At 35.5% G+C, this 142,058-nt stretch overlaps 14 protein-coding genes and 1 long non-coding RNA gene across 20 annotated transcripts in view; 8 read left to right on the forward strand and 7 right to left on the reverse strand.

Moving 5' to 3' along the window:
* Positions 1-751: 751 nt before the first annotated feature.
* LOC122137148 lies at positions 752-35,894 on the reverse strand. Its single transcript, XR_006154649.1, has 3 exons — positions 35,745-35,894; positions 32,638-32,755; positions 752-1,384 (listed from the first exon to the last, which is right to left on the reverse strand). It is a non-coding gene; the product is annotated as an uncharacterized LOC122137148 (long non-coding RNA).
* LOC109078916 (protein shisa-like-1a) lies at positions 1,275-29,021 on the forward strand. 2 transcript variants are annotated; one of them, XM_019094085.2, is made up of 5 exons: positions 1,275-1,413; positions 10,044-10,183; positions 17,632-17,845; positions 20,892-21,182; positions 28,534-29,021. In XM_019094085.2, coding segments are annotated over exons 2-5 (573 nt in total). In that variant the 5' UTR covers positions 1,275-1,413; positions 10,044-10,116; the 3' UTR covers positions 28,535-29,021. The 2 variants fall into 2 exon arrangements, with proteins under 2 accessions (XP_018949630.1, XP_018949629.1); XM_019094084.2 differs by lacking the exon at positions 28,534-29,021 and having other exon boundaries at positions 20,892-21,186.
* A 3,069-nt stretch (positions 35,895-38,963) lies between the features above and the next one.
* si:dkey-14k9.3 (C2H2-type zinc finger protein) lies at positions 38,964-41,733 on the reverse strand. The gene is made up of 3 exons (XM_042722790.1): positions 41,213-41,733; positions 40,416-40,465; positions 38,964-40,296 (listed from the first exon to the last, which is right to left on the reverse strand). Exons 1-3 carry the CDS (start codon positions 41,665-41,667, stop codon positions 38,981-38,983), a joined length of 1,821 nt encoding a protein of 606 aa, XP_042578724.1. The 5' UTR covers positions 41,668-41,733; the 3' UTR covers positions 38,964-38,980.
* Positions 41,734-41,814: 81 nt separating this feature from the next.
* LOC109092206 lies at positions 41,815-43,697 on the reverse strand. The gene is made up of 7 exons (XM_042722632.1): positions 43,553-43,697; positions 43,140-43,345; positions 42,964-43,041; positions 42,746-42,841; positions 42,558-42,668; positions 41,867-41,990; positions 41,815-41,831 (listed from the first exon to the last, which is right to left on the reverse strand). The coding sequence occupies exons 1-7, from the start codon at positions 43,584-43,586 to the stop codon at positions 41,815-41,817; spliced, it is 666 nt and encodes a 221-aa protein (XP_042578566.1). The 5' UTR covers positions 43,587-43,697.
* Positions 43,698-44,404: 707 nt separating this feature from the next.
* On the forward strand, positions 44,405-48,887 carry akr1b1.1 (aldo-keto reductase family 1, member B1 (aldose reductase), tandem duplicate 1). The gene is made up of 10 exons (XM_042722810.1): positions 44,405-44,575; positions 44,810-44,977; positions 45,257-45,373; positions 45,466-45,543; positions 45,627-45,749; positions 47,565-47,671; positions 47,740-47,821; positions 47,997-48,080; positions 48,193-48,275; positions 48,380-48,887. The coding sequence occupies exons 1-10, from the start codon at positions 44,513-44,515 to the stop codon at positions 48,420-48,422; spliced, it is 948 nt and encodes a 315-aa protein (XP_042578744.1). The 5' UTR covers positions 44,405-44,512; the 3' UTR covers positions 48,423-48,887.
* akr1b1.2 (aldo-keto reductase family 1, member B1 (aldose reductase), tandem duplicate 2) lies at positions 48,646-53,145 on the reverse strand. Its single transcript, XM_042722809.1, has 10 exons — positions 52,977-53,145; positions 52,021-52,188; positions 51,772-51,888; positions 51,548-51,625; positions 51,254-51,376; positions 50,656-50,762; positions 50,452-50,533; positions 50,289-50,372; positions 50,074-50,156; positions 48,646-49,213 (listed from the first exon to the last, which is right to left on the reverse strand). The coding sequence occupies exons 1-10, from the start codon at positions 53,040-53,042 to the stop codon at positions 49,171-49,173; spliced, it is 951 nt and encodes a 316-aa protein (XP_042578743.1). The 5' UTR covers positions 53,043-53,145; the 3' UTR covers positions 48,646-49,170.
* A 1,169-nt stretch (positions 53,146-54,314) lies between these two features.
* On the reverse strand, positions 54,315-61,112 carry LOC109093847 (PR domain zinc finger protein 4-like). 2 transcript variants are annotated; one of them, XM_042722784.1, is made up of 12 exons: positions 60,972-61,112; positions 60,523-60,573; positions 60,328-60,443; positions 60,061-60,249; positions 58,089-58,853; positions 57,865-58,014; positions 57,041-57,159; positions 56,593-56,678; positions 56,345-56,472; positions 55,817-56,245; positions 55,364-55,532; positions 54,315-54,885 (listed from the first exon to the last, which is right to left on the reverse strand). In XM_042722784.1, the coding sequence occupies exons 3-12, from the start codon at positions 60,440-60,442 to the stop codon at positions 54,549-54,551; spliced, it is 2,487 nt and encodes an 828-aa protein (XP_042578718.1). In that variant the 5' UTR covers position 60,443; positions 60,523-60,573; positions 60,972-61,112; the 3' UTR covers positions 54,315-54,548. The 2 variants fall into 2 exon arrangements, with proteins under 2 accessions (XP_042578718.1, XP_042578719.1); XM_042722785.1 differs by having other exon boundaries at positions 60,968-61,096.
* Positions 61,113-61,331: 219 nt separating this feature from the next.
* Positions 61,332-65,418, forward strand: psmc2 (proteasome 26S subunit, ATPase 2). Its single transcript, XM_042722797.1, has 12 exons — positions 61,332-61,507; positions 61,841-61,878; positions 61,986-62,067; positions 62,163-62,262; positions 62,790-62,921; positions 63,013-63,085; positions 63,169-63,264; positions 63,373-63,537; positions 63,852-63,939; positions 64,629-64,831; positions 64,954-65,050; positions 65,148-65,418. Exons 1-12 carry the CDS (start codon positions 61,438-61,440, stop codon positions 65,303-65,305), a joined length of 1,302 nt encoding a protein of 433 aa, XP_042578731.1. The 5' UTR covers positions 61,332-61,437; the 3' UTR covers positions 65,306-65,418.
* Positions 65,419-65,541: 123 nt separating this feature from the next.
* LOC109066902 (prestin) lies at positions 65,542-79,875 on the reverse strand. The gene is given in 19 exon segments (XM_042722816.1): positions 65,542-66,791; positions 67,423-67,477; positions 67,913-68,125; positions 68,407-68,535; positions 68,681-68,774; positions 68,973-69,041; positions 69,645-69,751; positions 69,900-69,995; positions 70,225-70,302; positions 70,511-70,624; positions 71,610-71,757; positions 71,857-71,939; positions 72,030-72,182; positions 72,726-72,890; positions 73,518-73,689; positions 75,473-75,584; positions 75,861-76,000; positions 76,904-77,168; positions 79,722-79,875. Coding segments are annotated over 18 exon segments (2,223 nt in total). The 5' UTR covers positions 77,059-77,168; positions 79,722-79,875; the 3' UTR covers positions 65,542-66,651.
* Positions 79,876-81,378: 1,503 nt separating this feature from the next.
* LOC109066887 (tetraspanin-33) lies at positions 81,379-87,135 on the forward strand. Its single transcript, XM_019083902.2, has 8 exons — positions 81,379-81,717; positions 83,934-83,988; positions 84,526-84,653; positions 84,952-85,026; positions 85,471-85,566; positions 85,651-85,779; positions 86,478-86,639; positions 86,810-87,135. The coding sequence occupies exons 1-8, from the start codon at positions 81,631-81,633 to the stop codon at positions 86,909-86,911; spliced, it is 834 nt and encodes a 277-aa protein (XP_018939447.1). The 5' UTR covers positions 81,379-81,630; the 3' UTR covers positions 86,912-87,135.
* Positions 87,136-90,329: 3,194 nt separating this feature from the next.
* On the forward strand, positions 90,330-97,294 carry smo (smoothened, frizzled class receptor). Its single transcript, XM_019083892.2, has 12 exons — positions 90,330-91,183; positions 91,820-92,028; positions 92,104-92,313; positions 92,432-92,604; positions 92,820-93,039; positions 93,136-93,259; positions 93,340-93,432; positions 93,824-93,932; positions 94,096-94,281; positions 94,420-94,568; positions 94,731-94,865; positions 95,010-97,294. The coding sequence occupies exons 1-12, from the start codon at positions 90,919-90,921 to the stop codon at positions 95,600-95,602; spliced, it is 2,466 nt and encodes an 821-aa protein (XP_018939437.2). The 5' UTR covers positions 90,330-90,918; the 3' UTR covers positions 95,603-97,294.
* A 1,654-nt stretch (positions 97,295-98,948) lies between these two features.
* cax1 (cation/H+ exchanger protein 1) lies at positions 98,949-106,257 on the forward strand. Its single transcript, XM_042722789.1, has 20 exons — positions 98,949-99,118; positions 100,018-100,173; positions 100,942-101,045; positions 101,175-101,283; positions 101,451-101,567; positions 101,672-101,733; positions 102,017-102,196; positions 102,375-102,560; positions 102,641-102,740; positions 103,222-103,363; positions 103,496-103,679; positions 103,842-103,941; positions 104,020-104,138; positions 104,229-104,266; positions 104,338-104,456; positions 104,544-104,689; positions 105,004-105,098; positions 105,194-105,272; positions 105,363-105,471; positions 105,922-106,257. The coding sequence occupies exons 1-20, from the start codon at positions 99,049-99,051 to the stop codon at positions 105,993-105,995; spliced, it is 2,289 nt and encodes a 762-aa protein (XP_042578723.1). The 5' UTR covers positions 98,949-99,048; the 3' UTR covers positions 105,996-106,257.
* Positions 106,258-107,255: 998 nt separating this feature from the next.
* On the reverse strand, positions 107,256-116,564 carry LOC109058259 (kelch domain-containing protein 10-like). 2 transcript variants are annotated; one of them, XM_042722798.1, is made up of 10 exons: positions 116,262-116,564; positions 112,156-112,248; positions 110,157-110,378; positions 109,610-109,764; positions 109,361-109,509; positions 109,139-109,223; positions 108,855-108,921; positions 108,702-108,749; positions 108,491-108,630; positions 107,256-108,369 (listed from the first exon to the last, which is right to left on the reverse strand). In XM_042722798.1, exons 1-10 carry the CDS (start codon positions 116,344-116,346, stop codon positions 108,160-108,162), a joined length of 1,254 nt encoding a protein of 417 aa, XP_042578732.1. In that variant the 5' UTR covers positions 116,347-116,564; the 3' UTR covers positions 107,256-108,159. The 2 variants fall into 2 exon arrangements, with proteins under 2 accessions (XP_042578732.1, XP_042578733.1); XM_042722799.1 differs by lacking the exon at positions 112,156-112,248.
* A 1,181-nt stretch (positions 116,565-117,745) lies between these two features.
* Positions 117,746-121,983, forward strand: LOC109058281 (nuclear-interacting partner of ALK-like). Of its 3 annotated transcripts, none has more exons than XM_042722792.1 (10): positions 117,747-117,921; positions 118,527-118,629; positions 119,046-119,196; positions 119,281-119,364; positions 119,441-119,568; positions 119,635-119,795; positions 119,887-120,139; positions 120,291-120,494; positions 120,827-121,039; positions 121,130-121,983. In XM_042722792.1, the coding sequence occupies exons 1-10, from the start codon at positions 117,788-117,790 to the stop codon at positions 121,199-121,201; spliced, it is 1,503 nt and encodes a 500-aa protein (XP_042578726.1). In that variant the 5' UTR covers positions 117,747-117,787; the 3' UTR covers positions 121,202-121,983. The 3 variants fall into 3 exon arrangements, with proteins under 3 accessions (XP_042578725.1, XP_042578726.1, XP_042578727.1); XM_042722793.1 differs by having other exon boundaries at positions 119,647-119,795; XM_042722791.1 differs by having other exon boundaries at positions 117,746-117,921; positions 119,441-119,795.
* Positions 121,984-122,332: 349 nt separating this feature from the next.
* LOC122137141 (ubiquitin-conjugating enzyme E2 H) overlaps positions 122,333-142,058 on the forward strand; it is a 26,494-nt gene continuing 6,768 nt past the window's right edge. Inside the window, exon 1 of the mRNA XM_042722812.1 lies at positions 122,333-122,616. Within this exon, the coding sequence (XP_042578746.1) occupies positions 122,564-122,616 (53 nt within the window). The 5' untranslated portion in view covers positions 122,333-122,563. The remainder of the gene's footprint in view (positions 122,617-142,058) is intronic.

The following is a 142,058-nucleotide window of genomic DNA, read 5'->3' on the forward strand; positions in this document are numbered from 1 at the left end:
AAGGAGGACGATTGTGTATGTGTGTGTGTGTTTGAGAAAGACTGGTTGGTTGATTGAGCTCTAGCGAGCTGTCAGAATCACACCCAGACCATCCCTCATTAGTGAGCCAATACTGACCTTCTACCTTCAACTGTTGGACTATATCCAGATCCTGCTACACATGTCAAACAAATCACCAAATCACTATCTAACCAACACACACACACACACACACATACACAGATTCAGCAGCATTCACCCACTCACAAACACACAAACAGATGTTTAAATCATGTTTCTATCTATCTATCTATCTATCTATCTATCTATCTATCTATCTATCTATCTATCTATCTATCTATCTATCTATCTATCTATCTATCTATCTATCTATCTATCTATCTATCAATGCTGCTGTCTATCTATCTGGAGTGATGCACCAATATTACAATTATAGCTAGTACCAATAAACTAATTTTTTTTTCATGTTATGGTTGAATATTAAAATCGTATACTATGTAAATGAATTGCTTTTTTTAAATAGAATAAAAATAATAGTAAAAGTAATAATTTTCATAAAAGATCAACAATATAAACAAACAATAAATATGTATGTGAATAAACATTAAATACATTTATAATATGCGCTATGAAAAATGGATATTCATTCATTATTAGTGTTTTTAAAAATTAACTTTTGAGTGTTAGTTCATGGCAAAAGTAAAAACAGACCGAAATGAGCATGCATAATACATACACACATATCCAATATTGGCAAATTTAAGTAAATTAAAAACCGTAATATCAACCTATATGTTAGCGCTTTATTGTGCCAAATAAAAATATAATTATTAAATAGATTTTGAATGTTTGCCACATGAAATTAAAATAAAGTGTACATATTTTCTGAAATTACTTTTTTTATTTGTTTATTCATTCATTTCTTGTTTCATTTTTCTCATTATTTAACTCTTGGGTGGAGGGTGTACTTCAAGAACTGAAAATATTTTCTTGCATTTTGAAATTTTAAAACATTTTGCATGTTTTTCTCATGGACATGGACCTTTGACTGCTCCACACAATGTAGGTGATTTCAGGTTTACTATCCTCTCACTATAGGCAAAGCCTTACCCACACAAACACACACACCTCCCTCCCTCCCTCTGGCTCTCACTCTCTCACTCGCTCTGTCTGTGCTCAGTTTAAGTGCAGGGACCCAGCACATGGAAGGTAGAGGGCAGAAGTGCGTGTTTCCTCTCCTCCCCTTTACCTCCGTTCATCTTCTCTTTCCGATGACAGGCTGAACGCTCAGTGGAAACAGCAGGATGAGTGTGTACCTGTGTGTGTGTGCCATACTCCATCGGAGAGCCTCATTCAACATGCTGTAACATCAGGCAAACTGGCTCTACAAGAGAGAAAGAGACACAGAAAGAGGTAAGACTGACTCTCTGCTTCTCATTAACGAAAAAACACAAGCTTTTCTTTCTGTTTTCAAAAGCGCAGCCAAATGTTTAACTCACATGTGCTGAACTTGGAACAGACCTTTTGGTTTTATTGAACTCACAGGCAAAGTTGCAGTCCATTATTGATATTTCTGAGCATTGATTGAGTGAAGAGGTTGACTGTTTTGAGCTAATGTGGAATATTGTGGGAATGGATATGTTTGGTCACAGGATATCAATACATCAGTGCTTCAAGCTTTACATGATTAGACAGGTTAAAGAGGAACTGCTCATGATTTGGGTTTCCTGAGTGTCTGAATTTTCATTTTGCTCGGCACTGAAAAGGAAACATCTAGAGAGATGGTAACTTGGAAACAAGCGAGTTTCTTGTTTTTACAAGGGATCTTGGGGAAATGTAAAGAACTTGTCTTAGTCAACAGCAGATGGGCATCCATTCAGCCTCTGTGTGTATTTGTAGATGACAGAAGCATCCCAGCAGCAATTCACTACTACTAATTGGGTTCCCCACCTCTGTTATTTCACAGACTATGTGCGAGCCTGTGTGTGTTTGACAGCGCTCTTGTCTGTGAGAGCTTGGGATGTCAGTTGGTGTACTCAAGCATACTTTAGTTTATCAGAATGCGTCCACAGCTGAGCAGTGATGAGTGATTTTGGACGGAGTCCTTGAGCTGGTGTGAGTGCCACAGCATGCTGTCAGAAACCCTCACAGCTTGATCAGATGCATCTAGTGTCAACATGACCAGAAAACTACTGCTCTAAGCTTTTGGGTTTGGGATTGAATTATAAATTTTAATAATTAAAAAAAATTAATATAAATAAATAAATACATATAAAATATAAATATTAAAAATATAAAATAAGTACTTTAAATGAACTGTTGTGATTTCTTTAAAACATTATTATATATATATATATATATATATATATATATAATCAATCATACATTTTTATATAAACCTTTTTTCCAATTTATTTAGATGTATTTAAATAGTATTTAATAATTTAATAATTTTAATGTTTCAAAGCTACATATTAAAACTTAATTCAATTAGGGGATAATGAACAGTCAGTTGGGGGAAAAATACAGAGCGATATATGGTACCTGACATGAAATATTAATTATATTACTAATTGTATATATTTATATACATGTATATAAATTAATGCTATATTATATTTCATTATCATAGCTATACATTATCCTATGTAGATAAAAATGCATTTTCTAATAAAATAATATTATATTAAATTTATATTATCATACATTATATTATTAAATTATATTGTATTGTATTAAATTATATTATATTAGATTTTTATTTGCATTCATTTTATTTTTAATCATTTTGTTATTTGGCTTTGTCATTTTTAATATATTTCTATTTATCTTCAGTTTTTTATTTCAGTTTTAATAATTGCAGTAATTCAAACTTTTTCCAGTTAGTAGCTTAAGGTAACATCTTTAATTTTTACTTAAGTATTCCATCTAATTTTATTTAAACTTTATTTCAATTACAAAAAAATAAAAAAAAAAAAATAAAAAAAATAAATACTATTTTTGGTAACAATAACAACCCTGCACTACACCAGTCAGTGATGTTCAGTTACCCGGATCTGCTCTCTGATAAATAGCATTGCCATGGACAACAGCAAATATTAGGAAATATCTTCTGAATGCTGTGACTGACTAATCAAAATCAAGTATTTCATAAAGTAATAATATTAAATATCAACTGTTGATCTTTAATAGCAGAAAAAAACATATCCCTGGAAGGAAACACCTCAGCCCAGGTGAGTCACAAAGGGTTTAGTTTTTGTGACTCTACCTGAATGTCCAGCATGGGGTTAAAGGCTTTTGAAATCCCAAAATTTAAATTCCGAAATGTGACATTATTATTTATTCTCAGACCTTTAGGAACCACTGTCCAGAAAATGTTCTCTCTGAATCAGAAGCCAAATTTAGGCTCCTAATTTTAGTCTCGACACGTCATCTCTCTGAGGTGAGAAATACATTTAGGAGGAGAACAAAGGGGCTAGTTTTAATGAGAGCCATATTTCAGCCCCCTTTTGCCCCTTTTTGGTTATCTGCCTTTCACAGAGACAGAGAGAAAAAGAGATTCTTCTTAATTACAAACAACCCACTCTGCATGTCTCTGTTTGCTTTGAATACATGACTTGAAAGGCAAAAATCTTCTCATTTCTCTGAGTCTTTCCAAGTTTTACACCTGATGCTCTGCTTTAAACACCAATCCGCCTGAGGCACAAGTAGCTTAAAGCTAAGAGCAGTCGATCACACTGCAGGTAAATCTTCCCTCGGGTTCATGATGTACACACAGGGCCATCTGAGTCGCTTAAAGACAGTGTGTGTTAATGTGTTTAATGAATAAGCCTTTCTGCATCATACTCACACTACAGCAGAAAACTGACACAGAGGAGCAATAAAAAAGCTCTTTAGTAACACAGCAACGAAAAACAAGAGGGCTTAATTGGACAGAGAACCGGGTAAATGAACAGAGAAAGAGAGGATATAAAAGCTATTTGCTGCTTATCTCTCATTTAAATGGACAATCAGTGCAGTCAGCCTTTATGACTGAAAAATGTAGGATCAAAAGCTGGTCATAGAAAAACAACAAATTTATTATCATATTTTCCCTAGACTCTTATTTTTTTTTTAGGATTGTTCCCACCATTGATCTACTTTATTATACAACTTTTTAATGAATAGTGTTATTATTATTACATACAATATTTTTTAATCATATTAAAATAATAATAATTATAATAAAATATATTTTAAAACAACAATAGTTATTTTATTAGTATAACTATAAAAATAAATGATTACATTATAAATAAATAATAATAATTGATTAATTATGATCTTTTTAGTGTTTCATTTTATTTTTAATATAGACATTAAAAATTGTATTCTGTTATTAGATTTTTTAAAATAATATATTTAAAAGGCTCATGATAAAATATTTAATGTCAATAATAATAATAATGATGATGATAAAACAATAATAACAACAAAAACAATAATAATAAAAATTATTATTATTACTATTATTTTTTATAATATATGACATTATATATATATATATATATATATATATAAAAATATAAATATATATATATATATATATATATATATACATTTTAATATAACAAGAAGAATCATTTTGTTATTAGAATAGAAAGTATTAAATTATAAATACATAATAATAATAATAATCATCATTTTTCATTCTGAATAGCAAAGAGTAAATATAAAACAGATCACAACAATGCCAGTTGTCTGGTGTTTAAGTTGTTTGAAGGTGCTTATCCCTGTGCCATTCTTTGTGGTTTTAGGTAAGGGGTATTGATGGTAACTATGGGGATGAGCAGAGAACAGACTGTACCATCTGCAGTGCTAATGACGTTAGTTCATGTTATCTAAATGTACCCTTCCCTCTCCTCAGTGTTCAACACACATTCTCAATTCATCCCAACACATTAATCCCTGGACGCATTGAGGTTTCTTTTAGACTACCAAAAGCATAAAACTAAAAATCTGACATTTTGAAAAATAATTTTCCATTAACCTCATAGATTTGCATTTACTAAAATGAACTGCTTTTTGTAAGCTGACAGCTGACTTTATGTATGACTTTATGGAAGTTTTTTTTTTCAGTTTCCAAGCAGAAAGCAAAAGACCAATAACTGAGGGACATTTTTGAAATTCTGTACCACTATGCATTTGGTCCTGCGGTGCTTTTGAATATGAATAGTGCAGTCGGGTAGTGAGCGTTGAGCACTATAAAGACTCTTTTTGTGTGCCAGATCCATCTCATGCACATTTCAGAGACCTCTGAGAATATCAGTCAGATTTAACGAGCAACATGATCCAAAATCATGATATAGTGGCTGACTTTTGAATTCAGTATATGTCTATAGAGTCTGACCAATCAGATCAGGATCTTTACCCAACAAGTTTGGCTAGTTAGCATGATCCAGTTAGCATCTGCCTATTCCAACTATAGCATTTTGTGAAAAAAAAAGCATCTTTCTCCATAGATGGACATTAAGAAGTAGACGTATTCTTTGTTGTATATTTTTACCTGTCTGCTACTTCTGGGAGTCCTGTGCCAAAGACTGCCACTGAGATGAATGGGGATGCTAATAGATAAGCCTACCTCTCTTCAGGTATTACAGACCTCTCCTACCCAATTCTGTCAAAAAACTCCCCTTGAACCCAAAAGAACAGAAAGGAACTTGTCTTAAAGGATGATGTTGAATCTTCTCACAATCTGGCATTGTTTCCCTCTAAACCGACATTGGTTTACAAAGCATTCTGTAATAAAAAATTAACAAGCAACAGAACATTCACAAACAATTAGCAAGTAGCTACTCGATTATTCAATAGTCAGAGGCAGCGGGTGTGTGGAGGAGCATATGAATATAAATATTAATTGATCTTCAGAGAGGAACAATGACTTCAGCGCAGCTCTAGGAGAATTTTGTAATTTCTCGTTTGCTCAAAGACATTCTCTCCTACATTCTCACACATGCACGAGGGTCCGGAGGGGATGGATAAACACAGTGTAGTGTAGCTCTGGGAGAAGAAAGTCCTTCACACTCTTCTGTGCTTCTGTGAAGCGCTATGTGATGTACTGCCAGGAGAGCCACTGCTAGTAGATTTGGACACAAATGTTAGAGGTTTCAGAGCCATATGCACCACACTTCTGTTTCTGAGGGACTGATCCATCTGAGGAACACAATGTATCTTTCTTTGTTTTCAGTTTTGCTGAAAATATGAAAAACTTTCAGGTTTAAATTAGGGAGATCACAGATTTTCACCTGTAAAACAAGAGCCATTCAAAGTACTACACCTGATACCAAAAGATGATCTTTTTAAAATCTCGTCTTGTAATGAAGAATTATAACATAATATTTTTTAAAAATAGTTTTGTTTTTTAGAATATGTCTATACAATGTTCTTTTGAATGGCACTGATTTTCACTGTATGGACAAAAACTGTTAAAAAATTATAGAAAAAAATTAATTGATCATTAAATTAATAAATTAATTATCAATATTAAATCAAGTTAATAATTGACAATTTATAATTATTAAAGTAATATCATATATATGAAAAATAAATATATTATTATTTATTAGTATAATATTTTAATAGAATTATTCAATCAAAATAATTTGGATTTATTAAATAATATTATTATTACAATAAATTAAGTATCATAATATATAAAATATCTGTATGTATAATATGTATAATTTTTAAATCAATACTAATATATTAGAAATAAATTAAAATATTAATATTATATATAAAACATATCTAATATTAATTTTACAAAGCAGAATAAAAATATATTTTGAAAAACTGTTTTCACTGAATGGGAAAAAATAGTTAAAACATTCTACAAAATATCTTCTTTTGAAAAAAAATTGATCAATAAATTAATTATCATTATTCATTAATCAGGTTTATAATCGACAATTTAATTAAATTGTTCAATATTACATTAATAAATTCATAATTAAATTATACAATTTATAATTATTAAAGTAATATATGATAAATAAATACATTATTATTCATAAATATACTATAAGTGTGATTATTAAAATCAAATTAATCATTTGAATTTATTAAATAATATTATAATATTAATTTATATAATATAATTCAGTATATAATATTTTAAATATGTATATATATGCATAATATTTACATCAATATGAATATATATATATTAATATTATATATAAAACATATATAATTTAAATTTTCTTGTTTGAAAAACGTCTTCTTTTGTTGTTGTCACTGTTTGTTTCATTTTGTCTTGTTTTTACTATACCAAACTCCACAGACTTTTCCTGTGGACAAAACAGTCTTGAAATAGTCTTCAAAATATCTTTTCCGTGTTACAAAAAAGAAAAAGTCATACAGGTTTGGAACGCCATGAGGGTGAGCAAACAATGATGTCATTTTCCTTTTTGGCTAAACTGTCCCTTTATTCTTCACATACTTTGAGAATGTCTCTGAGTTTCCACGGTAACACTATAGCTGTTTGCATGTGCGTAGGACAGTGTTTTTTTCCACCGTATGTTTTTTGTTTACTGCTTTTAGCATATAAAAATACAACTTTGGTTTCATCTGAGCCACACAGCAGATGTATCTCCTCAGACCTCGGTGGAGTATTAAAGCAACAATAAACACAAACAGAGCTGCTTTCTTTATACGACTAAGATATGAAGATATCAGCTTTGACTTAAGGCATAATGACTGAGTAAACAGTCATTACCTCGTTTAGAATTCAGAAAAAGTGGGAAATCTGATTGTTGAGACTCAAGGGTGTTTTTTTTGCACAATATGATTTTGTAACTGCACGGTAATATATGATTTCTGTAAAAACATGAGGTACACACAGTGTTGATTATTGATTATTCGATTATTTCCACACTGGATACAAACAAACATACCTCATCTGTTACCAGGAGGATTTGAAATGTCTGGAAGCTAATATTTTAGGGTGTGTTTATCTGTGCCATAGGCTTATTCTAATAAGATTGCATATAGATACACGTTATTAGCTTCTGGTGTGTGTGTGTGTGTGTGTGTGCTTTGTTTTCTTCATGTTGGCAAGAGGGAGTGTTTCTCACTGCCAACAAGCCATTCAGAGGCCTGCATGGGTGACAGAGGCGGATTGGCATGGTGACGTGTTATGACAGACGGCCAGCTTTGAGCGAGTGTAGCTGTAAACCAAACACAGACATGCTGACTGCTGTGTAAACACACAGAGAAAGATAAGAAAGATTGATGATAAATATATATATGGAGACACACACATACACACATACACCAAGCACACATTCCCATAAACTCCTTTAGTTCAACACATGCATTATGCAGTGCAGCTCCATTTAACCAGTAGTTTGTTGTGCTTAAGGGACATATTTCCTCTCTTCCTGAATGAAGATCTCTGTCTTAGGTAGGTCACATGCATCTATTCCATGTGGTCCTCCTGTCAACCCATTTTAGCGTCCTTTGCTAGTCTCTAGGTACCGTATAGCTTACTACTTTCACTATTTTTGCATCATGAAGAACACATACTGTGCACAGTAATGAAGTTTCTGTATGCATGGGAAGCCTGGATGACCTACAACATTTGACAAAATGTGCCAGGATAGAGTGTTTAAGAATACAATTTGCTTGACCTGACTTTATATGTAACTACAGGCAGGCAATGACACACAAACTATAAATGATAGTGATTTTATTTTATTTATTTATTTATTTAAAGTTTTATGACTGGAGTGGTAAACTTCAGTTTTTTCACATTTTACTAAATCAAGTGATATAAAACAAATAAGAATCAATGATTAAATTTGATAATTAAATTAATATTAAATTAATAATTGGCCATTAAAGTCAATATTTATTGAACAGTAAAGTTTATAAATTAATTACAGTTGTTCTAATAAATATATAATATTTAATAAACATTAATATAATTAAACATTGATTAAACATTAATATAAATAAAAAATGATTGATTGATTGATTGATTGATTGATTGATTGATTGGACTTGGATTGGAAGTAAAATGAAAAACAAATATTTTATTAAAAGAATAATTAAAATAAATTAATAATTCATTACAAAATCTTTAATAAATGTAATGTAAACATGTAATAATTATTAACAACTATTAAATTAATTGTAGCATTTAAATTAACCAATATTAATGTACAATCATTAAATTAAGTATTTACTATTATCTATCTAGTTTTACAAAGCATTGTTTTGGCTTTTTTGGCACTTTTATTAAAATAAAAACTGCAATAGTAATGGGATAATACATAAGCCGGACTTGAGCTCATGCCTACATTGTGCACATGTTGCAATAACCATATACAACACACACACACAAAAAAGTTTGCAGTTGCTGCATGGCCTGCAGTAGCAAATATATTCTATTCCAAACACACCCTCTTTGGCACATCATATATTTTTTCTTATGTGTCTCATGACAGTTGCACCAGGATCTGGGAGGATACGGAGGCTTTGAAAAGGCTTTAGACAGGGAGATTTGATTTGATATGTTGGGTTGGGACTGGAGAGCTTTATTCATATTGCTCTGTTATAAAATATGCTTTTCATCAGAGAGAGCCCATGCAGAGACAAGCATGGACAGAATCATCAATAAGGAATTATCGCATTTAATCCTTTGCAACATGCTGTATCTATTTGTCATGAGCGCATATTGTGTGGTATTTTTCAAACCAAGATCCCCCTCATCAATATTCTCAAATCTCAAGTCTTCATCATTAATCTCTCAGAGTTCCCTTTTGACAGCAATAATGAAAGGATCGGTGTAACACCAGCTGTAGCTCCATCTTATCAGTTATTGCATGTGTAACTCAAGCCCAACAGATGGCTTTGTTCAAAAAATGCATGAGTAGTTCACTCCATTACATTTCATGTTGAAACAATGTGAGGGTTAGTAAATGATGACTGAATTTTTAAGTCTTGTTCAGAGAATATAAAGTTTAAACACCTGTATATTGTGTGTGTGTGCTTTCTTCCAGAGCTTGCAGAATAAAATGACCACCAGGCGGTGAGAAATGAGTGTGTGTTGACTTTCTTCATGAGGGCTGAGAGATGACCATGAACGGCTGCTGGTCCTTCAACACCCTGGCCATCATCTTTATCCTGCTGTCCACTGCAGGTAAGACCAGGTCAAACAGGTGTTGCATATTTATATTATTTCTATGCAGGTTTGCAGTTAACATTAGAACACAATCTCAGTCAGGCACGTGCCCTCAGAAGTTATGACTTGGACGTGTTGCAGAATGAGTCACAATATTAAGGATCTGACTTGGCAGAAACTCTTATTCAACTTTGACTTTCTCACAGTTCCTGATGACTGTATTTGGACTGATTACTCAACATGAGTCATTTAAGATTGAAAGTTGGACTATTTGTTCTTTCTGCCCGGCAAAGTGTGCAGTGATTAGTTAGACAAGCATCAAACACGCGCAGAGGGTAAAGTAATGCCTATGATGTCACTGAAAGCAATTCATGGGCCATCTAGCATGTGCAGAATAAACTGAAACGTCCTAAAACATTTTTTTTTTTACCATTTGTGTAGCAGTTCCAAGAAGAAATTGCCATTTTTGGTCTAGTAATGGCACAAACACTGTCAAAAAATCGGTTTATTATTATTAGCTATTTATTATTAGATTAAAAAATATATATTTAAAAAAAATGAAATTAAATAATTAAATTGAAACTAAATTTAATACAATAATTAAAAATTAACTTGTAATAAATGTTAATAAATTGTGTGTGTGTGTGTGTGTGTGTGTGTATGTATGTATACATACACACACACACACACATATATATAGAGGAATTCATATAGGAGTTCATTAGCAAAAACAGTAAATAAAAAATCATGTGTTTTTATTGTGCAGTCCAATTAATCTCAAACTGCAGTTGGGTTATTTTGATTAGGTAAAAAAAAAAAAAAAAAAAAAAAAAAATACAGCTAACTAACACAATAAAAACATGATAACTTAATAAAAAACTTTTTTTTTTGAAAATTAAAAAAATGGGGTTATCAGTTTTTGCAAATAAACTCTTCATATATATATATATATATATATATACACATACATACATATAGTTGAGGTTGTTTTTGACACCCACAAAGCAATTAAAAGATGGATGCAATTATTATTTTTTAATTAATAAATGATCATAAAACCCTGATGTATAAAATATGATACAAAAAGATATACATAGATTATTATGTTTATCCATTTATTCCAAAAAGCAATTGCCATTTGTATTCTGCTAAACATCCTGGAACAAAAACCTGCAAAAGTCTGATTTACTTAGGAATTCATGGTCATAAAAGGCATTCCTGACCCTAAAAAACTAATATATTATTGTACACTACATTTGTATTTGTATATTTGCATTTTTTATTAAATAACAATTTTCTTTATTATGATAATTTGATCACATACTTGAAGCTGTGGAGTTCATACATGGTTTATTCTGGCAAATTTGTCATACAAATGATCTCATCTGTACTGAAAGTCTTTTCTGACTTTTTAATAAACCTCTGGTTCAACAACTTGCATCCAATTCACATTCAATTGAATTCAGTCTGAATCTAATCTACCTTTTTTACTCTTCAATTCCCAGCAAAATGGAAATCTTAATGCAAAGCATGGCGTCTACTACTGTTTATCTACTTAATAGAATCTCGGCAAACATTTCATCAAATGGCCCTAAGATTAATTCAATACCTACATCCACATTTCCCGCAAGACAAACAGCCAGTACAAAAGCCTCAAGCCTGATTCTGCCATTATATTAAAGGCCAGGGCCATGACAGATGTGTGTTTGGATCAAGCTCCGAGGACTGTGCTGTTGTTACAGGATGTAAGAGAGGGAGAGAAACTGAATGAGAGAAATATTAAGAGAAATGTTTAGGGAATATTTATACAAATACCTTTTCATTTTGTAGCCCTGTTCACTCGCTCTGTAATGCTTCAAGACAAGCAGAGCCAGACGTACCTTACTCGGGGGGATTCACTAAGAATGAACTGTGCCTGTTGATAGTCGTTTATTTGCAAATTCTGTTTGTGTTGTTTTAGCATCCGATTCACTAAAGGAATTATGCAAATCAGGTAATGGCCCAAACATGGCCAAAAAAAATCACCTGAATGCAATATGCACAGAGCAATTCCCAAACCTTGTATGCGAGGTTTGAGCACTAGGTTATGGATAATTCAGGAGACTACCGCAATCTGGCATATTTGACTGCACAGCATTGCTCCACTGTATATTCTGTATATTTATACTCCAATTAATAAAATAACCATTAAGCGCTAATTTATCAAAAATGGTACATACACACATACAAACATTTTTATTATTATTATTATTTTTTACATATTTTGTTTAAAGGTTCAAAGTTTCAATAAACCAAGTAAAAAAAAAAATTTAAAATGCAAATTACTCAAATGTCACATTTCAATGCATTTAGCATCTGCTTGAACTAGATTGAGAGTGTTTTTGTGCTGAATTAGTGCACACCGAAGTGGCACGACTCACCCCAGGATATTTCAACAGACAAGCAGAGCCAGAAGTATCACACACACAGACTTTTGAGATTGAGAGTTTATGTAACTCCTGAGCCATATCTCACCCGACACAGAAGAGATAAATATCTCAAATGAAGCGAAACCTGTCCCCAAAGTGAGCACGGCAAGAAGCAGAGAACAGAGTTCTTTTTTTTTTTTTCACAAACCTAATGGCTGAACATCATGGAGAAATGGCACACATTGTCATCCATAAACCATTTTGCTGCCATTCTCCAGTGAGTGCAGACATGTTAATTCTAACACAGACAGACACAATTACTCAAAAAGTAACTTGAGGACAAGGCCCTTATTCAAACATCTGTGAATATTTAATATTTCTTTCACGGAATGTTCTTTGCAGTCATGTAACTAGTTATAATGAGTGAGAGCTACAGTCCACCATCATTATAAAACACAACCAGGTAGATCTGCTCTCTCTGCCAGAAAACACATGCTGACTTCCTTCATCTGCCAAAACTCCCACAAGAGGGTGAACTTTCACCTTTATGAGTCCACACAGCTCGTGTTTGGCTTCATGAGGGTTTCTACTCCATCCAAAATCTGCCGTTCCCTGAGGTTAATAGTCATAAACCTATCCATTTATGGTAACGTCAGTATCCTTAAAACATTTAGTAGACTCTCTTGACTTAGCTCACTTCAATAGGCATGAAAGAGTTTGCTATTCATCTTTGGTTTTCTCTGAGCAAATGTCTTGTGCGCCTTTTGTATGCAAAGAGAGATGTCATGGTGCACTTTTTAGCGTTCAGACATATCTTTCTCAGCTGAACTATCTGAAAGGGCAGAAGTCTGAGGAAGAGCACTTGCCAAGCTCAGTGTTAAGGAGGACTGGCAACCGGTTCTATGGTTTAAAAAAACACCTGAACTAAATGATTTGTGACTTTTGGTTCTGTTTATGGTTCCTGAATGTGCATTCTTCTACCATCACAGATAAAACACTATACATTTGCACTTAGAACCTGGGAATCAGATGTTGTGTCAATGTTTATTTACTGATAACACATTTGACTTTTATTGTATAAAGTAGTTATCTATACTCTAAAAGTGACTTAATTATTCAATGAACAAATAAACTAGTGAACAATGTTTTTATTTATTCAGGGATAATTAACAGATTGCATTAACACACATTTTTGTGCTGAAATAAAAAGAATGAACCATGGTGTTGCTCTTTGCATGCTAAAATTGCATTTGATTTATTCATGTTTTGCTATATCTATTTTGTTGAAGACTAAAAATTTCTCATCATTTGTCATCAGACTGCTGAAGGCAGTAAAGATTACATCACTTATTTCCAAATATTTCTTTCACTAATGAGACTAGCACCAAACCAACATTAAGCTATGAAAGCCTGTATCCACCTTAAGAGTACAAAATAAAAATGGTAATCTTAAGAAAAAGTCAAACATAAATAAATAAAGTGATGCTGTGAAACATAAAGTAGAAACTAAGAGATATAAAGTCAAATTGCAACAAAGCCACATTGTGAGACATAAGATCACAATTAAAATACATAAAAACAGTAACATTGTGAAATATTATTACAATTTAAATGAGCTGTTTTATATTTTAATATATTTTAAAATGTAATTTACTCCTAAGATGACAAAGCTGAATTTTCCAGTCTTCAGTGTTATATGATCCTTCAGAAATCATTCTAATGTTGATTTTGGTGCTTTTTTGATGAATATAATGTTTTAAAAAAAAATCTGCATTTATCTGAAATGGAAATCTTTTCTAACAATATAAATGTCATTGCTGTCACTTCTTATCAGTTTAATCCATCCTTGCTGAATAAAATTATTAATTTCTTAAAAAAAAAAAAAAGATTGACCCAAAATTTATGAACAGTAGTGTACACACCAAAAACAGTTTCTGTGGTAACCTTCGGCCCATTATTTTCCACATAATGTACATTATTGTTTCTCCTCTATGCCCCGCCTTCTAAAACACATCATTTTTTACAAAGCTCATTGGCCTGAAAAGCGAGGTGTGCTCTGATTGGCCAGCTATCCAGGGCATTGTGATTGGCCAAATGTTTCAAGCATCTGACAGAAATGTTACACCCTTCAACCTATACTGTTATGGCGTGTCCTGGTCAGAACACCGGCATGACAGGACAAAAACAATAAAACCCATTACAAATGGGGCAGTTGCTGCATTCAGTGTTGCAAGAGTGAGGAATGGCCAAAAGTGAGGCAAAGAGTGAGGAACAGCCGGGGGCTTGAGTAAGGAACAGCTTCGTCCACGGTGAGCGCAAAGTTGATGTATTTCCTCAGCGACCAGCCCAGATCAGCTCTAAGTAAGACGAAGCGGATATCATGCTCTTTTGGAAGACCAAACAAAGTAGTTTCACTTTCACAATGAAACACACAGCTTCTCCATGAAATGGTGCTGGCGGCAACTGAGAGAATAAAATGTACACTTTCTGTCTTTGCGTGAACATCTGGGCGGCGTAATGCAAATCTTCCCACATACTGACGTAGAGATGTGGGGGCGTGTTAGAACGAGCAGTTTCAGGGGGGCGTGGACGAGTCTTAACTTTTATAATGAATATCTCTTTGGATTTGAGACTTTAGTCTTTGCAACTTTACAGATCTTCTTTATGGTCCAAGAGCTTGTAACACTCCACAGAGAAAGGAAAACTTGAAATCACATCATATGACCCCTTTAAATACTCCCGCTGCCACGGTGGAAAAGAGAACAAAAAAATCTCCAACAGGTGGTTTTCATTTCACACCCCAGCTTTTTCTTTTGTTCTTTTTTCCCCCTTTCCAAATATGAAAGACTTTTTGCCTATTTGGTTGATGAATACATAGCCTGAGCACTGCCAAATAACTTCCCCTGTAATACTGGGCTCTTTATAGTGTCAAAGGTGGCACTGGAGGGCTCTCTGGCCCATGCTGCTGTCAGCGCTGATTTATTCCGATCATTACCAGGCTCTCTGTATGCCTGCGCACTCACGTAATTGGACGTTTTGGTCATTAGCAAGAGGTCAAATGCGGCAAACATTAAATTGTTTCCTGTGTCATAATATTTTTTGCCTCGCTTATTCAACTTCCATTCATGGCAATTAACGTTGAAAGTTGTTGTTTCTATTCCAGTTCTTGCGAGTCTTTTCCAAGCCTGAACCCTTCTCTGCCCATTCATTGTTGTGATGTGAATCAGAATAATTGCCTTGAAATAACTGGAAAACTAAAAAAAAAATAGTCCACCCTAAGTGAAAAATTGCTGAAAATGTATTCACCAACAAGTCATCCAAGATTTAGATAAGTGTTTCTTCATCAGAACAGATTTGGAGAAATGTAGCATTACATCACTTGCCCACCAATGGATTTTCTGCAGTGAATGGGTGCCGTCAGAATGAAAGTCCAAACAGCTGATAAAAACATCACAAATAATTCACAAGTAATCCACACAATCAATCAACATCTTGTGAAGTTAAAAAGCTGCATGTTTGTAAGAAACAAATCCATCATGTTGTCAATTTCATTGTATTAAAATATACTGTATGTCCTCTATCCATAATGCTCCTTTCTCCAGTGGAAAAAAGTTGTTTTGTCTGAATCAGGAGAGAAATATGCACAGATCAGGCACTGTTTACAAGTGAAAACAGTCCAAAATTGTTCCAAACAAATCTGTTCCTGTGAGAGGAAATGTTATGTAGGTCTACTCAGATTTTGTCCAGAAGTAACAGTTTAAATTTAAAAAGCCTTAATGATGGATTTGTTTCATAAATACACACAGATTTTCACATCACAAGACATTATTTGATGGACTGGAGTTGTGTGGATTACTTGTTGATTATTGTGATGCTTTTATCAGCTGTTTGGATTCTCATTCTGATGGCACCCATTCACTGCAGAGCATCCATTGCTAAATATATATAATCTAATGCTAAATTTCTCTAAATCTGGTCTGATAAAGAAACAAACTCATCTACATCTTGGACAGCCTAATGGTGAGTAAATATTCAGCAAATTTTCATTTTTGTTAAACTATTCCTTTAATGCAGTTTCTCAAGGAAAAGCTTGCACATGCTTTAAAAAATACAGTAATTTTAAACAGTGCAATATATAAAACCTAAATTAGATATGGCAACCATATATATAAGTGCATAAAATCTCAGAAATTTCTTCCATATATATATATACCTTAAATTTCACAATTTAATACAAACTTACAACAATGCACAAAAACAAAAAAAACTCACACCAATATGACTCTAAGGTGTAGCCTACAGTTCAGAGCAAGAATGCCTCCGGCACAAATATTAATACACTGTAAAAACGGACAGCGAGGTCCATCAAATTCACAGAGATCCAACTCTAGTGTTCCTGTCCATTCCACTCACCAATAGTGCATTCTCAGACAGCTCTCATCTATATGCAAATGACGGCACTGTGCTTTCTTCTTTTCCGTAAAGCTCAATATGAAGCTTTAGAGATGAGCAGGTGCACTTTGAGCGTGAGTCTATGGACATTGCTGATGAGCACAGAATTTTTCATTGAAAAAAAAAAAGAGGAATGGCCAAGATAGTTGCTCGTTCATTTGCCTTGCCATTAGAATGTTTTCCGAGACTCCGTGAACTTCATTATCTGAGCAATTACTGGTGCCAGGATTGTTTGACAGTGAGTTAGTTCATGAGTTGAGAAGCTGTCCGCTTTGGCGCGAGATGAACATGTTTGTTATGTCACTTATGATATTATAAACTCTCACTTTGCAGTGCTTATGGTTCTGGAGTTGAAATGTGCCACATGACAGACTTCAGAAAGTCAGAAAGGACGTATTTAATCAACAATTAATAAATAAACAAAAAAACCTCTAATCAAATCTCTTCCTCTGTTCCACCCCAATAATCTCTACCCCAATATTCCACCCCAATAATCTCTATCTCTACCTTGAATCAGATCATGAGCTGTTTGAAATCACTCAGCTCTATCGACCCATGAAAGACTTGCTTTATTCCCTCATACTGTGCTGTTTTACCTCTCTGCAGCTCTCTCTGCGCACTTCAGGGTGTGTGAGCCTTACTCCGACCACAAGGGGCGCTATCACTTTGGTTTCCACTGCCCTCGACTCTCTGACAACAAGACCTACATATTCTGCTGTCACCATAACAACACGGCCTTCAAGTACTGCTGCAACGAAACTGAATTTCAGAGCGTGATGCAGCTCAACATCACCACCAACTCAGACGGCTTTGCCCACAAGTGAGTATCAGTTTTGCTAGCATGTACCTTGCTTTGTTGGGCTCTGAACCAACAACCATCCTAAGGGTCAACATTTTTTTCAAATGGTGTACCCCCATCTGAATTTTGCATTAAGAGTTGTCAACAAAATTATTTAATTGAATTCAATTTTTATTTTTGGTCGTATTGAAGGCTGACTAAAAAAATTATAATAATAAATAAATAAAAAATAGAATATACAAATAAAAATATAAATACATTTCAAATAAACCTTTGACAAAAATTTGAGAAAAATATTTAAAAACATTAAAATAAATAATGGAATAATTAATAATATTCAATAATGACACTTTTTAAATGTTGACACTTGTTTACATGCATAAAATGTTTGTTTGTTGGTTTATTTATTGTCAACTTATATTAGATGCCAATTGTGTAAATCTGACTAAAATGAATGAATATGACATTATAAAATATTGACAATTTAAAAGTATTTTTAAAATAAATATAAAATAATTTCTGGAAAATACTTATTCTGTATTAAGTATAACATATTGTAAAATATGAATGTCATACAGAAGAGGAGATATTAAAAATAAGCACATAATTCGCTAAAAAAGTTAAACTATGGTTTCAGTAAAATAAAACAATTGTAATCTTTAGATTTCAAAGAAAAAAGAAAGAAAAAGTATATATTGCATTCAAAATATTTAATATATGAAAGTTGTTGTTAAAATATTAAGTGAGTGATATTAATGAGTTTGTCCTACATATACATTTTGTAAAACATTTTAAGCAACCTCTTTGAAAATCCTTGAATTAAAATGACACTTATGATTTTTTAATAGATTAATAAACATATGATTAATGAGAGATTAAAAACATATATAATAATTTACTTAAATTGAGAAAAACAAATAACAACTGTAAGTGATATTTGATTTTACTGTCGTGGCCAAATATGCAAACATAGAATATTTGAATATTTGGTTCAATTTTATATATTTATTTTTTTTGTCAACTTATATTAGATGCCATAAAACTAACTGAATTTAATGAATATGGTATGATAAAATATTGAGAGTTTAAAGGATATTTTTGTCAAAAGACAAAAACTGTGACTAAAAAAAGTAGATGCAGTTGCACTCACATAGTGAATATACCAACTACTGCATGCAATATCTCCTTCTCCATTTCAAACTCTTCACAGCCTAAAACATGACAAATAACCTCTGGTGCTTCTATGGTGTGAAATAATTGAAGATTCTCTGAACATTTCTCATTCACACTTTCTCTGCTACTTTTTATTTAATTCACTGGGTGATAAGAGATAAAAGATAGACAGTGTAATCTGCCCTCTGCCCTCAGCGCACACTTCTAAAAATGGGCCTTGATTAATCCTTCCTACATATTCATTTGTAGCTGCTCCATCCATCCAAACCCTACCACAGCCAGCCTGCTCCCAACCAAAACTTCCTCTGACAGGGTCCTGACCCATACGCTGTGTTGAGAAAGCCCTCCCTGTGCTGTAATGACCACAGAAGGTTAGCAGTGCCGTTCAGATTTTTCTGCAGGCTGTTAAAGTAACAAAGTCTGAAAAATGACTCCCGGTCTCTGGTGCAGTGAGCCAGACCAGAGATCAGTAGAGTGACGCCTTTCTTCTGAATATCATCACGGCTTGTTTATCCCTCCAGCTGACTGAGAGGGAGGTTAGAAAATGTGACAATCAGATGGACTCGCTTATTTGCGGCAGGACTGATTTTGTCTGCCATCCTCAGATATATGCAAACACAGTTCAAAATGCATAATGCCGCAGATTAAAATCCAGATGCATGCAAAAGATACAGAAAAAAAAATCTGACAGAACAGGTTAAATGCAGGTTCATTTAAAATATTTTTCATTAAATCGGGGGTTTCCAAACTTTTTGATGTCAAGGACCTGCAAATATCATTACCCAGTTGTGAGGGACCCCCTACCTAAAATATAAAGGCACTGGCAGCTATTTATTTTTATATATAAAGACCCATTCATACTGTGCAAGAAAAATATGTGATGATATAAAACCGTTCCAAAATTCAATAACTGTAATTGGCCAAAAAGATAAGAGAAAAGCTCAAAGAAATTAAGTATGTTATTAAGTAAAAATGGATTAAAATATACTTTCTATTAAGTATAACATGAATAGAAAATAAACTGAATATCATATTGAAGGAAATGACTTAGAAATCAGCATTTTTCTTAAAACATATGCATATGTGTGTGTGTGTGTGTATGCACATCCATGACAAGGAAATAGAAAAAAAAAACTAGAAAAAAAAAGGATTTGAAAATATCAGCACAATATCTTGATGAAAACAAAAGTGATGTATGATTGTACTGTTGCTGCCTGTGTCAGCAGTTTCTGAAACATCTCTGTTGATGCCTGCTGTGTGTGCAATTTCCTAATCACTACTCCCAAGTGAACCACACATCCAGATCAAATTGTCTGTTCCGATAATGAAAGAATTCCTCTGACATTAAGCCTTCGCAAAAGATCTCTGCAGGCTGCAATATCTCACTAAGTCACAGCCTCAGGTGTATGCATGAAAAACCAAGCCCTGTTGTTTCAGTCAAGCATCTCTGTGAGAAACAAGGCAGTACTAATCCACAACAAATCAATTCATCTTCAGCCCAACAATGGAACATGAACAATGAAGCAGTGACATAAAGTCCAGGCTGTCACCATGCCCTGACTTAGGTCAAGCATGAAAATGTTATTTCACCGCTCAAGATCAAATTGATCCCTCTATAGAATCCCGAACCACTGGGTAGCTATGCAAAGTCTGCCCCACCTGCACACTACCCTGCCAAAGCAATCAGAAAGGCCAGTGGAAAGCAATTACAGCACTTTACTTCTACTGCATGGGCACTGACCTCTCTTTTCATTGCACCGGTTGATTTAAATGAGGTGAAAATCAGGCCTATTCTTCCTTGTAATGATATGATTATTCCTGTTTCTTTTTTTGCTTCCTTGTATAGCATAAGCAATGCCACTAACTTCCATCATCATCCTTTCTTTCACTTTAGTAACTACACTGCTCTCATCGGCGTGTGGATTTACGGCTTTTTCGTCATGGTCCTCCTGGCTTTGGACTTCCTGTACTATTCGGCTATGAACTATGAGTTGTGCCGGGTCTACCTGGAGAAATGGGGGCTGGGAGGACGGTGGCTCAAACAGGCCAGGATTCAATGGCACAGCGCACCTCAGGAGGGCGAACACAACATGGGATCAGGCCTGAGTCAGCAACATGCACAGCACAGTTTGAGAGGAGAAGCACAGAGCCCTACGCTCTTGACCTTCCAGACCTCAACAGCCTGGTGAGTCAAACAACAGGGATAAAGGAGAACTCCCAGATAACTAAACACCCTTATGTTACGTGTAGAGAGTCAATGTAGCAGAACACTAACTGATTTCTGATCTTGACTATCGGTGAACTGTATGGAAGCAGGTTTCCGCCACTGAATATATATATATAAAAAAAAAAGGAATTGTGACTTTTAATCTGACAATTCTGACTTTTTTCTCAGAATTACAAGATATAAACTTGCAATTGTAAGTTCTAAAGTGAGAATCGTGCGATATAAAGTCGCAATTGTGTGTTATAAAATCAGAATTACGAGATATAAACTTGTAATTCCGAGAAATAAAGCTTGTATTTTTTTGTCCTCAGAACTGGACTTTATAACTCGCAATTGCAAGTTTATATTTATTATTGCTTCCAACTGTTTAGTAGTCGGATAAAAAAATTTTTACTTAAATGAAATTTGGATAAAAGCTTCTGCCAAAAACATAAATGTCAACTAAAGCAAGAAAAACTAGCATGAAAGTGTCCAAAACCTTAAAAGAGTATTATATATTAAATCATTTTCATTGGTTTAGGTTTTCAAAACTTGTTTCAGCCTGTTTATTTATAAGTCCTGTATTAATTAAACCATGCAAACAACTACCCCAAAAATATATGAAAATCCATAAACACATTTAAAATTATGGAACAATTTTAACCATAGAAACATACATCTAACAAATGTTCATTTCTAAACATATTTTTGTCATTTTTAAAAATTAACATTGTATTAATTGTATGCATTAAGAACAAACATGAATTAGCAATTTATTTTAGTCTCCTTGTTCCACACTTATTACAGTAATAACAGTAAATTATAAAATATTACATTCAACTACCCCTAAATCAATCCGTAATCCTAACACTTTAATAAGTAATTAATGTTCAGTAATGTTGTGCTTAATTGTGTAATAACAATGTAACACGGACATCTTAAAATAAAGTGTAAACGAAAACTGTCTCTCTCTCCCCCCCACACAATATATCTCTCTCTCTCTCTCTCTCTCTCTCTCTCTCTCTCTCTATATATATATATATATATATATATATATATATATATATATAAATTGGTATTAACCTAAAATAAATGCTGCAAAATGTTGTAAATTGTTATTTCATGAACATGAACACAGTGAAAAGTCCTGTCAAAACTTTAGTAAACTTATTAATATTACTTTATATATGGCTCAAACAGGGCTTAAGGCCTGTCCACAGCACAATGACAATAACGGCACAGAGGGACAAATTCGTTGGAATGGAATGACTTCCAGAATGTTTTTTAGAATTTTAGAACCAATTAGAATTGATCCTGCTTTACAGAGCTCAAGTATTCAAAGTGGCTTATGACATGACTGCGTCTGCTAAATGATTAAATGTAAATTTAAATAATAAACAGAATGATATTGTTCATTGGTGTGGCCACTAATAAAAGAGTTGTGCATTGGTGTGAACGCTAATAAAGAGTTTTTATAGTTATAGTTATATCAACAAGTCTTTAGGCAAATCAACAAAACTAATGCATGTGAATGGACAATAAGACTAAATTGATGTCATTTCTACATTATCCATCTTGTAGACTGCTTATACGAGACTAAATATTTGTTTGTTCACACATGATCCCTGTACTTCACGTAGGAGGAAATGTGTTAAAGCTGTGTAGCAGATGCCTCAAGCCTCTCAACATCTGCTAGGTGTTCATAGTTCACAGTAAGCATTGGTGATTTTCAAGTAGACTGATGTCTCTGACAGACACCAGGATACTCTTAAAAGACTTAAAATTTACCAGCTGAGCATACATGGGTAATAAAAGAAGGGTGTAGAGCTGACCTTTTAAAAGCCTGCAAATTCTTGGCTCAAGCAGAGGAACTACTCAGAAACTGTTTCATATGAGATTGAAGGGGAAACTTCTACCCACTGCAGGTGTTGGCCACACGAGCCTCTAGTGGCTAATCTGGCTCAGTATGAGGTAGCATTTGCTCTGCCATCTGTTGCATCTGTCGCTCACTGTTGCCTGACATGACCTTGACACAGCAACCCTCGGTCACCCCTATCAAAACAAAATTACACACCCTCATGTCATTCCAAAACCGTAAGACTTTCGTTCATCTTCAGAACACAATTTAAGATATTTTTGATGAAATCCAATAGCTTTCTGACCCTGCATAGACAGCAATGCAACTGACATGTTCAAGCCCCAGAAAGGTAGCAAGGACATTATTAAAATACTCCATGTGACATCAGTGGTTCAACCGTAATTTTCTGAAGCTACCAGAATACTTTTTGTGCACAAAGAAAACTAAAATAATGACTTTATTCAATCATTCCGTGTCAGTCTTCCGATGCTGATTCACGAGAGTACCACGTGTGGTGCTGCTGACAAAAAACACCATTGACATCTGTCTTGGCTCTCAACCAAGATGTCACCCAGACTGCACAATCTGACAGACAAGAAACGTAAAAGCCGGAAAAAATTACAGTGTACGTCCAAATCTAGGGTTATTTTTGAAGCTAGTTTTTTTTTGGCCAGTCATTTTGAAATGCAAACTGAACTCTGAAACGAGCCAATGAGCTTTCCATTATCTCATTCTCGCCCCTCCCCTTCCACACCTGTCCTGTCAACTGAGAGCGGAACGTCTGGAGGCAGGCGAGTGGAATCTAGCGTGTAATATGATGATGATGCGTCTCGCACTTTGAAGATGCTGGAGAAATTGAGCTCTTGCAGCTCAGAGATAAGACAGATGGATGCACAAGCGCAATAAGTTCGTCTGGCTTTTTTACTCCAAAAGAATGTCGAAGGATAAGGTTAATTGAATACTGGCATACTTGAGATGTAATTCATATCAAAGCAGTTGAAACGCAGCTTCTCCCATGTCTGCGTTCACGATAGTTGTGCTAAAATATGCTTTAATCAACACCCTCAGCTTGTACTACAAATGAGAGGACAATGATCACTTTAAAAGCAGATAGCAATCTCAACTGCGCTTAAATAAAAGCCCAAAAATGTAATTTAATATGCAAGTGAAATAACATGATTTTCTCTGCCCCCTTCCGCCTGGTCGATCTTCATGTGTGTGTTGTGCAGGTGCTGCTAATTAAAGTCCTGCACCTGCATGCTGTTGGCAGGAGATAATTTAGAAGTTAAAGCCTCCCTCTGCCCTCCTTTAGACTGTCTACTGTGTCAAGATTCTCTTCCAGCTAATCAACTCTTTTTGAATGATTATTCTCAAAAAGGAGTTTCAAAAAGGTCCAAATGTCATTACTTTGAATTTGCAGGCATACAGAAGGATTATCTCAAAACCCCAATTTATGTAATACTGAATTTAGGAGTCAGTATGCATTTTTCCAAATCTAAGCTGCAGCAGAAAATTAGCCCACTGAATCACAAATGTTAAAGCAGTGACTCTCAACTTTTTTGACACAAGATACTATTTAAAGGTCCCCCAAGATATTTCTGGTACTTACAATGAAATAACAAAGCTTCTATTTTTAATGAAACTGAGGGTGCAAATAGATTAAAATAATAAATAAATGCTGAATGAAATACAATATTTGTTTCATTTTGGGGTGCTGGTTTAAAAAAAGTGGCAGTTTTTCTCTAGCATTGCACACTTTCTCACAAAATATATGCATTTGGTAGCATTTTTGCTTTTGACCACCATTTGTAAGGTTATGAAGTCTTGTATTACTCTTCAATAACCTGAAAAACTGCCACAAATACAAGATTCCTATCTTATTTGTTAAATTCTCTGCTAATTTCAAATTCTGAGGATAACATTTTATCATCCTGATTTTAAGTTAAATTATACAATTAGTCATACTGTCATATGTTTTTGTCATTCAAAACCAAAACTTTTGACATTTGACAACACTGACTTTTAGTGTGTAAACAAAGACAGACATTCGCTAACATTGCACTGCGGTTCAAAGGCAGTAATAAATATCTACAGGAATCGAATATAAGTGGTCATCAACTTGGGGTGGGTATATTTTGATAATAGTGTAATTTCTGAGTGTAATTTGAGGGGTCAGATTAATTCTTATATAAAGAGACAACAGTAACTGAATATCCTGCTGGCTACGCCAAATGAAAAACACTTATTCTACATGAGCTGATCAGAGTGATGTTTAGAGTTTCACAGTCAACAGTACATCTACCTGCAGGCTGTGGACTATTGTTGGCAGCAAACCAAATAGCATCACTGAATAAAATGTAACTTTTCATAGAATTGGATAAGTGAGAATCCATCTGATAGTAATTAAACAATTTCCCGACCAGTGGTGAGTGAAGATAGCAGTTTCCCGTAGCTTTCGTGATTGCATTGCTTGTCTGTTTTGGAGTTTTCTCATCATGGTTCCTGATGGCATTGGTATTATGCTGGCAGATCCAGGTTTTTTATATAAATAAATAAAGAAAATTAAGAAAAAATGGGAATATTTGAAATACCCTAAAGGCTATAATGAAATTACAGACAATCGTTGGGTTATGGCAAATGCATCATTACGTCTTCAACAGGCATTTGATAAGAATAATGAGGCGGTAAGCTACGTTAGGAGCGAGAGCCTGCACTTCTACTTTAAACACAAGCCTTTAAGCCAATTAAAATGCATAAAAGGCTGAGAATTGGACACACTATGCAAAGCCGACACTCAATTTTCATTATGTAATGGAGTGTAGCAGCAAGCATTGTTTAAAATTACCAGCCAATTTGCCTTTGATACTGAGAGCCATAGTCTTCTGAAATTCAAACATATTAATTTAGCTATTTCTCTCTGAAAGGACTCCAGTCGCAGAAAACTGATATTTTCATTTGAATGTCACCAACTCGGAGCATTTCCTATCAGAACGCCTCTGCCTCATTTCCCAAAACAATCATCTCTCGGGGGTTGTGTAGTGGAGGCAGGCCCAGTGGGGGCAGTTGATACTTCTATTGCACACAGAGGGCTGTGCGCATCTTGTGTAAATATCTCAGCATGAAGTGACTCACCATTGTCTCGGCTCTCATACACACAGGGTTTGGTTTGGATTAAGACCTTGTGTTTGCTTTAGAAGAACTGTCTTTCTTTCACATATGTAGACATAATCAGCTGCTTCTGTCTGCCTTTCAAATGAACTTTAAATACTATTTTTTACTATTACTATCACTGGACTAAACAATAATGATGGCTCACTGACCCAAGGCCAGAGTCTTTTGAGGCTAAAGAATATTTTATATTAATTTATTTAGTTAGTACACTATACAGTATTACAGATTATTTTAGAATGCATATAATAATAATATATGTAGTTTGTTATAACCATGTTTTCTTTTTGCAAATGAATACTTTTTTTAGGATATATATTATTTATTTATGGCTATATTATTTATATATAAACATTTAATATTTACATTTATATATAACATTTAAAAGACCTATCTTTAACAGGCATTCAATGAAAAGCAGAGCACGTACATTCGTAAAAAACTTTTTTTGTTGAGCCCTTGTAATATCAATACGATTCTGACATTTCTTTTTTTTTTTGGTGGAGAGGGTGTGAAGACGAAATCTGGAGTGCTCCATTTTGAGTATTTTCCAGGACGCCTGTGGAGCTAGGGAAGACCTGTGTGTGACATTTCAACTGCATGAACAGTGGTGTGTTCCTCAGAGGCGTGTTCTCCAAGACCAACAAACCTGTCTGCGCTCCTGGCCTACATTGCTTAAAAGGGTTCTGTAATGCATTATAAATGAGCACGGCGCTCTGTGCAGACAGCCCCTTCTCTAAAGTAGGCCAAAGCTCTGGACATTCCCGAAACTTTCGCCAAGACTTAATTCTTAAAAATCTGACCACGTCCAGAGGAGTGCAAGGATCAGCCAGTCGAATGGAGTCAGGCATTCATCATTACAAACAGGATTAGCTTGTAGGAACGGGTTGATTAAATGTTCTGTCTTTATCTGACATTTCCATTTATGAGACTCACAAGTCTCACTCAAGTGGCAGGGGGATCTAAATGTTTATGCTCTTTCTAAGTAACTCAAGTCAAGTGTACCAGCAATCAACTGTGCATTCATTTGTTATTATTAATTACAAGCCCACATGACTTTTTCCTTTCAAGAAACACAAAGGCAGTTTTTGAATACATGGCCAACATAATTAATGGAAATGGAAAAAAGCAACATAAATGTACAAATGCATCCTCATTGCTTGATTTCTTGCTTATTTGTATTTAGAATCTACAATGTGTCTACATGTGTCTACAATGTGTCTAAAGCTGACTTTTTTGTTGCCCACACCTATTCAGGTTAATATATTTAAAGACTTTCGAATTTGAATGTTTCTGACATAATAACAAAGATTGAAATGGTCTGTCAATCATTAAATATGTTTCGAGAACAATGTAGGTTCTTTTCTTCTTTTTTCATAAAGCAAAAATCAAGATTACAGTGATTTGCTTACAATGGAAGTATTTTATAAAAGCACTTACATAAATTATTCCCTTAAATTGTTTGAATTCTTTGAGCTATAAATCTGTTCTCCTCATTTCAGGTTAATTTTAGAGTTTTACTGGTTATGTCGCCATGGCAGCATTAGGTGACTTTACACAGAAAAGGTTAGAAAGTGATTTGTTCACACTAAAATCATGTTAACATGCATGCTGTTTACGTCTTGTGGTTATACTTTCGACATGGTGAGTATTTTAACATTTACAGATAAGCACTTGGTTTTGGATAAGCACTTGCATAAGTGTCACACTCTATCCAAGATTTTAGCTGTTCATTTTGGTGGTAATCAACATTATGCAAGTGCTGTCACTTTAAGACGAACTTGTATTGTACCTACTTGTACCGAACTTCTATTGAACCCACACAAGTGTGTCACATCAGCTCATATTTATAGAGAAAAGTATGTTTACAGAGTTAAGCTGTTTGTTTATGAAAGTTTTAGGAAGGATCTGTGTTGTGTCACTTCTGTATTAGGCCTTATTAAAAAACCAAAGTCTCTCTGTACAGTGATGTAGATCAGCTTGTAAACAGATTGAGATTGTTTGTGAATGCAAGGCTCAATCGTGCTCCGGCTTGCCCATGGCTACAGAGCTGTTGTCTGATTATAGTAAAGCATCCACAAGGGCCTAATCAACACATCTGTTCCACTGGGAGATCCTGTTTCCCTTTTAAGTTCATCATACATCACTGACAGAGAATACATGCTTGTATTCTAAAATGTATTTAATAAGCTTAATAAAACTTCAGATGCCTCCATGATCCACAAAAATATGGGTGTCAACAGACAGATCTTTATAATAAGATTATTGAAATTTTAATCTTGATCTCTCTCTCCGTTTCTCTAGATATCCAGTTTTGATCCCAAGGATAGACTTAGTATGACAAAGGAGGAACAGCCAGGAAATGGAGATTTAAATTCAGAGACTCTTTTCCTGGTCCCATCTGCATTTAGGACACGGACTGTGCTGGCTACCTCCTGCAGCTCTGCTGGATGGCATTTTCTCCACATGAGACTGACAGCTGCAAATGAGTTTCTCTGCCCAATCAGAGGAGGCTTGTTCAGCTGGATCTACTTTTCGACAGCTGTTGAAGGACTTTAATGAGACTGTTGTCTTAGATGCCCACTACCTTGCCTTGTCATTTCGGAAGTTAGGACTTAGATGCAGGGAATAGGACTTCGCGAAAAGATAGAGAAGAGGCCATTGTGTCCATAAATCTCTACGGTATACAGTGCTGTAAAAAAGTTTTAAATGTTTTTTTAATGTTTTGAATATGTGTCACACTTGAATGATTCAGATCATCAAACAAATTTAAATATTACACAAAATTAATCCGAGTAAATATAAAATGCAGTTTTGAAATAATGATTTCATTTATTAAGAGTAAAAAACTGTCCAAACCTGCCTGGCACTACGTGAAAAAGTAATTGCCCCCTAAATCTATTAACTGGTTGTGCCACCCTTTGCAGCAACAACTGTTATCAAGCATTAGCGATAACTGGCAATGAGTCTTCCACATCGCTGTGGAGGAATTTTGGCCCACACTTCTTTGCATAATTGTTTTAATTCTGCCACATTGGAAGGTTTTTGATTTAAGTCCGGACTTTGACATGGCCACTCCAAAACCAAAACCTTAATTTAGTTTTTCTTGAGGCATTCAGAGGTGGACTTGCTGGTGTGTTTGGGATCATTGTCCTGCTGCAGAACCCAAGTGCGCTTGAGCTTGAGGTCACAAACTGACAGCCGGACATTCTCCTTCAGGATTTTCTAAAAGAGTGGAGAATTCATGGTTCCATCAATTATGGCAAGTCCTCCAGATCCTGAAACTGCAAAGCAGCCGCAGACCATCACACTACCACCACCATGTTTGACTGCTGGTATGATGTTCTTTTATAAAATGCTGTGTCAGTTTTACGCCAGATGTAACGGGACACACACCTTCCAAAAAGTTCAACTTTTGTTTCATCAGTCCACAGAATATTTGCCCAAAATTCTTGGGGATAATCAAGATATTTTTGGCAAATGTGAAATGAGCCTTTGTGTTCTTTTTGGTCAGCAATGGCTTTTGCCTTGGAACTCTCCCATGGATGCCGTTTTTGCCCAGTCTCTTTCTTGTTGAATCATGAACACTGACCTTAATTGAGGCAAGTGAGGCCTGCAGTTCTTCAGATGTTGTTCTGGGTTCTCTTATGACCTCCTGGATGAGTCGTCGTTGCGCTCTTGGAGTAATTTTGGTAGGCCGGCCACTCCCGGGGAGGTTCACCACTCTTCCAAGTTTTCTCAAAACCCTTACAATACCTATAACCTCTTTCCAGACTGATACTTTTCAACTACACATTTGTATAACCCTTTCCAGACTGATACTTGTCAACTATTTAGTTTCTAATCTGTTCTTGAATTTCTTTAGATGTGTTGCTCTTTGAAGCATGCTTCACTTTGTCAGACAGGTTCTATTTAAGTGATTTTTTGATTCAACAGTAGTCAGGTCTGGGTGTGGCCAGTGAAATTTAACTCAGCTTATCTAAAATATTGTGGTTAATCAGTTCTTTCATGATTTAACAGAAGGGGCCAATTAATTTTTCACGTAGTGCCAGGTAGGTTTAGACAGCTTTTTTCCCTTAATAAATTAAATTATAATTTAAAAACTGCATTTTGTATTTACTTGCACTATCTTTGTGTAATATTAAAATTTCTTTGATGATCTGAATCTTTTAAGTGTGACATATGCAAAACAAGAAGGGGGCAAAAACCTTTTCACGGCACCGTATGTCATGTTTACACTGCTCTGAAGCCATTGGTGGGCTTTTCTTGAAGTAGCAAAAAAGATTATTTTGATTTCAGTTTGTCCCAATAGGATCAAACACATCAGTTTAAACTGCAGTTAATATAAAATTTCTTCTTTCATACAGTGTTTTAATGTGCAGTCACATTTACCGTTGTTCTGCTAATTTTTGCGGGTGAAATCCAGACATTTTAGGGCGAAATATCATGAGGGAGAAATGTTTTCCAATGGAGATTTCGCATCAGTGTTGACCAACAGGTTGGTTTGGAAGCATATAAATATAAACTATAATAGACAACGGATCTAATTGCTAATATGACCAAACCTTTAGACTGCTTTGGATTAAACATGATTTGAAATTTTCTAATTCTGTTTCCAAGAAGTGACATCACCATTTTTGAATACTTTGCAACTACTGAGATTTCAGGCTGGGGAAATCATTTCTGCATAAAGCAATAGATAATAAAGAAGAATGTTCTTTTATTGACCGTAAGAAACTGAAACTTGATTGGAGTGTAGATCTGGATAGTCAGATGCCTGTGGGTCACTTCATTGTAGAAATACATCATTTTTTATCCCTATTGAAACCAACTAGACATAGGTAAAAGTAGCCACTGTTAGGCTGTGAGTATTCACCTGCAATAACACACAGCATTGTGCTGAGTTGTGTTGTGTATAGATGAGAACTTGTTGTGATCTTGTTTATCTATTTAAGGTGAATCTAATAGTTTTCCCCTCGTGGAGGGAAGAGAGATGTGTTATGTTTTGGATTAATAAGTTATAATGTTTATAAATTGCCTTACGGTAAATCTGTAGTACATGCCTAGCACCTTGTTCTGTGATAGTGGTTGGTATCTCAGTTGAAGTGTGATATGGCCGTCCACCTGTTAAACTTCTCTCTGTTTTTATTATGGGGTCCGTGGGTGGGATGGAGGGCAGCAGAGTTGTAATTGCACTTGTTAACTTTTTACTGTTACAATCTGGGAGAAATAAAGATTTATCTTTTGCAGTGTTTTTGGGCATCTATCAGATCTCTAGCTATCTCTTCCTGATCCTACTCGAAAGGTATTTTATACACTACTGTTTTAAAGTTTGCCACCAGCCAGATTAGAAAAAAATAAAAATAAATATCTTTCATTCAGCAAAGACACATTGATCAAAAGTGTCAGTAATATTACAAAACTTCTATTTCAAATAAGTGCTGTTCTTTTGAACTGTTTATTCATAAAAGAATCCTGAAAAAATATATCATGTTTTACACAAATATATCATTGTAAGTGGCATAACTGTTTTCAACACTGATAATAATAAAAAATGTTTCATGAACACCAAATCAGAATATTAGAATGATTTCTGAAGGATCATGTGACACTGAAGACTGGAATAACCAAAACATAAAACAAAACTATTCCATCACATCAATTATAAAAAAATAAATGCTAAAATATATCAAAATAGAAAAAAGTTACTTTAAATTGCCATAATATTTTACAATATTAGTGTTTTTCTTCATTTTTGATCAAATAAATGCAGCCTTGGTGAGCATAAGAGACTTCTTTTAAAAAAATATAATCTACCTTTAAACTGGCCATATCACTTTTTTTTTTGGTAATTTTGGTACAGTAAGGTTCAGTTAGTTAATGCATTATGAATCATGAACTAACCATTAACATTAAAAAACATTTATGAATCTATAGGTTAATATTAATTTTGCACACTACATATACTACTAATACATTTTTAACATTTGAAGTTGTATAAACTGACATTTATGTATTATCAACAGGCATAAATTAATACAAATTAAACAATAGCACATTTATAAATGAGCATTAAACTAGATTAATAAATGCTTAATGCATTACTAATGTTACAAATTTAACCTTATACTGTAAAAATACTAAAAAACAACATAAAAAAACATATAAAATAAATAAAAAAAAACAAAAACAGACCATATTACATTCTCTGTGTCTCTTAGAACCATTTTTTGCTACTGTGCATTTAAGACAAATATGTAAATATCCTCTGAAACCTGTCATATGTTTTTATAGTACAAGTGCAAAAATATCTCAAAGAAGAATTCAAAGACCGCTTTACACTTCTTTCACACGCCAGTCTGTCAAAGACGAGTGTGACCCAGCACTCTCCAAAGTTTCCCATCTCACCTTAGAACAGAGGTGCTGTTGATTACTTCTCCAGAGGAACGACAGTAGCACCTGCCTCTGCTGGACTGGTGGAGGGGCTCCTCCTGCTCTAATTGGTTCCAGGACTGGAAGTTTGTCTCTGAGGGAATAACACAGCTCAAATAAGTTTGTGCGACCAGCTATTTCTGAACTTCCCGTCTGAACATAGAACCCTAGGCAACTAAAGTGGCACAGCCGCCGACTGACACTTTTGCTAGACTGGCCCTGTCTTGAGTGTTTGAAAGTGAAAGTTTCATCATTAAAGCCGGAGTAATGTGAAATGCAGAGAAACACATGTTGAGAAAACAAGAAACCGAGGAAGGATGTGAGATGGAAAAAGAGCAACAGACAATAATCTGATAATCACCTTCATTTGTCACTAGTTCTAGAAGCCTCGGATCCGACCTCAACAACAAATCACAGAAACTGCATTAATCTATTATAGGCGTCTATTTATAGTCCTGCCGCCGTCTCGTGTCTGAGGGGAGACTGGAAGCGATTCTTTGGAGGGTGTGAAGTTAGCATTAAACGGATTAGCTCATTAAGCAGAGGCAGCGCTCTTTATTTATGCATTAAAACTTTATCATGCTCTCAGAAGAGCTATTAAATATCACAAAACCCACTAGACACACACCAAAGTTACATTTACCTCATATAGGCAATGACCCTCACGGGACCATGTTTGAATGTTCGTATGTGAATACTTTCCTAAACTAATGACTTCCTAAAACCGAAACGCACTGTCTGCCCCAGTTTGAGTGTCATTAAAGTATCTTTCAGTGGTGTCCCTTAACAGCATGTCTCTTTATCTTTTCTGATACACATTTCCACAAATGGTTTTTCCTTTTTTCACAGAGGATATTCGCCGTACCATTGCACACCTGTTCAAATGTATTTAGGATGGTCTCTGAACACATGCAACTAGGGCAACAATATACACTACCGTTCAAAAGTTTGGGATTTTAAATATTTTTTTTTACTAATGTTTCTTGTGCTCATCAAGGCTGTATTTATTTGATCAAAAATACAGAAAAAAAGACTGTTATTTTGTGCAATATTATTGACATTTAAAATAACAGTTTCTATTTTAATATACTTTAAAATATGATTGTATTCCTGTGATGCAAAGCTGAATTTTCAGCATCATTAGACCAGTCTTTAGTGTCACATGATCCTTCAGAAATCATTCTAATATGCTGATTTATTATCAGTGCTGGAAACAGTTGTGCTGCTTCATGTTTTTTGGAACCTGTGATACTTTTTTCAGGATTCTTTTATGAATATAAAATAAAAAATAAAAAAAAGTATGTTTTTTCTTTCTTTTTTTGAAAGTAATGAATACTTTTATTCAGCAAGGATGTGTTAAACGATAAAAAGTGATAGTAAAGACTCATATTGTTAGAAAAGACTTTATTTTTGAATAAATGCTGTTCTTTTTAGATTTTTATTCATACAAAATATCCAGAAAAAAGTATCAGTTTCCAAAAAAAATAAAAAAGCAACAACAACAAAAAAAAACATGAAGCAGTACAACTGTTTCCAACACTGATAATAAATCAGCATATTATAATGATTTCTGAAGGATCATGACACTGAAGACTGGAGTTATGATGCTGAAAATTCAGCTTTGATCACAGAAAGTAATTATATTTTAAAGTATATTAAATCAGAAAACTAATATTATAAATTGAAATAATATCTCACAAAATTACAGTTTTTCTGTATTTTTGATCAAATAAATACAGCGTTGATGAGCACAAGAGACTCCATTAAAAAACATTAAAAAATCTTACTGATCACAAACTTTTGAATGGCAGTGTATGTCAGAGCAAACTGATTTGGGCTGTAAAAATTAAGGTAACACTTTAGTATAGGGACCAATTCTCACTATTAACTAGTTCCTTATTAGCATGCCTTTTATTAACATATTGGCTGTTTATTCATGTTTATAAAGCACATATTCTGCATGACCATATTCTACATCCCAAATCCTACCCAACTGCTAAACTTAAAACCTTACTTACTATTAATGAGCAGCAAAATAGGAGTTTGTGACGGGAAAAGTAATAGCTAATGGTTAGTTAATAACAAGAATCTGACCTTAAAATAAAATGTGACCCAAAATTAACAGTTGCTTTCCTTCCCAAATTGTGAATTATTATTATGCATATTTTGGAATATTTGGAGAATATACATAGAAATGTGCTTTAACTAGCCTTCACTCATTCCTTACGTGTTATACACCATTAATCTATGGTTGATTATGACCCTGTTTGATTTGATAATCTATATTCCCCTATACTGTACATATGCATTTATATTTTAATTATTGGTGCAATAAATTCTGTTTGTGTTAGTTTACAACATAATCCCTTTTATTGGATAAATAACAAATGTATATTAATTCTTTATCCAAAATTGTATTTTTGAGGCTGTGAATGTAAAGCCTGGTGCCTTATTTTGTCAATATAAACTGCAGTAAAAACTGTTTCTCCAATATTTTTTTCAAAAATAATTATAAAATCTTTCAAAACACTTGAATCGACTTATTTCAAGAATCACAAACAAATTAAATAATTGTGTGAACAAATATTTACACCCCTATATTTAATTTGTCCAGCAGTCAAGTGACTGATTGTGTCCCAAGCTACATAGCAGAGTTTCTGTGTCAAGGTGTGTTTGTGCCTCTCATCCATCAGATGTTCAGGTACTAACTACCACATGTTCTGCTTCCTGAAGCCCTCTTGAGCATGCCGAACAGATTGGCACATGACTGCAAAGACTGCCAGGTTAGACAAATTCTGTTTCCTCCAATTAAAATCAGTGTTATTCTGACAGCAGGAGCTACGGTCTGCAAACTTCACGTAATTGCCACTTTAAAGTTTACATATGCTTTGAATCAAAAATAAGAATCTAAATTTTTTCATGCAACTCAATTACATCTTCATTCAATATAAATAAATAACACACACACACACACACACACACACAGTACAGATAGATTCAGACAGATTAAAAGCATGTATTTTAAAGTGGAGACTACTAGTTATACTAGTGCTTGAAGAACTAGATCTCACATACACACACACCTTCACTTGTGTCATCACACTTCTGTCCTCACTTCTTCAGTATCAGTAACGAATCCCTGGAATACCAGATTCCAAAATCCGCTCTCTGAAACAAAACAAAAACACAAAGAGGGACACGGGTCGTGAGCTGTTCACACAGACTTATCGACTGAACACCAAAGCATAAAGGGGCTTACTTCAGACAGGTAATTGATTGTTTGAGATGAGAGGAATTCAATCACCACTGGGCTAATCTGGTTTATTTGGGCTTAGAGAACAGTGCCCTTGTGTTTGCCAAATTACATTAAAGGGGCTTACTTCAGCCAGGTAATTGATTGTTTGAGATGAGAGGGCAAATTAGATAACACAAATGGAGGGAGAGAGAACAGTGCCCTTGTGTTTGCCATAGTTCTGTAAAGCTAATGAGGAGAAGACTAAAACTGAAGTTAAGGACGAGTGTCAAATTGCATTGGACAAACATTTAAATTGCCTTTTTGTCACTTAAAAATGGGGTGCCCCTGCCTTTACTTGAACTCATTACACTGTTATAAAGAACTGTGATTAATTGCACAATCGAAAGGATTATAGCGCATCCTCATGCTCGAATTAAATCGTATCAAGTTGTATCTTGTACAGTCTTGTGTTTAATTAAAGGAAAAGTGCAAAAAAAAAAGATTTACTCACCCTCAGGCCATCCAAGATGTAGATGAGTTTGTGTCTTCATTAGAACAGATCTGGAGAGTTGTATCATTACATCACTTGCTTCACTTGCAATGGATCCTCTGCAGTGAATGGGTGCCGCCAGAATGAGAGCCCAAACAGCTGCTAAAAACATCCCAATAACTCCAGTATATCAGTTAACATCTTATGAAAAGCTGCATGTTTGTAATAAACAAAATTGTCATTTAGATTTCTATCCTCTATCCATAATATTGTTTTCCCCATGAAAAAAAAATACTTGTCTGAATCAGAAGAGAAATATGCACCGATCAAGAACGTCCAACATCCAAAACAGTTCTAAATAAACATGTCTGTGGATTTTGATATAAGAGGACAAATTAGGGAATGGATTTTTCACTGCAAGAAACGTTATTATGGATTTTGGCCAAAAGCAATGATTTAAAGTTGAAATGTATTGATGGATTTGTTTACAAACACATAGCTTTTCGCTTCACTAGACATTATTTATGGACTGTAGCCGTGTGGATTACTATAATGTTTTCATCAGCCGTTTGGACTCTCATTCTGACGGCACCCATTCACTGCAGAGGATCCAGTAATGTGATGTAATGCTAATCTGTTCCGATCAAGAAACTCATCTACATATTAGAGCCCCATTTATGCCCTTAACATACAGCCTGCAAATGCAGAGCTGATTTAAATAAAATCCTCTTACTGTAATATAAAATAGACAATCACCAAAAATGTATTTCAAAGTCATATGGATCCTTGTGCTTCTTGCATTAGTAAATAACTCTGTCCCTCCTGCTGTAAGTGGAAGGTCAGTGCACAGCAGCTGGGCAGGCGCTGGCCTCTCCCGTCCCAGCTGGAAACACTTACAGAATGAATGGACCAAAGGACTCCAAACAACCACCCACAAGTGTCTGCCCTTTGCTGCTTTGTGTTCTAATATAGCTGTATTGATTTTATGTTTCTCTGTGAGGGGCAAAAAGGAAAGAAAGGCATGAATCTTATTTTTTGGGAGTCTGTTAATGACAGCTGTAGAAACCTAAAGGAAGAAAAAAAATGGAGGGTAATGGAGCTTTCAAGCTTGTAAAATGATGCAAAGCTCCATTTAAGTATTCATAAAAGCAGTCCATGAAACTTGTGCACTACATTCCAAGTCTTCAAAAGCCATATTATTAACCGAAATGTCAAGATTTTCAGTCAGTAATGTCCAGTTGGTGGAAAAAGTCAGATCTTTTTAAAGAATCAATTGCTCTGGTTTGGAAAACCAGTCTAAATGATTCATTTACAAATCATACTGGATGATCCAGTTTTAATCGAGCTCACTGGAGGGAAAGAGTATACTCTGATTGGGGTCTCAAGACCCAAAATACAAAAATTAAAAAAAATAACATAAATCACCTTCTGATTGGGGTCTCAAGACCTAAAGTATAAAACTTAAATTCAATGCATTTTCTTCTTCTGGGATTCTCAGAGTCACAGGGTTCACTGGGCACTGAAATGCTTTTAAGACCTGGGCTCCAGGTCTGTTTTGTTAGGGTCATCAACAGCAAGAAATATTTATTCCTTTTTGATATTTGTTAATTTTTCTGTACTTTGTCATGTCTACTATCATTTGTCAATTTATCACACTAAAGACAAAAAAACAACAAGAAGAAGAAATAAGAACAATGCTAAATACAACCACCAATTTATTGTACCTTTGTCTGTTTTGTTTGATTATATTTTCACCTATGCTTCCTTACCACATACACCACAGACAAATACAAAAATACAAACAATATTCAATAGGCTAAGGTTTGAGCATAATTTTCAAAATACAAAATATATTTAAGTTCCAAAATCATCTGCTGTTAAATCTAATCGATAACTATATCCAGAGTCAGAAAGATTATGATAAAAAAAAAAATAATGTTTTCATACCATTTACTGTTATTGCGAGCTGCTGGTACTGCTGTAAACACTGTGGAGCAACAGTGAACACGTGGAACGCATTTTAATTGTGTTGGTGCCACCTGGCGGACGATGCAAGTAAGTAGTGTAGAGGACAGGATTTGTTTTAAGTATATAATATCGTTGAAACTTATTCTGGAAAACAAATAAGACAATGCAAGCTTTCCAATTTACCTTCGAGGAACTCTCGTGGCTTGTCTTTTAGGTAAAATTAACCAAAATAGTACGCGACTTCTGTTTCGTTACGTCGCATTTTACTTTGGTGTTAGGTAATTTAACCCTTATATAGTAATACATAAATAAAGGTTATTATATAAAACGTTTATAGTTATTGTAATATGTAAAATTAAAACGTTTTAGCATGTGCTTTTTAAGAAAATCCAACTGTTTGTTATAAATCCCCAACGCCTTTTTTATTGACTTCAACCATAACACCAAAAACAACTTTTCACCAAATTATCTCCCCTGACTTTGGTACATTTTCACTTACTGTTGCTACAAAACATAATTTGACTCACATTACAGGTTCCTGTGTGTATGAGAACAAATATGAAAACAAAAAGTGTGTAAACTCTTAGCTTTATGTTTTATATTCTTTTTCCCCCCAAGTTAAATAATTAGGATGCCATCAATGAAGCATTAGACATCCTGCTTTCCGAGCTCTTTTCTACATGAGTCTGGAAGTGCACTTTCAGATGATATGACTGTTGAAATCTTTTTCCGCAGTCCAAGCACTGGAAGGGTTTCTCTCCCGTGTGAATCCGCAGGTGTCTCTTAAGGCGGGAAGAGCTGAAGAAACTCTTGTTACAGTGAGAACACGAATAAGGCCGTATGCCTGTATGGTGCCTCATGTGGACCTGCAAGTAGCAGGCTTGCGTGAAACTCTTTTTGCAGTCTGGGCATTGGAAAGGTTTATGTCCTGTGTGGTAGCGCTGGTGCTTGAGCAACTCTCCAAGGGAGAAGAAGGCCTTTCCGCAGTCTGCACAAAGGAATGGTCTTTCTCCGGTGTGAGTGAGTTTATGCCGGGTCAAGCTGGCCTTAAACGCAAATGACTTGTCGCACAGAGTGCATTTAAAAGTTTTCTCTGTGCCGTGGCTGTCCGTGTGTGAACAACGAGAGTTCTTTATATTACAGTTCTTCCCACATGGCTTCTTTTTGGAGTGGGTCCTCTGGTGTTTGCCCAAAGCCCCTGGGTACAGAAAACCCTTCCCGCAGTCCGTGCAATGGTATGGTCTCTCCTCCAAATGGATGCGCTGATGAGCCAAAAGAGCACCACGGTATGTGAAGCCCTTCCCACATGTACAAAGGAATGGTCTCTCTGGTCGATGGGTCAGCATGTGCCGTTTGTACGAGGTTGAGCAGATGAAGGTGGACTGACATTCGGTACACTTATAGGGTCGTTGTTCTGTGTGGATCCGCTTGTGTCTGATTAGAGCTGCCTGACAGCTGAGCTGCTTCCCGCAGGCGTTGCAGCGATGCACTGCTTCTTCAGGGTGGGTCTTGTGATGGTCTCTCCTGGCGCTGAGCGAGCTGAAGGTCTCTACACAGTACAGACAGTCATAAGTTTGGGATTCTGGCTTTTGTAGTTCGTTTTCCTCAGGAACATCGTTTTGTGATGTTAGGATGTGTTTGGCCACATGAATGAGTCTATGGCGACGGAGGGCCTGGGAATGGGAGAAACTGCGGCCACATTTAGATACCGGACAGAGAAAAGGACGCTCTCCGGTGTGGGTGCGCAGGTGGGCTTTTAATAAGCAAGGGAAGCGGTAGCTTTTGCCACAAACATGGCAGCTGTTGGGCAAAGAGGGGTCGACTGCAGTCTCACTTCCCATAACCTTAGTGGAGTGGACTTTCTTTATGTGACTTCTGAGGTTTTCCTCCTGAGAGTGACTGAATGGACACTGCAAGCAAGAGTAGGTGTGAGAGGATCCATCTGCAAAAATAAACAATCATCAGCATAGTCATTCATTCATTTTTTTTTAGATGTACCTCTATGGCATCTGTACATCAGAACCTCAAAATAAATAGTGGAGTGATTAGAAAGAGACTCACTTGTGTTATCTAAGGTGCAATCAGATGTGTCAGACTCCACAGGGTGACCCCTAAAATCATGTAACAGTGTGCTTGGTAAGATAAACACAAGTTGAGGTTGTGAAATGTCATGTGTTATGTGACTCCTCAAAAACGTTTGATGAATATGATGTATTACACAGGAAATATATATATTACTTTTTATTTGAAAGTTATACCATGTGATATTTTTTAAGTCTAAACTGAAATTGAAAACTGAATTCTTTCTTGAAAATTGCTAAAAGGGTTTTTGAAACCAAATGCAGCTATTTTTATATTATACTATTATTTACATTTTTAAAGTAGCTTCTAATTTTTATATTTTCAGCTTTTAATTTTATTGAGCTGTCATTTGCAGTTTTTTAGATTGAATTTATTTTTATTTCTGTTTTAATATTTTTAGTAATTCAATTTAAACGTATTTGTTTCGTTATGTTAAAGTTGTTTTTGTTTTTAAGGTAAAGTTTATAATATTTATATTTTATTTTACTCTAGCTTTTTTTCAATTACAGAAAATGGCTTTTAATAGTTAACAAAAATAACACTTGAAACCAACATTTCTAAGAGCCCATGTAAGTCATATTAACTCAGATATGAATTCCAACAACCTATACTATAGTATAATAAACAATATTTGCTCTGTGTACCCAATTTGTTTTAATGAAGACATTAGGAGACATACATACATTCTTACATATTCTTATGTTATATCCTAAGATCGTAAGCATAGTAATACTAATGTTGAAACTGCGACAACAATAAGCAAATGATGAGCTTACTTGTTTTCTGAGGTAACAGAGTCTGCATCTTCCTGATGCTGCAGGTTTGTTCCATACGTTTTCTTAGAAGTTGCTGATTTTCTCTTCAGCTTTTGAAGGCTGACCATTTTAACCTTCAACATGGTTTTAGGCTTCAGTGCAGATCTGCCTTTGCCCACAATTATTTTGGGTACAGCACTATTTTCAGACACTGATTGCGCAGACAAATGAGAGGATAGGAACTCTGACTGTTCAGTATTAGAGTCTGAGTCCTCTATTACATCTGTAGATCTGTGGTCTTCTCCAAGTGTTAGCACAGAATCATTCAAACCCACACCTCTTGCACACTCTGATTCTAGAATAAGATGCTCTCCATCTCCGTCCGGTCCTACCAGAGTCTCAGCACATTCAGATGCTCCTACTACTGACTCCATGGCACTTTCCTGAATGTGGTCCGAGGTCCGTCTGTCGAACATCTGATCGTGACCTACTCTTTTCTGATGGATGTCACCTGCTTTGCCAGAGAGATTGACAACATGATGTTTTCTTACACACACACGCTCACAAAAAAATCTGCAAAAAAATGAAAAAAAACTTTAAAAAAGAAGAAACTACAGCAGCTGTTATTGGTTTCTGCAAACTGTTGAAGACAAACAGACTTCATAAAATTCTTACATTTGGTATCTAGATGTCCACGGTTCTTGTAGTGCTCAAGCAGTGTCTTTAAGTGATCTGAATGACTACTGAACTCCTCACAGTCTTTAGAAACAGGAAACACTGGGTCAAGCCAAGCCAGAGTCTGAAACCAAAAGGTTAGCAATAGCAAACTTAGGACATATACAATTATGTCTTGACCTAATTTATTAGAAAATCTTTCATAAATATTAGAGTTAAGTGAAAAAGGCTGAAGTCAAATAAATGATCAATATTAGATGAAAAACATAAACTAAACACAAATTTAGTTGAAGAACTAAAATTACTGAATGAGAAAAACTAAAAACGAAATGAAGATAAATAAAACCTATTCACAAACATTAAACTAATAAAAATGACAAAGGGCTATAAATTATTAAATTAAAATATAAAAAGAGCACATTCAAAATATTAATAAAACTATAAAAGCTTATAAACTATACTAAGATAACAGTTGAAATCACAATAATCCAAATATCCACTATATAGGCCTCCTCAGAATCTAGATCATGGTGGATAGTTTCTCACAAAGCAGTATTACAATATGATACAAGATGATAAAAATTGTGTTTTAGTTTTCAGTGTCATCTTTGCAAAAACTCCAGGTTCGATAAAATAGGCTGTAGCTCCCAAACACAACTTTTAGGATTCTAGAATGACCATGACGTCCCACCTGCTGAAGGTCAGGAATTGGCAGGAAGTGCTCCAGCCTAGACAGGAAATGCCACATCAGGACCTGAATGGCTGAGTCAAAGTCAGTGCCGAAATCCACTGGAAACACATGCTGTAGAAACCAGAGAGAAGGATAGAGATATAAGCAATAAAAAGAATCAATATCACATAATGTTTATAAGATCTGACCTGGAAGAAATGCTCCTTCACATCCAGATCTTTAATAAGTGTTTGGACCAGCTCCACAAAACGAACACCTGCTTCTCCAACCGCAGTGTGATCCACCTGTTTGACATCACAATCGATTGCATTTGAAACTTGTACTATGAAAAGCTCAATAACAAAAAGCTAGAATTGTTTGAAAAATATCAGTAATAAAGACATAATTATAAAATGATGAATATTACCAGTTGAATGCTGTTGAGGTGAGGATGAATTGCGTGCATGTCAGCAGCGTTGTCTCTCTCGCACAACTTCAAAACAAGCTAGATGCAAGAAGAAAAAAAGTAAGTATTCAACTATGATTTTTCCATGAATAATATATTTATTGAACAATGTGACCAACTCATCTGTGGTCACTTACCTTTGCACGCAGTCCTAGAATGAGTTGAACTCCAAGTTTATGTCTGACCAGGTCTGGAACTGCCTCTGACACCAATGAAACCAAATCTGCAAGCAAGCCAAACTGCATCACATCCTTCTGCTGCACAGTTCTCCACATGAAGGCAGACATGAGGCGCACAGGAGGGACCAAGAGGCGCAGGGCCGGGACAGGGAGAGGAATTCTGTCTGGAATTACATTTTTTAAAATCAATGCACAAACCATGCACAGGTCCGTGGAGTTAGGGTGAGTTTTTAGAGTAAATATTAAAATTGCACAATTAAAAAGCAATTTTTTTGTAGCTGGCTAAAGAGCTGAAGTTCAAATATCTGCAAAGAAAGAAAATTCGATGATAAATGACAAACCCTTGCAGCATTTCTAATAGAAACTCTCACCTAAGTGCTCTTGACTGGGGAATTCAATGTCCATGATGTAAAGTTAGTCATTTAACTGCTTTCCTTTAAGTCAAGAATGTTGTCAACACAGCTCTGACGACATTGCGGAAAACAGTTTCAAAATAAAAGTTTGAGGCGTCCGATAAAATTTTACGAAATGATAAAAAATAAATACAATACAATAAAATAAAATACAATAAAATAAAATAATGCTGCTACAAGTGCTTAATAAAAAACGCAGATGCTTCACTGCTATGATCGTGTCATTCAGATTTTAGAAATTACAAACTAAGTGAAAACTCTTCAAACTGTCTGAAAGAAAAGAAAGAAAGTTATATACTGTAAAAAAAAGAATTGCAGTTGTATTTGTTGGAGTTATTACTATCGATATATCATGTCATTCATGTTTTAAAAACCAGAAGCAATCACAAAATTTTATTTTTTATTAATTTCTGAAATTGCTATTATTTTTAAATTAATTTATTCTTTTTAATAATGTAACTTATTTTCTTTCTAAATCTCCCTGTGGCTAAAATGGATACAGCTAAAACCGGAAGCTACCAAATAAATTTAATTTTCTACCTATTAGATTGTGTTATATTAACGTCTACACCTACCCCAACCCTAAACCTACCCCTTACAATAATGCAAAAATAGTAATTATGACGAAAATTGGTGTGACGAAAATTACGCTGTGTTGATGTGCGGATGCCCAGTAGCGCCGAATGCATCCCTTCTAGCCTTAACCCAAGCAAGTCTGCTTTTTGTTGGAATGACGTTCACCTCTGCACCTCCTCCCAAGGGGTGTTTCCAAACCTGACCAATCAAATCCACTTACAAGATCATGTAATAAAACAGCATAAAAGAAGAGGCTGCTGCAGAGTGTGAAGGCAGTGGACGTGTGCAGACTAGCAAGTGCTCTATATTAGGTCTAATAAGTGCTTTATATTAAAAGTCACCATGACATTTGTAACTCTTAATAATGGAGCTAAAATGCCAATTTTTGGACTGGGAACATGGAGGGTGAGTATTCACATTTTTTTCTTTGTACAGTACAGTTTCATTCTGGATGGTTTCAATTATAGCAATTGTTTTTTTGCTTCCTGTTGCTTATTGTAGTTTGACAATTAAACACTGGAAATAGTTCTATTTAATATTAATAATTTTCACCTTTTTTTCTCATTTTTTGAGATGTTATTATATTTGCAAGGTAGCCTACATTAAGATTTAATAGAAACATTTTGAAACCTGCTCCAGTCTGCTCCAGGTGAGGTCACAGAGGCTGTGAAAGCAGCCATCCTGGCTGGCTACCGCCACATTGATGGGGCCCATGTGTATGAAAATGAGAATGAAGTTGGGGACGGAGTCAATGCCATGATTAACCAAGGAGTGGTGAAGAGAGAGGACCTATTCATAGTCAGCAAGGTAGAAGCACATGTAAAAATGAGTATCTGAGGCACATGACAGGAGTCATGGTCTCACAAGGCCAATCATGTGCCTTGGAATTTCACACAACATCAGACCATGTCACAGATCATACACAAGGCATTTGTATAACATGTATTTTTGTGTGTTATAATCCACTGTTACGTCATGCTTTGATTACTGAAATATAAGTCATGGTTTAACAGTTAAAAATGCTCAACAAATACGTTATTTGAAAGGAACTTTGGCCATTAACTAAATCCTGCATTTTTTTTACAGCTGTGGTGCACTTATCATGAAAAACACTTGGTAAGAGGAGCCTGTGAAAAGACACTAAGTGACCTAAAATTGGACTATGTTGATCTCTACCTAATGCACTTTCCCATGGGCACTAAGGTAGTACTAATAAGTATATAACTAATAATAAAATAAGAATTGCTTTTTTTCCTGTGCATAATTTATGCTGATCTGTGTATTAAAATTGGCAGCCTGGAAAGGAGTTATTCCCATTCGATAAGGATGGCCAAGTAATTCCAGACAACAGCAACTTTCTAGAAACATGGGAGGTAATAAATTAGAGATTTGTGTATCTCACATTTGATAAAAGAACAGTTGTTGTTTACATTAATGTTTATGTCTTCTCACAAAGGCAATGGAGGAGTTAGTGGATGCTGGGTTGGTCAAAGCCATTGGTGTCTCCAACTTCAACCGGGATCAGATTGAGAGAATCCTCAATAAACCAGGACTCAAGTACAAACCTGCCAACAATCAGGTATTGTGTGCAGTAAATCTGAAATCTGAAACGGATTAAAGGGATACTCCATCCCAAAATGAAAATTTTCTCATTAATCACTTACCTCCATGTCGTTCCAAAACTGTAAAAGCTTTGTTCGTCTTCGGAGCACAATTTAAGATATTTTGGATGAAAAATGGAGGCTTTGGATCTGTCCCATAGACTGCAATGTAAACAGTGTCAATGTTCGTCTAAGCATAGGCTATGGCGTAGGTCCGATGCAGAAGTATAAATCAGCCTTTAGTTTCAGGCATGGTTAATGAAGCGACGGGGAACACTTTTTGTAAGCAACAAAGAAAACAAAAAATAACGACTTTATTTAAACAATTCCTTTCTCAGCATCTCTCTGTGTCTCCCATGTCACCATATGCTGTGTATGCCTTCTGTATAAAAGGATAGCTATTGAAAGAAAACCAACATCCCTTGTGTGGCGCGGGCTGATACAGAAGAGCATACACAGCATACATACATCTTACATTTACATTTAATCATTTAGCAGACGCTTTTATCCAAAGGACTTACAAAATGAGGAACATAGAAACAATCAGATCAACGAGCAAATACAAGTGCTATGGTCTCAGTTATAGTACAGAAGCCGTAGCGGGAACACTTTTTTTTTTTTTTTTTTGAATATGATAGAGAAAAAGAAAAAGTATTAGTAAAGTTGGTTAAGTGGCAGGCCAAAAAAGATGACTTTATTCAACAATGATTCCTTTCGAATTGAGATCGGGAGGTCATTCCCACCAGCTGGGTGAGCAGTCCAGGAAAAGAAGGGGGGGGGGGGGGGTCCGTGAGAGTGATTTTGAACCTCTTTGGGATGGCACCACAAGACGTCGTTCACTTGCCGCAACACTTCTGGAGGGCGCAAAGACTGAAGCTAGTGAGTTTAGGTATGCTGGCGACGTGCCAGTGGTCGTTCTGTAGGCAAGCATCATACCTTGAATTTGATGCCGAGCGGCTACTGCCACCTGATGAGGAGGATAGCTGTTTTTGGCTCAATTGAAGAAAAAACCTCGCATTCCAGTTGAGGCTTGATAGCATGCGGAAGGCCCGCCAGAAGAGCATACAGTCCAGTCTGGAAGAGCATAAGAAGTTGGGTGGCTTGCTCTGACAGCATACGTTTGTATAGAGGCAAATCTGCAGAGACAGCAATATGAAGCTTAACATGATGATCCCATCACAGACTCCTGGTTTCTGGCTGTCCTGGAAGGAGTTTTGACGAACCCAGCTGTATAGGAGAAGTTGTGATGAAACGATCGGTTAGCTGGAACCACCAGCAGTTCAGTTTTTTTGAGCTGAAGGTGATGGTCATTCATCCAGCTAGAAATGTACAAACAGGCTGAAATGCGAGCAACTACCGTCGGGTCATCTGGTTGAATGAGAAGTAGAGTTGCTCAGCATAGCAGTACGCATACGGTGATGATGGAGAGACACAGAGAGACTGGACGAAGGAATTGTTCTATAAAGGCGTTTTTTTTTTCGACCAAAAGTCTTCCCGTCACTTCATATATAACCCAGATTGTACCCAGCATTCTGACGGCGACTTTTCCTTTTATGGACCTTGACACTGTATTTTACTTGCCAGTTTATGGGACAGTCACACAGGCCTCCCGGTTTTCATCCAAAATAGCTTAAATTGTGTTCCGAAGACGAACGAAAGCTTTTTACGTGGTTTGGAACGACATGGGGGTAAGTGATTAATGACAAAATTTTAATTTTGGGGTGTAGAATCCCTTTAAGACTTTGCAGCTTACTGGTGCCAAAATCTTTCCAATAACTGCTCTTCACCTCCAGATCGAGTGCCATCCATATCTGACTCAGGAGAAGCTGATTAACTACTGTCAGTCCAAAGGCATTACAGTCACTGCATACAGTCCTCTGGGTTCCCCAACCAGACCATGGTAAGTACTCTCATTCGTTAGTTAATTAATAGTGAGATGGCTATTCATGTAGATTTGACTTTCTTTAGGGCACAGGCAAATGAGCCATCACTGTTGGAGGACCCAAAGATCAAGGCCATTGCAGATAAGCATTGTAAAACCACAGCACAGGTAGGTGTAAACTTGCGGGGGGGTTTTTAAGTTATGAAATGCTGACTTAATTCACGTATCCGTCAACTTTGAAGTACAATGTTTTGATGTAAATTGACCCTTGTAATATTTGCATTACACATTTTTACAAATGCCTTTATTATATGACATGCTAAGCAAGGAGCTTTCTTTCCAGGTTCTAATCCGCTTCCACATGCAAAGGAATGTTGTGGTCATTCCCAAATCTGTAAACCCTAAGAGAATCAAAGAGAATTTCGAGGTATTTCCATTTTAATTTAACAATGTTCTACATGTTGCACAAGTATACCAGATATACAAGAATAACCCAATCAGTTTTTGTAAATGGTCAACATATACTTTTGTCCCCACAGGTTTTTGATTTTGAACTGAGTAAAGAAGAGATGAACACCATACTGAGTTTCAATAGAAACTGGAGAGCTTTTATGCTGGAATGGTGAGTCATCATTATGCAAATTTGCAGTGGACTTTGTATCCATTTGTGTAGTATTAGGTCTCTAGAAGTGTTAACTAACAGCCTCTTTTGCCTTATTATTGCAGGGCTTCCAAGCATAAAGATTATCCACTGAATGCAGAATACTAAGTGTTAATTAATCCAGTTTCTAACTGCAATATGAAGTAAAGATGACTCCTGCATTTTCATCAGAGATAAATGAAGTATGCCAGTAATCTCAGAGACTGCAAGAAAGATATGAACAAAACCACATTTTTCAAGTGTAATACTGTCATTTGAGAGACTAAATGTGGTTAATTTTAAGGAAATGGTCAAGTGAGCAGTTCAAGAGACAAAAAAAGATGTGCAGAGAGCTGTTTGATGCAGAACTTTATTTGGATTTTTAAAAGCATACATCAATATAGTAAACAAGAGCTGCGCTTGTGAACTGGAAGTGCTTCTGTTGTCATTTTATGAAAATAAGGAGTTTGTATTAATTAATATAAAAAATATATATATTCAAAGTACCAATACTTTCTCATGTAATCTGCCCAATTGTGCAAAGTGAGTGAGACTGTTCAAATAAAAAAATAAAAAAAATTAACTAGTTTCTCAGACTTCCTTATGATTCATTTGTGTTGTTTTGTCATAATACATTTAATGCAAGTCTTTTTACATTTGTTCTAAAGTAGTAACAGCTTAAAATTGTCAAAGCATTATACAAATATAACTTTATGGGCAAAGAAAGAAAATTTAAATTCCAAATCTGCAAATCACATATCACAGTAGCTCTGTAAGGAAGTTTCTCAGTAACTGGAAGGTTCGTAAAGCAAAATGAAGAGATTTCACATTAATCAATAATGTTTTTCTTAAACAGCATGTTCCAAGAGGTCTTCTTTTAATACTCAGCATGAAATGGGTAGTCTTTGTGCTTCACACCCCTGCGGTAACAGAAAAACGCATTGTTAAATGATGAATCAATTATAATTTCACAAAAATATTTTTTTTCCCTTTTCATACATAGTAAAACTAGGGTTCCCGCACCATTTTCCACTTGTTATGATTACTGGATTTCGATTTTTTTTTTTATATATAAAACTGTTATAGAGACTGTACTCAGTAACAGTTATTTCTAGTACATTAGGTAATTGCATATGTTAGAATTTTAAGAATTTTAATTGAATTGAATATAATTATGGACTCTAAATGTTAATTTCTTGTATTTGCAAACCTTCAAAGATTGAAACACAATCAAGAGCTCGCCGTTCTATTATGATTTATTTTACAAAAAAAAAAAAAAAAAAAAAAAAAAAACTCTTGAAAACCTCTGCTCTCAACCACTAGAATATGTAAATAGCTTTTAATGTACCCTGTTTTTTGTTTTTCTCCCCCAGTGCAAATGTCCATAGATTCTTAAAACAAGACACATTTACTTGAAAAGTAAAGTGCCAGAAAATAAAAAGACTTGCTTTATGAGATCAAAATGTAGTGAGTTTAGATACATGTATGGGAAAACAATACAACAGAACTGAAGATATTCACTTTTTGCAGAGCATGCAACATTTAATATCATAACTTCATGAATTTAATACTTTCTGCTCTGATTTGGATCATTTTGAAAACTTAATTTGTGAAAGTGCAAATTAAGAACTGCAAAAACTACAATTTAGTTTGACTACAAAACTATAATTTATATTGACTACACTTCTATAAATTTATTTTTCCCAGATTTTATTCATTTCCATAACATTTCTAAAATTCCATGATGACCAGAACCTAGAACCCTGTGAAACATACTCACCAATGCATTGGACAAGCCCTGAAATTCTTGTTGAAGCTCAAAATGGTCTTCATGTCCTCCTGACTCAACTCAAAATCAAAGACCTTGGTGTAGAAAAAATATAAAAAAGTAAAACAATCAAAATCAATAATAATAACTCAGCATATTGATACAATACTAGCAACACTATGATTCCAAGACCTTACTGAGAGTGTGACTTCTGAAGATGAACTTACTTGAAAGTTCTCTTGAATACGCTGAGGTGTGATGGACTTGGGGATGACGATCACATTCCTCTGAATGTGGAAGCGGATGAGAACCTGTGCATGGATGTCAAACAAATATTGTTCTATAAGTCAATAACAAGCTTTGACACAAGTAGGACGGAGGTCTCCTCACCTGGGCAGAAGTCTTTTTGTGCTTCTCTGCAATGGCCTTGATTTTTGGGTCATCAAGCAGTGAGGGATCTTCAGGTTTAGCCCTACGTTTGTGAGAAAGCTCAAAGGTTATTCACAGAAACCATATGTAAAGTCACAAACTGCACCTTGAAACTTCATAGCAAATAAAATAATAAAACTTCAGCATCCGGGAACGGCGGCCTACCAAGGTCTGTCTGGAGAACCCAGAGGACTGTATGCAGTGACTGTGATGCCTTTGGACTGACAGTAGTTAATCAGCTTCTCCTGAGTCAGATAGGGGTGGCACTCGATCTGAAGGAGAAAAATAAAGTATTAAAAAACATAGGATTTTTTTATAATCACTAACTAATATAATCAGTGTCCCACGAGTTATCAGAAATCATTCTAATAAGCTGATTTGCTGCTCAAGAAACATTTCTTAAATTTAGCAAAATTGAAAACAGTTCTTCTGTTTACCTTTTTTTGAAAAAATTTGATACAAATGCTGTTTTTTCACTTTGATATTCCAGATTATTCAAACATGAAACAAAACATAGTGCACTCCCTATAACAAAATCTCCCTTTAAACAAGCATTAGGCCTGCGGAATAAAAGTCAAGCAGCGTCCTAATGATATTTTAAGCCTATATCCAGACAAATAACTGCGCCTGTTCTTGACAAGTAGCAGGAAATTAAAGGAGGATTGAATTACACAGTTGCTTTGGGCGAAATGCTGGTCATTAGATACATTCTGACCTTTCTTGGTCCGTCTGTAATTGTGTTTAAAGAGTATACGGTACCGACCTGATTGTTGGCAGGTTTGTACTTGAGCCCCGGTTTATTCAGGATGGCTTCAATTTGTTCTCGGTTAAAGTTGGAGATGCCAATGGCCTTAACCAGCCCAGCATCCACTAACTCCTCCATAGCCTAGCAAACATTATGCCATAATTACACTTAATTAAATACAGCTAAAACAATTGCTGGAATTGCAATAAAAAGCTGTTATGAATGCAGAAATATGTAAAAAAAAAAAAGATTAATTTGTTAAAAAGGAATGTGAATGTTTACTTTAAAAAAATCAAATCCATGTCCTCATACCTCCCAGGTGTCCAAGAAATTGGTGTCATCACCAATGGTTAACCCTTCACTGTCCAGTGGGAACTGGTCTGGCCCTGACTGAAAAGCAATGATGAATGTATTTCTGAATATTGTTACAGTGAGATTTTAGCTTTCATTGTGAAGATCAACAGTAAATACTAGAAATAAATGACAGACAGGAAGGTGTTTCATATGGACATTCTCAAAACTTTTTTATATAACACCTTAAAGCCCATTGGCCAGTGAATCAGGTAAAGATCCAGGTAGTCCAGCTTCAGGTCACTTAAAGTCTTCTGGCAAGCTCCTTTCACTAAGGCCTTCTCGTGAAAGGTGCACCAGAGCTGTGAAACAAAATGACATGCAATGAATTCGTTTTTCCTTCATCACAAAGTTTCTAAATCAGCACTTGACCTTCCATTATTTAAAAAAAATAATAATCATAATCTTGAGATAAATGGTGCAAGCTTGCATACCTTGCTGACCACAAAAAGTTCTTCTCTTTTAACCACACCATCTTTTATCTTGGCCTGAATTCCCTCTCCGACCTCCATTTCATTGTTGTACACGGCGGCACCATCGATGTGTCTGTACCCCGCAGCGATGGCTGCCTTCACGGCCTCCGCCACTTTACCTGGAGGAGACTGGAAAGAAAACCACAGAACATAATCACCAAAAAAGAAAGGGAAAAAAGACAAAGGAATGAGAAAAACTAAGTGGAAAGGAAAGGGAAATAGAAATGATATGGGAAAGGAAAGGAAAGGAAAGGAAAAATAGAAATGATATGGGAAAAGAAAAATAGAAATTATATGGGAAAGGAAAGGAAAGGAAAGGAAAGGAAAGGAAAGGAGAGGAAAGGGGCAAAAAAAAGGAAAATGAATTGCACAACGTAAATGGTTTTCATTTTTCCCAAATATAATTCTGCATATGGTGAATAACAACAATGTTCTTTCTTCTTCACTCACTTTAGTGTAAATTCACCTCTCAGTATCGCATCTTATCTAGCAAACAAAGGACGTATTGAATGTTATCAGTTAAAAGCCACGCAAAAGACTGATAGGTAAAATTGCTTACTCACTATGACCAGACTACTTCCTCTAGACACAGACATTCATATTTTGAGGATTGCTCAATACAGTTTATTTACCATCATTACAAAACGTTAACCAACCAAGCTTTTCATAACCGTCTTCGCAACTTCTCTCGTCTGAACTACGTTACGCCCTGCAAGATTCCTTTCGCATTTCTGCAAACTCATTATTACTGTGCAACAGAAACTTATTGTAAGTGTATTGTCTATTCAATTTATATTTCAATACTGCATGCAATTAAAAAAAAAACACCTTTGGGCGTGAATTCCACATGCAACGTGCCAGCTGAATTAATTCACTTATGTAATGTAACACGATCACTCATAGATGTTAGACCATACCTTCCATGTGCCCAGTCCGACGATGGGCATATCTGCCCCGGTATTGAGCTTCACAGACGTTGCCATGGTGAAAGAGAGATTAAGCTCTAGCTATTTCAACAGACCAGCTCCGAGCTCAAGTTCACAGAGGTGCAGCTAGCTCTGGATCGGTTGCTCTTGTCTGGAATTTTGTATCGACGGAGCGACGCAAGGTGACGTCACTGAATATTTACCAATAAACCTCTGCTGTCAGGAAAATTAGTTTTTCATTTGCATAAAGTGTAGGACATTGTGATGCATAATTATTTGCATTTTAAATAAAATGTCTGCACGTACCATTCAAAATTAATTTATTTACAATATAAATACAGAGTACAGAACAGGGCATGGTGCCCGAGAATGAGGTGACTGAACAAACAGGGGGGTATTCCAGAAAGCAGGTTATGTGACATACCCGGGTATGTTTAAGAGTAAGTAAGTGGATAACCTCAACTTTCGGTTCCAAAAATGGAGGTAACTTTCAGGGTATGTTAGTAGTCATAGCAACTCACTCTCTGAAACTTAACCTGCTCCAGGTTAGTGTTCCAGGGTTGTAGTTCACTTCAGCGAGCCTTCGGTGGGCGTGACAGATAGCGCACAACATTATATAATATAACAATATGTAATATAGCCTATCATATATATATATATATATATTTCATATGTTAATGAGGAAGCACTAATATAAGTACTAAATAAGGTAACATTATTCTAATATGATTATTTCTTTTATTGCCATATATAAGAGTTATCTGTATAAATTATAAAAGATTATGACAAGGTAATGTTTAACTCATAAATATTTATTTATTTTATTTATTACGTTATATTATCTCACACATGGATTTTCTATAATGTCTAAATTCTAAATCAAAATACATATCTGATATGACTTAATATATAATTAGCATAAAACAAAAAATATAATTCACATTCTCAAGGATTAAAGATTACATGGAAAAAAAATCACGGTCATCAATTAGGTGGCGATATGCACTAAGCATATAAACAACTAATGAAAAAAAAAAGAAGAAAGAAACAGCTTGGCGCGCTTTTTCTTAGCGTCCGTTTCCATAGTGACTCATTGATTCGTCTCTCTGTTGAGAATGTCTTGAGTCTTAACCAGGAACATACTCTGAGTTGAATGAACTTACTCCCGGACGCGTTTTTGGAACCACATACCTCGAGTAAGCAAGGTTTGGGGTTAATCAACCGAGAGTTCAGGGTTTAGTTCACGGTAAGTTAACCCTGCTTTCTGGAATACACCCCAGGTTATCTCAGAAAAAAAAAAAAAAAAAAAACACTGTAAACAAAAATGTATAAAAAGGCAATGACTTTTGTTTATTGTTTGACCAATAATTTATATATTTAACAGTAACACTTGACTTAAAAATATGTGATGCATATTTTTTCTTATTTAAATCTAATTAATTTCTGTTGGCTATTTGATTTAGGCAAAGTTTGGCATCAGGAATTAAAGGGTGATGTGCAGAACAAGAACACACACAAAAAAAGGACAAATAAATAGGCTAGATAAGGTTTGGATTCATCCTGTTACATATTTTTTTCTGAAGTAAATCCTCTCATGCCTATACCACACTCCTCCTCGTTGGCTGGATTGATCTGTCCTTCAGCTTCCCTCTCTTCTTCCTCCTCCTCGTCCTCCTCGTCTTCCTCCTCCTCCCCTTCCTCACCCTGCGCTGGCCCTCGACCGATCTTAGGACCCTTGCAGATTTTGAGGTGACGTGTGAGGTGGTATTTAGTGAGAAAGCCCTTGTTGCACTTTTCACAGATGAAGTCCCGTTTCCCGTCGTGAGAGTTCAAGTGTTTTTTGAGATGGTCGGTCTTCAAGAATTGTTTGTCACACTTTGGACAAGTTATCTGACGGTCTCTGGAATCAAGAAAGGATGAGCAAGGAAACAAGGTGGCTATTAAAGCAGGTAAGAAAATGATATGCTAAGAAAAAATTATGAATATGACAGGTTTACATGATACGTGTAAATCATATTTTTTAAATGGTTTGGTCAGGGAAAGTAAAATATTTGGAGAACATGCATAATATTCATAATGTCATATATTACGTAAATGTTACATTTAAATGAATTTATTGCAGGAAAAACAGGAAAAAAAATTGTAGGATTTGCTTGGACTATGAAATGTCAGAATTTAATAATAGTCCATATTATTTACATTAATACAATTTTCCATTATTAGTTACATTTTGTATTATATTTAAAATATATTAATATATAACATAATACGACATTTTAAATATAATATATAAAATAATAATGCATATCATTAATTTATACATTTTAAAGGGATATTTCAAATGTATACTTTAAATAATATATTAAATATAGCCTTACAGTGAATGTGAATACATGTGCTGTTTGAGATCTTGTTTCCTCACAAACATCTTGTCACAATGGTCACATTTAATGTTCTTGGCACCGGTGTGTATAACCATATGAGATTCCACATGTGCTTTCTGGGTAAAAGACTTCCCACATACTGTACACCTGAAGTTCTTCTGACCTGCAGAAAAAAACACATATATAGATATATATATATATATATTTAAAGAGCAGAGCAGTAATGAAGACAGTAATTTCACTGAAAACAAATTAACCTCAGGTCATTAACCAGAATTCATAAACCACTTTGTTTCTATGATGTAATGCATTTCCAAGTGGGGTTGGGTGTAATTTTATCCATCAGGATTTGATTCTTTTATATCATTAAATCATAATGGATTATATCAAAATGGCTTGTTACTACATTTTCACAGTTTCAAATGCAATTTTCAAATGTGCATTCACCTGTGTGGATTCTCAGGTGTTTTCTGAGATTGCTGGGATCACTGAAGGCTTTGCTGCAGTAGCTACACTTATGTGGTCTCATGCCCATATGCCCCATGAAATGCACATTTAGCTTGGTGGACGTAGTGAATGCTCGTGTGCACATGCTGCATTTAAACTTTCTCTCGCGACCGTGCCCATTGCTGCTGCTGCTGCTGGAGTGTTCATTCACATCAGAGTGGCACTGCCACTGTGGGGAGGAAGCGGACTGGGACGACTCATTGGTCACTTTCTGCTGTGACTGGGATTGGTTGTGTGTAGCGTGAGCAGGGTGGTCCTGGGTGGGGCTTTGGCTCTGGGCATGGCTGTTGAGATGGGATTTAAACTCTGTGAAAGAGCCACATTCTTTTCCACAATGACATATCTGGCCCTCTGGCACTCTGGGGACACCTGATGAGACACAGAAATGAACAGATCTTTTATGGATATACAGTACAATTACCTTCTTACAGGTTAAGGCAGAGGGTTCCATGTAAGAGGAAGTCCCACCTAGCTGTCTGCTGTAGTCCCTGCTGTAATAAAACAACAGCTCCTGATCTGGCAGAATCTCTCTGGATGTGCAGAAATACAGCTTCCCGTCGTCAATATATGCCACGAGATTCAGTTCCTCTGTGGTCCTGCAAATAGAGTTGATTTTAGTGATTTTAACTACCTGATTGTTTTCATACAATGCATGGTTTCAATATAGAGCTTCCTGAAATAACTGTCATGAAAATAGTTTTTAAGGATGTGGTTACCTTGCTTTCCGTACAAACATCATCCAGTTGCATTCATGCTCATCTGTCGTCACAATACAGAACTCTTGGATGTCATTGTGGAACATCTACATTAGATTAAATGCACAGTGACCTATTAAAGCTAGTATTAGGATTACAACATGACATGTCAGTGTAATAGTGAATAAAATGATGGCATTTAGTAGTATGCACTACCTTGCTAAAGTTTGGGGTAAGTGAAACCTTTTACCATTTTTGAGCCTTTTATGATCACCAAGGCTGATTTTTAAAAATACAGTAAAGACAGTATTATTGTGAACTATTATTACAATTTAAAATAATTCTTAACTTATTTTGAAATGTACATTATTCCTCTGAATGCAAAGCTGAATTTTCAGCAGATCCAGTCTTCAGTGTCACATGATCATTCAGAACTCATGCTAATATTCATGTGTTGCAGGTCATGTACCTTCCATATTTGAGGAGTATCTTTATCAGACCAGTCTGTAAGTTCTACACTGCTACAGTGCTGTCCGACCATCGGCCCAAAGCAGGTCCTGGAGGGTATGGTTTCTCTAGCAAACACACCTGAAGGAAACAAAAAATGGCTTCAGCAATCAAACAAAATCCTCCATTTTCAAAAGCAAATAAACGTCACTTCCCATTAACTACAATTAACAAGCTAACTGATGAAGTCGCTCATCTAAACACTGGTTACACTTTATTTGAAGGTGCCTTTGTTACAGTGTAATTACACATTTAACTACTAAGTAACATTAATTAACAACATGTACTTACTATAGTGTTAGGGTCAGAATTAGGGTTTGGTTTAGGGTTAGTTGCATGTAATCATGTTATTAATATAGTAAGAACATGTTAGATGTGTAACAAGGAGACTGTAAACTAAATTGTTAACCAAACATTTTCAATAATGAAAAGTAGTCAATTGTTTCTAGCTAAATTTTACTAGTGTTAAGATATTATATAGCTAGTTTCATAATTTATTGGTAGCATGTAGATTATTGGCTGATATTACTGTTTTTTTTTTTTTTTATTATTATTGGTATCAGTTCATATTGGATATACTGAGAGTATAATTATATAAATAAGTTCTTAGCAATATTAATTAACACTGTGTCCTTCTTAGAAGGTTAAAGTTTGGTTTAGGGTTATTTGCTTGTAGTCTTGCATAACTTACTGTTATTGATTTAATAACTACTGTTACATTTATCATAAGGAAGCTACACAATAAAGTATTAACTATATTTTGAGAATCGTACACAAAGTATGTACCAATGGGTTCATCAGCTACAGAAATGCGGAGGCAGAGGGGGCGGGGCAGAGAGAGGCGGGCTCTGCTCTGAATGGGCGTGTCTGGGATGAATGTGACAGGTCCATGCTCAGGGCAGTCCGATGGATATGAACGCTCACATAAAGTGCACCCTAAAAAAAAGATCAAACGCATGAAATTGGATTTAAACACATTCGAATACACAAAATCGGCAAAGAAATCTTACATATGTTGAAGGCAGTGGCCATGTTTTCCTTATTAGATGTTGAGTCTTCTAGTTGTAAACTAGAGTTCACTAGCACCAGACTGTTGTCTGGCCCAAGAGACACTTCTGCTGTTATGGGCGACACATTAACAGGCTCGAGTCCCATTCCTGAAGGTCCATGTAGAGACACCTGTTCTAGTTGAGACTGAGCCGGCATGGCCCCCGTGAGCACCACACTAACCACCCCAGAGTTCAGTTCTCCAGTGGAGTGCAAGGCTTCACCCAGCGTCCCTGGACCACCCGCTCCTGTAGTGCTGGTTCCTACTCTGCCGCCCATGTGCTCCTGCTCCATCACTACCGGGAGCTCCAGCCCTGCTCCATGCAGGGGCATCACACCTCCTGAGGAGTTCACACCTGACAAACCCTCATGAGGCTGAGGTCTTGTACCCAGCTGCTGCTGGGTCTCTGCCACCACGACACCCTCCATGGTGGCCAAGTCCTCTTCCATTCCATCAGGAGACATCGGACTACTTACACGTGACTCCATGGTTAGTCCTGTGGCGTCTAGCTGAACTTCGTGAGTGCCTCCTTGGTGGAGATCAGCCTGGCCTCCGACCTGTCTTGTGTCTAGGGTCACCATGCCTTGTTCTAGAGGGCCACCGGGGCCACTGTATGGGTCTAAGCCAGAGGGGTTGTTGTTGGACACGGAAAGAGTCCCATCCATGTTAAGGCTGCTGGGATGAATGTATTGGGGAGGGGGACGATCTGCCAGATATGACAGAATACCTAAAGAGATTAAAAAAAGAAGCCTAGATTTCATTTATTTGATACATTAATAAAAATACATCTAAAGCCCCCTGGGGTTCCATAAAGGTACTGCATGGGGTCAGTGAACTGATAAACAATCAAAAATTTATTTTAAATGAGCATAATTTGCTCTTAAGCGTCATTGAATTGTATTTTGGCAGAAATAAAATATTTTATATGATATATTACTTCTGCCAACATTACATTTTAATTAAAGCTTTACAGCAAATAAAGCATATAAACATTTTTTATAGAATTTAAAAATTTCTGTTGATAAAATTTATTTAAATGTGCTCAATTTGCTCTAAAGTTTTATATAATAAAATGTATTGTTTGCTGTAATAATATAGTCTTAGCAATAATTATTTCTGCCAACAAAAATGAATAAAAATTGATCAGCTCTAAAGCTTTATTTCAAAAGAAATAAAACAATTTATAGAATATATTATTTCTGCCAACAATACATTTTAATTAATGTACATACAAAGCACAATTTTGTATGTAAAATACAGACTTTGTATTTAAACACTGATTTAAAAATGTAATAATTCGTTCATTCATTCATTCATTCGTGTATATAAAAAAAAAGTATTTTAAATGAGCTTAATTTGCCCTAAAGCTTGATTTAAAATGTATTTTGGCATATACAAAATATTTAAATATAGTAATATAATTAAAAAATCTATTTTTAATTTGCTTAAATCATACTGCAAAAAAAATTCTATATCTTTATCTATTAAAATATATCCTATTAAAATATATATTTTTACAAAAAAAAAAAAAAAATTAACTCAAAAAAAAGCTATATAAAAAAATATATCACAACAAAAAAAAAATTATATAGAAAAAAAAAATTATTCCAACAAAAAATACGATAAAAAAACTCTATAGAGCAAATTAAACACATTAAAAAATAATATTTTAATAGACTTTTTATTCATAATACTTCATCTTAAATGATTAAACAAACACATTTCTCTCTGTCTGACACTAAACAGTGTGGCACAATGAATCCAGGATCCTTGCAAAAAGTTGTAAAGATATGATGTTAGTCATTATTATAAGACATTATACCGTATTATTAAGAAATTCTATATTTGTTGTACATTAAAGGAATTCCTAGGTCCAAAAAGTTTGTCAGCCACTGGTTTAAAATGCACCTTGACATATTTTTCAGTAACATTACCTGGAAGGATATGTCTGAAGTAGCTGCTCTCCAGGTGTGGGTATGGAGGAGGTGGTAATGTATAATTTCTCTCTGGAAGGCCACACATAACGCCTCTGTCGCCTAAATGACCCATGGGTAACATCAACAACACAGAAGAAAGAAGACCAACAAATGAACCAAACAAGCTGGGTATAGCGACCGGCATGCCTGAAATAAAACTGACGTGTTACTTCTCCATACTTCTCTATATATACACACACATCTCAGAGCCATTTGATTCCTGACCTGGAGTGGTGATGGGATTGTGCGTTGGGGATGTGGGGAGGCAGAGGTGACTTGCACTCACAGGCGGCACGCTGAGCTGGTCCATGCCCACTGGGCTGAGGTTCATGTCATTCATGCTAAATAAAAGAAAGAAAGAACTCCTATATCATAGTGCTTGTGCAGAAACAGACATGTGAATAAATTATGTTTGTTTACCTGACAGCACAGATCACTTAAGACACCGATGTGATGGATGCATTCTAGGATCTGGAATAGGGAAGGATTCATCTTTTTAGTAATACAGCACCATTAATTTAGATCACAACATCCCATCATCAGCCTCTTTAAGACAAGTTTTATAGTCATTCGGGCAATGCATTTACTTGACAAGCTGTCTTGGTCACTAAACCGATAATGAAATACTAATAACTCATACTAAATACAAATATATATATATATATATATATATATATAGATAATATATATATATATATATATATATATATATATATATGTAACCGCACATCGACAAGAAAGAGCCAGTAATGCAGCCAGTGTTTGAAGTTACTGAGTTTAGCCAGTTAACTAGAACAAGAGAAATGCAATAACAGAATGTGGTCATTGCAAGGTACATATATTATTTAAAAGACAAAAAAAATACCTACTATAAAGAGCAAATATTAATCCTTCCGTGGAAGATTGTGGTAAGAAAACAATAACATGGATAAATGCAAACATTGTATGACTTAAGGCTAGGTTGTATTTCCAAAATAAGAGTCCCGCAATATGCTCTGTCGATTCAAACATGAACCCAGACTGATTTATGTATGTATGTATTTATTTATTTATATTATATAATATACACTTTTAAAATATAAATCATTTAAAAAAACGAGTGGACATGGCTCTCTTTCTGTCTGTAAAGCCATAAAGGCAATTAAGGCCATAAAGGCAATTTAAAGATTTTTTTGGGGGGGGGGAAATAGAACTTTTAATTTGAAATACATTCGCAGTTTCCTGTGTTCTCACGCACCGGAACAGAAAAGCGCTGTGACTGTTCCTCTGAAAACCTGCTGTGTAATCTCGCCTCTACAGTCATTAACCGAATTTATTACAAAGAAAAAAGCAGTCATGCCTGATTATTTAGGAACCGAGCAACGCAAAGTAAAAGAAGAGGAGAAAGAAGACAAACCAATTCGAGGTATTATTTGCGAAGACTTTCGGGTGTATTTTTAATTATATAAATTAGCAGACCGATTAGCATGTATTGACTAGCCGCTCTGTATTTGGAATTTGTCAACAAAAACCGAATCTACTAAACTAAAATTATTTTAATGTTGTGTCATTCTTTATTTCACGTATTTACTCTACCACGTTCATTATATGAGTTGTCAAATTTCTCAGTATTAGTTATGTCAATCTGTGTTAGCCTGAACAGACTTATTAGAGAAAGATAAACACGTTATGTGTCCGCCATCCCGTAACATATGCATATCTCATTTATTTATCTATCTTGATCTGTTTTATTTCTCAGCGTTGGATGAAGGAGATATTGCACTCCTGAAAACCTATGTAAGTATTAGCACTAAAAAGCTGACTGTTTTAGCATTCAGATGGCTTTCATTAAGGTACAGAAGTGTTTCTTTGTAATTTATTCACTTGTTTTTGTTTGTGAATAGGGGCAAAGTACGTATTCCAGACAGATTAAACAAGTGGAAGATGATATTCAACAGCTTCTGAAGAAAATAAATGAGCTCACAGGTAAGTGTGCTGTCATTGCTTTGTGAGGAGCTAATTTTATGGCTCATTGCTTTGTAAAACAAATGCACTGATGCTGTATTTTGTGTGTCTTGCAGGTATTAAAGAGTCTGATACAGGTCTGGCTCCTCCAGCACTATGGGATCTGGCTGCAGACAAACAGACTCTACAGAGTGAACAGCCACTGCAGGTGGCCAGGTATGAGAGGACAAAAACATTTCAGTTATTAAGGGTTCCTTTAAAAGAAATAGATTATTTGCGCAAGATATTCTATCTTTTTTTAAAGAAATAATGCTTTTATTCAGTAGGGATGCATTAAATTGATTAAAAGTGACACTTGTTTAAAAGATCAACAATTTGATTGATTGATACTTGATTAAAAGAGGATGTCACAGACTTCTATTTGAATAAATACTGTTCTTTTGAATTTCTATTCATCAAAAAAAAGCATTAAACTGGCATATTAGAATGACTTCTAAAGGATCATGTACGATAAAGGCTGAAGAAATGGCTGCTAAAAATTCAGCTTTTTTTAGATTATTAAATTTCACAATATTACAGTTTTCCTCTATTTTTGATCAAATAAATGAAAACTTTGTAAGCATAAGAAAATATTTAATCAAGACTTTTCAGTGGAATCATATGTAATAAAGTTGTTGACTGTTATCTAGATCAGTATCAGCCATTAAAAAAAAACTAATATCTGTGGTTTTATTTGTTCATAGATGCACCAAGATAATCAACTCTGACTCTGAGGATCCCAAGTACATTATTAATGTGAAACAGTTTGCCAAGTTTGTGGTGGACCTGAGCGATCAGGTCGCACCGACTGACATTGAGGAAGGAATGAGGGTTGGGTAAGCTCAAATGATGGATCAGACATTTTTATATTTACTTCATTAACAAACTTTTCAGCTTGTATCTAAAAGAGTTGCATTCTGTTAACAGGGTTGACAGGAATAAGTATCAGATCCATATTCCACTGCCACCCAAAATCGATCCTACTGTGACTATGATGCAGGTACGAAACCGATTACGTTGTTTGGGGTCATGTACATTATCAAGGCAACACTGCAGGAATAATGATGTACTGTACATAAATAGGTGGAGGAGAAGCCTGATGTGACCTACAGTGATGTTGGAGGCTGCAAAGAGCAGATCGAGAAGCTGAGAGAAGTGGTTGAGACCCCTCTGCTGCATGTGAGTCAGGACTACATCCAATTGTTCCTATTAAAAAAAATCAGGAGGTATTACACATCTGAAATACTGCTTAAGTTTTAAAATCAATCTCTATCTTTATAATTCCAGCCGGAGCGCTTTGTGAACCTGGGTATTGAGCCTCCAAAGGGTGTTTTGCTGTTCGGGCCCCCTGGTACAGGGAAAACCCTGTGTGCTCGAGCTGTGGCTAACCGCACCGATGCCTGCTTCATCAGAGTCATCGGATCCGAGCTGGTTCAGAAGTATGTAGGAGAGGTACGTGCCTTTTCCATCAAGCTGTTAAAAAATTGGTGATTAAAGGAATAGTTCAACCAAAGATGTAAGTTGTCATAATTTACACGTGGTTCCAAACCTGTATGAGTTTCTCTCTTATGCTGAACATAAAAGAAGATATTATGAAGAACGCTGGTAATCAAACAGTTGATGGTCCCCATTGACTTCTATAGTATTTCTTTACATCCTATAAAAATCAATGGAGGCCAACAACTGTTCGATTGCCAGCAATCTTCAAAATATCTTATTTTAGCTTAAAAAATGTTTATAACAACATGTTTTTGTGTGTAATCCAGGGTGCCAGGATGGTTCGTGAACTGTTTGAGATGGCAAGGACCAAGAAAGCCTGTCTGATCTTCTTTGATGAAATTGACGCCATTGGAGGTAAAATTTCCTATTTGCAATAATCTTGTTTTGGCGGTCTCAAACTGTGTGGCTTGAGGTTTTGAGGTTCCTGTCTATAAGCCAACACTTAATATAGTTTTAGAATTCTTAGGAGTATGTTATTAATATTTCCATTCTACTGTGCTACTTTTCCATTATTTTTCTGTGTAAACACAATCTAGATGGACATGTTTGGTCATTGCGCTCATATCCTCTTTTGCATGACAGTGTTGTAAAAGTGTGACATTCAAGTTAAAATAATTTAAACTTATCAAACGTCCATCTAGAGTGTTTACATAGAAAACCATGGAAAGGTAGCACAGCTCTGTGTGAATGGCCTCTTATTATATTTAAAGGGATAGAGAAAATTCTTGCACTCATATCGTTCCAAACTATGACTGATGCTCTTCTGCTGAACACAAAAGATATGTTGGTAGCCAAATAGTTGCTGCTCCCATTAACGTCCCTTCTATGGACAAAAAATGGGAACAACCAACTTACCAACATTCTTCAAAGTATCTTCTTTTGTATTTAGCAAAAGAAAGAAATGCATACAGGTTTGGAATGACATGAGGGTGAGTAAGTGGCAGGGTGGAACTTCCCTTTAAAATCTCAGCTTTTGTTTTTGTCTCAGAGATTTTACCTCTATGTTAAGTCTCAGTTATTATGCTTACGCTGCCGTCTTACAGGTGCCCGTTTTGATGATGGAGCTGGAGGAGATAATGAAGTGCAGAGAACCATGCTGGAGCTGATCAACCAGCTGGATGGATTCGATCCCAGAGGAAACATTAAAGTCCTGATGGCCACCAACAGACCAGACACCCTGGATCCTGCTCTGATGAGACCCGGCCGTCTGGACAGAAAGATTGAGTTCAGCCTGCCTGACTTGGAAGTGAGTGTTAGCTACTATAGTGACAAAGGGGTACCATGTACTGGCTAAAGATAGACATGTAGTATAATCTAACGTTCTGATAGATATGTAAATGTATGTAACCATTTGCGCTCTGTTTCTAGGGACGTACTCATATCTTCAAGATTCATGCCCGCTCTATGAGTGTGGAAAGAGATATCCGCTTCGAGCTTCTTGCACGTCTCTGTCCTAACAGCACAGGTGAGTGCACACAATTTAAATAGACAATATTTGCATAGACCGAAAGGTGGAGGCCTTGGAAGCTATAGTTAACATTGCTATGTTTTTCTTCTCTCAGGTGCTGAGATTCGCAGCGTGTGTACAGAGGCAGGAATGTTTGCCATCAGAGCTCGTAGAAAAATCGCTACAGAGAAAGACTTCCTGGAGGCCGTGAACAAGGTCATCAAATCCTATGCTAAATTCAGCGCCACCCCTCGCTATATGACTTACAACTAAACCTTTTCCCCTTTTGTGCTTTTCTCCACTTAAATGTTGCCTGATTATTCAAGGATTCTCATATGTATTGTCACTTTTCCTGTGATATTAAATAAAAACATTATCCTTACTAATTACCTTTTTTTTTTTATTGCTTAATTTTAAATAAATATTTGTCCCCTTCTTCAGGTTAGTAGACCTGTTACATGTAATAAATTAGTTATAAATGTAGAAAATTATATAAATAGAAAGACACCTTTGAGGAATAAATGTTTAATAATTTAGAGTACTGATTTGCATTTATTATACAAAAATATCTTAAATCCACACCAGCATAAAAAGACAATAAAATGCACCACATTATATGCAGTTGCAACTGATTGTGCAGCTTTGGTCTTCATTACTGCAATGAAACAGCAAAAATCTCAAATCGATGGGTAACTGTGTGTGAACACTTGATTTGAAACAAAAAGTGATCGGAGCGGACATTTCATAGGCAGCATGTGTGTCAAACATGTCCAAGCCTGTGGACTTTCCATGTAATGTTCGAAAGACAAGAACGCCTGAATTGAATTTTCAAGACTTTGTGCAATCAGCTGTTTCAGTAATCACTAACTAAGACCCCTTTATGTTAATATGTTAAATTGAAATTGAACCCTGGAGCAACCTAGATAAGCCTTTAGCCAAATGTGTCACCGACTGAGTTGAGGAGGAGGAAAACCTAAAACAAACCAAAACAATCAATATCTGGCAAGCGTTTTCTCAGAAATGTCAGATTAAAGTATATATCATGAAACGAAAAGCAGCATCTTCACCAACAGTGCAATCATGTGATCAGGTCTTTAAAAAATATGTAACATATTAGCTCTTGTTTTACTGAATACTACAGTCAGATATTTCCAAAAATATAAAAGAAAAATTAAATACAGCAAAAGAAAAACTAGCACATGGTGTACAATTGTAAAACTTAATTTCTATCATAAAAATAAGCTAACTGGAATGTCAATAAAAGATTTAAACCAGTGCTAAAAAATAAACACTGGTTAAGAATCCATCTACACTAATTGCACTTAAAAGAACTGAAGGTACAGAGTGTTTTATAGTCGTCAGTAACAGATTGCAGTGGAGCTTCCGATTATGTCGAGTGCAATAAAACAACAGCACCAATCATATTAAGCTCAACTTTTGCTGATCTATTCACATTAAATAAAGTGTTTCCATCTAAAACTTTTTGGCCTGCTGACTGCTTAAACTCTCTAAATATCTTAAAATGATATCCATCACTAAAGTGACTTATGAGTAACAGTACTTGTGCTCATTTCAGCACGACTCTGTCCATATTCTGCCCCTCAGTTTGGTTTGTGTGTTCACTGGACATCAGGGCAGACGGGGACGTCCCTCGAGTGCTTACAATGCAACACTGCGTCATGAATGGTGGGGAAAATGAGGTCAGGGGTCACGGGCTCACAGAAGAATTTTAGTGTCCTGAGATCAGAGAGCAGAGTCCCTGCAAAACACACAAACATATAAAAGATCTTACAAGGATCTAAGAAAATGAGTTACATTAATATACAGTAACATAAAAAATGAATTGTTGTTAATGTCAACATAAACATTAGTTTGACTTGTCCACGTGATGGTTTATTAGTTCCAACTCTAGGTGGAGATGTTTGCCACATTCAACAAATATATCACAATGAACTTTAACCTACATAAAGCATATGAACTCTGGTGGAGTTCAATCGTATTATATCATTTTGCTTTATATTATTTTATAGAAATGTATGTATGTTTAAATGTAACTAATTACTTACTGCTACATCTAGCAAGTACGAGTAAAAAAAAAAAAAAAAGATTATATTAAGACACCAAATTGCCCGAAGAAAACATGTCAGACATTAACAATAACCAAACTAAGTTTCCAAAACATTTCTTAAAAAAAACCCATCACATGAGGTTTATTGAGTGGAAAAAAAACTATTCAAAGAAGAGGTTGATTTATTATATTACATTATATTCAATTATACAGAAATGTATAAATGTAATTAATTACTGCTACATCCAGCAAGTTTCCACTCAGAGTTAAAAATATTATATTATGAATATAAATCTATGTAAAATTGAAATTAATTACTTACTGCTACATCCAGCAAGCACAACTTTCACATCGACTGTTGCAAACTCCTTTATCACCTGCAGAAAAAAGAGGAACTATTTAAAAACATATAACCATAAATGGCTCAATATGGTTTCTACAATCTTGTAGGTGGCTGCCAAGGTGTTGCGAAACAGCTGCTAAGGTGTTCTGAGTGTTTTTTTGGTCACTTGACCTATGGTATTTTGTATCCACTGAGCAAATATCATGAATCAGATCACTTAAGTAACAGCACACCCTTTCTCAACAAGCCATGTCATATCAATAGTGCAAACAATACGGGAAATGTAACATGTGGAAGTTTAATATTAACAGTCAGTGGTTTGTTCAAACATCTAACCCATGAAACTGATGTAATAAATAGAACCAGCTGTTCAAAATGCAACAGCACAACGTGTGGTCTAATGTATTTAGCCAGATCTCACTAATCGGTCTTCAAGTGTCTTCTTTGGAAATAAAAGCTGTTGGCTTACTGATTTAATGCATTTGGCTCCTACGGAGTCAATAAAGTTAACAGGAGTAAAGTCCAGTATGATGGTGTGAATGGGGGTTAGACGCTGGAGAAAGAAGTCATCCTCAGAGTCAGACTCGGTGTGGTTCTCATTCATCTGGCCATTGGTATACACATGATCCATCTGCTTCTTCGGCCCAGCCACCACCTCATGAGTGACCCCCAGCTCCACATCCTGTTGTGGCACCACAGAACATGTCAGTCCGTCACATACTCAGAAATGTTTCATCACTAAGCTGCCACATTACATGGAAAGATTTTACAGAAGAAAAGCTACAGTGTTTTGTTCTGAAATCTTGAGATTGTATAGTGAAATTTGCATAGCTCTGAAATAACATTTGGCTTGCAAACATAAATTTATTGATGCATCAAAAATCCCAAAATGGGGAACCTGTTGGGGTTCAAATACTTTTGAAAAGATCAAATATATTTAGATGAAAAAAAAAAACATCATACCAATAAGACAACTGCATTTTTCTTCACTGAGGAGCAGTGGTTTACAGCCTTCCTCTCCCCATTGTCTCTTTTTGCATATTTTATCTGTGATTTCCTGCCAGCGAGCAGTTTTGCTGGGTCAATTCCAGTCTGTAGTCACAAAAATAAATATAAAACAAAATTACAAATCCAAATACCAACCTCTCAAAACAACCCATATACAATAAATACTCAAGGACAAAACCATAAAACACAATATTTTGAGTTAATAATAACTTTAAGCATTTGGTCTCACCTTTGCCTTGAGGGCGCTCACATACAGGTCACTGTTTGCAAAGTATATGGAAGTATTGGACTGAAAAATCTTAATCCCTGAGCATTCCTCAGCCGAGAAAGAGAACAAACGACTGATAAGAGGACAAAGATTGTGGTGGAAAAAAGGATGATGGATTAAATCAGGCCTAATTGGGTGCCTGTGACTAAGAAAAGCTTGAGAACAAAACTTTTGGAATGAAGCAAGTTAAGGATCTAGGTTATTAACGAAAAAGTTAAGATGATTTAATGTATTTTAAAAGAAATGTCTTACCTCTTCATACTCATCCACATCAAAGTACAGTCCCGTATCTGGGATTTGTCCAAGAAGAGCGTTTTTAGGGCTTAAAATAAATAATAAGGTATGAATTAGACATTTCCCTTGGCAAGTACGAAAGTAATAAAAAGGTCAAAATAATTCAAATATAATCCATAATCAAACAATGCATTGAAAAAACGCTGAAATACGAATATATAGAAATGAATGTACAATTTATTATAATTTAATTATATATCTATAAATACTTCAATTAAATATTTAAATACAATTCTGATTTATTTTTCATAAAAAATACTACATGATTTAAATTAATATTTAAAAAACAAAAATGGGCGAAGTTGATTGCTGAAATATTAAATAAATATGGATCATAAGTGAATTATCAGGTTTCATGTTGATTTACTAAATTTCAGCTGTCTTGCATTAATTGGCATTAGAGCAGTATGAATTAATGCATCATACAAATCTTATATGTAAACACAAACTACTTAACAGATACTTTACAAACTATTATGTATGTATTACACATTATGAATACATTTAATAAAATGAATGTATATATATAAGAAATAAATCATTTATTTTAATGCAAAATCCAGATTTCATATTGAAAGACAAAAAAGGGTTTTCAAGCTGAATTGTGTTATCGGGTGGTATGGTGTTTTACCATTGTGTTCTGTAAATAACTGTGAGTATGGCAAAGCCCATGGCAACCACCAGACCATAATCCAGACCCAGAAGAACTGATGCAAAAAAGGACACCAGCCAAATCGCCTGAAGAAACCATGTCAGACATAATCAATGACAAAACCAAATGTCACCATGGAAAGTTTAAAAAGAGAAAAACGGTTCATTTATATAGACGGTAATCAATAAAAACAATATGATGAACACAACCAAATTAAGTGCGTCTGACACTCACCAGTTCAATCTTGCTGGTTCTCCATAATGCAGGAATGTCTTTTAATTGCTTAAACATCCCCAGGAGATTGACCATGATGATAGCAGCCAACACCGTCTAATGAGAGTACAAAGAAGACACTAATAAACACCATCTGATCTCTGACCTTTGTCCTTTTGCACTAAGAATGCTTATGTTCTGCCAAGAGGGCTTTGGTAACAAATTAGGACTGTCCTTCACCAAAAACACCAAAACATTTTAAACCATTTTTTATTTATTTTATTATTAATTGTTACACAAAATCAATAAGCACCATGGCAAGCATGTCAGATAGCACTTCACTTACTGTTGGCAATGGCTGAAAGACAAATCCAATGGCCACTACCACCAGTAGCACAAGTATAGACGCCAAGAGTCCTGCAATCTGCAGACACACACATCAACATAATTAAATCTTCAGGAGTCTTTCAGGAGGCACAACTGTTTTATCTCATCTTTATGCTTTTATGGTAATGATACAGCCACTTAGAGGATGTCATTATGAAAGAGACACTCCTTTTCAATAAATGCATTTTCGCAATCATGAGTACATATCACAGATATGGCATCTTACACAAATATGTCTCCCTTACTTCAGTATGTCCTCCTGTGCTCTCCTGTACCAGGCTGCGAGACATTGAGGCAGTAACGACAAACGTGTGGAAGAATGAACTCATAAAGTTACAAAGTCCCAGCGCGATGAGCTCCTGCAGTCACATAAAACACAAAATGACTTCATTAGACCATGTGATTTCATGTCAGGATCATAAAAATATTAAAACTATTGTATAACTGTTATGGCTTTGAAAACGTTAGTCCATGCGCTTTGTAACTAGAAATAGTAGCTCATACAGTGTACAGCCCATTTTACATAATATACTGAGCATCAAATCAGCGTATTAGAATGATTTCTGAAGGATCATGTGACAGTAAAGACTAGAGTAATAGCTGCTTTGCATTACAGGAATAAAATACATTTTAAATGTAAAATAAATGTTCTGTATTTTTGATTAAATGTAGACTCATTTCTCTCATCCAACTTTGGAATTGTAATGTACATGTAATTTTACTGTAGAGTAGAGTAGAGTATTATGTTAACATGCTATTCCGAACATAGCTCTAATTTTCTATATTAAAATAAAAGTTCCTAGTTACTGTCGGTTGTGCTCATTAAATCGATGATCTTGGCTCCTCACTCAAAAATGCGTCCTAAACAGGCAAACTTGTGAGTTACTGAGGTCACAATCCATCTCTATTACTGTTGTTCACTTAAGCATGCCACTTTGCATAATGCTGCCCCATATGAACTTTCCCTGTAATTAGTGCACTATAAGTTACTTTGAGCAAAAGGATCTACTAAATGGCAAGTAACTAAGTAACTGTAGGGTCAGGACATTCAGCTCAATGATTTGGAAATTCAGCTGCAACTTAAAGCCATCGAAACTAAAATAAAGGGCAGCTGAATAAAATCCAAGTCCCTGCTTCTAGGAAACAGAGTCAAAGTACTTTGACAGTGAAGAATGGGACAGCTTAATTAGATACAGTGACATCTATTGATTTATCACTTTGAAACTAACAAACTACTTTTTGAGAATTCTTTTCTTGAAAAATATGCTTGTTTTATCTTTCTTCAAATAACGCAGTACAACGCAATTCATATGACATTTACAGACATTTTATTTTATTCTCTACCTGATTTCCATCCACACTGTAGCCATGCTTAAGAGCAAAGGTTTTGGCTAATGATATTGCAATCGAGAAGCCAACAACAGATATAGCAAAGGCATCTGGGAAGAGGTTGGGAAAGACAGAGAAGTCTGGAATCTTGGGTGGCAGCAACTAAAACATAACATTAAGAAAGAAATATTAGAATGTAAACATTTGTAAAAATGTAAACCATTTCAGTTTGGTATATATAAGCAAGCCTGCATGTTCTCACCCTGTGGGAATTTTACCCACAACTTCTACTCCATAGTTTTCAGACATAACCATCCCATACGAGATTCCAGTGGACACAATTACCCAAAGAACAAGAACATGAACTTCACACAAAGGGATTTTGAGTACATGTGTGAGCAATATGTTTCATAGGAAGGGCATTTAAAGATTTACCACTATGATTTCTCCAGGGATGGGGATAGGTAGCTTCTTTTTGAAGCGTTCATTGAGATCTTTGATGATGTACAGGAACACAGTACACACCAGTCCAATAATTAACGTGACAACATTAGTGCTTGCAATGTTCCTGAAGACAGCATCAAGACTCTGGGGGAAAACAAAATGAAAAGAACATAAAGCAAAAAAACAATATCACAGTATAGAGTTTTTACCTCTTAAATTAGTACTATTTATATACTATTACAGGAATGTATTATTATTAATATACATTTTTGAAGAATAATTTATATTTTACATTATCGTGACTTTTCAGGCTTATTTAAAAAAAAAACATTTTTAGTAATGTTTTTAAATATTGAATCTGCTTTCATTTCAGTAATTTTAGCATTTTAACATTTAATAGTAATTTAGCTTCAACATTTTATTTCAGTTATTTAGTCCATTTTCATTATTAATCTAATATTTAAATTTTATTTCAGATTTATTTCAATTAACGAAGCTACTCTTACCAACAACAACCGGCCTTGAAAAGACCTTTATTCATTTCTGTTTCAATTGATACCTTAAACGCCAATGAGAATTTGTGCATAAGTGTTTATGAAGTAATGTGAAGCATGTTTATAGGTGCAAAAGTGTCACATATCTACAAAAAAACACCCTAAGGTTTCCCCAGTGTCAAAGGTTACTCACATACACTACAGAGAGAGGCCCGTTGAAGCGCGCAGTGTGCACTCCCAGCAGGTACTTGATCTGCGACACAGAGACGTGCACAGCGGCAGCTGTGGTGAAACCTCGCACCAGCGGCTCAGTGAGGTAAATCGCCAGGAAGCCAAATCTCAGCAGACCCAAAACAAGCTATGGGAGATCAGAACAATTATGTTCCCAAACATCAATGTGAGATTACCTTGGGCTACAGTAACTTTAGGAGAATCACATGAAGTCATCAGCTTGAGCAGGTTTACAGTTTTCCGTGAAAGGTGTTTATTATAACCATTGTGAAGGCCTGTAGGTCTGTAATGTATACCCTCAACCTGTTTTAATATGTTTATGGTAACATTATACTGCACTTTATCATAAAAAAAGTAGTTTGGTATAAATCTGGCCATTTTAGCGGAGAATATGAGCTGAATGACTAAGAGAAAGAGAACACTATTGCACAAGAGTGTTTTTCAGATGGTTTATCTACAAAAGACGGGGGTGATCACAAACTTGCAATGCAACATACGCCTATGTTTCAGGAATTTACTTGTATTCCAAACACAGATATTGGAGATGCACTGGTCTTGATCAACTACAGTTAGGTTCAAACAAAGACAAATAAAGGTGAATTTAGCACATCAAGAGATAGAAATAATGAACTTTTTCTTTCTTTAATATCAGAAATTATACACGTCACCCTTAATAAAATTAAGAAAGATCATGACTAGATTCTACACTCATTTTGATTTTCAAAACTGCAGGTAAAACCAGATAGCAGCCCACCTGAATGATTCCTACTAGGGTTGTCAGAGCTACAACCACCTCCACTCTTCTGGCATCACGAGCCTCAAAATCCACAACCTGTGACGCGTTGGTCCCATTGACTGCAAACATGGACCCCAGACCCTCTCACACAAAAACCCCCAAAAACAAAAAACATAACACCGAAAAAACCACAAAAAAAAAGTACAATCAAAAAATACAATAAAACTTGAGGAAACTGTGCTAAAGTTAAGTATGGATCACAATTATTTTTGTAATTTTTGTAATGTAATGTTATAAGCTGTCTTACCAGACATTATATATGCAAATTCTATCAATTTTTTAACAATAACTAGCGTTCCATCATTTAAAACTTCACAACCTTTTTGTGAAATGCTATGCTTGAAAAGTGTGACTGGGCTATTATAATATATGCAACTTAAAATAATATCTGCATTTATAGCTAATATCAGATAATATTAGGAATAGTATTTTTTGCATCTTAAAACATTCGAATCTGTATTTACATCTATTATTATTGCATGATCACAGCAGAAAAATAATAATAATAAAGATATATCTTCAAGCAGCAACTACTAAGTGCATCCATAAAAAGATACAACATACTAGCAAGCCTGTTACCACCTAAATCAGTGATGAAAAAGGCCACTTTTAGCCATAGAAAAAAAGAGTGTTTTAGATTAAATCTATATTATTATTATTATTTTATATATATTATCTTATATATTTAATGCAATAGGATTTATACTATTTAAATTGTATCTTAAGCCTTACAGTGTCATTGTGTAAGAGTAACAGGTGGTTTAATTGCTCTTGGGTACACACTGCTCAGTGGTTCAGTGTTGTCACAGGAACAGGAGCTCCTTTATCATGTGAGCAAGTATGTCCCAGTGCATTTATAAAAATGAGCTCTGCCTTGGATCTTCATCTAGATAAAGCCCTCTGCAACTGGGTCTGTTTTACATTGGTAATAGAGGGACAGAGCGTGAGTGTTGTTTAAACAGGAGGCAACATGCTTCTTTGCAGCAGGACCTTGTGCCAATTCTCTCGCTCTCAAGTGTAGCCACAGGGGCCAAGAAAACAAGATGTTGAAGCAACAACTCTGGTTTGGGTAACCTTTTTGACTTTTGAACCTTTGATCTATGTTCTTGGTTGTGTTTCTAATATCCTGCAGAGATTTCTGAGGGTTTGAAGATCCCCACATTAAACAGGAGAAAAACAACACTGCAGGGCATCTACCCACCCATAAAACAGTGTGATGATGTCTGCACCAACACTAATAAGGTTCTTAGAAACGCCACTTTCATTTCCTGCTTACGAAAGTCAGGACACTGCAATCAGAGCAGCTTTAGAGCTGTCAACCTGTACAATGGACAGGAAAAATGAAAAACTGACTTTCTGATGGGACTTTGCAACAGGAGTTCAGGAAGTGCTGGGAAAAACAGACTAAGGATGTAAAGATCTTATCTAATTGGACTACACTTGTTTAGTCTGGCAGTAATGCTTTGCTTGTTAACACTGACTGTAAAACTGTACAGAAGAATGTCACATTTCAGGTAGTCGCACGCATGCACGCAGACATCTGAACAAAAATAAAAGGCTCATATTGCAGCTTAATCTGAGCCCATGTGACCAGCATGTGAAGCAACCAACTGCAGTTTAATTTAATGTAATGCATTATATATATATAATAATAACAAATATATACAATATCAAAAATTAAAAAAAAAAAAAAAAAAAAAATCAAAAATTAATAAAACCAATTCTTTTAGTATAGTACATTGTGAAGTGTCAACCAATCAGATTACAACTTCCCAGACCAAAGAGGAACTTTCAATTTATGTGCGCAATATGCACCAGACAGTCCAACCGTGGGTGGTCCGTCTGGGGCTGAAACAATATTTTAAGTCACAAGCATGTTATTAAAAGCCTGGCATGCATGCCATTGAGTCTCACCTATTGATATATGTTTGGAGGTACCAAAGAATGTGTATAATAGTACAGGATAAAACGATGAATATAAACCAAACACTGGAGGAACAGCTGCCAACATCGCATATGCAAGACCTGTTGAATGTAACAAATCAAAAGAAAGAGAAACGATCAAATGAATATGCCCATTGATCAATGGCATAAAATAAATGTAAATAAAACAAGTAAATGAGTAAAATAAATTAATAAACAAACAACAATATATAGTTAATATTATTTACTATATTTATAATAAAAAATCTTATTATTCCTATTAAAATAAATAAAATTACTGCTACTACTAAATAGATACATTTCATAATTAAAATATTATTCATTTTTAATATTAATCAGTTTTCAATAACATCTGACCTTGAGGTAGCTGCATTACACCTGTGCTGATGCCAGAAACTATGTCTCCAAACAAGTATTGCTTTAGTGGATATGATGGCAGCCATGTTAAAATGGGCAGGAATCCAAATACAACAGATTTGGCTTTCTCAGAAGAACAGCTGAAAAATAAGAGAGAGATGACTATTAGTATAAATGTGTCATATGATTTTATTCTGCAAACATTATTTAATTTAATTAAGAGCAAACATTAAGAGCGGAGGAGAAGATTATCAGTTAATGACGACTTAAATTATAGTCCGCCTTTGTCCGTTAGGAAACTGAGTCATCAATTTATCCAGCTCAGGCTGGGACAAGCAAGTTTGACAAAAGTAATGTCACAGTTGTTGTGTAATACTAGTAGTCCTGCAAGATTATATGGAGGATATGATAAAATAATAAGACTGTCATAAATGACAAATGGTTGTTTACTTAGTCAAACAGTTGTTTTATCAGTCTAAGATGATTTCCTGAAGTTCAGATAACACTTGAACCTGATAAAATTGTTATAGTTTAAAAATACAGTCAAGAAAGTCACAATAATGTGAAATAAGACAATTTAAAACATTTATATATTTAGTGGGCTCCAAAAATCTGATACCACTAATGCTTGTAGTTAGATTTTTTTCATTTCAATTTTCATTACTACTAAAATCATCAGAATAACAATTTGAGTGAAAAGTTGAACTGAAAAATGAACACAAATGTCAGCATGTATTTGGTTCGCCTCATTTTTGCTTTAAAGATTCAAACTGCATGAACTCCACAAGTGTAAAACTGATGATCATGCCCTCATGCATGATTTGAGAATGATCACCTTGTGCTTCACTGGATCTTATCATCTGTACAAAGAGTTGCATGATCAATATCACAAATTTGCTTGTATGATTAGTGACCTATAATACATTACAGAATATTTCTCAATACAGTCTCAGACTTTTGGACTCTACTGTAGCTCAGAAAAAAAATAAAAATAACAGACCTGTCATCAGTAACAACAGCACGATGTATTAAAATAGCCCTACCGGAGATGCTCAGCTATTCTCCGTTGAAGGGACTTGGATGTCCTCTTCTTTCTATGCAGAAGCTCTGAGTCAATATAGCCTTCACTGAATACGGGACGCTCCACGTGGTACATCAGTGCAGCAGATGGTTCCTCACTAACAGTTACGTGCTCCATAGCAGCGGGGGAAACACAGGCATGTCAGTCTATGATGACCTTGTGAATGCACTCGTGTACTTGCTTTACTTCCTCTTCCTGTTTTCAATGAATGGTGGAAAGAGAGCACTCTGTGAAGAAAGAACAGGGCTAAGAATCAACTTCAAACTAATTAATTTAATTCAAGCGTGTTTTGCTGATCAGCTATTAGGTCACAAAACATTTTATGTCACACTGACAACCCCCTTGGGTTTATTTGGAGACTTGCAAGTCTGCTGGTGTATAATTACAAGCCCTCAAAATAATCATGAATGACAGCCAACTTTAGCCTGTACACGATGATCTATCATGCAATGAAATTCTGGATATTTAATATACCTAAACGCTGCATCAAAGAAACCAACCTGCAACCCTTTACAATAACCTGCTGAAAATAATAATAGTAAAAACAAAAACAAAAATCTGATAAATACGTTTTGCCTTTTTTAATAATAACAATAATGATAATATTAATAATAGTTAATTTTATCCATTCAGAGAAACCAAAAAAAGTTGCATGAAAATTACATTACACGGTTTTATGATTTAATGTGTGTCCAAAACACACAACCTATCCTGAGGACACAGTGTACAGCTTGAGCAATAACAACCTATCCATGGATCCAGTCCATTTTTAGCACAGTCCTCTGCAAATCACAAGATCATAGTAAAATGAATTGTACTGGAAGTGACTGATGCCAGTGGTTTAGGGCCAATGTTGACAAAGCACTGGTATAAACATTACAAACGACACAAGATAAACACATGACATGCAAGGGTCATTCTGTGAAACAGCGGTCTGATCCATTTTCAAAATGTTGATTTTCAAAGTTTTTAAAACATTTGGTCACCTCAATGGGTTTAATAATTAATAAAAAAAAATTACAATGTCCACGACACTAAACTAAGACAAGACAAGTAAATCCATTCACTTGTCTGAGCAAAAACGTTTTTTTTTTAATAATTTTTTTTTTGGCGCAATTTATTCTGAAGGAATAGTCTCCTCAGTGCTCTATCAGGAATTACTTTAATCAGTATATTTGTTATATTTGCCTTAAACTGATTGCTGTTAGGGTTAGGGTAAGGGTAACTTTTTTAACTTTATGAGGGACAATATTTTCCTAACCTGATTAAATATGCATGTCACCATTTACGTCAAATTCTTAAATTTTATCAATACATTAAGTTAGAATAATAAGAAACTGTATGGTTGTTACCATTCAAATTAAATAAGTTTCAACAAACTCCATCATTCCACTGCAGAGGAAACAGAAGCTGCATCAAAAGTGCTGTTTAGACGTATTTACTCAGACTTTTTAATGAAGATGAGAGGTTCCATAAATACATTTTACCAAAATTGCAAATGCATAAATAATGTTATTAGATTAATGTTTTTTTTTTTACATACAAATATGAAATGTTGGAAAAATGCAATGATACACTGAAAAAAGGTTTTCATTCATCAAATTAAAAAAAATTTAGGGTAATGATTCACATCTATATTTTTTAATCTGAGCCAATATCCATATCACTTCGCATAGTAAAACTGTAATAACGGAAATTATAGGACTAACAAAAACAACAACATAACAGATTCATCAATTATTCCTTACTTAGTCACCGTTTACACCGAAAGTAATAAAATCAGAATCAATCTCGCCAAAGTTTCGGTGCTGCCCAAGTTATTGTTTGTTATTAATATTTTAATGAGGTTACTGGTCAGGCGAGTAAAACTCTCTTTCAAAAGCGTTAATGTCGAGCCCTGCTGTGTCATCTCAACTTGAATGCAAAAAATACAACAATGATGTAAAGCTTAGTAACAGGGATGACGGCATCAGCCAGATTAACAGTTGGCAAAACATAAGAAGTGATCTTTATCAGTTTATCTTGTTTTATTTGGTTTGTCAGAAGAAACAAACTTGTCCTTGAAATGTTCACATCCTAAATAAATTATATCAGTATTCCATTTTACTTTTATTATCTTACTTTTTAATGGAATTTACACCATCTTAATATCATGGTACACAACTTGGGGACACAACTTTGAGTCTTTAAGTAAAGTAAGTGTGAAATAATAATAACCTTTTTTGTTGTTGTTGCTTTTTTATGTAGTGCCGATTTAAAGAAAATCAGCACTTTTGCTTATGCATTCAGAAAAAAAGTAGGATTTACAGGGCTAGGGACAGACTAAAATGCTTCCTCCTGAAGAAAGAAGACGAAAAAGCATTGAAAAATTAAAGTTACTGGATTTACTGGATTTGAAAATGTATATACATAACAACAAACAGTAAAAGCTGCTTTTAGCTAGTCGTCGTTGAAGTAGCCTATTTGTTTATACATATGTTTTGGAGGAAACACGAAAAGAACAACCAAACAGCATCTGACATATGCATGTGTCAACAGCACAGTCGTGATGTAATGACAAAGTGACTTGCAACATCGTGCGTGTCTTTCTGCCACACTCTGTTCCCTCATACTTTTAAAAACATAAGGCAACCACAAATTAACATTACTGGAGAGCGTCCTCGTTCTGTTCAACCCTACGACTCCACAAACCTGTTAAGCAGGTACAATATAGTGTAACTAAGGGCATTTGCGCATTTATTGTAGTTTAAATGATGAGGAAAAAAGCCTAAGCATCTCACCTCTCACCACCTCCGTCCTGAAAATGATCCAAGGTCGGGGAACTGAGCTGAGAAAAGCGTGAGCATCGAAAGTCCTGTTACTGTATAACGTTTGAAAGCCCTTTAACTGCCGACTACAGTTGCGTCATCCGCTGCGCTGATCAGAAAAGCGCGACGTACCTCATGCGTCACTACTTACGCCAGAACAGCATCATGGGACATGTAGTTCTTCACTAACTCAACCGTATCAGATAAACGAGATAAATACTGTACATAGATATCCGGTAGATTATAGAGAGATTGTTAAACATGTAATTATAGTTTTATAAGTAATTATGATCAAAACAAGCGCATTTTATACTAAATGCATTATTTTCTCTGATATAACGATGCAAGGTCGTAAATGCAATGTAAGCGCGCCATCTCGTGTAACAACTATTCAACAACACATAATTCCAAGGTAGGCTACTATGTGTATTTAGAGCTGGTTGAAGCTGGTTAAATATTTTATACACACAGATTACAAAGATTTTTTGATAGTTTTAAGGTGTTTTTTTTTTTAAATGCCCCAAATAGCTTACACGATACACTTTTACATTTCTAGTTAAATGACCTAACAGACATTGGGCAAACTGGGACAGAGTCCAGGTCACATCAAAAAGAAAAAGAATAAAGAAAAGCATTAATATGAAAGGATTTTAGTTCAATCTAATTTCTGATATCTTAAATCAAAATATAGCCTATCACAATCACAGCATATCCTGAAATTATGAAACTAAACAAGCCTTTCTGAGCCATTCCATGCTAGTTTATTTAAAATTGTATACACCATTTTCATCATAATCATCATCATACTAAGGATGATTACACTGTCCTATCTAGTCACCCTTGTGGCCTTCGGCTTAGAGCTTCAAACAATCAGAATAATGTTACGCTTTTAAAAGTAAAAATATTAAAATTATCTTACCTGTAGAGAAAAAGTCAAGGTTTAAAAACCCCAAATCAGCATCTAGACTACTGTCTTTACAGCTATAGTGTTGCTCTGGCACATAAAACAAGAAAACATAAATCTAACTGGTGCACTGAAGCTCCTCGGTGACAAATGACACCAGTCATTCTAAGACTGCACATCCTGGAGTTTTGAAATGCTATTTATAGGTTAGCTGTACAAGCCCATTGAATTTATTGCACAGAAATATGGCATTCCAATACTGATTACAATGTATTGTGCAATCGTTGAGCAGAGAGGATGCCATGCTATGAACCTTGTTCCGTCCCATTTCGGCTCCAGAAGAACCATTTGTTCTTAGTGTGAATAGCATTTCAATAATCTGTAGCTTTTTTCACTATAAAAATCATTTTATGCAATGCAAATATTTTATGGATGTTAAAGGTTCTTCATGGAACCACGAATTCCAAAAAAGAACCTTCATTTTAACTAAAGGTGGGGTTGTGATGGGGTCTCCAGGAGGGGTCAGCACCTCCATATAAATTAAATAAGAGGATAACTAGTTCGTGAAGTATATACAGTGAACATACAATGTTTAAAGAATATTATAGAGTATGTTTTGCTCAGTCGCACCTTTTAAAAAGACTCAAAGGCTCTCACAGGTGACTCGCATAGTGGAAAAGAAGAAAGGAAACGCCCACTGGTGCTTCTAGCTTTCATGCGATGGGTGTTCGGCTTTTTCTGAGTTCACTGACTGCTAATCAGGAAATGCCTTTTAAGACACAAGCCCAGATTCAATGCGATCGATGCGTTCTTGTGATTTTAGTCGCTCGAGGGTGTTTAATGATCATAAAGAGACTTGACGAGGCGTTTTAGAAAGAGCCGAGCGAATGAATTGATCCTGCAGGATGAAAATCTAGATAGATAATATTAGGTGAACGCTGAAGGTTTGTAGGTGAGAGACATCACACACCTTTGATCATGCCAAAAACGAAAAGCGACGAGGAGTTCACTTTCGTCAGTACAGTGGTGAAATATTTACTTTTCTTCTTCAACATGATATTTTGGGTAAGTGTTGCTCATTATATTATATTATATTTAATGTATAATAAACATTTTATGAACAATACATTTATTTTTGAGTTTTTTAAATATTTGTTTAATATAATAAATAATATTATTAGACACAAACTTTTTTAAAGATATGTACACTATATTATAGTACATTATGCACACACAAACACACAAAATATACTCTTTATATATATATATATATATATATATATATATACAAAAAGACTAAATACTGAATATGTAGAGTTGTTTTTAACTCCTCACATGATGTGGTTTAATGATTAATGTTTTACCAAATGACTCTGTAAAAGCCTACTTTTTAATGCACAACCCCGAAACAAGCTTTGCATTTAAGACAAACAGAATTAATGTACTTAGTTGACGTCCAGACTGAATGATGGTCAAATTAGTCCAACAGAGATTTAAAAGCAGCTTGACCTGTATTCATAAAGACCAACCTGCTTTCGTTTTGTTTAGTATGAACAAACACTAAAAACATCACCCATGGGCATGTCTCAACACCAATTTGGGTGTCTCAACTGCACCACAGGCTAGATTCTCAGAATACCTCAAAAAACACAGAACAGTTCATGACACACAGAACAGGAGCCTAACCTGTTTGATCTTGACTTGTTACACTGAGAAACACTCGGGGGGCTGCCTGCAATTTTGCAATAAATTGGGCCTTCTGTGTGATAAGATCTTTCTAGAATAATAATGAGTTCATATTAGACCTCATCAACAAAACCCTCTTTTGTGAAGTTTTTGATAGTGCCAGTTTACTTTCCCAAACTTTTTTAAACTTGTGGCTGTTGCTAAGCAGCGGGTCTCATTGATTCATATGCTGATAGAGCGATGCAGGGTGTTTGGAGGAGTGGGGGCCCTGTGCTTCCTTTATTTGTTGCCCTGTACCATTTACTGAATAATAGACCTAAATGAATACCGCCTCTTCAGAGGGAGAATCAGACACCCAAAATATTTAAAACAGGCTTTGATACTTGTTTGCAGAAAGGCATCAAAATTATTGTTAAGCTCCTAACAATTTATGGACAGCTGACTGAGATATTAGAGTGTACTGCATTCTTGCTGGTGCAGAAAATGCACATGCAAATACCTAAGGAGATTTCATGCTCAAAGCCTCAAGAACAACTCAGTTTTACTATAATGCAGTATAGTACTGAGAAATTGCTGCACTGTACAAAAAAATGTCCAAATCATCTTGTTTTAGAGTGCTGATCTGTGCACATTTGTGTTCCTTTTAGTGGTACAAATTGCAACTTAGATCGGGATACCATAGAGATAGTTGACAGTTTTTTTGGCACATAACAAACATAAATTTTAATTAAATGATTGTTGCGGGGGATGACTAAAATAAAAATGAAGATGCATGAGGATGCATGGTTTTCAATAACATTATTATGATAAAATAAAAGACCTACCTTTTGCTTAACAGGATTGGATTGAATGAAAGACAGATCAAATTATTATGCAAATATTATTTAATAAATAAATGTTTTAATAAATGTATAAATAGCTCCTTCGAATAACAACTAGGATCTTTTCTAGCTTTAAAGGGATCTCAGTCTAAGAATGCAGACACTGATTTCTCAGAGAAAAACGATATGGAGTTTCATAGTAACCTGATAGCTGTGTCAGTAAAAGGGGGCTACATTGTGTCAGACAAACTAGGACCTTTTGTTGTGTGAGAAACAGAAAGTGAATGAACCTTCCCTCATGAAAATCAACCATGGTTTTACTGTAGTAAAAGTGTTTTTTAGTGTATTGATTACCATTTGTACAACAACAGTTTTACTACAAATACCATGATTAAACTATTGGTGTAGCAAAACCATGATTAATTTGTGGTTATCATGGTTTCCTGTACTCTTTTCTTCTCATGAACTTTCCGAATGCAGATGTAAGTGCGTACAAACTGCATAAATCCTCCGCTCTTTTATTTCTTGGCCTTGGTCAGGTTTTTTCACAATACAGTTTGAACTGCAAAAGGCCCTTCACTAAACCAGTGACCTTAAACTTGACAATAAGAGTTTTTACTTTAGTCAAGCCATTTACACACTTAAGTCCTTTTTTATTTAGCAAAACTAATGAATAAGGATTTGTTCCTGCCACACCCTGAAGAGAAACAACATTAGAATCAATCCTGTGTTTCATCAGTTTTAACATACACTCACGGTTTATCTGTGTCATAGGTAATCGCACTGATCCTGATAGCTATTGGAGTTTATTCCAGGACAGTTAAACATGGTAAGTGTGTTTACTCGAAAGACCACTGGACAGCAGACCAGAGTTTATAACCTAAGATATCTGTAGCTTTCTTCAATGAAAGTAGCTACTTTATATGGTGATGCTGGTAACAAGCAGTTTTTGTAGTGTAAAACAGCAAGTAAGCTACAGAAGAGGAGCTTATAAATGTTATATTATAGACTAACTTTATCTGATGAATATAAAAGCAAAGATTTTGTAGCTTGCTTCAAGTTTTAGCTATATCATCAAAGATATTCACTTGACAAAGTTTCAGGAAGTCTGATTCATCTGTAACTTATACTGACACCTGGTGGTTGTAAAGGAGCATTATGCAAAAGTATTAGTTTTTAGTAACCAGTGCTTTTGTAGAAAGTCAGGCATTGATCATTTAATCCAGAATGTCTATTAATATAGGGGTTACTGAGATACAGTGAATCAATCATTTCTAGATCAAATTGTGTATATACTGTGTAATAGATAATGCCATAGTGCCACAAAAGCTGTCCATGTATCTGATATGTCTGTTGTACTCTACAGAGACAGCGCTGGCCTGTCTGACGGTGGATCCTGCTCTGTTACTGATGATAGTGGGCATTCTCATGTTCTTCATCACATTCTGCGGCTGTGTGGGTTCTCTGAGGGAAAACGTGTGCTTACTGCAGACGGTCAGTACTAAAACCAGCTGCCTGATCAGAATTGTTACATCAGGACAGGACCATTTCTTTGTCTGCTTTTCAGACATTTTAGATGGTTCTGATAATATTACAGCACAGTTTTGTGTCATTTGTGTTTTTAAATCGCTAAAACATCTTAAATGTGCCTGCTTTATATACTGTAAAAGAATTGGTACATTTTTAGTCAGGGAGTTGGCTCTTAGTGGAGATAAAACTACAAGATACATTTTAAATAGAAATTTTAAAAACATAAAACAAACCCTAATATCAAACTCTAATTCCCTTGCAGTTCTGCATCATCCTAACTATCATCTTTCTGCTGCAGCTAGTGGCTGGTGTTCTGGGTTTTTTCTTCTCAGACAAGGTAAAAATCATCCTGAATGACATTAGTATGCTAATACCAATGCCACAAGCCTGGATATATGTTAATGTGAACTTGGGTTGCATTCACTCAAGTAGCCGATGCTCGTTTAATTCTAAACTGTGTCTTTAATTTGTTTGATTTACCTTTAATTCTTCAGAATACAGTATTGTATATTTTAGTGCACTGTTAAATCCTCCTGTCTTTGTGTAGGCTTTGTGTAGACAGGCATGAGTACACTATTTAAACAGTCTGGGCATGCTGTAACAAAACCCACAGTCACAAACATTCTGGATTTTTAGTTGATACGTTGCACCCTCTACTGTCTGTCACTTACCAGTGTAATGTGTCTAACAACAACAACTGACCAAAGATTAACAAGCACTAACATTAGATGACAATACTAATATATTTACTAATGTTTTCAATTAAATGTATCCTCTACAGGCACGTGGAAAAGTAACGGAAATGTTTGACAATGCCATCAAGCATTACAGGGATGATATAGATCTTCAGAACTTCATCGACTATGGACAAAAACAGGTCAGTGTTGTGTATACATGTATGATACATCATAATAGTTGGTTAATAGTTGATAATGATGTTTTTGTTTTATGATATGAACAGTTTAACTGCTGTGGGGGAATCTCCTTCTTGGATTGGTCTCAGAACATGTACTTCAATTGTTCAAAAGAGAACCCGAGCAGAGAGCGTTGTTCTGTGCCCTTCTCCTGCTGTCTGCTCTCCGAAGTGGGGGTGAGAAAAGGCTCCAAAAAGGATGTTTGCAGTTTTTTTTTTTATGATTATATATGTAATATGCAACCCTGGACCACAAAACCAGTCATAAGGGTCAATTTTATGAAATTTAGATTTATACATCACATGAAAGCTGAAAATAAGCTTTCCATTGATGTATGTTTCATAGGACAATATTTGGCTGAGATACAATTATTTGAAAATCTGGAATGTGAGGGTGCAAAAAAATCTAAAGATAGAGAAAATCACCTTTAAACTTGTTAATTGAAGTCCTTAGAAATGCAAATTCTAATGAATAATTAAGTTTTTATATATTTACGGTAGCAAATTTACATAATATCTTCATGGAACATGATCTTGACTTAATATCCTAATGATTTTTGGCATAAAATAAAAATCGTTCATTTTGTCCCATACAATGTATTGTTGACTATTGCTACAAATATACCTGTGCTACTTATGACTGTGATTTTATGGTCCAGGGTCACATATATTTAAATATGTCCAAAATGATATTTGAAATTTATTAAAATATAATTAAATCATTATATAAATATGTTCAATACTATAATATTTAATTATCATGTTATAAATATATTAAATGTAATTAATAATGCTGTAATATATTATAAATATTTTACTAATATATTAAATGTCCCTTCCTCTAATACCACTTTGCCTTTTTTCTGTTTTGTCAGACTGTAATAAATACCATGTGTGGTAATGGGGTGCAGCAGCTGGAATATCTTGCAGCTAGTGCCTTCATTAACACCAATGGCTGCATTGATAAAGTGGTGAACTGGATCCACAGTAACCTGTTTCTTTTGGGGGGTATCGCACTGGGCTTGGCCATCCCACAGGTACCTCTTGACATGGAATAAGCAGGCAGTCTGCTTAAAATGATGTGTTAAAACAATCTAAATATCATTGTGGGTGACCTTAGATGTCGTCCGATTGTAAACAGACTTACTTTAAGCATCTATGTTTGGATTTCATTTGTACTGACAGCTTGATCTATTCTCTTTTTCAGTTGGTTGGGATCCTCCTCTCTCAGATCCTTATTAGTCAAATCCAGGATCAGATTAAACTGCAGAATTACAACCAACAACATCGCTCAGACCCCTGGAGCTGAAACAGTTGGCAAAAAACTAAATGCGTTTTTATAGAAAGCTTGGGAACTCATTGCTGCCTGAAGGGACTGACATGGACTGGATTCTGAATAAGGAGAACTGGGCTTAAAGGGATACTCCACCCCAAAATGAAAATTTTGTCATTAATCACTTATCCCCATGTTGTTCCAAACCCGTAAAAGCTTGGTTCGTCTTCGGAACACAATTTAAGATATTTTGGATGAAAACCGGGAGGCCTGTGACTGTCCCATAGACTGCCAAGTAAGTAACAGTCAAGGTCCAGAAAAGTATGAAAGACATCGTCAGAATAGTCCATCTGCCATCAGTGGTTCAATCGTAATGTTATGAAGCAACGAGAATACTTTTTGTCAGCGAAGAAAACAAAAATAACGACTTTATTCAACAATTCCTTTGTCAACTGTCTCCTCTGTGTCTCTCCATATCACCGTATGCTGTGTATGCTTTTCTGTATCATCCACACCACAAGGATGCACTGTTTCTACGTGTGTTAGCTTTGATTTGAAAGAAAAGCCTTTACGGGTTTGGAACGAAATGGGGGTAAGTGAATAATGACAACATTTTCATTTTGGGTTGGAGTATCCCTTTAAGAACTTGCAACCAAGAAACGTTTTTATACGTAAGGTCAATTGTATGATATTTTATAAACCAGAATATTTACAGGAATAGTGTAAGTCAAACTAAAGCTCAAGAGGTCAAATAAAACTATTTTGTAATATTTTACGAACACAAAATGTTTTTAAGGTGTGTGATCCTAACAAAGGATGGTGTAAACTAGTGATATTTATTGATTTCCAGTATGGACATTTTTAAAAACAAACTTGTGACTTGTGTTGGTAGATATCATTAACATCTGAGATCTAAACAGAAATGAAAGTATTTTTAATCACCATTATATTTTGCTTAAAACTTCACTTTAACAAGTCTATACAGTCATTTGTCTTTCTTAATTTCCATATTATTTAAGTATTATTTCAAAGAATATATTTTTAAAATGCACAAAACATTTAAAGAGCATTAGTTATATTATAACATAGCTCACTAATCAACTCACTCCATGCCATTTGGCTCTGATCTTTCTGGAATGACTAAATATGGCCATAAAAAAACCTGCTTATAGTCTGAACAAACACTACATGCTTGAGTTGGCCAGAGATTCAAGTGTTTACTTTGCTGTTGATACGCAGACAGTGAAGAGTGTCGTCCTTCCGTTTCTACAATATCCTGTTCATTAAGTGGATCTCAATGGATACACACAATAATGGATGTTACTGTTTCAGTGGTGTTTTATTTATCCCTTTTTATGAAAAAAATCTAAATAAAATATTTAAAAAAAAAAAAAAATATTATTATTATTATTATTAATGAATACTTATATTTCAACAAAAAACACAATACTTTTATAATTAATTCATTTTTACATTTTATTTTAACAAAAGGAAACTGGTTTTCTGTTTTAATAACATTATCATTACTAAAAATACACATTTCATACATATTTGAACAGAAGGAAACTTTGTAGGTATTATTATTATTATTATTATGGTGTTACGGAGACATAAATACACATACAAACATATTTTTTCTCAATTTCATCAGCCTGTACATTCAAATAATCCACCTGCAGGACATATTCCAAGGCTGTAATCTGACAACTGAGTACTGAGTTGCACATGGATGCTCAGGGTTTTTTATTGATGGTAAGTTTAAGTCTAACAAACGTTACAAAGATGCATTCATAGACATGGGAGGCAATGCATACCAGGTGCAGTGAAACTAAGAGTGAAGTGTACTGAGAGCTGCCGAGAGCCGGTAACTCATGAGGCCCTTTTTCAAAACTCATTTGGAAATCCAAACAGACAGTGTGGCAGACACCTTCAGTCTGTTAATGTTGTTTAAACACAAGTGTGAAAAAACACTGAAATATGAGAACACCGCAGAGGTATTTAATGTCAATGTATAGGAAAGCAATAGACTGTGCATGTGCGAGAGAAGGTGAGGGAGGCAGAGGTTTTGGGCCAGGCTCTCCCATTTAGAGCTTGAGTGTGTTTGTGTGTGGTCCCCGGTCTGTGCCTCCCTCTGACTCATTCTACAGCGGCCATGTTAGACGGGCTTTTTAAGGAGGCCCTGTGTTGGGAGCACGCAGCATAGTTTACCAACCGCATCGACACCAACAAGTGCTGCTGTCTAAATCTGATACACCAAACTACACAAAGTTTATTCCCATCCCTCCATGGAACCAGACAAATTGGGGCTTTGTATTGTACCCATGGGAATAAGATGAATGATGAATGATTTGAAACAATTAAATGAGATAAACGCATGTCATGAATCACAGTGACAAGGTACTCGCCAACATAAAACATACCACAAGGTTTCACTCAGATTGACACTGTTGAATTGTTTCAATTAGCCTATTTTTTGTATTACTGTGGATTGTTTTTTTGTGTGTGTGTGTGTGTGTGTGTATGTATTGTGTATCCAGTAGACTGTGTTCTTTATTACAGGACAGTAGAGATTTTTTTTTACAATCATTACATTTGTTTATATAGTATATTGCCAACATCCTGTTCCTCTCCCATCACTATGGAAGGCCATTTCCACCACAAAGGGGGGTGGGGGGGGGGATTTCATAATTAGCACATAAGTATTACACATAAGTTATAACTAAAATGAAAGAAAAAAGTCAAAATTATGAGATAAAAGTAAAAAATATTTTAAATCAAAGTTATAAGATTAAAAAAAGTTTTAATTATGAGATACTATAAATAGATGAAAAGTTGATATTGAAATTCTAACATAAAGTGATAACTGTGAAATAAAACAAAACATTGACTATTTATGGCATTAATATGGTTTTTTCTTATGTGGCATTAAAGGTAAAATTAACAAAAAAAAGTAAAAAGAGAAGGCTCTCTCTCTCTCTCTATATATATACACTAGTCAACATTCAAAATGGATCAAAACTTTTATATATATATATTTTATATATATATAAAATTTATAATATTATATATATATATATATATATATATATATATATATATATATATATATATATAAAGAAATAAAAAAAATAGATATTAGGTAATAGCTAAAATGAAAGAAAAAACATATGAGATAAAAAGTACAAATTATGAAAAAGCCAAATTTAGGAGATTAAAAAAAGTTTAGTCAGTCATTAGTTTTTTTATAAGAAAATTATTCTTATATAAAAGAAATAAAGGCAAATATCAGAATGCAGAGGGTAAATATGATAAGATCAGACATGAGGGCAGGTATGAGTGAAGCATGTAAATATTCTGTAGGCTGGCATGGATTCCTTTTCCCCGCATGAGGGGGATGGGAGGGGAACAGAAGTTTTTGTTATTTGTGTGTATGTGCACCCCCTCCTTGTGCATACCAGAGTCAGGAAAAACGGATTCCTGTGAAAGTGTAAGACATTTTAGGATCACTGGATCTCAGGTCTCTGTCTGATGAGCAGATGAGTTTTGACAACATTTCTCGCACTGGCTTTGCTGTAAACTGGGGGACGCGGGGGCGCGCTCGAGGGGGACGGAGCGCGCAGCCCCAGGATCAAGTTACAGTCCCAGTCCCAGACTTTTCAAGGCAACATTTTTTTCCTCCATCACAAAAGTGGGGGATGGTGAACGCTATTTGGTTTCTTCAAACTTTAGAGTAACGAAAACCGCAGCTGGGGTAAACTTTGTGCTGGAATTTAAAACGCAACTTTCGTTTACAGCTTCCACGCACCGCGTTTGTACGATGAAGAGATTTTTAATAGTATGTGAGAGAGAAAGGAGGCATAAAAAACTTTGGAATCGGACGAAAAGACACTTCTTTTAAAGGGGGAAAATGTGGAATCGGGAATCTAGGAAATATCCACACTTTGACTTGGTTTGAAACCTTCAAGCGCATCGCGCGCGAGTGGAGACCGACAGTTTATTTGGAAACATTTGATGAAATATCGCTACATTGTTGGGTCTCCAAGATGTCCTCCAAGCGCCTCTGCTCCATTGTTGGAGGCTTTTGGATGCTTTGGATCTGGGCAGCAACCTCTATAATCGCGCAGGCGGTCATCTTGCACCCAAATGAAACGATATTCAACGACTTTTGTAAGAAATCCATAACTTGTGAAGTATTAAAATACAATACGTGCCTTGGTTCACCCTTGCCGTACACGCACACGTCTCTGATTCTGGCTGAAGACTCAGAAACTCAAGAGGAAGCCTTGGAGAAATTGGCCATGTGGTCTGGTAAGCTACTATTTTATTATGTAATACATATAAATGCATTTTTTATTTCTACGTTCCCCTTTAGGGACAATTTAATAATTTAGTAACTGTAAGTCTGAATAAAATCAAATTAAAATTAAACATTTTTTTGATTGTATGTCAGTTTTGAAAATTCCTGAACACATTATGTTTCCAATGCAATTCACATGCAAATTGGTTGGAGTAAAAGAACATATTTTTTTTTTGCCTTTAAGATTTTGTCATTCATATTAAACAAAGTTAATTATAATAAATTATATGACAAGCTACATTTTTAAAATAACTGTTGCATCAGTTATTAATGCCATTATGTCCTTAATTTTCACAACAGCCCCATAATGAGCAATTTACCTCCTTCCTCTCACATTCACACCTTATTCCCAAAGTTTCCTGTATTGTTCCTGAAAGTCCATTGCCCATGGGTCATTTCCTATAAATACGAAAAAGAAAACTGCTGTACTACCAAGGGTTTAAATATCCACTAGATGCAGATAACTTTATAAATATCCTAATTTAACTCTATAAATATTATTTGGACAAACTATCAGATGTTAACCAGACAGCCAATGAGAATTAGACACTACTTTCTCAGACAGTCTCCCAATCTCTTGTGCTCAGGGTTGAGAAATGCTCCTCGCTGCTGGGCCGTCATTCAACCGTTACTGTGTGCCGTTTACATGCCAAAATGTGAAAATGGAAAGGTCGAACTGCCCAGCCAGCACCTGTGCCAAGCCACACGCAAACCTTGCAGTATTGTGGAGCGGGAGAGGGGCTGGCCCAACTTCCTCAAGTGTGAAAACAAGGAGCAGTTCCCTAAGGGTTGCCAGGTAAGTCACCCATTTGCATATGCCCAAAAAGTTTGGTCTGCATTGCACACGATGTGACCAAATTATGACTTTCAGAACGAGGTCCAGAAGATCAAATTCAACACTTCAGGACAGTGTGAGGCTCCCCTGGTCAAAACCGACATCCAGGCAAGTTGGTACAAGGACGTGGAAGGTTGTGGGATCCAGTGCAACAATCCCCTGTTCACGGAAGACGAGCACTCGGACATGCATAACTACATTGCCATCTTCGGCTCCATCACTCTCCTGTGTACCTTCTTTACGCTGGTAGGTTAATCTCAGGCTGGCTGACTTCCTGATGTGCAGTATTTCTGACAGAAACTAGTTCAAGTTTGGGCTGCAGTCTTTAATTTTAGATGTTATTCCTGCTTACAATTTCCCACAGGCCACATTTCTCGCCGACTGGAAGAATTCCAACCGTTACCCCGCTGTGATCCTCTTTTACGTCAACGCATGTTTCTTTATCGGAAGTATTGGATGGCTCGCTCAGTTCATGGATGGAGCCCGCAAGGAGATTGTGTGCAAAAGCGACGATACTATGCGGCTTGGAGAGCCGTCGTAAGTATGAAGCCAGTGGAAAATCCACAGATTGGGTTTCATTAAATTAGAGTTTTGCTGCATATTACAAATATTGGAACTTTTTTGGAACATTTGAGAGCCAAAAAAGTAACTGGACTGAACAATAATAATAATATAATTATGACTTACCAGATGAATATTTCAAATGGATTAGTATGAATAATGCCCGTTTTCCATGGCTTGTTTTTCTCTAGATCCACCGAGACGCTGTCGTGCGTGATTATCTTCGTCATTGTGTATTATTCGCTAATGTCTGGAGTCATTTGGTTTGTTATGCTCACTTATGCCTGGCACACATCGTTCAAAGCCCTGGGCACCACCCATCAGCCTCTCTCTGGAAAAACATCCTATTTTCATCTGGTCACATGGTCTGTTCCTTTCATTCTGACAGTTGCTATATTGGCCATTGCAGAGGTGAGGGTGCACTTGTCATTTTATTTTTATTTTTTGGTACTGTTAATATCAGCGTATTCACAGTGGTTTATTTTGACTCTATGAAACATTCCACAGGTGGATGGAGATTCGGTTAGCGGCATTTGCTTTGTTGGCTATAAGAACTACAGATACCGTGCAGGGTTTGTTCTGGCTCCTATCGGGGTGGTCCTTGTTGTTGGCGGCTATTTCCTAATACGAGGTGAGAGAGATATTTTCAATTTGTTTGACAGTTGCACATGGCACAAAGACATGGTTTCATCAGTATGGATTGTTTTCTAGGGGTTATGACGTTGTTTTCCATTAAAAGTAACCATCCGGGGCTGCTCAGTGAAAAAGCTGCTAGTAAAATCAATGAAACCATGCTGAGGCTTGGTAAGTTTCAGATTCTTATTTATATTTTTTGTATATTATACAGCATGAACAGCTTTCATTGAGAACAAAATGATAACCACCCCAATTATATAAATGTTAATTTAAAATACAACCCATATGAAAGTACAAATGTCAGTAATAAAGGTATATATATATAAACATATATTTATTGGAAAAACTTTTAATATAATAACATTCTCCACAAACAATGTGACACAGCAAGTGTGTGTGCGTATGTGAGTAGAGTGAATAGAGTAAATATTCTCCACAAACAATGCATTGTACATATAAAGATATCCACTATATATAATATATTTTATTTGCAAATAATATCTTTAGAGATTATTCACTCTTGGTGTAAATTCTGTTTTTTTTTTTTTTCATTTCTCAGGCATATTTGGATTCTTGGCCTTTGGTTTTGTTTTCATCACGTTTGGCTGCCATTTCTACGACTTTTTCAACCAAGCTGAGTGGGAAAAAAGCTTCAGGGAATATGTACTGTGAGTTTTTTCCCCCTATAATCTAGTATTTCTTGACAAAGTAGCATTTTATAGACATGTGACTATAACATGTGTTACCTTATCTACCATATATTGTTTTATGGTTGTGATAATGTAGAGGGGTACTAGTGCTGTCATGTAACAAATCTGGTTTTGAATACAGATGTGAGGCGAATGTCACCATAGCTCACCAGACCAACAAGCCGATCCCAGAGTGTGCCATCAAGAACCGGCCTAGTCTCCTGGTGGAGAAGATCAACCTCTTCTCAATGTTCGGCACGGGCATCGCAATGAGCACATGGGTATGGACGAAGGCCACCATCCTTATCTGGAAACGCACCTGGTTTAGGTAGGTAACAAACAGATAGAGACAGATATGTTTTTTTCATTAATTAAAAAAAATTACATTTTATAAAAATATTATGTAATACATAATAAACGCATTTAATATAAAATTCTAATATGAACCATTTTCTCGCCTTATAAGAATCATTGGCCGAAGTGATGATGAGCCGAAACGCATTAAGAAGAGTAAAATGATTGCCAAGGCATTTTCAAAGAGAAAAGAACTGCAGAAGGATCCAGAAAAAGAGCTGTCCTTCAGCATGCACACCGTTTCTCATGAGGGACCTGTGGGTAAGCACATCCTCCTATATTTTAAAGATCATTTTCTCAATTTTTAGGAGTACACTAGCACATAGATGACCTCAAAGCTACTCAATCAGCCACAAAAAAAGTGTTTTGCTCCCTATTTTAGACACAAACCTACAACATTCCATTTTTTAACCATTTGTACAGCGGGTATCAACTTTGACCTGAATGAGCCATCAATGGAAATGTCTTCTGCATGGGCCCAACATGTGACCAAGATGGTGGCTAGAAGAGGGGCAATTTTACCACAGGATATCTCTGTGACACCCACTGGAACACCTGGTTAGTGCTCTAGTTCTTAAATAACAATTCGTTAATATATAATCAATAGTTAACTGTAACCAATAGCTGTTTTGTGTAATTTAACAACAACGATATTAATAATAAATAATTTACTATAATAAATAAAGCCATTTTTCCCTACAGTTCCGCCTCCAGAGGAAAGGAACAAACTTTGGATGGTTGAAGCAGAAATTTCTCCTGAAATGATGAAAAGAAAGAAGAAGAAAAAGAGAAGGAAGGAAATACGGCCAACGGGTCCTGCAGCGGACGAAGGGAATCCTGCCTACCACCGGAGGGAGTTTGGTCCCAGCTCAGTCCCCCGTCTCCCAAAACTTCCAGGTCACCGGAGTCTGGTGGCTAACCTTTGGGAGCAGCAGCGACAGCAGCAGGAGGAACAGGATATGCTACCTGGAGCCTTCCCAGAATTCAGGCCTTCATGTCCTCTTCCTTATCAGGAGAGGTATGGTGGGTTGGGATACTTACGCAATAAACCCTCCAGCCTCCCCCTTGCCAATCCCCTGACTCTACGAGATAGCATGCAAGATGATTTGGGCAGCTTCCAGCAGTCATCATGGCAACCAAATGGGGTTTTCCGGTACCTTGGGCAGGAGGCTTCCGCGATGGATGCTGGCAGGACTGCCGTTGTGCCACGGGCCGATGGCAGGAGGGGTGTACCAATACACTCCAGAACCAATCTTATGGAGGCTGAGCTACTGGATGCTGACTCAGATTTTTAAATATTAGGAGACGTTGGTGCTCATTTTGTGCAGTGAAAGGTGCTGGATACTCATGCCAAACAATGAACCTTGAGCAGAAGTTGTATTGAAATGCTTTGCTGGCTCTGCTTGTCTAAAGGATAATACTTGTTTATGCAACTCTCATGATAATATGAATTATGAACTGGATTTATTAAACATTATTAAAGAGTCATAAAGACATTTGTGCCTTCAACATGGATTTTGTAACATCCCACATGTGATTGTGGTGACAATACATATTGTTCAGTGTGCTAGCTGAGCTAATATGACATAATTTTGATTCCTTTCTTGGTTTGGAAACAGGTTAGTGTTTAAGAGGGCTTTATTCAAGAATGCCACATTATTGGGATCTTAGCTTAAAAAGGAATTGTGTAATTTCTGCAGCACTGGAGTTACCAAACAGAATCATAAAAATAATGACTGTTTTCAAATAGGTTTTCCTGTCTTTCAGGAAAAAAGATAGCCCCACCCAGAACACATGCCATTACCTGAGCCAGGGTTGCTGTGTTTGTGTAATCTCTTGACCTGTAGGTGGCGTTGTAACCAAATTTGGTATTTGCCTTCAGATCATGGCACCGATGAAGGGTACCAAGTTTTGTTTCAAGAGATTGAAGTACTGTCAAGATACGGTCTCTAATCCAATTGTGGGTCAAAATTGTTAACTTAATCTTAAAAGGACAGTTCACCCGAAAAATTAATAGCTATTCTGACAACTCCTAAGGCTACGTTTACACTAGTGCATTTTCATTTTAAAACACACATCATATAATTATATTAACCATACTATCTTATGATTGTACCTGCATGGTCATGTGACATGCATTTTCGGTTGTGTATGTAGATGGAGATCGTTTCTGAAACACAGTGAAAACGCCAGTGTTGACAAGGATCATTTTCATTTTAAAATGCTGATTTAAAATGAAAATGTACTAGTGTAAACAGAGCCTAAGTCAGCAGCACCACACAAATGCATTGTGGTACTCTTCTAAACGCCTGTCGAAGACTGACATAGAAAAGAAATTGTTGAAGTTATTTTTTTTTCCTTTTTGCACAAAAAGTATTCTCGTAGCTTCATAAAATTAAGGCTGAAACACTGATACCACACAGACTATTTTAACGATGTCCTTACTACCTTTCTGGGCCTTGAACATTGTAGTTGCGTTGCTGTCTATGCAGGGTCAGAAAGCTCTCGGATTTTATCAAAAATATCTTAATTTGTGTTTCGAACATGAACAAAGGACTTACAGATTTGAAACAACATAAGAGTGAGTAACAAATGACAGAATTTTCATTTTTTGGTTGAACTATTCAAGTGTCATTATCACATTGAATGGAGGCCAAAAAAATGTTCAGTCATTTCTGTGCAACTCCGCTCAATGATCATCTGGTCCAATTTTGATGAATATTGACTGTTTTCAAACAGGTTTTCCTGTCAGCCATTGGTTAGTCTAAGAGATAGCTGTGCCCAGAACACATGCCATTGGTTGAGCCAATGATACTGTGTCAACATGCTCAAATAAACATACAGTGTACGAAACAGTGTACGAATGGCTTATTTAAAGTTGTCCCTATATATTAAACTGGGATAGGAAAAATTATGTTTAATATTGAGTAACACCAGTTTTTTCATATTGGGCCTATAGGCCATTATATTACCATTGGTATGAAAAATTTAACAAAAAAAAATACACAGTCTGTACTGTATCTGTTGAAAAACCTCACAATTAAACATCCTTGGCCACACCTTTAGACATAAATAAAAGGAACTGACAAAAGTACTATTTCTTCAGAAAAAGATAATTTATTCATAGCTATTATTGTTCCCCTTTTTTTGGTTGTTTTTTTGTTGTTGGTGTTTTTTTTTTTTTTTTTTTTTTTGCTTTGGAAAAATTGCCTGGTGCAATCACAAAAAGTCCACATCTCTCATTCAAAGAGAAAAAGAGAATATAAAGGGCATTGCTTTTGTTTAAAAACTGTAGTTAAAAATGCCAATGGTTATGTAAGATTCTGTTTCCACTGACAATTATTTCTGTACAGTGCTATTACAAAAACTATTTTTGTACTGTATATTGTTTTTTTTTTCACCAGTTTTATATTATTTTAAACTGTACATACTTTAGATCACATTTTTGTTTCTTACACCCATTGTAGTGATTTTTGTTTCATACACATATGGATTTGCTTTTCGGTGTGAATTTAGTTGAAAATGTTAAGCTTATTTACGCATTTAATTATTTTTCTTTTCAATATTCCTTAGAGCGTTGTTAATACCTGTGGCAATATTAACAAAAAAGCAGCTGTGCAGCATTTTTTCTGACAATTTGAAGCTGTCCTTCAAGAATGTATTTTGAGAAAAAATGTTTAATGCAGATGCTTGTGCTCTGCGACTTCGATAATAGGCTATCTGTTTTTTCCCCATCACCGTTGCTGTTATTCTCTCATAAGAGCCAGTCTGTCCTTATTAATAGTATTTTATTTTAGTATTTTTATGTGTTAGTGGTCTTTGCTTTTTTCCTGCCATTCCAATGTATATATTTTTAATATTGACGTACCATTAATGAATAAAATGTACTGAAATCTAAAGAATTCAGATTATGTTGAATGCTTCAAGGTTATTTTCATTACGCACATAAAAAAGGAAATAATGTTTAGCATTACTGTATAAAATTAATGTGACAAGAGTATTTTTTTATTTTGTAGAGAAACGTACCCAATAATAATAACAATATATATATATATATATATATATATATATATATATATATATAAATATATATATACACACATTCCTGGCGCTAAATATCACGTTATTCAACCCCCGGACATGAAAAACATCCCACGGAAAGAGTGTTAAAGTATCCCAATTAAGCAGGAAAACCGCGGATTTGGCAACGCTGCACACATCAGTGGCGTTTTCTTCCCGAATGAATCATTGAACGAATCAATTGCGTGAATGATTCAGCGACTCATTCGTAAGGACAAGTAAAATTTGCTGCCACCTTCTGGCTTGACGTTGTAACTTTAAACGCTTAAAAAAACCTGCATCAAATTCACGTCTCATCCAAAATCAAAATAACGAGAATAAAGTTGTAGCAATTACAAAATTATGAGATTAACGATATTGTTTGGAGAATATCATCTTTAATCAACAATTTTACTTTGAATTTTTTTCTTTATATATTAGGCTATGACTTTATGTTGTTTTGCTATGACTATACTATTGTAATCTTTTAGGCTTTTAATAGTAATATTAATAGTAGTAGTCGTGGTGTATCGTGGGTTTAGCTGGAATCTTGTTGACATTATAATGAGTGCAAGGGAATGAAGGGAGTGCTAAGAAGCGCATTCACAGCAGGCGTCGGTGGCGCGCACAGGCCGTGGCTACAGAAGAGCTGCTGGTGGTGGAGGCGCGCGACTGTAGCAGGATGGCGCACACCAAACACACCATGTCCGCTGATGTAGACAGTCGCAGGCGACGGTCCACTGAGAGCTCAGGCGAGTATTACAATCTTCTTACAGTTATTCAGAAGCTCAAAGAGACTATTGTCTAATTGTGCATTAATGAGCACTGTTTTAACCTAGTTTCTTTGCTTGTCTGCTTTGTTTGTTTTGTTTCCAGTGATTCTCATAATCTGTAGAAATTGTTTACTTTTTTATTTTATTTTAAATTATAGAAACTTTCACATCAGTTAGTCGTTTTAGTGAATGCTGACAAATAAGAAAGTACTCAGATTTGTAGTGGGATTTTGGGAATGTGTCACACCTGTAAGGAGAGACTGATTTCACTTGTTCTACCGACGTCATTGGTTAATGTTTTTTTTTCTACTGCAAATACAAAGTTAAAAACGTAAGTGATGATACAAAAAAAAAATTAAATTTAAAAATTAAAAATTTAAATATTTGTTTGTTTTGAATCTGTCACAAATTTAAAGGCCATTTCCATACTTCTAACATCAGTACATTGCTTAGCTCTAACAAAAAAAAAAAAAAACAATTTTATCTGCTTTTTTTATTTGTTTTTATTTATTATTTTAAAAGAAAATGTGTTCCTTTTTTGTTGGAATCATTTAGTATTGTGATCTTTGACTTATAAAATATATGTTTAAGTTTTAAATATAACAATTAATTCATGCTCATAGGAACATTTAGCTTATTTTGAAATATGGTAGTAATTGTTTGCTGTTTAGTTATTTTTATTGCTTTGATTTTTTTGATGATCTCATGCCGTGATATCAATTACCAGCGCAGTAAGATTCACTGATGTTCATGTGACCATCAGGAGTCTTTCGTTAGTTCCAGACTGACTGGTTGGGGACTCCACCAGGTCATCAGATGACCATGAGAAACCTCTAAATCTGCTGAGACATTGATTTCTTTCTCTGTATGACCTTTAGAGCCTCTCTGGGACCATGACCCCAAAGGCCGCCGCTGTAGCTCCCAGTGTGACCGACTGTGTGTAGCTGGAGCATATCTTGAGATCCCAGATACTCCTTCTCCCTGCACCTCCCAGTATTTTGGACACTACACTCCAAAATGTCTCTCTGCCCACAGTGAGTGTCTTCCTATAGTCTGTCTACTCAATTCATAAGTGCAAAAATAGTAATTAAAAACTTTTTGTTTTTATTTCTTTCATTATATGAAAGTTTCAGGGTTATTATAGTATTATCAAAACTACAGTTAAAATCATTAAAATAAATAAAATTAAATAAATGCATATATATATATATATATATATATATATATATATATATATATATATATATATATATAAAATATATATTATTTTATTTATTTACATTTATTATTAATAATTTGGATCAGTTTGATTCAAATTATTCAGAATAATCAACATTAATTAATATTAATAACTGATAGTATCTAAATTATATTAAAATTATATTGAAAAGGGTTAGAAATCTATTTGGGAAATTGCTGCATTTTTATAGTGTTCATAATATAACACAAGTCAGATAAGCTTCTAACCATTTCTATATTTACTGTATAGAAATTATTCATATTTAAAACAGAAAAAAGATTTTTAATAAGTATTTTATTAAAAATGTTTTCTAATAATGTCCCCCCAAAATTGAGCAAAATATGCTTGAGATTAATATTTTTGTTATGCATCTTTTCTAATCCAGCTGCAATACTCTGCAAAATGTGTGTAAATATTATTTAATTCTGCAAATTCTATCCAAGAAATACTAGCTATGAAATTTGCCCTTGAAAGAACAAGCAATCACCCTTTTTATTCCACAGAATTATTGCAGACTTTTCTCCAAAAAATGATTAATCATTTTGTTCTTTGTTTTCTTCAGGGCATTCACAGTGCACGGATGATGTCTGGCAGGAAGCGAGCATCAGAACCACCCTCCGAGCAGAAAACGAGGTGGAGGCACATAAACTTGCCAACAACTACAGGGTGTGTAAATATGAGCTCTTATTAAATATTCCTGTTTTAACAGTCAGAGATTTTTCCAGAGTGAGAGTGCAAATCCTTGGAATAACTGGAGGAACTGTTTCAAATCATTTGTTTATGTCTGTATGCCAGTTTGGTTTTAGGAAATGGAAGAGCCATGTAACCGAACGACCCATTGAAGACAGATCTGATGTAGTTAAAGAGCTTTATTCGGACCTCAACTATATCAAACATCATTCAGGTTAGAAAAAATTACTGGACATTAAAATGTATTGATGTCATTGCTATAGAAATAGCTTAAAATTTTTATATTTTGCAGTTTATGCAGAGGCATCCCTTAACTTTTAAGTGTGGTTTGAATGTTTAAATTATAGTGTGTTTGTTATCTGTGATGTTTTTACTCCCTAGGATCACTGGTCACTGTTGGGAATGTGATATATGTATTGCTCTTTGGCTGGTGGATCTCCTTATTTTACTTCTTGGTTAGTCTGCTGATGTTTTGCACCATTGCTGGGATCCCATATGGTATGTCAGTGTTCCATTATTAACTCATTCTTATTAATAGTCCATCCCAGTTGCATTTGACACATTAGTCTCATATGAATCTGTTCTGTCATATTTTATGACAGGAAAGCTCTGTTTGCAGCTGTCAGGTTATTTCTTATGGCCATTTGGAAAGGCATTACAGAAAGTAAGTGGAAAAATCTGCAGAACTTTCCTCAAACACATAGAGGTAGCCTATTCATGTACCGAATTTTTTTTTTTTAAAATTCGGTCACACTGTTGATTCGATCTGCAAAGCCTAGTTAAATAAGCTCCTCTTAATGCCTGCAGCATGGCACATGACATTCATTCCAAACTCTGCGGTTTTCCATGTTTTAATCAATTTTGACTTCTAAGAATTCAGCGTCACTGATTTCAAATCCGAACGCAGCTCTCTCGTCTGACTGCACGTTTTTAAATTCTTCTTTCAGAGCATCAGCCTGGTGAAGAAATGTTGTGTGAAATTCCCACATTGTGAGGCCATTCCGGAGGTGGATGAGATAAAGGAGTCTTCGGAGGTGAAAGAGTCTACACCTCTGCTGCGCTCCGCTCCTGCCGTCACCACAGAAATCCCTTTGACTACACCGCCTCCAAAACAGACTCGTTACTGGGTGAGACTGTCAGTTTTGAGCAGTTTATTTAGCTGACAGTCCATCATTATACTGTAAATCATTCTTGGGGTTTAGCGAGTTGAGGATTGTTAACCAGAAGGTTGCTGGTTTGAAGACCAATGAGGGGTAAGACTACAATTTGAATTCATAAATGGATATCTTGATGTTTTCTTTCTAGTGTCGGCCGAGTACGTATGTTTGGCTGGTGTTGGGATACCCCCTGCTGGCTGTGGTTCATTTCCTGGCTATCTTCCTGTCCTGGATACTGGTTTTCACCATCCCGGTGTCAAAGATGAACGTCAGGACCGTGAGCATCATCCTGCTTATGCCACCAGAGGAGGTCATAATCCGGACTGTGAAAAAAGTAAGCATAATTCTGCTGTTTACATTAGTAGATCAATTTTTTGTTTTGAACTAATGGTTGCCATGTTTTCTTTTCTTTAGCCACAAGGTTGTGAGACCAGAGTTCTGCTGTGCTGTTACCGTGCCTTTAACTGGTACTACTACAAATTTACTGTGGATGGGATCAATGTGTTTGCTGTCAGTATCCTTTATATGTTATAGATGTAGTACGTGTTTTATTTCTGATTTATTTAATTTTTGTGAAATATACAGGGTGGGAAAAAATAATGATAAAACCGAGGTGAAAATATAATAAGATGTGTAAAAATAATACATAGTAAAAAGTAAATATAAGTATATACTTGTATAATAAATATATACTTATTAAATAGTACACTAAAAATGATTGGAGTAAATACTATTTTGTTTTGTTTTCCCTTCAGAAATTTTGCATGTATTTAATTTTTTAATTGCCATTTCTTTGTACTTGTTTGTGAAATTTACTAGACATTTCTGAGAGCTTCTACACTTTAATTTTTTTTTTTTTTTTTTTTTTTTTTTTTGTGTGGTGTATAAATAACACTGAAATGGTACCTGTTGATAAATACATTTTGCTAGCTTTATTGTATAAATGATATGCACCATTTATTGTCATGGTAAGATCTTTAAAAAACGTCATTCAGATCTGTTGCCTCTGGTTATTATCACTCTGGTGATCGGCTATATGGACAAAGATAATTATTATGTGAGCTCAGAGGTCAAATTTGCCACAGCAGTGAGCTCTATTATCCCATTGTCTTACTACATTGGGATGGGGATAGCAAGGTAACATTAAAATTTACTAATTTTAATAATTGTATTACTTTCCTCACTTCTTTTTACTAATAATTATTTCCAATAATTTATTAAAAAGACAGATGAGTTGGTGTGTGAATACCATTGTATTTTTCCCTGTAGTATTTCCGCACAGAGTAACTTTGCAGTGGGAGCGGTAGTAAATGCCACGTTCGGCTCGATTACGGAGATGGCCTTCTACATCACAGCTCTGCTGCAGGGTCATCGCGCAGGAAACAAGTGCTACGCAGAGATCGTCAAATCTGCTCTGACCGGCACACTGCTGGGCTGCATCCTCTTCATACCTGTGAGAGCGAGTGTGTGTTGATGTGTGTGTGTGTGTGTTCCTGTGCTGCTGCTGCTAATGCTGCTGCTTCCTCACACTCTCTAAAAACCGCCACTCATACAGTACATGTTGTACATTATAACATTTCCTCTAACAGCTGCATTCTGTGTGAGTGTGTTTTAGGGCATCTGTATGATCATCGGCGGCTGCAAACACAGAGAGCAGCGGTTCAACAGCAGGTCGGCAGGGGTCAGCTCAGCTCTGCTCTTTATATCGATAGGAGGTGAGAGAGCTAAAAATTCACTGTATTTATTAAGTAGAATGAATTATTTTTGACCTTTCACCTCTGTCTGACCCACAGGTGTTTTCGCCCCCACGCTGTTTTCAAAGGCTTATGGAAACTTTATATGTGAGGGCTGTAACAACACGCCTGGTAACACCACAAAGCCCTTCTTATGTAATAACTGCCACTACGACCTGGTTTGTTGTTTACTTAATAAAATTCAAGTCATTTAGACATATTTTAATGATGCAAAGCACAGTAGTTAAATATTTGATGTTTTCCTACAGAGCGAAAACAACCGACCTCTTTTTTTGAGTCATATCGAGTGAGTATTTAAACGCATCTGTTTTACTACATAAAGACTTTTAAATGTCTAAATGCCGTCTTTGTTTTCAGGCCTTTAGTGTACACAATCTCTGTCCTGTTGCCTTCTGCATATCTCATTGGTCTGATCTTCACCCTTAAGACTCATTCGCATATTTATGATATCCACATCAGTGATGGCCACTGTCATGGTGCGTATTTGTGGTTTTGCTTTTGAATTGTGCCATTCTGGTTGTATGATGTTTTATTTATTGTATTAATTGTTCTGTTTGTGTTAGTTGTTAGTGACCATGGCGCAGTGGTTCACTGGTCTAGAGCGAGAGCTCTTGTGGTGCTCATTTTGGCTACAGTATTGATGGCAGCTTGCGCTGATCTCAGCACTGAGCACATCAAACCCATCATCTCCAACTCCAGTGTCTCACAGGTACATTTTTATTTTATTTTATATTTTGTTTTATTTTATTGTATTTTTAAATAAGTAAAATATACTTTTAAAAATACTTTACTTAAATTATTCCTTCATTTATTTTACATATGGAATTTTATTTTATGATTTCCATGTTATATTGGTTTGATAGATATTTTTATATTACTATAAAATAATTTATAAAAGTAGTTTATTTTATAAAATGAATGTTTTTCCCATTTTTATATTTCACAATTAAATCTCTCCTATGCACAGTCCCTGTTCCTGCTCTGTATTTAATCTTGAATATTCACATATTATAAATATTGCAGTATTTTATTGGAGTTACTGTATTGGCCATGGTTCCCGAGCTTCCTGAGATAGTCAATGGGATCCAGTTTGCACTTCAGAACAACATCAGCCTCAGGTTACAATAATTTGGTGTTAAAATAGATGTGCATTTCACTATTTTGACTATGTAATCTGGATGTGGCTTTAATATGGGTATTTGTTATAATGTAGCCTGGAAGTGGGGAGCTGTATTGCAGTTCAGGTGTGCATGTTGCAGATACCTCTTCTGATCTTGTTCAATGCTTTTTATGTAAGTCACACTTCAAAAAAATTAATAATTGAGTTGTTTCTGTTACTCAAATCTGCAGTATGACACAAGTTCCTTTCTGTTTTTCCCAAGGATGTTGGATTTGTTCTCATATTCAGTGATTTACACCTCTGGGCAAGCATCTTTAGTGTTATTCTGGTCAACTACATATTTATGGATGGAAAGTCAGACTACTTCCAGGGTAAGTGTTGTTATTAGTATTACTGATTAAATGAATGGTTTGTACAAAATTCAACTTCTTTTATCATTTACGCACCCTCATGTAACAGCCTTGAAAATCCTGCCTGACAGCCATGATCACCATTTACTTTCATTGTATGAAAAGAAATGCTTGGACATTCTGCTAAAAATAACTTCTTTGTATTCCACTGAAGAAAGCAAGTCATACAGGTTTGATAACGGCTGATAATGTAATTTTCGTTTTTGGGTGAGCTAATAAAATGAAAATATAAATTTAAGGTATAACGCATCAACTGATGTATATCAGTTTGTTTATAGTGTATTTCTCTTGTGCTTAAGACACTTAATGGCATCATTAAATGTAATACAGTTTGGTTAGATTAGTACAATTAGTTCAGGCTGCATTGTTACATAAAATAGTGATTAATAACTTTTTTTTTTTTTGGAACAGGAACTGCTCTGGTGGTCGTGTACCTTATTCTTCTGGCTTTGTATTTTTTTGCACCTGCTCCTCTTGGGTGTTGAGAAAAATGACTTTTCCCGTGTTATCTTTTATTGTTGACATGTTTGTAGTGTTTCTGTGTATTCTTGTCTTACATATATACTGTAAAATTTGAATATTTTCCAGCATGTGAAGTATGCAAGCTCTTACTTGTGAGCTGGTTAGAAGCTGGGAGTGATTTCACTGTTTACTTGAAAATGCATAAAAATATTTTACATTCACAAAAAAGAATTAGATGTCACATCTATCAAAATGAACTAATAAATTTTGTATTCCTTTCATGAACTTCTCTTGAACTTGTGTATGTATGAATAGCAGAGATCCAATCCAACCACCAGTTTGAACAAGTTTATTAATTTTTCAACAATAAAACACAAAACTGGAACACAAGTTACAGGTAACCAGTGAGTACCTTGGACATTTGCTGCACAACTGAGGAATCGAAGTCCAGCGAGACCCTTTGTCTAAAAAAAAAACCCTAGAATGTAGGGACTCCCATCACTCCATGCAGACCGAGTGAAAATTGAAATCATTTTTGGAAATAAATGTGGAGTTGTCACGGTTTGCACGTCGCCCGTATGACTAAGCACCCTTAAATCCTGATCCATGCAAACAGGAATCCAGTCATGCAGAAAGAAAGTAGCAGGTAGGCACATATTATGGGCATGTATGTGACCTAATCCCAGAAAGAAGCTACTTCGACAACAAATAAAAGGGTGTAATGATAGCAATTATTAATCTTTTTTAAAATTTTACTCCACTACGTCAATTGCTGGTGCCTAATGAGTGTAGTTAAATAAATGGCCATGAAATGTAACGGTTTAAATAACGCAACAAGGCAGAACAACTCTGAATTCAAGATGCTGTATTTGGCATTTCAACCAGAGATGTTTAGATTTTTTTTTCTTTAGGTCAGCATAGTAAAAGATGCTCCGCTACATTATTGCTAAATGACAGAAAGGTTATCCGTTTTTCTGTACAGATATACACAAGGCCCAAAAATATCATTAGCATTGTGCTGACCAAATAGTTTTAAATTTAAGTAGTTTTATTTACCCTAAATACATCAAGTGCTAGAAAGCTTGATGAAAATAGTAAGTGTGCATCTATGTTGTATTAGAAATTCAGGTCAGCTTTTTCTAGACTAGAATTTGAGTTAAATAATAAAGTGCTTATAGCAAGGCTTTGTTTTAATTTAGCACATTATCACATCTTGCTCAATAAAGGCACTAGATCAATTAAATGTGTCAGTGTGTCAGTTTAAACATTTGGATGAGGGATGATTCGTTTAAGGAAAAACATTTTATTTCAGTAAAAGCATGAAAAGTTAATTAAGGAGCACCTTGTTCACAGTGATGGAACGATTGGTTTATAAAACTGGGCGAAGCGTGGGAACAGCTCTGCTATGACTGTACAGCTTTGTTTAAAAACATTACTCGGTCTGGTGTTTGTGCCTTAAGTGCAGCTGAAACTGCAGATCTGAGCAACAGCATTCAACCTAAAAATCATCAATCTCTGTGAAAACCCATTTTGTTAAAACATTCAACTTTTGAACACTGTTTTGCACCATTTTCATTGAAGTAAAACCTTAAATCACAATCCCAGGCATCAATAGTTCTGCATAAGTCTGTTCAGATATCCAAACAGTTAATTGCTAATTGAACCCCGATTACATCACTTCTGATTGAATATTCATGCCGTGGTGTGGTGATTCATGAAACTCAAATAATTCTTTGACAGGAGAGGAAACAGAATTAAGATACATCAGTAAAAACAACTCAATATCACTACTGAAGGCCAATAAATAACAATAATACAATCTCAAGAAGAAGAAGAAGAAAAAAAAAAAAAAAAAAAAAAACAGCTTTCATTCAGGTCACTGACCTGTAGTGTTTGAGAAAAGAGCCTTCTAATGGATATTTCTGTTTTGTATTGATTTTCAAATCATTAAAAGGTGCATACGCAAAAACAAAAAAGGCATCCTACAGTTTTTGGTTTTAAGGCGGGCTGTGTTAGGATGGGGTGCCTTAGTCGATTCTGTTATTCTCATCCACAAGCTGGCTTCAAGCGCTGTCGTCCTGCCCATAATCAGCTTCAAAAAACGAAAGAAAACTAAAATTTAAATAAAACGGTACACACATAGTACATACACGATCTGTCTCTCACGCTCACAGCTCCCTGGCCTCTTTATTTCAAGCGTTCAATGAGTTCCTGGGTGAGGCCCAAGTTTAGCAGCTGTATGGGGGTAAGTTGGGCCAGGTGAGGGAAGGATTTGAGCAGACGCTCCCAGCACAGCTCCAGCAGACTGGGCACTACCAGCCAGATCTTAAACAAGGAACCAGTCCGCTTATTCTCATGGATGTTCACCACGCCGCCGTGGATGTACATGCAGCCAGCCTGAAAGATTAAAAAAAAAAACATTTAGAACGATTTTAGACTCTTACCGCTGTAAAAGAAACAATGTTAACTCCATTAACAGCAGAATAAATGTAAATGTACGAAAAAAACCTGAACTGACCGGGGTAACAGCAGCACAATGGAAGTACGCAGGTTCAGGCATCACTGCAGGTAGTTTATTCCACTGAAACGTCTGCAGGTTGATTTTCCACAGGTCGTCTAGTATTACTTCACCATTGTAACCTCCACATATAAATACATCTGTCACAGAGAACAACAGTGATCACACACTGGGCTCTACAAATTAACTAATTAAATATTTACATTATTACCATTTTTAATTTGCACACAACTATGACATCTCCGAGGGGCTGGGTATCCTGGGTGGGAAAAAAAGCACAGAATAAGCATGTAATACAAACACTCACAGTGTGCTTTCCATTGTCAGATGTCAAATGTATTAAGATGAGAATTGCATTACTAACCTATTCTTTCATGAGGCTTAGTTGTGATTTCCTCCCAGGAATTTGTTTCAAGGTTATATGCATGTATCTAATACAAACATTTGGGACAACTGTCATTTATAATAAAATTAAAAATAAAAATCACTAATCCATTTAATATGTAAATTGTCTAACCTGAATACATATCACAATTGAAGTATGAATTATGATGTTTTCATGTTTCATGAGCAAGGCCCATTAGTTCAAGTAAACAAATGAAGTCATGTAACACTGACTAAAATGATGATTCATGGAAACATTTGAACCTTGTGTAATGGGTAGGAAGTCCAGGAAGTTCCCCCTCCTAGAATATATATCCTCTGTCCATCATGGGCTATCTCATGCCTATATCTACACGAAACAAATTTAGAAGGAAGTTTGGCATATCTCCTCATAGACTGACATTTTAGCATCAGACAGCATTCATAAATGTGTTAAGTGACCCTAGCATTGTTTAAAATTAAATTAAAATGTCAAAAGTCACTTACCGCTCCTCAGGCAGGTCATCTGGAGGGTTGTTGGGTTTCAGATGAATCCACTCGCGTGTCGTCAGATCCAGTCTGTGGAGATCGGTGCTGTAGATGTAGCCTGTCGTACCTCCAAATACATAGAGGAAGCCGTTGATTATGGCCATCGCCTGCAAAACAAATCAGCGATCGCTCAATTAATCAAAGCAAGTTAGTATGCTTACGTTTCATTTATAGGTTACATCATATCAAAATTTAAGGCTTTTTTACCTGTCCATATATTCGATTGGGTTTCTTGCCCCTGCAGTTGAGGAGGGACCAACGTTTGTATTTAACGTTGCAGACGTGAACATCATTTCCATTGTTTTCCCCAAACGGGATTCCGGTCCCGCCAAACACAAGCAGGTTGTTTCCGTGCAAAACAGCTGTTTGAGATACACAGAAGATGGTCAAGTGAGGTAAGAGGTTTAAAATACCTACAAGATGTGTGGCCTTTCTGCACAACCTCAAAAAAAAAAAAAAAAAAAAAAAAAAAAAAAATAATAAATAAATAAATAAATATAAAAATAAATAAATAAATATAATATATATATATATATAAATATATAATATATATATATATATATATATATATATATATATATATAATATATATATATAATATATAATATATTAAAAAAAAAAACAATAAACTAAAAAAAAAAAAAAAAAATTTTTAATAATATACTAAAACTAATTATACAAAAATTTATACTACACTATAATTTATAATAAAAAAAATTATATTAATATATATACAAAAAAAAAATCATGTTACCTGACATTGAAGCCAGTTCAGTAGGCATAAAACCCTCTGTGCGGATCTGTTGCCATGTCCCTGTGGCGAAGTGGAACCTCCACAGCTCCCTGAACAGTGGGTAGTCTTCGTTCTCTGAGCCACCTGATTCATCGTAGTCGGGGTTGTATCCTCCGAACACATAGAGGTTGGTGTTGTCAGCCACACAGCGATGGCCGCTCCGGGCCGGAGGGGCTCTGTGACCTACAGAGACAGACAGCAGCCTATTGATGGCGAGACCAAGATAAATAGCTACACAGCTCAGTTAGTGGCAAAGATGAGAGGTCCTCACTGAGTTTCTGTCTTCAAAAGGTAGAAGGAAAGATTTAAGATGTGAAAAAAAAAAAAAAAAAAAAAAAAAAAAAAAAAAAAAAAAAAATTATCAAATGTTTGCTGCTGGTTTTGCACTGTAATTATTCAGAGTAAACAATGCAACGTCAGCAGTACAGTTCTGGAAAGAAAATGGGAGAGTAAAGACATTTAAGTTCACAAAGTCACCTGTGAAACAAAAACTGCTATTAGTTTAGTTACGACACATTAGCCATTATGATTTTACTAAATTTAAAGGCAAGCAGTTGGAAAACGAAAAATGTACCTGCATTTCAGATATAAATTAGATGAACATACTAATTTTTAATGAGATCAGAAATATTCTGAATAAAGTGAGCAAATCCAGTCCACCCATCCTACTTGAAATGAATACTCGAGGCTGTAAATTAAAACCGAGTAAGCTTCATAATCTCCAACCAGATTTATTCATATTTAATGCAGCAGAATTTAATAACGAGATACAAATATGGACAGATGTTGAAGTGACTCGATTCAGCAATCAGGATTAGCCTTAGATGAACTTCCTTCTCTTAGGCAAAGCTTCAGAAATGTGCTCTTGTATATCACATTTGTTCAGTATCAGATAAACACACAAAAGAAGAGCATACATAGGTAACAGTGACCCCAAATTAATTAACAACAACTAGTTAAAATCCACATAAGCCCTCATTTTTTGGCAAGCCCTAGTCAATTAAACATTTATGTCAAAGAAGCGATGGCCACTGACCCCCAACACAATGCACAGATACACAAACAGGATCTTAGAAGAAACAACTCTGTTTCTAAATATATGCTTTTATTTACTTATTTATATTTATTAATATAGTAATAATAATAATCAGTATATTTACATTATATATTTACACACACACACTACTTTGTTTACTATGATTATATATCATATATCACTATAATCAATAACATCTGTCATAATAAATGTATACATATAAAAATATAAATACATAGAAATACTATTACTAAATAATATTAATATGAAAACACAATATATTTTTAAATATGAACATTTTAGATTTTAAAGAGAGAAATATTTAAATATAAAATATTATAATTAACCAAAAGGGCAAAAGGTACTGTAACATTTGCATGCATCTTTTTTTTTTTTTTTTTTTTTGTCCCAGTGTGCAAAACTTTGATAAGCTTATTCATCTTTTGAATCTCTGAAAAGAATTGATCTGCACAGTCCACACGTGCACTACAGCAAGTGCAAGCTAGCAACCTCACCCTTGCAAATTACTTGCCAGTGAATTTGCCTTGAAACCCGGACACTGCACCTGAGTGAAAGCATCACAGGGAAGAGCTAATAAGGATGGGAGGGAACTGAAAAAACAAACTGACACAAATCAATAAAAATAAAAAGAACCAATACACCTCACTCACAACCAGACGAACACTTTGACCTTTCCTGTTTTGTTTTTTTTTAACACCCAAGCCATCCTGCCCCAGCTTTGCCCCCAATGAAAGTGCAGCAGAAAGAGCCCTGGTGAAAGAGTGGTGGTCTTTTTTTCACTACAATGAGGAAAAGCAGTTTTGAAGAGAGGTAGGGTGGGGACAGCATGGGGAGGCCTCCAGATTTGCCACGTGGGTTTTCTTTTTGAAGTTCAGTTAAAGGCGGATTTCGCCTATTACCCACCTTCTCTTAAAAACCTGTTAGGGATCCGTAGACTGGGGCAGGTCTGGCCAAGGAGTCTTCGAGCTTGTACCCAGGAAACTCTCTTCTTAGAGCCTGTTACCACAATCACCGCAGTCAGACAGACAAAATAACAACAACAAAAGGACAATGGCAAAATGAAGGACAACATAAACAGACAAACACCCTGCCCAACACTCAAGGTGTCAACGAATGGGTTTTGGGAATAGAGAAAGACTAATGTACAATAAAGCGAATTGGTATGTCACATCTCACGGAAAAATAAAAACTTCATTGCACAGTTTAAGTAATCTGTGCAACAGCCAAGAAAAACATTAAGAGGCCACAATATACTTATAGGGGTCATATGATGTGATTTCAAGTCTTCCTTTCTCTTTGGAGTGTTACAAGCTCTTGGTGAATAAAGAAGATCTGTAAAGTTGCAAAGACTAAAGTCTCAAACCCAAAGAGATATTCTTTATAAAAGTTAAGACTCGCCCACACCCCCCTGAAACTGCTCGTTCTAACATGCCCCGACATGTCTACATCACTATATAGGAAGATTTGCATAACGCCGCCCAAATGTTCACGCAACTAAAGAAGGCGTAACGTTTATTCTCTCTGTTGCCACCGCTGCCATGTTGTGGAGAAGCTTTGTTTGGTCTTCCAAAAGAGGACACAACTAGAAATCAGTGGTTAAGTTGTATTTACAACACTGTTCCAGAACAATAACCCAAATATTCAGATGTGTGCAACGCATTTTATGGAGGTCTGTTTCCTGATCCTGGGAGAGTAGACTACAGTGTCGGCTGTTCTGACTCACAGTCTGTAATAGGGGTGGAACGGTTCAACTTTTTCATGGTTCGGTTTGTATCACGGTTTTAGGGTTAAGGTTTCGCTACAGAATGTGCTATGTTTATGGAAAAAAAACTATTCTTTCAAATAAAAATAAAGAAAATAAGAATATTCCATCTAACTACAAGCAACATCACAAATAAATACAATAGAGTAAAGATACAAATAAATAAAGTTATTTTCAGTTTTTTTTTATAGGTAGGTCTATCATTAGTTTTAAGGTACAGAATTTGAATAAAGTAATCAAACGTAAAAGAGCATTGTATATTTGACTGTATAAATTAAAGATTAATCTTTATTAAAGTTACAAAAGCTATTCAATCAAGAGCAGTGAGTGATTTCTTTGTTGTTGCTGTTCGATTAATATTAAGAAGACTGTCACTTTAAGAGAATGCACTGATACAGTATGTTCAGCCAGCTATGTCTGCTATAGGATAGTACTTACCAAGACAGGCATTTTGACAATTTTAGTGTGAATTTGTCCATTCTAACAAAACTTTAGAGAGACCTTAATATTTGCACGTGTTCTGAGTTTCAGATGAGCGTACACACAAATCTTCTCACAGCCTCTGGCTCTTAAATGTTTAAACTGGCAAAGCTTAAATTAGTTTTTTGCGAACTGTCCCACCCCTAGTCTGTAAAGTATGTTTTCATATGTAAAGGATTTGCCACTGATGATTCAAAAACGCAAGTTTTGAGCAGTGTAGAGTAATCCTTTTTGTTTGTCGTTTCTCCGATCACAAATGCAGACATGGTTTTGTTTATGTGGTGCATTATAATCCGTAATTATTTCCCCACTAGATGCAAAAAAAAAAAAAAAAAAAAAAAAAAAAAAAAAAAAAAAAAAAAAAAAAAAAAACACACACACACACAACAACTTATTTTCCCCATTATCAAATCCAAAACACAGTATTTAAGTTAATAGGATATATTAGAAGATATCGTATTGTATGTGTCCGAAAAAATTTTTCTTCGGGACAATAACAAAAAAAAAAAAAAAAAATATCTTAAGATACTGGATATTGCAGATATTGCAATTTTGACACTGTTACTTATAACATTCAAAGGTTTGTCATTTTTTTGCAAGGATCCATTAAATTGATCAAAAGTCACAAAAACATTTACAAGGTTACAAAAGATCTTTCAAATAAATAAATGCAGTTCATCTGAACTTTCTATTTATCAAAAAAAAAAAAAAAAAAAAAAAAAAAAAACTTGAGTATCACAATTTAAGCTAAATTATTACTGTTTTATTGTATTTTTGATTATAAAAATGTAGACTTAGTAAACATTAGATACTTTTCAAAAAAAAACTTTTGATCACTTATAGAGGGATTAAATCAGGGTTTCCACACCATGAAACCAATTAATTTCAAAGTTTTTTTTTTTGTTTGTGATTATTGGAAAATGATATTTAAAAGGCATTTTACAGAGACTGGCAATTCATACATAAAAAATAATTTAGAGATTTATAAAAATTTATATTTCCTTACAAACATATATTATTTTTTATTAAATCCATGACTTTTCCCAGCCTGCAAAAAAAAAAAAAAAAAAAAAAAAAAAACCTACTATTTACAGCTTTTCCATCCCCACTGGAACTCTGTTTAATGTACTATGTTGATACATCTGAATTCAATGTTTGGAAACAATTGAAAACACACTGATAACTGGTTTGCTTTGGTTTAAGCGTATGTACTGGTTTCTACTGGCTCCACAGAAAGCAAACGATAGTTGCACACCACTGATGTTTGACAGAGCATTGCTATGCATTTGTTAAAATGTTCTGGGTCATTAGAAGTCAAAAGTCACCCTAAGTGTGAGAACAGACAGCAAGCCCCCTCAAGTGTCAACCCGAAGTTGTCCACTGAAGACATGAAAACCACGGGCCACGACAGCACGTATTACTATTGCACCAAGCAAGTCACATGGTTAGTTTTGAGGTTTTTAAGATCGTCAAATGCAAAACATCATCTGAGGGAAACATTTACAATAAAACAGCTGCCTCCACATGAGAAGTGTATATTGTGCATGACACCCAACAACCTCAAAATACATGTTTAAAACAACCTCTGCATACCATTTAACATTCTGCATTCGTTCTAACCCATGAAGTCTGCATCGAATAGATGTGCTCACTGTAGATTTTTTTTAAAATCACTCCTCATATATAAACAGGAAGGAGGATACAGATGGCTAGAGCTGCAGGCTATGAGATGGGTGGTTGAATATCATTAAATATCCTAAAGCGACACTGCAGCACTGTTTTAATGCGCTACAGCTAAAGAAACAATTGCTGTGTATATGCCTTACAGATGAAAGACTACACAATGACTTTGAGTAGAACCAGACTCTAAGACAGAGTTGGGCTTTCATTTACTCGTGAAATTGTATTTACCCATGTGCTGATCTGTGGCACTAGTTAACAGTCCAAACAGACGACCAAGTGAAACGCATCCATTAAAAATAGACATTACACTAAACACGGAGTAATTCTGTGTATAAGGCTTACCACATCCATTCTTTTTACTCCTGGTGTGCTTTAAAAATCATTTAGTCAAACATGCAATCAGAATTTAACTTCGACATTTAATCTAGAAATATAAATAAATATAAAAGGTTACAAATTTGCCCCATTTATTTAACAGATCATTAGGCTATCAAGTACAAAACGACTGCAAACAGGTTTGTTTATTTATTGCTGAAACAAATTAAATCTGGAAACCAAATGCATAAGTTAGAATTAAAGCATCAACTGTTATTATAAATTTTAATATCTATATTGGCACCTTTCGTAGTATATTGGCACTTGACAAGCTGATCAAATGCGCCAAATGCAGATATAAAAACATTCCTATCACTTAATTTACATCAACAACAAAAAAAAAAGTCTGACAACTGTAACGTTAACTAAAATGCAAATGAACTTGTCAAGCTAGATCCACAAGCTATCAGTATTTAATGCAACTTTTTGATAGACAAACTACGATAAAATGACGACTACAATGCACAGCCTTTTGCCAAATATAATACGCGATATACATAACAATAACACATGTGAATTTGTAAAGTTTGTAATCAAAACAAAGCCATTAGCGACACGGCTAACGCTAGATGCTAGCAGCGCAAGAGATGTGAAATATGAAATAACTGCGCTTTATTTCGTGATAAAGATAGAACGAAAATGGGTGTTTCTGGAAGAAATAATGTTATTTTTGTTCTTAATTCAAGCGGTGAACGGAGTCCTCACTGACCTGCGGCTCTCAGCGGAGGCCTTCCAGACAGCCGCTCAAACTGATTGAGTCTGTCCGGGCTGTGCGCTCCTTCTGCGGCAGACATCGTTCCAGAAATCACGCTGAGATCATCCACCTACACGCGCTCGCAGACCACGGGGCTTCCTTCAACAGACAGATGCGAACCGCGGATCACTCAGCCCATTCTCACCTGGAAGACACGGTTAAAATAAAACAGATGGACCTGACCGATTCTCCTTTGAAATGAACGTGAAGGCAGAAACGCTGGTGAAAACCTTCAAGATGGCCACAAAATACACAAGCTATGAAAATAATCAGACATAATTGGATGGTTTTTTTATGCCTTTCAAATTAAAAGTCTTCATAATAAACGTCTAACTTTACAACAATGGAGCAAAGAAATAAAAACAATCCAATGCTGGGTGTTTTGAGTTGTACAATTCTGATAAATTTGGTCTAAATACTTAAAGCTGACCCAAAAATGTCCAATCCTGTAAAATGCTGTAGCTTGTTGCATAAACTATATTTTAATATTTTAGATTTAGAAAAACGTCAGTATGTAATACTAAATGTCACGGCAAATGCCTTACATTAATTTCAAAATTAAGTTAATTTATTATTCACTAAATTAGCAAAATAACTGTTTACCTGGGGGAAAAAAACTGAACAACATTTAAGCAAGTTGGTTTTTGTTGTTGTTGTAAATGGTCAGTTAATAAGAATTTTATCTGTGATTTTGCACGAGAGACTCACATTTATATAAGCAATTCTGGTGCTTTAAGAAAGTATATTTCCTGGGAATGGACATGTGAAATGTAAAATCCTTTCACAACACAAACTGCAGTCTGACAGTGCGATTCTGTTTGCTTCCTTCCATTAAATGCCAAAGAGGCTGTTTATTTAATATTTTTACTCTTCTGCTTCAAAACCCATTGCGTCAAACACCAATATGAGACATGTCTTGGTGTTATTTTTGTTCCCGGCTCAACTCAAGGCCAGCAGCTTGTATCTCAGCTGAAAGTATCTGCTCACAATGAGTTGGACTGACTACAGAAAAACACATGTCTCTTTCCTAAACTGATAAATGTTATCTGTTACTGCACAAACCACCCGTTTGTATCAAATGAATGTAACACTAATGTAGCCTAACAAAGAATTCATTATTAAACCCCACATTTACAAACTGTTTATGTGGTTCAATCGTATACTTTTTGTATTTATTTGTCTCTGATGAACATAACTTAGATGTTAATGAGAGGAACAGTGTTTTTTATGTAAACAAAGCAAGATATCATGGAATGCAGCAGCTATGATAAGTGCTGAATAACAATTAACACAAAATTAAACTATTGTTATTTTGGTGTTAGGAAGCACTGTCTGTCATCAAAATAAGAAATTTAGCAAAATGGCAGAAAGTGTCCTAAACTGTTACCATGGTACATTTTAGTAATGGAGGGGGCGGAACTGTGTAAAAATGTTGATAATTGATATCTTGCAGCGGAAGGGTTTAGAGACAGACACCGAACATGGCGGCGCTCGGCAGCCGCGCAAATCGCCCAGAAAACGGCGAAAAACCAAGCAAATCTCCACTAGTATCTCCCCAGAAAGTGCGAGAACTTCTCAACGAAGGGGTCGCTTCGGAAGACAACGTGTTAAATTGGTAAGAGCTCCGCTGTAATGAGAAAAAAAGTTGCAGACAGGTGAGAATGTGTGCGAAGAAAACGGCAGGGGCGGTGAACAATTTAGCAAACGGACAAGTTTTTACTTTAAACCATGGTGGAAAATTGAACTGAAGTGTTAGTTGTGTTTTGGAACGTGGGAGATGATCAAAAACAAACATTAAGTGATGCACACTGCTAGTAAGTCTTGGGAAATCATCCAGCTAAAGAAGACTACCAGATAGACTTAAGACTAGAAACAAACCACGTTACCAATCTACCTGTCAGCCTGTAGCTGGTTTCTAGCTGATAGACCACCTTAGACCAGCAACAAACCAGCTCAAAAAGCTGGCTTTTGAAGCATGGTAGTTGGAATTGGTCTTCGACCTTGTTCCAAATTAAACTCTTAAAACGTATTTTTCTGCAGAGTGATACACATTTGATGGATGTTTTTGGACTAATGCATGCATGTTTTTTCCTGTTAGAATTAAATAAGTGATGCAAAGGCACTTAGGTTCTATTTATGCCTGGAAAATATGGATTAACGTAGGCGGCATAGTTTATGCATCACACACTAGGCTGATTGACTTTCTTCCCCATATCTCAGTTCACAGCAGGATCCAAACACACTGTCTCCAAATGGCCTCGGGAAAGCTCCTTGTGAGGCAGCAAACAAAGAAGCATTTTTCAACAGAGTGGAATCCTACTCGATATCCTTTTGAGTGTTGCTTGATGCGAGAAGCTCACAAGGAGTTTGTGCTGCATAATAAACTGCATTCCTGGTATAAAGATTAATCATAAACTCAGCCCATTGATTCTTCATTGATTTCAAAATGTTGCATCACACAGCTAATATGATGATTGTGATTCATTTCTGCCAGACAATCTGTGATGAATAAAAACATCCTTATAATCTGACAGAATTTGTCGCAATGAAATCAGAACTGACAGTTTTTTTTTTTTTTTTTTTTTTTTTTGAATGAATGAATGAATGAATGAATGTTGCAGTGTGTATTACTAATATTCTGCCCCAAATTTTTTCACTTGGGTATAATTCAAAATAAGGAAGAAAAGATGCCGGTCTCTAATTTATTGCTTTTACAAAATTCATCCTTAACATAAGCACTGTCTGAAATGGGCCGGAAAGCCCCATGCGCTCTCGCCGCTCAGATGTGCGCGGTACGGCTGGATCAATGTAGACTGTGACATGCTGAAGTGTTCTAGTTGCCAGGCTTTCCTCTGTGCATCAATCCAAGCAACCCTGGACTTCCAGAAATGTAAGTTTTGAACTATTTATATTCTAGAGTGAAGGCATATTTTGTATCTGCACACATTCACTTATTAATTTTTCCTTTTTTTAGATGAAGCACGGATTTCAGAGTTGCTACAACAGCTTCAAACTCAACATGAGAAATTCTGTTCCTGGCCAGATTTCCCATGTCCAGGTATCTTGAGAGGTCTACTAGTCTGTCTGAAATCTTAATCAGACCTTGCTAGTAAATAGTGTGGTTTGTTTTCCAGATCGCTTCTGGATGGTTCCTGTTAATGAGCCTACGGTATTACTCGGTGCCTTTCTAGACCGTTACAAGAGTGCTTGCCTTCTAGAACAGCAGCTGCCTGCTATGAAGCCAGAGCAGCTAAAAACCATGGTATGGTGTTTTATTTTAAAGGGAAGTCCAAGAATAATTCTTCTGTGCATTCATAATCTAGTTTTGTTTTTTTCTCAGACCTTGACTGAAGATGTAATAAGTGTCCTCCTTCAGCTGATTGAAGATGAACAAGTGAAGCAGGGTGGTTCTCCTTCTAAGGTCTCAACAGATCCATGCTCTGTACAGGTGGCAGCATGTATCACAGCTCTTTGCGGTTGGGCAGCCAGGTAAACATCCAACCAGTCACGTTTGATCCAATCGTGGCAAATTTTCTGCTGAACATTTGTTTCACCTGACTCGTACTGTGTTTCCATTTAGCCCGTCTCTCTATGCTATGAATCTGCCCATCCTCACTTGTTCTTACTGCATGAGAAAGGTAGGAATGTGGAACTTCTATCAAATGGAGACCGTTTCAGAGAACGAAAACCCTCCGCAGTCTCCAACATCTACAACCAACTTGACTCCATCTCAAGGCACAAGTGGGGAAAAGGGGACGCCCCCCTCACCATCCCAGTCCCCCACTCCGTGTCGCATGAAGCTGCGTAGTCAAGACTCCACACGCTCTGAGCAGGTGGGTCTTTCACATTTTGACATTATACGGTATATCTGGATGTAGTAAAAGTTTAAGTGTGTTATTTCTATACAAACAAAACTGGCAATGCCCATTATATTCCATTGACATTCTTCAGTCATAACCATCTAAACTGTCAACCTGCATGTAGATGGAGAGTACACCGTCCCCACAGGTCCACCGCGCCAGAAGCAGGGACTCACCTATCCCACACGAGGAGCTTCCCAGCCCTCTGTCCAGGGGCAAGAGACCCATGACTCGCAGCAGGGGCCAAGGAGATAACCTGGCTCTGGATGTGCCCTCCAGTCCACAGCGAAAGACAAAACGGCCACGTCTCTCCTCTGCCAGTGGCCCTGTAAGGACAATCTGTTATTATTTTTTAAATACACCAATAATAACTTCTATTATAATAATAATAATATTTTACTATATTATTACGGTTATTATGATTGTAGAATGATATTATATTATTAAATATATTTTGTTTGTCAGCATAACTCGATATGTACTCTATTTCTTTTATATAGACACAGGGTCTGTTACTATTATTACTGTATATAAAGTTATTTTTACTGTAGAACTATATTGCTATACATACATTTTATGTTTGTTACTACCTGGATAAACACTATTACATTTTAAACACCATACCTAAGCACTAAATCCTGTTTTGTTTTTCTATTATAGGAAGGGCCCATGCACAGAAACATGTTTGACCCAGTAGCCCAGCACAGAGACTGGTGTCCTTGGGTGAGTGTGGACCGAGAGGATGGCAATCTAGACGGCTCTGACTGTGTTGACAGTGAGGCTGAGGTCCCTCAGCCAGGCTGGAAAGCAGCGCTTACTCTGTTCTTATCCATGAAGAGAAGTCTCAGTCCAGTGGGGGCCAGTCCATCTCAGGTGAACCAAATATTACAACTCTATATTTTTGCCAAAGGAATCATTTTCATCACTCTAATCCCCTGTTTCTTTTTTTTTTTTTTCATCCAGGGTCCTCATGACAAATCTAAAAGGGTATTCTCGATATTCCGACAGTGGCAGGTATCTTCCCCATTCCAGTAAGTTGTTTCAGAAGGTGGACTGGGAAACCCTGGTGATTGTTGTCATATAGTGGTACGCTGTCCTTTGTAACAATGACAGTGGTTTTCAGATTGTTTCTTGATCAAGTGAGTCTTGTTTACAGAATTGGGTTTGGTTGGGAAAGGGACAGTAAATCCAAACGGATCAAGCAGCCTGTGCTGAAAGACCTGGGGATGGAGCAGGAAAGCCCGACAGAGTTCTTAGAAATTGTAATTTTACCAAACTGTTTTAATCCTGGCCTGTCCAGTCGGCATTAGAACATCAAAAGACTGGTGACCGACACTTTTTACCTCGCATGGACAACCAAATAGGCCTCACCACCTCCCTGGGTATGAGACTTCATAGGGTTTTAGCCTAAATTTAGGGGAAGCTTTAGTGAAGCTCCATGAACTACACTGGAAGTCATGTTAGTTTTATCAATGCTTTTCACATAATAGTTTAGCTAAGGAGAACCAGTGTTTTCAGGTTTGTGTGTGTGTTTTCTGCATTGTCTAAGTAGGTATATTATATTTACTTCCATAAATGTGAATGGGACGAACAACATTTTTATCTCTCTCATTTTTTAAGATGTTTATCACCTTAATCATCTTTTACCCACATGCCAGCTGAAATAGATGCCATATTTAGAAAAGAGTGCCAATATAAATGATTTTGCTTTTTGATTCACTTTCTTTGGAAGTGCTGCTTGTAGTGCATCATGCATGCCATTCTTGTGCATGTCTGTCTAAATTTAATAAACATTTTCCTTTTGCTGGTTTTCACTATGTATGTCTTTTCATTATGGTGTCTTAAAGGGGTACTCCACCTTTTTAACCTTTGACTTCATTGGCTTGTAAAATGCTATATTATTAGTTCTTAAAAAAAAAAAAAAAAGAGGGGAAATGCTTTTTCATATTTATTTAGTACCAAAATTGACACTAAATCCGTTTAAAAACAAATACACGTAAATACAAAATAAATATGTTCAGTAAAACAAAAGCCTTCCTAACAAAGGTCATTGCCCCACTGTCATCCTAGACTACAATTTAACAAATATACTACAGATGTGAGTCGTCCGCTGTTTATGACGTAGCCCGAAACACTGCATAGAAGGAGGGGGACACCTTTCGTCGCGCAGGAATGACGTCGTCGGCGGAGGGATAGATAGCTGTGAGAGAGAGCAGTGTGGGCAGAGGACTACCAGTGCTATCCGCTGCGGACAGAAAGTGGAGGGCGAAAACTCTCGGAGCGACAGCTTGCCGTATGCCAATGTGCGAAAATATACAGTTTCGGTAGAGGCCAAGGGATCGAGAATCAGTCGCGGAAGATTCGAGCTTCGGTCATCTGAAAGAGGAGCGTGTAACGATGTCGTCTCCAAGTCCGGGCAAAAGACGAATGGACACCGACGTGGTGAAACTGTATCCTTTAAAATATAAACAACACAATTACTGTAACGCTACTGCTGTTAAATACCTCCAGTATTCACGAAAACAGCCCTCAAACGCCTCTCCTATTGCTTTAAAACCATTCCGAGCGCCCGTCTGGTCTGAAAAACAGTTGTCAAAGCCAGTGTAATGGTTTATTGGATGGTGATCAGCTTTTGACGACAAAAGTGTTTTGATGGTTGCCAGTGCGGCCAGCAACAAAGCCAAGATTCATAAACGTTAATTTCTCAAATAACACAACTTAACATAGTAATCTGATTTTTCTCGACGGGATTTGTTCGTTGTCAGCGTTCAAAGGCTGAAATGTTGAGGATTATTTAAAGCAGATATGTTGCTCTGTGTCCTTTGAGTGTTTTGTCATCGCTTTTCCCTTCAAATCCACACCAGCGCTTGACATCCGCGGGATTTAAACACGTATTTGTATAGATACCGATCGGATATCGATATTTATACGATATCTGACAAAACTAGACGTGTTTTTGAACCCAATGGCGAACGTTGCTGTGCACTTGGCCTGCTAGCGAGCTAGCACAACCTCACAAACCAGTTATTTATTTATTTGTTGATTTGTTTTTGTTGCCGTTTTATAATCAAAACAGACATTCGTTAGCCTTTCGAGATATTTTGAGACGGATTTATTTGTATTACACGAAAACAATGAGATCCGCACATACAGACGGTTGATTTTTAAATATAGACGTTTTAAAACGCTCTTTAAATAACAACACATCACAAATGACATAAACTTCACATTCGGCGTCATTTTATTATTCCTGTCCGAACGTGTTTTTCTGTTTCATTGAGGATCCATTTTGTTTTTCTGGCTTTTGTTCAGGTCGAATGTTCTAGTTTGGGGGTTAAATGTTTTGACAGGAAACTTAGCCTGTATTTACCATCTTTCTTTTTCTGATTTTAAAGCTTTTGACATGAGAACAGGGGAAGTCGTGTTGTTGCTACAGTGCTTGGGTGCGGATGTTTGTCTCTGTGTCACTAGCCCATAAGAATCCCTTTAGTTTATATGACATAACTGACAAACAGCAAAAGTTTTGCGGAGTTGTTTTTCGTCCGCTTTTGCTCAAGAGTGCGGTGGCTATTATGCGTGTAGCATGCCTTTATTCCTAATGTGGTTTGGCTGCGCTGTCAGTGTGTTATGTTGAGGTTTTTGTCTGAGCATCTAGAACACGCAGTTCTGTTGGTCTTTTGAACGTTTGGTTGATCATTCATGAAGTGCAGTTATGTCGAGCTGGTTTAAACAAAAGAAACCCGCATTTATTTGTTTGCTTTAAAGCTTAAGAAAGTTATCTTGCTTCTGACTGTCGTCATGCGACTCAGAGCTGTGCAGTGCTTGTCTTATGCATGATTATGACATCTGCATATTAAGAAGTAAATTATGAAACACTCTTTGAGATATATCTGTAAAGTCCTGAAAGGCTCTGGGAATGTGTCGTTATGTTTTTGTCTGGAGCAGTAGGAACTAGCCTTATGATTGGCCGCTCTGTTACCACCCGGAAACTGCAAGTAGGTGGGATTAAACAGTGAGTAGAGTGACAGTATTTCCTAGTTAAACCTGAGGTGTGTGTTTTTCCGATGTCAAAAGTACTCTTTTTCCTGTGTACTATTAATTGACATTTATCATTAAGCTATTATTAGGTTAATTTCTCTCTAAAAAAAAAAAAGTGTGAACAGTGTAGATCTGTGATGCTGTCAAAACATTGCTGTTTGTATGTTCTAAAAGTAAATATTATTTATAGTTAAGTATTTTTGCCTTTATTATGGTAAGACTTTATAGGAGGTGAATTGGGAGAGGGATTGGGAAAGGTCCACAAGCCGGGACTCGAACTCGGGACACCCAAACCCTACTCTGGGCCAGAAGGTTGTTAATGGTGTTGTTGAAGCCATAAATTCACATAATATATATTTTTTTTTTAATTATTGTGTTCAGCAGCAGAATTCCTGGTGGAAAACCTACATTACCCATCATTCTTCAGAGAAATCTCCACCAATCAGAAGCTAATCAAGCCAAAAGAACCGCCCACTCCCATGAAGCGCTGTGAATGACGTAAACAATTCAGTCTCCTGCGCTCTCAAACATTTTTGGATGCATATTTTATAAGAAACAAATATTATTTCTATAAACAACATGTTTAAGTTATATAGTAATTCATCGTTGTTATTTTTTCGATTTTGTCATTTGCAATGCTTCTTGGGATTGTAGTTCTTTCCCTCATTAAAGCTGATAAGTACATAATCTTGTACTTTTGTCCCAATTAATCCCAATTTTAAATACTTCTGTGCTTCAAATCAAAGTTTATAATGTTGAGATTCACCTTGTAGTTTTTCAAAATAGATTTTTTTTATAATACTTAAGGTATAAAATCAGTGGGGAAAATACTGCTGAAACAAGGCAGCTAAAAAAAGTGAATGGGCACTATTGTGCCCCTATGAGTTTGGGGGTGGAGTCATCTGTTTACAAACCAATAGCACAAAAGGAAACCTGTTTGGTATTGCTGTTAGTGCAGAAAAGACACACTTCTGGAGCCGAGGGTAGAGGTTAAAGGTGAAGGGCTTTAATTACTAAAAACAGCTGATGGCAGGGGCAACTTTTTAGAGCCCTTCAAGCAGGTGGCAAATATGACCTAAAAGTTTCCTCTTGAAGTATTTAAAGGAAGTTCAGAGGTGGAATAAGCACACAGACACAGAGATAATTACAGTAATGATGTAATTTAGCTTCCTGTGTTATTTTGGTCAGCTTGGTCATCAAACCTTTCACTAGGAGAACAAGGTCACTTTAATTGTCCAGGCTGTCCAGCCAGACTACCTGTTGGCTGACATGTTAATGACAGGTGAGAGGAGCCCAATCGCTCAAAACTGCTCTGTTTGGTGATGTTTGTCACATTTACATTAGCTTAATCATGTGAGAATTTATTCACGGGATCTAGGACAGCTATGCAACAATATGGTGGGTGGACGTCACATTACTGTCATTGCAAAACACATGCAAAGAAGCCCATCCTCCCCCAGAATACACGCTGACAGCAATGAGAAAACACAATTTAAATACCCAATTCCCTTAAGGCGAAACCGACAGATATGTGACAACTGGGAGCAGGTTTCCAAAGTGCCTCCTGTTGCTTGGGACAAGTGTTTGCAACTGGGATGTGGAGCTTTCCATGTACAAGTTGTTTTCTGCATTATCCTTCTGAAATGCACATCTTATGAAGGGCAAGCAGCAGGGCTGTTTAGTTGCTGTTGATCGGACACCGCGATCCACGCTCGGTAATTTGCTGCAGGCACCAGAGAGCTGTGGATCTGGAGCACGCTCAACTGGGAATTCGCAAATTGAATGTCAGAATGACCTCGCCGTGCCGAGCTGCCTTAAGCACTTCCTAAGCTCGAGAGAGAGAGATGATGACCCGTCTTTGACATCACCAGATACTTCTGAAACATGTTCGAACAGGTCAAAGCTGGCTGTTGGCTTTGACAGGGCAGCATGGAATAGCATAATGTCAATATGTTGCATAACATCTGTTGCACTTCTCATTTAGCCTATCGTCTGTTCACTGAGAGATGTAGGTCTTTTGAATTTATTTATCTGGGACTCAAAGACCTCCTGATTTAATCAGTGTGGACTGAGCTCTAGTGGTTCTTATCTCATGTTTTTTTTTTTTCTCACTTTGCCAAACCACGTCTTGATCTAATTAGCTAGAGCAACTGTAACCAAAGTGCTCTAGTTAGCAAGGTCAGTTTACCTACTGAGTGTAATGATTTGTCATTATGAAATCTGTCACTACTGAGATTTCTCTGGACACCTCAGAGCTTAACTAATCTTATCGCTTTTATTATTTTGATCTACAGAGATTTCTTTGTGCTTGAAAATTGACCTAGCTTTAAAAAAAAATAAATTTAATTAAAAATCACTAAACTATTGTGCACCATTTGTGCTATGAAGAGAATTTATCATGTGAAATATGATCTACACTTCCTAAATTACTAAACAGAAAAAATTTTAAATTGACTTAAATCCTTAAATCTCCTTCAATTTAAGACTAAGGTTTACGTATGCACTTATAGGCTTTTTCTTTCTGCCCATATGTATTACTAAGAGGAATAAAATATTTAAGTGATTAAATATGATGCGTGCTGCTTATGTTAATCAAATAGCAAACGAAAATGAGATGATCACTCACGGCTCTTGACTGAATAACTCGTTAAGCTTTAATAAGAATCACTGTATATTTAATTCATACAGTGAATAGTTTTAGTGTTTGTTGTCTCTGTCTCTATAGAAATATATAACGCACTGAATCTGAACTAGCCATGATAAAAGTCTCTTACATTCAATTTGTCTCAACAGTCATTAGATATAGTGTAGTGTCATGCTGAGTAGCCCTTACCAAAGTACAATCTCATTAGCCCAAACTTCTACTTCACATAGTGTATTAAATATCAAAAATGTTCTGATTATGCCATGTCGTGCAGCATTTCAATTTGGCAAGAAAAAATATGTACTGGAAACTTGCAGCATTTAAACATGGATAGAACATGGTATCATGTTAAGTTCAGCATTCAGAAGGCGTAACCTTTTTTATTAATGACTTGTGCCGGGTTTGAGCATTGTATATCAAGGTGTGCTCTTAACACAAGTGCAGTAGATCCATGACTACTTGCTATTTTTCTTGCACGACTCGTTGATGTATAATATGGGGACTTTTGTGCTGGATTTTTGTAAACTTGCTTCCACTGTGAGCAATAGTTTGGCAAATAAGAGCATTTAGGGCCTGTTTAATAGTCTGCATAATGGCCACTGGCATCACTGCCAGGTCCTACATGTCCTTTGAATATGCAAACACATAAAACATCTAGGTGTTCCTTTTGTGTTGTCCTTTTTTAATCTTGACTGCTAAGAAACAAGTAGAGGATTATAAATTTAAAGCAAGTCTCCTTCAGGAATGCTTTATGTTTCTATCTACTTGTTTGACTGCCAAGTCTTTAGACGAGCAAACAAAGGCCACACAAGTGATTTTACACGGGAAAAATAAAGAGATTGACTGTTAGTTACAAAGACGATTATGCAATCCCACCTTGTCTGAGATGCCCAGGCATTGCTGTTTGTAAAAAGGATTTGTTAATGGAAGTGAGCTCAGTGGTATGAATTCCCCTGTAAGGCTGTTGGTTGTTAAAATGCTGTGTTTCAGTCATGTTGTCGGCCTGGAGGTTTGTCATAACATTTCAGCTCCATGTATGTGGCGGCGAGGGGGAGGGGGATTCCTAGTGTACCAGCATCCATTGTTCGGCTCTGCTACATTGAGGAAAGATGCAGGGAGCAGCGAAAGTTTTCTGGGGCCCTTGCCAACATGGAAAACCAGGGACATTAGAAATGCTCCCTGTGTTTGGTGGAGTGGATCGGATCCCTGCAGTGCTGAGGCAGAGCCCCCGGTGTGTAAGACCAGTCGAAGGCTTTATCTGGTGCGATCAGCCTCTTTGTGCGTGAGCTGACATCCGGCCTTCCCCAGCCTGCTTTCATATGCCCATGGAGTCTTATGACTGCACTGCTGCTGTATTAGTACCTGTGTGATGGCTGCTACTGAATGATATTCCCCATCATTCTCATCTGTTTTTGCTGTTAGAATGTGCGTGTTGAACTGAAATGGCTTTGAAAGGCTGACGATTGGTGTCAGGTTTACCAAGCATTGATATCCTGTTGAGCTCCACTGGTAGAGCTTGGTGCTAGCAGTGTCAGCATCAAAGGTTTGATTCCCAGGGAATGTGTTTATTGATAATATGCAGCTTGAATGAACTGCAAGTTGTTTTTGATAAAACCAGAAACATAAATTTACAAATGAAAAAATAAATTGTATCATTTGCCATCTGATATATGGCTTTAGAGTTATAAAATAAATTTTATTTAGAATTATTATTATTATTTTTTAATAATTTTTAGTGCTGGGCAATGATTAATCGTGATAAATCGCATCCTAAATAAAAGTTTTTGTTTACATAATATCTGTGGATGTACTGTGTATATTTATTATGTATATATAAATACACACAAATGCATGTGTATATATTTAAGAAAAATTTTATGTTGTATATTTATATATAATATAAATTATATGAATATAAATGTACATGTGAATACGTGTCAAATTTTCAAAATGTATACTGCATAATAAATATGCACAGTACACACATATTATATAAATAAAAACTTTTTTGAATGCTATTAATCGCAATTAATCATTGCCCTGCACTAATAATTTTTTATATTTAGTATTTATTAATTTAGTTGTTTTTATTTTATATAGTCTTTATATATTAAAATTATGTATTTTTAGTTATTACTTCATTTTATTTATTGTCATTTATTCATTTGTCTTTTTGTGTAGCTTTGCAATTGGATTAGCAATCCATTTTGATTGTATGCAAAACAATATAGCCTGAACATTCAGCTAAACATCTGTTTTTGTGTTCCTCGGATGAAGAACGTTACATGGTTTTTGAGCAGTGTGAGGGTGATTATGTAAAAAATCACACTAATTCACATTCTATTACAAAATCGCACCAGCTTCATTTTCAAATTCAAAAGTGTATCATTTAATTTCTATGGCTTTACCCAGCATTTCTGTATGCGAGCTCAATTTATCTACAAGAGTCTAATTGTAGATGAGTTTATTGACTGTCAAGGATTGTTTCTGTTACAGTGGGTTTGACGGACAGGGAGGGCAAACGGTCGGGTCGTGGATGCGTCTGCCCCTTGACAGTGGGAGATTTGAGGCCCTCTGTAATCCCACAATAACGCTGCAGTTTCCTGCACGCATGGCCAACCTCGGGCTGAAAACAGATGGACTGAAGTTCCTCTCTTTGTCTGATGATGTTTGGGGCTGCACCGCGTGTGAGCTTTTTTCCCTTTTGAGAATAGAAGGGTTGTGTTTTACAACGGTCCAAAACACACAACGATTATCTGTTAGATCAAATCTAAATGCTGCAGATAAACAGATGTAATCACTACAGTGAAACTAGGTAATCAGATTAGCTTTGATGTATATGAATATCTTTGTTACCTATATCAGACTGTAATTGCTCTACTTATGTGTATAATGTATGTCAAGCTTAGGTGCTCTTATTTGACGGCGAGGTTTGATGTATTGCATTTGTACGAGTCGTGGTGTAATCAGCTGAGTGCACAGGCGCTTTATCACGCCGCTGCAGGATGTTTCAGGTGATATGGTTGCTTGAGCCATGGTGTTGCATGCTGATGGACCCTGCCCTTTTCCACCCACAGAAACCTGTTTGGAGCAGCCAGAAAAAAAGCCTGAAAAAAAAAAAAAAAAAAAAAAGATAGAGATGAAGATGTCAGCAAATCTTGTAAAGAGACAATGTCATTAAGAAAAGAAGAAAAAAAAACTATTGCTGCCTGTTTGTACTTATTGGGTCGTTATATTAGTAATTATTGTTATGACATGAAAACTTCTTATTATTAATTCTTTAATATAGATTAAATGCATGTCATTTTATATATTCATATTCAGTGTTATACATTTTATCTTTTTTATATATATATATATATATATAAATATATATATATATATATATATTAAACTTGTATATAGCCTCTACATCTATATATATATATATATATATAAACTTGTATATAGCCTCTACAGCCTTTAACATTAGCATTGTATGTGTAATTATTATGGTAAATATTCATAGCATAATAAGATAAGGCAATTTTTTACTCTTAGAAAAAGTAATGTTTAGCAAGTTGTTAAAACTCAATTTTTGCTGCAATAAATAAAATACTTAAGGAAATTCTGTTAAATGCAAAGCGGGTCAGTGTGCCGAGGGACGAAATAAACATTGTAAGCAGCATCAGACAGGCTAATATTGATGAAAGCTCATTGTAGCACTTTGTTTTGTTGCTGTTTGTCTATGGAAATAAGAGCAGGGTCCACTTGGCCACAGCATGTGATTGAGATTCTGGCAAGAGGCCGTGTTTGGCTGGTTTGTGTGTTCTCAAGAGCCGGCCCTAAGAGAGCAGGAAAGAGATCAAGATCTCTCGCAGGAGATTCTGTAACTCATAATAGCAGCGTAGTCTTGTGATGCCTCAACTGTAAACTTCATGGCCTCATTTATTTGTCATTAGCATGAAATACGTTTAGTCAAAGTCACAGCTCTGTTTAGAAACTCTATTGATTTCACATGAACGTTTTAGCTCTGAAAGTACAAGTCGTGCTTAATTTTGTGTTCTTTGTGGAAATGCAGTTGAATTGTACACTGTATGCCAACAAACATTATCGGGTCATACGCGGCACTGCACAGGTTGAAGTTTTACACACAAGGGCATTTCAATTTGGATTTTGCTGCCTTTGAACTGTGGGCTGAGACAGCCATTGATATGTAAAGTGTGCCGAGGCTTTTCTTTCGTCGTCTCTTTTTCTCAATCAGTATTCACAGACTATGTTCAGGCCTCTGGGATCAGAGTTTTCATTCTAACAGAGCGCTTCAGATTGCAGCATTCCACTCGGAATAAGAAACTTGTGATGTCGGAAGGGAGGTTAGCTGCTTTGGTCTGGAGTAAAATCAAAACAGATTTGGATCCTGCGCTACAGTAGTGTGTGTGGTCATTCTAAAAATGGCTTTCAGGAAAAAGTAACACTGATTCCAAGTAGCAATCATTTTTCCTGCAGTGAACAATAAAGTGCACCTCAAATGAATCAGAACAGTAATGAACTCAGCTGCCGGTGTTAGATTAAAAGCGAAGGTTTGTCGGGTCCCATGATATTGGTTTCTGCAAGAGACTATTGCTACAGACATGCACATCTGAAACCATTTTAACTGCAGAAAACGTGAGCCGTGTCAGGTTCCGTGATGTCATTTCCTGTCCTTAAAATTACAACAGAGAATATCATATGCAAGGCAGTATTATTTTTGTATTGTTTATTTAATTACTATTATAGTATTTATTAATATGTTGAATTGGCCTTTGTTTTTATACTTTTTTAGTTTTTGTTTAAATATTTGTTTGTCATTTTAATTCTAGTTGAAGGGTTTTTTTTTGTTTTGTTTTTTTTTTTACTTCAACTTAAACGTATTTTATTTCAATTAATTGGCATTTCTAAAAAAAAAAATTCAAAGTTTTCATTCATATTTATATTTTATCTTAACTAAATCTATTTTAAATAATTTTAGTTAACAATAAAAATACTGATGCAAAACCTTCACATAAATCATGTCTAGAATAAACTCTTTTTCTTCAGATAATCAATGTTCAGAAATTGTCAAATCTATTCTGTAAGTTTTAGTTAAAGGTTCAAAATTGCAGTCCGCTTGACTCCAAACACTTGATCTGTTCAGGCTGTATCCTGTTAGTGTGAACAAATACAATCTAACTGCATCTAGCTGTTTGTACTCCAGTATTACCAACAGAAAGCATTATGTTCAGTTCAGGATTTGCACTCCAGGTCTTTACGTGACCTGGTGTGAAATGACACACACGTATGTCACTGCCCAGAGCACTATTTTACAACAGCTCCACTTATTTAGAGGGCAGGGCATGACGTGTTTAAGGTTAGTGTCCATTTTGGCTAGATAGGTCAGAGGTCAGCTGGACTCAGAGGCCAGCAGTGATGGTCAACACTATCATTGTGGTTTAAGAATGGTGGTCACAGAACAAATGGCTAACATTAAAAAAAAAAAAAAAAAAGATGAAGATGGCAGCGAATCTTATGAAAGGGGCAATGTCATTAAGGGAAAAAACAACTATTATTACTGCCTGATCATACTTGGGTCATTTTATTAGTAGTTATGTTGTGCAAGATATAAAAAAAAACAAAAACAGGAAAAAAAATATTAGAGAGAGAAAGATGCCAGCAAATCTTGCAAAGAGACAACATCATTAAGGGAAAAAAAAAAACTATTAATGCTGCCTGTTCATACTTGTTGGATCATTTTATTAGTAGTTATTATGTTACGGCAAGATAACATCTTATTATAAATTCTTTAATCTAGATTAAAAGCATGCCATCTGATATTTTTAAAATAAACATTTTAAGAAGCATCAGACTACCATTTAATGAAAGCTATTATTATTTAATTAATTGTATTTTATTTTAGCAAATGCAAATGGTTTTCAAATTAATTATTGTGACTAAATTATAGAATAATTATACTTTGCTATCTTTACAATAAATTAAAGCATAATTATCAACCAGGGTTATTATAGTTAACTAAAACCATTTAAAAAAAAAAAAAAAAAGAAATATAATAAAAAAAAAAAAAAAAAAAAAAAAAACTTGAAAAACTTCTTCACAAGGAAACATTTCTAATTTGTTTAGTTTACCTTGATGTAGTAAAATAACTAAAATCAATACCAAATCTATTCAAATTATCAAAAAAAAAAAAAAAACATCTGTCAAATTTATACCAGCCTTCAGCCATATGCTTCCCTTTATACACTGTCAACCACTAATAATAGGCTATATTTTGGTCACTGTTCTGTTTTTTTTTTTTTTTTTTTTTTTTTTTTTTTTTTTTTTAGGTTAGGGTTAGTTTCGATCTGAAACTCACTTCATGACTTCATAATGACCCAGCCATCCATTCATTCTCTAAATCACTTGTCTTCTGTTGTTCATAATGGCACTGATAATGTAAATGATGAGTCTCAGTAATATTAATTTCCTGCTGTGGTTTCCTGGGTGGCTACATTATTAGTTAACGCTATAAGAGATGATGCGGAAGAGGTTGCTAATCTCACAGGTAAACAGTTTTAGCCCTTAAGGCCCTGGGTTGTGCTTTACTGAAAGTGAATGGTAGAGCCAGATTCCACAACCTCCCACCACCCCACACCCAAACCATTTCATACACACACACACACACACACACACATAAACACACATATAGCCAGGCAGCTGCTGCTCGCATTCAGATCAAAAAATGCACACTTGTGGGACATGCTGGCACAGCGCATAATGTTTGTGATGTGCACATTGGCAGGGAATATGCAAGTGTGTCATAATGTTTATTCAACAGTTCTTTAGTGAAGATGGCTACAGATGACTATGCCTTTATGAGACATAATGCAAACAGACATATCTAGAGTTGATCTGAACTGTGCACACATCTACAACAGTCCCACATAGCCTATGTAGATGTTTGCACTTGTTGTCTGAATATGTGCTTTAATGTGGTATAATGTATCACAGAGAGTAGATGTGTCACAGCAGGGTGGTGTTTCTGTTCTGGCTGTATATTTCAAATGCTTAATGTAAGAACTACGACAAAGTTAAAATCTAGTTTTTAAAATAACCAAAGCTTATTTTCACTTTTTTTTTTCTTTCACTGAATGTAAACAGGAAAGAACATTTATCTATTTATTTACAATAATTAATGCATGTATCCACATTGTTAATTGTTTTCCCACTATATATACTGTATATTTTATATACATTTAACAACAGAAAAAAAATATATATAATATATTATAGTTGCCATATATATTTCAAATGATTAATATAACAACTAAGACAGTTTAAAAGTATATTTAATTATTAACATACTTGTTTATGTAATTATTTCATTTTTAAGGTTGATCATGAAAAATTTGAATGATTCATGAATGATTAATTTATTGAAATAAACAGTTTGAACTAATTTAAGGAAATAAATCAAACATTCAAACTGTTTTTGCTGAAGTTTAAATGACTTCCCTTTAAATTGCTATTAAAGCTTGTGTACTACGTTGCAAGGAAAGAATGCAAAATTTTTTCTAATGACACTGTCTTTAAGAAACATAATGGCCAAGTAGCCATTAATGCTTAAAATCATTGCCATATTCAAAATGTTACTTAATTTCATATCGCCAGCCAAATCACAACTATATAATTATTGTTTTATATATTACCTAGCCTTAATCTGGAGTGCAGCAGATGTCCAGGAGAGATGAAGACAGTTTCAAGGCTGTGCATGTGCTTGCTGATCAAATGAGAGCTAGTTAATTAGTGAATTAAAAAGAGCCCTAATGGAGAGAGTTAGGACAAGGGAAGAGAGAATTTTATGCAGTTCTTTTTGTGTTACACAAGAATGGTCACTATAATGTGCACTTGTCACTTTTTCACCCAATCTCTTTCTGAGATCTAACCAGATTCGAGGAAAATCCTTGAACGTTCACCCATGTGACTCCGGAGGTAATCTGCACACAGCATAACTTCAGTCCTGAGCAGAGCAGACTTACACAGCGAGTCATTGAGCCAGGCAGCTGGGGAAGGGTGTGAGCTTACACTAGGATAGGAAGTTGTTTTAGGTGTACTGGCATTGGCCATAGATGGCTTCCTGTTAGATTTGACGTCTGCCTTTCTAACCCTATTTCACCTGATGCAAATCATGACCCATATTCGCTAGATGGTTGAATGGAATCTTAAACCTCAAGGTGCGTCTTGTCTGTTTCTCCATCAGTGAACCCGTGTACTTCCTCTTAGAACCGTGCAGACAGAAAACTGCCACACTTCCTGTCTTTCATCTGCCCAACTTGAGCAAAATGGTGTGCTTGTGACTGCATGGCAGCAAGAGAGAAGCGGTCTTCCCTCTTCGCAAAACGTCACTCTTCTATTAGAGTGCAACAGTTCTGGAATTTAAAAAATCTGTTTGTTTTTATCCATAAGTGATTTAATTTTCTTTAATGTCAATATAAGTGGACTTTGTTGTTGGGTAGTGTTAGTATATGCTTCTGGGAACCCATAAAATTCTCATTTGCCTTTATGCGAAATTTCACAGGTGAAATTCAGTCATTTTATTAGGAATCCATATGATCTGGTATTTCGCTCAAGAACAAAAGATGTGAATTGTTTCCTTAAAAAAGTTGAAAAAAGTTTCCTTATTAGAAAATACATTGAAAAATTGTTGGAGATTTGTGTCCGGGCTTGTTCGGTATTAGGGATGCACCTGGAAAATTCCAGGTGGTAAGTTTGGAACACAATTATACGTTAATATGAGGTTTAAATAAAAATAGTTAGCACATTAAGCTTGTGTGAGGGCCTGTCTGCTTTGTAGATGTGCACCACAAGCTCCAGCTGTTTTTTAACCAACATTAGCAGACTGTTAGTGGACTGAGGTGTCTGAGTGGATTACAAAATAGAAACTCTTCGGACAGAATGTCCACAGCCTTTGGCATAAACATAAATATTTTAGACCACAAAGCTTTTACACAGACGCTCTTACATGTACTGAACTGGCCTGCGGTAGAATAGTGATGTATTGTCTTTAATCATCTGTAAATAATGTGGCGCTAACAAGCAGACAGTGTTTTCCACCCTGTTGGCAGTGGGTAAATATTTTGCCTGCACCCCGAGGCCAGCCGTTAGCATTAGGTGTCAGAGAACAAGATTCCCTCCTCTCTGTTTGTCTGTAATGATGAATGAATGCGTCTCAGAAAAGAACATGCTGCTACGCCGCCGTGTCTTGGCAGTTGCTTTCTGCCTGCTGTTTTCATCCATGGCTATCCAGAATGAACAGGAGGGATTTGCTCCTGCAGGGAGGGTGTAAACCTGGCTTTTGTTTGTCTTTTTTACTAGAGACAGTTTTAATTGTGATTGTACCCTGTGGCTCATGCTGTGATTCAGCCGTCGACTTTCCAAATGACTGAGAACACACTCCAGGTCTGCATACCTGTATTTCAGTTTGGTTCTGATTTTAGTTCAAATTGTCATTCTCAAGAATCACACGAAATGGATCTACAAGAAAAAAAGAAACTACACCTAATTTAAAAAATAAAATATTAATTTTAATACATTTAATTTAAAACTTTTTTTTCCTTTTTCTTTTTTTGCTACACCATTAAACATGATTTTAAAATGAGTCAAATTAGTGCATTATTTGTAGCAGCTTTAAAATACTAAAATGATGATTTTTATTATTGGTTGTGGCATTTTTATTCTATGATGTAAAAATAGATAAAACAAATTTTTAAAAAATTAAAACAAAAATTGATTAAAAAAATAGTGAGATATAAGATATCTATTTAATTTTGTACATACAATAGTGTACTTACTTTGATGGATTTAAAATAAGAAAAAAATAGCTTTTTTAAAAATAAATTTATTTAGTGATTTCATTGTGATTTGTGTAACCAAAAATGCGTTTTTGGTTGCACTATTTTAGTGTTCTTGTTACAATGTAATTATACATGTTAATTAACATACTTATTGTATTTTAAGGTTTATGATTTGTGATTGGTTTAGGGTAAGTTGCATGTTATTATATATAACTTATTGTTTTTACTATAATAAGTAGGCTACTTGTAATGTGTCACGAGCAAACTGTAAAATAAAGTTTTACTATATTTCACAATATAAGTTGCCAAAGACATCTGATGCTGTTTATAAAACGATATAAAGTGCAGATGGAAGCTCCAAATACTTTGTTCATTTATTTGTCAAGTTGACAGAAAGACCAAAATAGTTCTTACTGCACAATAAGTGTTTATTTGATCATAAATTCAATGGCTTTCTTTCCACGCTGGGTTTGTCGCTCATTTGTCTGTCCAGGCGAGTATGTTGTTTTCTCACAACAGACTTCTAAAAGAAGGTGAACCCCCTGTGGTTTTCTTCTGCATGGGGTGACCATTTACACAAATTGTCTTTTTGTTCTTTTTTTTTAACCCATAGGGCAAAGCAGAACAAGGCAGCTTCTCTATAAGATAATATACCTAGACATGTGCTTGTCTGGACCTGTTCGTTCTCACAGGCTTATAAACACTCATAATCATCTGTGCATAAGACGGCATTGTGCAACCAACCGCAACAGCTAGTAAGAAATCTATGTCTAAGCGTGTGTTGTTTCAGTGCTAATATGAGTGGTGCTCGCTCTTGTTCCATAAATGTATCTGATATTTTTGGGTGAGGTGATTGATCAGTCTGTTTAGTATGATTAGATTATACATGTGCGTAAAGGAACACTGGCCCAAGGGTCTCCTGTAGATTATGGCTTAATCCATACAAATCCATTGAAGGGGGGAGGGAGCGTTGAGATGGGTGAAAACAGGTGGGTGTCAAGACAGCATCTTGTGAGAAGAGAACACATTTGGGTAGCTTTGTCAGCAGCCGGATTGAGCCTTGGGCAGGAGTTAAACCCTTGTTTATGAGAATTTCACTAAAGGTTATGTGTGCTGAACAGTATCAGAGGTGCCGTCAAAAACAAAGCAGCATTTCTCTTGCCTGCATGTTTGGGGAAGGGCTGCACCACTGCTGTGATAAATAGTACAGTGTGGTTTCACTTTATAAGAACTATAGGAGTAGCTGAGTAGACTAAACTTAGACTTGAGTAAATTTAAATTTAGCTATACATTTATTTTTAGTTTGCAGTTTAATTTTAGTTTGTGTTAGTAATTTTGCTATATGCTGCAGTAATTTTATTTATTTTATTTTTATATTTAGCTTGAATTAATTTTTTTCTTAATTTTTAGTTTGCAGTTTAATTTTAATTTGTGTTAGTAATTTTGCTATGTGCTGTAGTTATTGTTTTAGTTATATTTAGCTTTAATTCATTTTTCCCTTTAATTTTAGTTCTTAGACAAACTAAATTTTAGTTAGTTGCCACGTGTGTGTGTGTGTGTGTGTGTATGTGTGTGTGTGTGTGTATATATATATATATATATATATATATATAGATATATATATATATATATATATATATATAGATATATATGTGTATATATTTATTAAAGTAATTTTTATATTTTAAAATCAATCTAAAATAAAATAAAATCTAAATTTATATATATATAAATTTAGATTTTATTTTATTTTAGATTTATTTAAAATACAAAAATTACTTTAAATAGTTTTAGTTCTCATTAATGCTATGATTTTCTTGCTTCAGTGAATTGCAAAAGGAGATGTTTTAAAGAATGTTAACACTGCTCTTTTCAAAACAATGAAAGTGAATAGGGACTGGTGCTGTCTAGGTTCAAAAATACCAAAAAGTCACCATTAAAAGTAGTCCACACAACGTGTTTGCTCGGTTTGAAGTCTTCTGAAGGTTTAAGGTTGAAATTTGTAGTAAATAATGACTAAAATTGTGTCTTTCTGACTCAAAGCTGCTTCAGAGACTTGTAATATACAGTCCTATGGACCACTTTTTTTTTTTCCACATTTATGGAGTCAAAAGTGCCACCCTGTTTTGTTGTAAGGAAAAGGGCAGCTTAAACAATCTACTAAATCTCTCCTTTTGTGTTCCACGCTGGAAAAAAACTATATATTATTGGGGTGACTTGAGGATGAAATGACAGAAACCATTTTTTTAATGCGTACAGGATTTCTGGACAGTTAATAATGATCTATTTTAAATCTGTGTCACCGATGCCTCAGAGGAGAAACACGTGCCTTGCAGTTCAGATGAAGAATTGAAGGAAAATTGAATTATCAAATCAATAGAGGTTTTAATGTACAGTGCTGATAAATGACTCTCAAAGGATGAAGGTGGAGAGGAATATGACCTGTATCACCACTAATAATCCTCCTCCTCCTTAGTATTCATTATGAAGAAAAAAAACAAACATAAAAAAAAACTCAAACAAAATCATTAATGGAGAAAAAAACCTGCAGCCTCCAGGCTTCTGCTTTTCTGAGTGTGTGTGTGTGTGTGTCTGTACATGCATGAGCAATTGCTTTTGTCTCTATCCAAAAGAGGCTTAATATACAGGACGAAAAGTAGTCCCACGTGTCATTGGGCACAGCCAGACAGCTCAGCTTGGTGCTTCTCCACTGGAGGTCTCATGATCACAGCAATGGGCACAGATTCTTTAACAGGTCTGCCAAAGCTCCACACACACACTCACCCCTTTCTTTATCTCACAAGTCTCGTCGAGAGCAACCTGTATGGCCTGCCAGATGGCAACATTCCTACCTGAATGGAATCTGATCTCATGTGTTTAAAAAAAAAAAAAAGTGTGTGAAATTCATGTTTATTATGCATGAGTCATCAATCTGATCTTTAGGATCACATCTGTTCCGAGTCCCTGTGATAAGCAGCTAATGATGCTTGTGTGTAGTTCAGATTTAGATTAGTGAATGTAAAGGCATGAAAGCATTGTGCAGAAACACACTCTTACTGGGTGCTTCCACTATTCTCTCTGCCTCTGCAGATGCTTCACAGCCTAAAATAAACCCTTGATGTTTAACACCTTGGTGACCACAGCCTCTTAGAGCTACAACTGACGAAAAAGCCAGCTGGTGTCTAGAAAAAGAAAACACTATCCCTCTCTGTCACACTCAACCTCTCTCAATCTGGCTCCCTTGTATCACTGTGGAGGACTAGTGGGAATAAAAAAAATGAAGGAAGGGATTATCAGTTTATTCATTGAAAAGAAAAATTTTATATAAAAATAATACAATGTAAAAAATACACAATTTCACAAATAAATACACATTTAAAATAATACATAGAAAAAAATTAATTTAATGTGTAAAATTTGGGAATGGTAAATCAAACCATAAATTCAGTGTTTAAATTCAATGTCAAACCATAAATTCAATGTAAATAGCTTTTTTTTTTTTTGTGCTTTTAGTTTTCCTAAAATGTTTTACTACTATCTTAAATTCATAGTAGATATAATAAAAAAGTCTTTGGAATGTAGAAACAAATCAATGAATTTTAAAAAATGTTTTTCATTTTATTGTTACATTCAACAAAAATTTTAGACTTGGATTACTCAAAGAATTTAATTCTGTCATTATTTACTTACCCTCATGTCATTCCAAACCTGTTTGACCTTCTTTATTCTGTGGAACATAAAAGATATTTTGAGAAATGTATCAAGTGTATATTTGTTTTTCCGTGCATACAGTGGAAGTCAACGGAAATTTTTTATCTCCCGCAGAAGAAATAAAATATTTGTTTGAAATGGCATAAGAGTGAGTAAATGGTGACGTGTGTGTGTGTGTGTATATATGTGTGTGTGTGTGTGTATATGTGTATATATATATTAATATATATATATATATATATATATATATATATATATATATAATATAGATATATATATATATATATATATATATATATATGTATATATGTATATAGTATATATATATATATATTTAATATATATATTATTATATATATATATATAATATATATATATATATTATATATATATGTATAATATATATATATAGATATATATATATATATATATATATATACTATATATATATATAACACATTTTTTTTAATTTTTTAATTTTACACACACACACACACACACATATATATTATATTATATATATATATAACATTATATATTATATTATATTATATTATATTTATATTAATGACACTTCAGTCTAACATAATTGGACATTGTGGAGCCAATGAATTGTATACCACAAAAGGTATACAATTCATTGGCTCCACAATGTCAGATTTTTGGAGATAAATCTCTGTTTAATTACAGTCATTCAGTTCATGCAACTTGAGACTCTGGCATCAAAAAGCCACAATGAATGATAATCTGACGGAGAGCGGTTTCCACACCTCTCCTGGGAGCCCTGCAGTCTCTTGCAGCAGATGTTTAAAGGCGACCACTTGAAATTGACAGCTCTGTTTCCCAGTAGAGCCCAGAATCATCAGTTGATACAGGCACCCTTGAGACGAGCACTCAACTGGTTAACTCTCACATGAGTCACAGTACACATCACAGTTTCAACAGACCGTAAACATGTTTGCCTTCATGGGCCACTCTGGGCAGCGTGAATGTACGGTTTGAGTCACAGTGCAGCCTACACAACAGCTGACACATGACACACACACGATAGCATCAGAGCATCGGTAACTCATTCAATTAAAACACAAACCATGACAAAGTCTGCTTGAGAACTGCGTTTTGGATGCATGTTGTGTTCAAGCCGAGATGGTAGACTGTGTGTGAGTCTTTGAGAGTGTCGGGTCTCCATCATGGACTTGGTGTGGTGGTGAGCATGTATTGTCTTGCTCCGCGAGGGTCTGACTGCTGCTCTCTGCGCCAGCAATATGAGAAGTGACAGCCTGACAACCATAGCTAATGACGGGAGTGTCGTATTGAGTTGCCCTGATGTCCTGTGTGCATCAGTTGGAGAGCTGTGGGTCAGACCCACGGATTGGGTTTTTGCCATCCGATCTCCGGAGCTGAACCTCTTGATAATTATTGATGGTAAAAGAATAAAGGCAAAGTGAGAATCTCGGTTTGAGAGATTGATCTGTTGGTGTAAATCTGCACTTTTTGTGGGTTGAAAGGTCATTTTGGTGCATTCTCTCACTTGTATCTTTCCTTAACTTGAGGTTAATTGTCATTTTGATTTGAATGGGTCTGTCTTATTTGACCCTCATTTAACTTCATTCTACTTTTTCCCCTAAAGTATTTTCTATAAATGAATTGTGAATTT

The sequence above is a fragment of the Cyprinus carpio genome, chromosome B4 (genome assembly GCF_018340385.1).
Source record: "Cyprinus carpio isolate SPL01 chromosome B4, ASM1834038v1, whole genome shotgun sequence".
NCBI classification, from domain to species: Eukaryota; Metazoa; Chordata; class Actinopteri; order Cypriniformes; family Cyprinidae; genus Cyprinus; species Cyprinus carpio.

Bases quoted from the DNA above. Each gene is read 5' to 3' on its own strand.
- LOC109092206 (XM_042722632.1), bottom strand. From the start codon at position 43,586: ATGGACATTGAATTCCCCAGTCAAGAGCACTTAG. The intron at 43,346-43,552 runs GTGAGAGTTTCT...ATGTAATTCCAG, and splicing joins CCCCAGTCAAGAGCACTTAG to ACAGAATTCCTCTCCCTGTC. The intron at 42,842-42,963 runs GTAATATTCATC...GATGTCAAACAG, and splicing joins ACCTCAACAGCATTCAACTG to GTGGATCACACTGCGGTTGG.
- akr1b1.1 (XM_042722810.1), top strand. From the start codon at position 44,513: ATGACATTTGTAACTCTTAATAATGGAGCTAAAATGCCAATTTTTGGA. The intron at 45,750-47,564 runs GTATTGTGTGCA...CTTCACCTCCAG, and splicing joins ACAAACCTGCCAACAATCAG to ATCGAGTGCCATCCATATCT. The intron at 47,822-47,996 runs GTAGGTGTAAAC...CTTTCTTTCCAG, and splicing joins ATTGTAAAACCACAGCACAG to GTTCTAATCCGCTTCCACAT.
- LOC109058259 (XM_042722798.1), bottom strand. From the start codon at position 116,346: ATGTCTGCCGCAGAAGGAGCGCACAGCCCGGACAGACTCAATCAGTTT. The intron at 112,249-116,261 runs GTCAGTGAGGAC...TTGTGGTAACAG, and splicing joins GCCTCCGCTGAGAGCCGCAG to GCTCTAAGAAGAGAGTTTCC. The intron at 108,370-108,490 runs GTCAGTTCAGGT...TTAATCTTTCAG, and splicing joins ATTGTGCTGCTGTTACCCCG to GCTGGCTGCATGTACATCCA.
- LOC109093847 (XM_042722784.1), bottom strand. From the start codon at position 60,442: ATGAATGACATGAACCTCAGCCCAGTGGGCATGGACCAGCTCAGCGTG. The intron at 57,160-57,864 runs GTACATACTTTG...TGTTTCCTTCAG, and splicing joins TGTAGCTGATGAACCCATTG to GTGTGTTTGCTAGAGAAACC. The intron at 54,886-55,363 runs GTAAGGCTATAT...TCTTGATTCCAG, and splicing joins CACATGTATTCACATTCACT to AGACCGTCAGATAACTTGTC.
- LOC109066887 (XM_019083902.2), top strand. From the start codon at position 81,631: ATGCCAAAAACGAAAAGCGACGAGGAGTTCACTTTCGTCAGTACAGTG. The intron at 83,989-84,525 runs GTAAGTGTGTTT...TGTACTCTACAG, and splicing joins TTCCAGGACAGTTAAACATG to AGACAGCGCTGGCCTGTCTG. The intron at 85,780-86,477 runs GTGAGAAAAGGC...CTGTTTTGTCAG, and splicing joins GTCTGCTCTCCGAAGTGGGG to ACTGTAATAAATACCATGTG.
- si:dkey-14k9.3 (XM_042722790.1), bottom strand. From the start codon at position 41,667: ATGTTCGACAGACGGACCTCGGACCACATTCAGGAAAGTGCCATGGAG. The intron at 40,466-41,212 runs GTAAGCTCATCA...ACATGATTTTAG, and splicing joins TCTGTTACCTCAGAAAACAA to GGGTCACCCTGTGGAGTCTG. The intron at 40,297-40,415 runs GTGAGTCTCTTT...TTATTTTTGCAG, and splicing joins TTGCACCTTAGATAACACAA to ATGGATCCTCTCACACCTAC.
- cax1 (XM_042722789.1), top strand. From the start codon at position 99,049: ATGGCGCACACCAAACACACCATGTCCGCTGATGTAGACAGTCGCAGG. The intron at 99,119-100,017 runs GCGAGTATTACA...TATGACCTTTAG, and splicing joins ACGGTCCACTGAGAGCTCAG to AGCCTCTCTGGGACCATGAC. The intron at 101,284-101,450 runs GTTAGAAAAAAT...TTTACTCCCTAG, and splicing joins CTATATCAAACATCATTCAG to GATCACTGGTCACTGTTGGG.
- smo (XM_019083892.2), top strand. From the start codon at position 90,919: ATGTCCTCCAAGCGCCTCTGCTCCATTGTTGGAGGCTTTTGGATGCTT. The intron at 93,260-93,339 runs GTGAGAGAGATA...ATTGTTTTCTAG, and splicing joins CGGCTATTTCCTAATACGAG to GGGTTATGACGTTGTTTTCC. The intron at 94,282-94,419 runs GTAGGTAACAAA...TCGCCTTATAAG, and splicing joins TGGAAACGCACCTGGTTTAG to AATCATTGGCCGAAGTGATG.
- akr1b1.2 (XM_042722809.1), bottom strand. From the start codon at position 53,042: ATGGCAACGTCTGTGAAGCTCAATACCGGGGCAGATATGCCCATCGTC. The intron at 51,889-52,020 runs GTATGCAAGCTT...TTTGTTTCACAG, and splicing joins AACTTTTTGTGGTCAGCAAG to CTCTGGTGCACCTTTCACGA. The intron at 50,763-51,253 runs GTCGGTACCGTA...TTTCTCCTTCAG, and splicing joins ACAAACCTGCCAACAATCAG to ATCGAGTGCCACCCCTATCT.
- LOC109078916 (XM_019094084.2), top strand. From the start codon at position 10,117: ATGACCATGAACGGCTGCTGGTCCTTCAACACCCTGGCCATCATCTTT. The intron at 10,184-17,631 runs GTAAGACCAGGT...ACCTCTCTGCAG, and splicing joins TATCCTGCTGTCCACTGCAG to CTCTCTCTGCGCACTTCAGG. The intron at 17,846-20,891 runs GTGAGTATCAGT...CTTTCACTTTAG, and splicing joins TCAGACGGCTTTGCCCACAA to TAACTACACTGCTCTCATCG.
- LOC109058281 (XM_042722791.1), top strand. From the start codon at position 117,788: ATGGCGGCGCTCGGCAGCCGCGCAAATCGCCCAGAAAACGGCGAAAAA. The intron at 117,922-118,526 runs GTAAGAGCTCCG...CCCATATCTCAG, and splicing joins GAAGACAACGTGTTAAATTG to TTCACAGCAGGATCCAAACA. The intron at 119,365-119,440 runs GTATCTTGAGAG...TTTGTTTTCCAG, and splicing joins GCCAGATTTCCCATGTCCAG to ATCGCTTCTGGATGGTTCCT.
- psmc2 (XM_042722797.1), top strand. From the start codon at position 61,438: ATGCCTGATTATTTAGGAACCGAGCAACGCAAAGTAAAAGAAGAGGAG. The intron at 63,086-63,168 runs GTACGAAACCGA...GTACATAAATAG, and splicing joins CTACTGTGACTATGATGCAG to GTGGAGGAGAAGCCTGATGT. The intron at 63,265-63,372 runs GTGAGTCAGGAC...TTATAATTCCAG, and splicing joins TTGAGACCCCTCTGCTGCAT to CCGGAGCGCTTTGTGAACCT.